This window comes from Rhinopithecus roxellana, chromosome 5, assembly GCF_007565055.1.
Source record: "Rhinopithecus roxellana isolate Shanxi Qingling chromosome 5, ASM756505v1, whole genome shotgun sequence".
Taxonomy (NCBI): domain Eukaryota; kingdom Metazoa; phylum Chordata; class Mammalia; order Primates; family Cercopithecidae; genus Rhinopithecus; species Rhinopithecus roxellana.
In genome coordinates, this window is record NC_044553.1 from 78087452 (window position 1) to 78209347 (window position 121896).

General features: G+C 46.1%; 1 protein-coding gene and 1 non-coding gene across 3 annotated transcripts; one reads left to right on the top strand and one right to left on the bottom strand.

Annotated features, from left to right (window-relative positions):
• Positions 1–11357: 11357 nt before the first annotated feature.
• On the bottom strand, positions 11358–11427 carry LOC115898026. Its single transcript, XR_004057789.1, has one exon. It is a non-coding gene; the product is annotated as a small nucleolar RNA SNORD77 (small nucleolar RNA).
• Positions 11428–58916: 47489 nt separating this feature from the next.
• Positions 58917–121415, top strand: ARID3B (AT-rich interaction domain 3B). 2 transcript variants are annotated; one of them, XM_030931237.1, is made up of 9 exons: positions 58917–59073; positions 61585–62237; positions 95570–95641; positions 96151–96223; positions 115131–115314; positions 116463–116740; positions 116864–117118; positions 118435–118536; positions 120779–121415. In XM_030931237.1, exons 2-9 carry the CDS (start codon positions 61662–61664, stop codon positions 120940–120942), a joined length of 1704 nt encoding a protein of 567 aa, XP_030787097.1. In that variant the 5' UTR covers positions 58917–59073; positions 61585–61661; the 3' UTR covers positions 120943–121415. The 2 variants fall into 2 exon arrangements, with proteins under 2 accessions (XP_030787097.1, XP_010374163.1); XM_010375861.2 differs by having other exon boundaries at positions 118438–118536.
• The last annotated feature ends 481 nt before the right edge of the window (positions 121416–121896 follow it).

The window sequence follows — 121896 nt, forward strand, 5'->3', positions numbered from 1 at the left end:
ACAGAGTGAGACCCTTTCTCAAAAACAAACAAACAAACAAAAACTTTATTTAGGCCTAATTTCCATACAATAAAATTTACCCATTTTAACTGTACAATATGATGACTTTCGACATACATACACTATAGTATAAGTGCTACCACAATCAATATTCAATTATAACTCATGCCTCTTTTTCAGCACTCTTCATCCCCAATTTCAGCAGCTGGTAACTTTAAGGTTTTACCTTTTCCAGAATGTCACATAAATGGAATCATATATTATGTAGCCCTTTGAGTCTGTTTTCTCTCACTCAGCATAATGATTATATTTGTCCATGTTGATGCGGGCATCAATTTATACAAACAATTTTAATGCAAACGTTCAATAGGGCTTATTTCCCATTTTCCCAAGATTTCATCTCTCTCTCTGCTGTGGACACAGATGGCTTCACTCCATCCTATATTCTCTGGACCATGATAGAATTCCAGACTCTCAGTAGTTTTTGCATTCCAAGAAGTAGAGCCCAGAGTGGTGGCCTATAATTACAGTTACTCGGGAGGCTGAGGCAGGAGGATCCCTTGAGTCCAGCAGTTTGAGGCCAGCCTGGACACCACAGCAAGACCACCAATAAATAAATAAATAAATGGAACATGTTTCCCTGTCATGGTCATTTTCATCCATTCCTCTGGTAGAAGCATCAGATTCCTTCAAGCAAGGGTTTATGTTGGGGTCCCTCAATCTCTGCATTAGCACAGGCATCCAGTCTTCTTATGGAGGAGGATGGGGAGGTGGAATGGAGAAACAAGAGAGGTGAATCAGAGACCTAACTGCCTTCTGCCCATTGGTACTGCCCGTGGACAGCTGGCACAGGGGAACACCCCATTCTTTTGCCTTCAATGGTGCGGAGAGGGGCAGAGGACGAGGAAACGCAGGAAAGTAGGAGTGAGGCAGGCAGACAAGCTTCAAAGGCTGGAGCCAAGGAGGGTGCAGGGAGAGCTGGGAGTTCCTGGACCAGGCAGGGGTCACCTCCTCACCACAGCCAGAATAGTTCTACCAGTGCCCATGCCATCTCCAGCTCCAAACACCATTTTTCCTGTTTCCTAACTCATTAATTCCTTTCTTTTTTGAGATGGAGTCTCACTCTGTTGCCCAGGCTATAATACAGTGGTGCAATCTCAGCTCACTGCAACCTCTGCCTCCCAGGTTCAAGTGGTTCTCCTGCCTCAGCCTCCTGAGTAGCTGGGATTACAAGCACGTGCCACCGTGTGCCTAGCTAATTTTTGTATTTTTAGTAGAGACACGGTTTCACCATGTTGCCCAGGCTGGTTTCGAACTCCTGAGCTCAAAGTGATCACCTGCCTGAGCCTCTCAAAGTGCTGGGATTACAGGCATGAGCCACTGCCCCTGGCCCTAACTCATTAATTTCTATTTATGTCTATATTCATTCCTACCTACTACTTTCTCTTGGTTTACTTTGCTTTTTTCCTAACTTTTTAGTTGATGTTTACTTTTACTGATATATGTATTTGATGTAATACATTTCCTGACAACTGTAAGCAGTACCTCATGGATTCAGATAAGCTGTGTTTTCATTATTGTTATTTTATGAAATTCTGCAATTTTGGTTTGTATTACCCTGTTGATTCCAGAGTTGCTTGATCTAGTTCTTTAAAATTTCTAGGCCGGGCAGAGTGGCTCACACCTGTAATCCCAGCACTTTGGGAGGCCAAGGGGGGCAGATCACTTGAGGTCAGGAGTTCGAGACCAGCCTGGCCAACATGGCAAAACTTCGTCTCTACTAAAAATACAAAAATTAGCTGGACGTAGTGGCAGGCACCTGTAATCCCAGCTACTTGGGAGCCTGAAGCTTGAGAATTGCTTGAACCGGGAGGCGGAGGTTGCAGTGAGCTGAAATCGCACCACTGCACTCCATCCAACCTGGGTGACAGAACGAGACTCCATCTCAAAAAAAAAAAAAAAAAAAAAAAATCGAAAAGTCTTTTTGCTTCTGATTTTGTTAATTTGTCATTGTATTGCATTCTGTGATCAGAGAATGTTGTTTCTGCTATTGCTAATTCACGAATGTTTCTTTCAATTACTCAGTAGATAGTTCTCTGATCCACCAAGTCTCAGGATAGGGTCCTCTGGGGCTAATTCTAGCCAATGTTATCAGTGTGCCGCCACCTCCAGGACCTGGCTGCACTCTGCTGCCTTCCACACAACCCTCCTGACTTTCCCGTTCAGAAGTGAGCTCTAGACCTAGCTCTGCTGGTTTCAGATATTTATCTCCCCATTTACATGTAAATTGAAGTTTGAGGTATGCCTTGTCTCCTAGTGATGCCGTGAGGGATGGGGTGATTTAATTTGCTTTCATTGTCAATCTGTATGGTTTGTGAAGGACTGTGAAGGGATTTTAGGCATCTGCCATTTTTCCACAACAATCAGGAAGCTTTGTGCTTTCTTTTTATTGTATCTTTGCTGCTTTTTCTTCATTCCTGCCTCCCATTGGCTTAATCAAATTTTCTTTTTTGCCCTTCCCTTCCCATCCACATTGAAGTCACAGTTCCATTTCGGTTCTCTCAGTGGTATCCCTTAAAAGCACAGAATGCACATTTAGCTTAACAAACTCTACAGTTAATCAGTATCACCACCTCCCTCCCAAACAGTATAAAGATCTTAGACTGTTCCAACTCCCAGCCAGGCATGGTGGCCCATGCCTGTAATCCCAGCCCATTGGGAAGCTGAGATAGGAGGACCTCTTGAGGCCAGGAGGACTCCTTGAGACCAGCCTGGGCAACATAGCAAGACCTTGTCTCTACAAAAAATAAAAATATTAGCTGGGTGTGGTGGTACGCATCTGTAATGTCAGCTACTCGGGAGGCTGAGGCAAGAGGATGGCTTGAGCCCAGGAATTCAAGGCTGCAGTGAGCTATGATAGTGTCACTACACCTCAGCCTGGAATCCTGCCTCTTACTGAAAAAAAAAAATTTTTTTTTGAGATGGAGTCTTGCTCTGTCACCCAGGTTGGAGTGCAGTGGCATGATCTTGGCTCACTGCAACCTCTGCCTCCCGGGTTCAAGCGATTCTCCTTCTTCAGCCTCCCAAGTAGCTGGGAGTACAGGCATGCACCACCACGCCCGGCTAATTTTTTTTTTTTTTTGGTAGAGACAGGGTTTCATCATGTTGGCCAGGCTGGTCTCCAACTCCTGACCTCAGGTGATCCACCCGCCTCAGCCTCTAAAAGTGCTGGGATTACAGGTGTGAGCCACTGCACCTGGCCAAAAAGAATGCTTTGACTCTCATCATCTCCCTCTCACCGTATTATTAATTCAACAAACATTTGTGAGTGCCTACCACATGCCAAGCTGATACAGTAATGAACAAAAGAAGAGGAGAGGGAGGGAATGGGAGAGAATCTCTGTGCTAATGGATTACATTTTGGTGGGAGAGATAAACAAGATGCGAAATTAAAATCTGTAGTGTGGGCCAGCAGTGGTGGCTCACACTTGTAATCCTAGCACTTTGGGAGGGTGAGGCGGATGGATCATTTGAGGTGAGGAGTTCAAGACCAGCCTGGTCAACATGGTAAAACCCTGTCTCTACTAAAAATACAAAAATTAGCTGGGCATGTTGGTACGTGCTTGTAATCCCAGCTACCCAGGAGGCTGTGGCAGGAGAATCACTTGAACCTGGGAGGCGGAGGTTGCAGTGAGCTGAGATCATGCCATTGCCCTCCAGCCTGGGTGACAGAGCAGAGCTCTGTCTCAAAAAAAAAAAAAAAAAAAAATCTTTAGTTTGTTGCACAGTGAAAAGTACTAAGGTGCAAAACACTAAAGCAGGGTAGGAGAATATGAAGTGGTTATGAAATGGTGTAGCCACGAGAAGCCTCACTAGAAAGGTAAACTTTTGTTGTGTTTCAGAGACGGGGTCTCACTCTGTCACCCAGGCTGGAATGTAGTGGTGCTATCACAGCTCACGCAGCCTCAACTTCCCCACCTCAGCCTCCCAAGTAGCTGGAATTACAGGCACATGCCCCACACTGGGCTAATTTTTGTATTTTTTAGAGATGAGGATTTCCCCATGTTGCCCAGCTGCCCAAGCTGGTCTCAAACTCCTTGGGCTCAAATGATTTGCCCACCTCAGCCTCACTGGGATTACTGGCATTAAGGAAGGAGACCACTACTACTTCCTGCTGCCCTCCTGCCCCCATCTTGGAGGAAAGAGACAAAGCAAAAAGTTGGAAAAAAACAAAAACAAAAGTAAGATAAATAGCCAGACAACCTTGGCACCACCACCTGGCCCTAGGAGTTAAAACAAGTAATAATAATAACGTTCAACTCCTGACCTAAACTACTTGTGTAATCTGTAAATTCCAGACACTGTATGAAAAAAAGCATTGTAAAACATTTTGTTCTGTTAGCTGATGCATGTAGCCCCCAGTCACGTTTCCCATGCTTGCTTGATTTATCACAACCCTTTCACACGGACCCCTTAAAGTTGTAAACCTTTAAAAAGGCCAAGAATTTCTTTTTCAGGGAGCTCGGCTCTTAAGACACAAGTCAGCCGATGCTCCTGGCCAAATAAACCACTTCCTTCTTTAATCCGGTGTCTGAGGAGTTTTGCCTGCAGCTCGTCCTGCTACGCATGGACCACTGTGCCTGGCCTGAATTTTTTATTTTCTTCGAGACCGAGTCTTGCTGTCGCCCAGGTTAGAGTGCAGTGGCACAGTCTCAGCTCACTGCAACCGCCACCTCCCGGGTTCAGTTGACTCTCCTGCCTCAGCCCCCGGGAGAAGCTGGGATTACAGGTGCCCCCCACCACACCCAGCTAATTTTGTATTTTTAGTAGAGACGAGTTTCACCATGTTGGTCAGGCTGGCCTCAAACTCCTGACCTCAGGTGATCCACCCGCCTCAGCCTCTCAAAGTGCTGGGATTACTAGCATGAGCCACTGCGCCCAGCTGAATTTTGTTTGTTTGTTTATTTTGAGATGGAGTCTCGCTCTGTTGCCCAGGATGGAGTATAGTGGCATGATCTCGGCTCACTCCAACCTCTGCTTCCCAAGTTCAAGGGATTTTTGTGCCTCAGCCTCCTGAGTAGCTGGGTCTACAGGCACACGCCACCACACCCAGCTATTTTTTTTGGTAGAGACGGGGTTTCACCCTGTTGGCCAGGCTGGTCTCGAACTCCTGCCCTCAAGTGATCCACCTACCTTGGCCTCCCAAAGTACTGGGATTACAGGTGTGAGCTGCCGCTCCTGGCTTATTTTTTATTTTTATTTTATTTTTTATTTATTTTTATTTTTATTTTTTTTTTTTTTGAGACGGAGTCTCGCTCTGTCTCCCAGGCTGGAGTGCAGTGGCTGGATCTCAGCTCACTGCAAGCTCCGCCTCCCAGGGTTCCCGCCATTCTCCTGTCTCAGCCTCTGGAGTAGCTGGGACTATAGGCGCCCGCCACCTCACCCGGCTAGATTTTTGTATTTTTTAGTAGAGACAGGGTTTCACCGTGTTAGCCAGGATGGTCTTGATCTCCTGACCTCGTGATCCGCCCGTCTCGGCCTCCCAAAGTGCTGGGATTACAGGCTTGAGCCACCGCGCCCGGCCTATTTTTATTTTTTTTAGAGACAGGGTCTTACTCTGTCACCTAGGCTGGAGCACAGTGGCATGATCATAGCTCACTGCAACCTCAAACTCCTGAGCTCAAGGTAACCTCTGTCTCAGCCTCCCAAGTAGCTGAGACTACAGAAATGTGCCACCAAGCCGGTTATTTTATTTTCTGTAGAGCCAAAAAAGGTCTCACTGTGTTCCTTAGGCTGGTCTTGAACTCTTGGCCTCAAGCAATCCTCCCACCTCAGCCTCCCAAAGTACTGGGATTACAGGCATGCTCCACCTTGCCTGGCTGAAAGGCAACTTTTGAATTAAGACATGAAGGAAATGAGAGCTAGCCATGTAGATATCTTGGGGAAGAATATTCTAGGCAAAGAGAATAGCAAGTACCAAAGACCTAAAGCACTTTGGCCGGGCGCGGTGGCTCAAGCCTGTAATCCCAGCACTTTGGGAGGCCGAGACGGGCGGATCACGAGGTCAGGAGATCGAGACCATCCTGACTAACACAGTGAAACCCCGTCTCTACTAAAAATACAAAAAAAAAAAACTAGCCGGGCGAGGTGGCGGGCGCCTGTAGTCCCAGCTACTCGGGAGGCTGAGGCGGGAGAATGGCGCAAACCCGGGAGGCGGAGCTTGCAGTGAGCTGAGATCCGGCCACTGCACTCCAGTCCGGGCGACAGAGCGAGACTTCGCCTCAAAAAAAAAAAAAAAAAAAAAAAAAAAAAAAAAAAAAAGACCTAAAGCACTTTTTGACATGTTTAAAGAACAGCAAGGAGTCTTATGAGGCTACAGTGAAGGGAAGGAGGAGAAGAGTGATAGGATTTTTTTTTTTTTTTTTTTTTTTTGAGACAGAGTCTTGCTCTGTCGCCAGGCTGGAGTGCAGTGGCGAGATCTCGGCTCACTGCAACCTCCACCTCCCGGGTTCAAGTGGTTCTCGTGCCTTAGCCTCTTGAGTAGCTAGCTAGGACTACAGGCACATACCACCATGCCCAGCCAGTTTTTGTATTTTTGGTAGAAACAGAGTTTCACCATGTTGGCGAGGCTCGTCTCGAATTCCTGACCTCAAGTGATCTGCCCACCTCAGCCTCCCAAATTCATGGAATTACAGGTGTGTGCCACTGTGCCAGCTAATTTTTGTATTTTTAGTAGAGGCAGGGTTTTGCCATATTGGACAGGCTGGTCTGGAACTCCCGACCTCAAGTGATCCGCCCACCTTGCCTCCCAAAGTGTTGGGATTACAGGTGTGAACCGCCACACCCAGCCAGAAGAGTGATAGGATTTTGAGGTCACAAACCTAATATGGAGACCAAAGTAGAATCATGTGGTCCATATTAAGGATGTTGGTCTTTATTATGAGATAGAGACCCACTGAAGAGTGCTAAGGGACATGGCTTGGCATATGCCAAACCACGATCACTCTGGTTGCTGTATTAAGAACAGAATGGCTGGGCATGGTGGCTCATGCCTGTAATCCCAGCACTTTGGGAGGCCGAGGTGGGTGGATTACCTGAGGACAGGAGTTCGAGACCAGCCTGACCAATATGGAGAAACCCCTGTCTCTAGTAAAAATACAAAAATTAGCTGGGCATGGGTGGTGCATGCCTGTAATCCCAGCTGCTCGAGAAGCTGAGGCAGGAGAATCGCTTGAACCCGGGAGGCAGAGGTTGCGGTGAGCCAAGATTATGCCATTGCACTCTGGCCTGGGCAACCAGAGTGAGACTCCATCTCAAAAAAAAAAAAAAAAAAAAAGAGAAAAGAACAGAATGCTGGGGAGAAAGCCAGCTAGGAAGTTACACTAATCCATGTGAGAGATGATGGAAACCTGCCCAGCACTGGGAAATAGGAGGGCATGGGAAGTGCTTGAATGCTGAATGTGTTTTGCAGGCAGAGCTGACAGAATTTGCTGACTGACCAGTGAGGTGCAAGAAGTGAGAGGTCAAGGAGGACACCCAGTATTTTGACTTGTGCAACTGTAAGAACAGAGTTGCCATTAACTTCTTGTTGACTAGAATTTAATCACATGGCATAGGAGGCAGAATTCTAAGAATTCTCCTGTGATCCTTGCCCTGGTATAATCTCTTTCTTCCTCTTTGAGGGTAGGTAGAAATCTACATGAGCTCATGTTCTGTTATAAAGCAAAAGGATTATCCAGGTGGGTGTAATCTAATCACAAGCCCTTGAAAATCACAGTTTTTCTGGCTGCTGGGCAGAAGGGGAAGACAGACAGTGTATTAATCAGGGTTCTCCAGAGAGGCAGAACCAACAGGAAGGATAGATATGTAGGTAGACAGACAGACAGACAGACAGACAGACAGACAGACAGATAGATAGATAGATAAAGAGGGTATTTTTTTTTAAAAGAGATGGAGTCTCACTAGGTTGCCCAGGCTGTTCTTGAACTCCTGGACTCAAATGATTCTCCTGTGTCCGCCTCCCAAAGTGCTGAGATTACAGGCATGAGCCACCACACCCAGCCAGAAAGTATTTTTTAATTAAGGTGTGTACTGTTTTTTTTTTTTTTTCAGACATAATGAATGCTATTGCACACGTAATAGACTACAGCATAGTGTCAATATAACTTTCACATGCACTGGGAAACAAAAAAATGTGAGCCAGTGCACCTGGCTGAGAGGGGATTTATTAGAGGAATTGGCTCGTGTGATTATGGTAGGTGAAAAGTCCCACAGTGAGCCATATGCAGGCTGGAGACACTGGGATGCTGGTAGCATGGCTCAATCCAAGTCTGAAGGCCCCAGAACCAGGGAGGCCAAGGATGTAATTCTCAGGCCGAGCCTAAAGGCCTGATAACTCAGGGCTACTGATGTAAGTCCTGGAATCCAAAGGCCGAGAAGTCTGGAGTTATTGTCCAAGGACAGCAGAGGAAGAGTGTATCCCAGCTCCAGCAGGTAGATCGGCACATTCATTTTTCCCTAGTTTTTGCCTCTGGAAACACCTTCACAGAGACACTCAAAAAAATGCTTTAGTAGGTTTCTAGGTTTTCCTTAATCCAGTCAAGTTGACACCTAAAATTAACCATCAGAGAGAGATTCCAAGCATGAGAAAGACACTGCACCAAGGCTGCCTTGAAGATGTAGGGGACCGGCCAGGTGCAGTGGCTCACGCCTGTAATCTCAACACTTTGGAAGGTCAAGGAGGGCAGACCACTTGAGGTCAGGAGTTCGAGACCATCCTGGCCAACATGGTGAAACCCCGTCTCTACTAAAAATACAAAAATTAATCAGGTGTGGTGGTGTGCACCTGTAATCCCAGCTACTTGGGAGGCTGAGACAGGATAATCACTTGAACCCAGGAGGCAGAGGTTGCAGTGAGCCAAGATAGCATCACTGCACTCCAGCCTTGGTGGCAGAGTGAGACTCTGTCTCAAAAAAAAAAAAAAGAAAATGAAAGATGTAGGGACCACATGAAGTGTCCCAGCAGCCTCTGGGAACAGAGAGCAGCCCCTGCTGCTCACAGCCCGTTAGGAATCAAGATCTCAGATCTACAGCCACAAGGAACTGGTTTCTGCCAAACTGAATGAGTCTAGAAGCAGATTCTTCCCCAGAGCTTCCGGACAAGAGTCCAGTCCATGGACACCTTGGTATCAGCCTTTTGGGACCCTGAGCAGAGAACCCAGGCAAGCCCAGACTTCTGACCTATAGAACTCTGAGATAATAAGTGGGTGTTGTTTTAAGCTGCTAAGTCTGTGGTCATTTGTCACACTGCAGTAGAAAACAAACACATATGGCCACACCTAACTGAGAGAGGTTGGTAAATGGTGTCTCAAGCTGGATATTCATGTGCATTGTTAAACTTGGAGGAGGAGTTCTATAATGAAAGAAAGAGAAGCATGAATACTGGGGAGATGATAAGACATTCTTCCACACACTGTGAGCCTGCCCTGTCCAATACAGCACACAGTAACCACATGTGCGTATCTTTTTTTTTTTTTTTTTGAGATGGAGTCTCGTTCTGTCACCCAGGCTGGAGTGCAATGGTGTGATCTTGGCTCACTGCAACCCCCACCTCCCAGGTTCAAGCAATTCTCCCACCACAGCCTCTGGAGTAGCTGGGATTACAGGCACCCGCCATCATGCCTGGATAATTTTTGTATTTTTGTAGAGACCAGGTCTCGCTCTGTTACTTAGGCTGGAGTGCAGTGGTGCAATCTTGACTCACTGCAACCCCAACCTCCTGGGCTCAAGTGATCCTCCCACTTCAGCTTCCTGAGTAGCTGGGACTACAGGTACACACCACCACGCCCGGCTAATTTTTGTAGAGACAGCCTCTTGCTATGTTTCTTAGACTTGCCTCGAACTCCTGGGCTCAAGCAATCCACCCGCCTCTGCCTCCCAAAGTGCTGGGATTGCAGGCATGAGCCACCGCGCCTGGTCTAAAAACACTCTTTTCATTCAGCACTACAGGTTTTAAAAGGCAGTGTTCCCATAAGACATAATGGCAAAGAAAGGAACTCCCAGTCACATTCAACAAACCTGTTTTTCCAGCTACATTAATGCACTCAGTTGATGCAGGTAAGTGTACGGGAGAGGTTCATGGAGAGATAGGAGGGTCCTGGGAACAAAGGAAGACTGTGGCATTAGATGACTGCAATCACGGAGACTCAGATGGTGCTTGTACTACCACGGTTCGTCTTTTGAGTATAGGCATGTCATATTCTGGACCAGATTATAAATTCTAGTAGCAAAGTGGGTAGGGTGGTTACTGCATAAGGAGGTATCACAATCTGTCATTTGGGGAGGGTGAGGGAAGGACTGGCTGTCACAGCTCATCCTCACCAAGGACATATGTGTAGTGCCCTCTGGTGGCCTGCAGTGGCACGCAAGCCAGGCAGATCAGAATCCCCCATCTCTCACCCCCTACGTCCCCACCCTCCTCCCAGCCACCCCCATCTCAGGCAAGACAAAGCCAGAGCCCTGACTGGTCTCCCTACTTCCCCTCCTGTCCACCAGAATGATTTGTTAAGATCATCAGATCATGTCACTCCTCTGCTCAAAATTCAGGGTAATTTCCCTTCTCCCTGAGTTATTTAGCCACAGTACTCAGTGGTCTCCATGGCTATACTCAGTATGGCACATCCCAGCTACCTTTCTGTCTCCACCTCCTGCCCCTCTCCCGGCTACTCACCCTGCTGTAGCCATGCCGGGCTGCCTGCTCTTCCTCTGTCAGCATAACACACCAAGCACACTCCCACCTCTGTGTTTGCTGTCTCTCCCATCTGGGAATGCACAGGTGACTCCTTCATGTCCTTCATATCTGTGTCAAATATCACCACATCATCTTTTGCACTAAATAAAAAAAAACCCTCCTCCCAGCACACTATATCCCCTTTAGCTGGATTCATTTTTTGCCACAGTATTTAATACCATCTGACATATTACATATTTATTTACATATATATGTGTGTGTATTTATATTTATTACCTGTCTCCCCTTACTTTCTGCTTTTTCAAAAAAGTAGAAACTTTGTTTTGTTCCTAGTTGAATCCCCAGGATCTAGAATAGTGCCTAGCCTGTAGTAGTGCTCAAATATATATGTTGGGGAAATAAATGAATCAAGATCTGAATAATGAGCAGGCATTGTATGACCTTCATTGTTTCTTTCTTGAATATCAAGACACTATCACAAAAAGGACAACTCTACAAATTTCTATAAAATTCATAAAATTCCTATTATATCCCAGCAGCTGGGGCAAAGAAAAAAAAGAAAAAAATTCCAATATAATCCCAACAGTTTTTTTTCCCCAACCACCCCAGATACATCAGACAGATGGTATACATCTCTTCATGATTCAATCTGCTGAACAACGCAACTGTCGTAGTATCCAACAGGTTTCTTTTTAATTGGATTAAATTATCTGACAATTTATTTGGAAAGAATAAAGTACTTAGAAATAGCCAATAAATGTAGGAAGAAGTACACTAAGGGCGCACTTGGCTTAGTAGTAGATCTCAGAAGACACTATAAAGATACCACAATAGCATTAATATAATATTGGCCTGGGCATAGACAAATAAACCAGTGGAATAGAAAAGAGAATCCAGGAATAGATATCTGTTTTTAAGAACATAAAATGTGAATAGTGCAATTTTAATTCAGTGGGAAATGGATGGATTATATAATAAATGATTATGATATTATCTATCAGGAAAATAATTGGACCTCCATTTTATATCATACAAAAATAAGTTCCAAGTATATTAAATACTAAAACATAGCAGGTACTTTTACTTATTCATTTATTTACATTTATACTTATATTTATATTTTTGAAACAGGGTCTTACTCCGTCACCTGGCCTGGAGTACAGTGGCGCAATCATGCTTCATCACAGCCTCAACCTCCCTGGCTCAAGCGATCTTCCTACCTCAGCCTCCCAAGTAGCTGGGACAGGTCTGTGCCACCGCGCCCGGCTAATTTTTTGTATTTTCTATAGAGACGGAGTTTTGCCATGTTGTCCCAGGCTATTCTCGAACTCCTTGGCTCAAGTGATCCGCCCACCTCAGTCTTCCAAAGTGCTGGGACTACAGGTGTGACCCACCATGCGTGTCCAGCAGGTCCTTTTAGAACCCCAACGAAGTTCAGAATATAGTTAATTTGGTCCTCGTGCCTATACGAAGACATGTGACTGATTTCATCAGAGTCACATTTTATAGTGCACATTCCTAATCTTTTGGTTGTAAAAAGTCCCATTTCACAACTGGGCTCAGAGTATGAAAGCCCAACGGAATGCAGAGGGAGTCCGTGGTGTGGAGAGGGGGATTGGTGATGGTAAGAAGGGGGTGCTGGACCCCAAGCATGAGGAGAGTTTCCATAGGAAAGTAGGGGTAGTGACTATAGCTGCCCAGCTGAGAATGTCAGAGTCCAAGCTAGGTAAGGAAATGGTTCACGGAGGGGCAGGACAAGAGATTGATCAAATAAGTAAATCTTTTCAGAATAATGGGAGCAAAGTTTCTATTTAAAATGAAAGAATATAGTAATGAGGAAACTAGAATAAACCCTGTGGCATTAGACTGGAATTGAAGGTATTGGGGGTGGATTCGTGGTTTTCTTTTTTTCTTTTCTTTTCTTTCGTTTTTTTTTTTTTTTTTTTTTTTTTTTTTTTTTTTTGAGATAGAGTCTGGCTCTGTCATCCAGACTGGAGTACAGCAGCACAATCTCAGCTCACTGCAATCTCCGCCTCCTGAGATCAAGCAATTCTACCTCAGCCTTCTGAGTAGCTGGGAATACAGGCACATGCCACCACACCCGGCTAATTTTTGTATTTTTAGTAGAGATGGGGTTTCACCATGTTGGCCAGGCTGGTCTTGAACTCCTGACCTCAAGTGATGTGCCCACCTTGGCCTCCCAAAGTGCTGGGATTACAGGCATGAGCCACCGCACCCAGCCCATGGTTTTCATTTGATCTAAATCTCTTCACCATGTTGAATGTAGACAAGAGGATACATCAGACAAACCCAGATCAAGGGACATTCTATACAATAACTGGCCTATTATCTTCAAAAGTGGTCATGAAAGTAAAGGAAAGACTGAGGAACTGTTCCGGACTAAAGAAGACTAAAAGCAATGTTTTGATCCTGGGTTGGATTCTTTTGCAAGGACATTATTGGGACAATTGGTGAAATTTGAGTGGAGTACATGGATGCGACTGTAGTAAAACATCCTTGTCAATGTCCTAGTTTGGATGGTTGTATTATACTTATGTAAGGAAATGTTGCTGTTTGTAGGAAATATGTACAGTAAAGTATTCTCGTGGGCAACAGGGCTTGTTTTTGGCAACATAAATGGCTCAAGGTAAAAAAAAAAAAAAAAAAAAAAAAAAAAAACACTCCATAAACCCTTGGTTAGTGGTGGTGGCTGAGACCCAGTGGGCAGGAAAGGCAAAACCTATACCTGGAATATGTACCTATTCCCATGAAAACGAACCTCTAGCCTTTCCAGGAGGGAAGGGGTTCATGTGGTCAAATTTCCACCAACTGGCCAGTTGGTTTCCTCAAGGAATGGTACCATATCCAGAGCTCTGAGTTGGTCTTTATTAGTGGAAAGCTAGATATTTGGCTGAGGCAGTAACTAGATCAGCCTTGGTGAGTGGGAATCCACTTTTTTGTTTTGTTTTGTTTTGTTTTGTTTAAAGATGGAGTCTCGCTCTGTCACCCAGGCTGGAGTGCAATGGCACAATCTCAGCTCACTGCAACCTCCGCCTTCTGGGTTCAAGAGATTCTCCTGCCTCAGCCTCTGGAGTAGCTGGGATTACAGGCACCCGCCACCATGCCTGGCTAATTTTTATATTTTTAGTGGAGACAAGGTTTCACCATGTTGGTCAAGTTGGTCTCGAACTCCTGACCTCAGGTGATCCGCCCACCTTGGCCTCCCAAAGTGCTGGGATTACAGGCGTGAGCCACCATGGCCTTGGGAGTCCACATTGTTGATCCATGGGTAGCCTCATCTCTGCCACTGTGGCTGCTTCATTCATGTGCCATTAGTGCTGGAGTGGCAGGGAACAGAGGCTGGCTAAGGTCAATTGGCTGGGTCATTTTTGTTTTTTTGGTATGTAAAGCCTTCTTAGCAGATGTCCTCTGGTGGGCATTAACATGTGACACAAAGATCTTTAAACTTCAGGCCCGCTCCCATATGTCCATTCATGTGGCTCTACCCCAGATCTCTTTGTCTCTAATCTGCCAATATTTTTCCTTCCAGGCTCCTGACCAGTCAGTCAGGATATTTGCTACTGCCCATTAATCTACATATGTAGGCCGGGCGCGGTGGCTCAAGCCTGTAATCCCAGCACTTTGGGAGGCCGAGACGGGCGGATCACGAGGTCAGGAGATCGAGACCATCCTGGCTAATATGGTGAAACCCTGTCTCTACTAAAAAATACAAAAAACTAGCCGGGCGAGGTGGCGGGTGCCTGTAGTCCCAGCTACTCGGGAGGCTGAGGCAGGAGAATGGCGTGAACCCGGGAGGCGGAGCTTGCAGTGAGCTGAGATCCGGCCACTGCACTCCAGCCTGGGTGACAGAGCGAGACTCCGTCTCAATTAAAAAAAAAAAAAAAAAAAAAAAAAAAAAATCTACATATGTATATTCTAGTTTAAGGTCACTTTTCTTTCAATACAAAGTGGATCACCAGGTGCACCTCTCAAAGTTCTGCTCCGGGGAGAATTCCCCTTCATCATTGTCTTTCAAGACTATCTCAGAGTAATGCTGTCCATTGCCCACTTGTTTCCTGAACCTGTATACTAAGCTGACCTACTGTAGAAAAGCACAGGCTTTTTTCTCCTGCTTCAGCTCCTTCATATAAGATTCCTCATAAAGTCAAAGGCATGAATTGAGGGAGAGTAATTGGTTCTACAGTGGTAGGGACCATAGGAGTCTGGGCTACCTGCTCCTGCAGCTTTCCCAGGTCTTCTGGTCCTACTTGTGACTGATACTAGACATATCGCATCAATTTTTTTTTTTTTTTTTTTTTTTTTTTTTTTTTTTTTTTTTTGAGACAGAATCTCGCTCTGTCTTCCCAGGCTGGAGTGCAGTGGCACCCTCTTGGCTCACTGCAACCTTCACCTGATCCTCCCCGCTCAGTCTCCCAAGTAGCTGGGATTACAAGTGTGCACCATGACACCCAGCTAATTTTTATATTTTTAGTAGAGAAAGGGTTTCACCATGTTGGCCAGTCTGGTCTCAAACTCCTGAACTCAAGTGATCCACCCACCTCAGCCTCCCAAAGTGGTGGGATTACAGGCGTGAGCCACCACACCTGGCCCATACCACATCACTATTATGATAGAGTGTTGCTGCGCACTGCTGACCTTACGAATTGGCTGTTCTGAGAGAACTCAAACCATAATGGGAAATTCCAGCTGTGTAGTCATTTGGTCATGGTCCGCCATTTTGTTTCTACTAAGGCCCAGTAGCATACCAGAGTTGTTTTTTTGTGGTGTTTTGTGTGTGAGACAGAGTCTCGCTCTGTCACGCAGCCTACAGTGCACTGATGCGATCTTGGCTCACTGCAACCTCCTCCACCCGGGTTCAAGCGATTCTCCTGCCTCAGCCTCCTGAGTAGCTTGGAGCACAGGTGCACACCACCACGCCCTGCTAATTTTTGTATTTTTAATAGAGATTGGGTTTTGCCATGTTGGCCAGGCTGGTCTCGAACTGCTGACCTCAAGTGATCCACCCACCTCGGCCTCCCAAAGTGCTGGGATTACAGGCGTGAGCCACCGCACCCGGCCCAGAGTTATTTTTCAACAGGGTGTTTAAATCTTCACTGCAGATGGCAAGGTCTTGCTCCAGAGCCCCAAGGCCACTTCCAAAGCTTGACACAAATTATACACAGCATCTTCTCCCACTTCTGATAATCTGCAGCACCATAGGGTATGCTGAATTGTATTGTCCCAGGAGTAGGACTGTTTATACTGTAGCCTGTATCTACTGCAAAGCTCTGTCATGCTCTGGGCCTGCTTTAGGCCTTGCTCAAAGCTGCCGGCCTTTCATGACACCTGGTATATAAACTAGAGCAGTGTCCTTAGGTGTAAAATATGCTGACTCTAGAATCTGAAGAGATCCACCAGGTATTGTGCTTCCTTTTTTGTGGGAGAGGGCTTAAGATGCAATAATTTGTCTCTTACTTTGAAGAGGATATCCCAACATATCCCTGACAACTGGACTCCTAAAAATTTTAGGGATGTTGGGGCTTGGCACGGTGGCTCATGCCTATAATCTCAGCACTTTGGGAGGCCGAGGTGAGCAGATCGGCTGAGGTCAGGAGTTTGAGACCAGCCTGGCCAAAGAGCAAAACCCTACTAAAAATATTAAAATTAGCGGGGCATGGTGACAGGTGCCTGTAATGCCAGCTACTCGGGAGGCTGAGGTGGAGCTTGCAGTGAGTGAGATCGTGCCACTGCACTCCAGCCTGGGCGACAGAGCAAGGCTCCATCTCAAAAAAATAAAAAATAAAAATTTTATGGATGTAGAAGGTCCCTGAATCTTTACAGAGTGCCCTCTGAAGTGCCTGTGTCTTACCAAGGACTTCAGTGTATTATCCATCTCTTGTTCATCTGGTTCATTAACATATTGTCATCAATGCAATGAATCAGTATGAAACTCTAAAAGTATGTCCTGATAGTTCAGGGGTGTACAATCTTTTGGCTTCCCTGGGCCACATTGGAAGAAGAATTGTCTTGGGCCCCACATAAAATACACTAACATGAACAATAGCTGATGAGCCAAAAATATATATCACAAAAAAGGCTAGGCGCGCGCAGTGGCTCACGCCTGCAATCCCAGCACTTTGGGAGGCCGAAGTGAGCAGATCACTTGAGGTCAGGAGTTTGAAACTGGCCTGGCCAACATTGCAAAACCCCCTCTCTACTAAAAATACAGAAATTAGTGGGGTGTGGTGACCGGCACCTGTAATCCCAGCTACTCGGGAGGCTGAAGCAGGAGAATCGCTTGAAGCCGGGAGGTGGAAGTTACAGTGAGCTGAGATTGCACTACTGCACTCCAGCCTGGGTGACAGAGCAAGACTCTGTTTCAAAAAAATAATAATAACGTTTTAAGAAAGTTTCAAAGCTCTCCTGGGCCACATGCAGCCTGTAAGTGGTGGGTTGGACAAGGTTGAGATGGTCCAAATCTCTTCAGACTGTATTTTACATAGAGTGGGAGACATAGCCCTGGGAGGAAAACCTCACATGTATAGTGTTGCCCATTCCACGTAAATGCAAACTTTTTTCTGACTCTTTTTCTTTTTCTGATTAGGATAGAAAAGAACACATTTGCTAAATCAGTGGTTGTGTAATATGTTCCTGAGGCCAAAGTAATCTGCAGTAATCTGCTCTAGCAAAGACACTACATCTTACATAATGCCTATAATTGGGGCTATAGTACTTGGTTGAACTCATGGTAGTCTACAGTCACCTTCCAGGATTCATTCGGTTTCTATAGGGTCAAGAATGATTAATTAAACAGATATATGATAGAAACCAACATCCCTGTATCCTTTATAGCCTAAGGATGGAACTAATTTCTGCTGTACCTACTCTCAACACTTTCCTTTCTTGACCCCCAGGAGTAAACCTATCCTGGTTATAAACTCAGAGACTGGGAAATGACCACTGAGTGGCTCCAAGGACCCAATGGATGCACTGTAAGCCAGGCCCAAGACAGGATTTCACTTACAACCTGGCCCCATGTGCTTCCCGCACTCTAACAAGGAGAGGTTATGATGGTGCTTCAGGCCTGCAGCATCATTGTCAACACAGAACGTACATCCAACAGACCTTGATATGTCTAGGTATTTTTCTTTCCCAGGTGCACAGTTACCCAAATAAATGGCCATTGGTCTCTTTGAGAAAGAACTGATGGGATCATTATCACATGTTCTTTTTATAGTATTGAGGGTCCTTCCTCCTAGGGACCTAGCCACCTCTTTAATCATGGGATTCCAAGTCTGAAGCTGGCTCTAGTCTAGACACTGGGAAAGGGATTATGAATTTTTCTTGGGCTATGGCCTTCAGTCTTCTAGTCATCTTTCCGTAGTTTCTTCTGCTAGTACAAGCTGAGTAGTGCCCTTAAAAACTGCCCATCTAATTTGCCCCTGGGGACATTTTGCTCTATTAGTCATCTCCATAACTCTTCGTTGGCCAGGTCCTCCTGGCTGCCACTCAAACCTCACCAGCCATGATGATAATTGCCACTGACTGACTTTCGGAAATGAAGCACTGCCATCTGGCCTTTTGTTTGTTTGTTCCAGTGTCCAATTATCCTTATTGCTATCAGTAAGTCAGGTTTTGTACTAGTCTTTTCTATTATCAGTCCTAGCCTACAGAAGAGAGTGAGTACTTATCTTTTTAGAGATTCTGGTGAACCTCTCACCAGCAAATTATTTCTTTTCTTTTCTTTTTCTTTTTTTTTGTTCTGGTCAGAGTCTTGCTCTGTCACCCAGGCTGGAGGGCAGTGGCACGATCTTGGTTCAAGCAATTCTCGAACCTCAGCCTCCCGAGTAGCTGGGATTACAGGCACCTGCCACTACACCCAGCTAATGTGTGTATATATATATATTTTGTTTGTTTGTTTGTTTGTTTGTTTTGAGACAGAGTCTGGCTCTGTCACCCAGGCTGTAGTGCAATGGCAAAATTTTGACTCACTGCAACCTCCACCTCCCGGGTTCAAGTGATTCTCCTGCCTCAACCTCAAGTGATCCACCCACCTCGGCCTTCCAAAGTGCTAGGATTACAGGTATGAGCCACCATGCTGGGCAGCAAATTCTTTATGGGCTTGAAAAATAATGTGTTGTTATGGTTTGCATGTGGCCCCTAAAAATCTGTGTGTTAGAAACTTAATTATTCTGCCCTCATAAATGGATTAATGTCAGCTCTGCCTTCATGAATGAATATATGGAGTAATGAGAGTTCTGTCCTCTAGAATGGAGTAATGTCATTATCATGGGAGTAGGTTCGTTATCAAGGAAATGGCTTTGTAATAAAAACAAGCTTTGTTTTTTTGCTTTTTTGTTATAAAAGCAAGCTCTATCATGGGAATGGCTTTGTTATAAAAGCAAACAAGGGTAACCAGAATCTTTCTGGTTGCCCTTTCACCATGTGATGTTCTCTGCCATGTTATGACACAGCAAGAAGGATCTCACCAGATCCTGACATCATCAGGCTCTTGGGCTTCCCAGACTCCAGAACCATGAGCTAAGTAAACTTCTTTATTTATTTATTTATTTATTTATTTATTTATTTTTTTTTTTTTTTTTTTTGAGACAGAGTCTTGCTCTGTCGCCCAGGCTGGAGTGCAGTAGCCGGATCTCAGCTCACTGCAAGCTCCGCCTCCCGGGTTTACGCCATTCTCCTGCCTCAGCCTCCCGAGTAGCTGGGACTACAGGCGCCCGCCACCTCGCCCGGCTAGTTTTTTGTATTTTTTTTAGTAGATACGGGGTTTCACCGTGTTAGCCAGGATGGTCTCGATCTCCTGACCTCGTGATCCGCCCCTCTCGGCCTCCCAAAGTGCTGGGATTACAGGCTTGAGCCACCGCGCCTGGCCGAGCTAAGTAAACTTCTTATAAACTACCCAGTCTGTGGTATGCAGTGATAGCAACAGAAAACGGATGGAAACGTGTTCTCTGGGCCTTCTCATGGGGCATAATTAGCTAGCAGATCCTCTGGTTACCTACAGTCTATTCATTCTGGCACACCCATTTCCCTGAGTGTTTTAAATCTACCATCATTATCTGCCATAGCAGTTCCAGCATTTAAGCTTTCTTTGGCATGGGTCATCACTTTTTCCATGCTTCTAGGATCCATCCTGGTGGTAAGATTGTACCATCTCCTATTGTCCTTGCCAGGATTTTAAATCTTGTATTTTGAAAGAGAGATTCCCACTCGGCACAGTGGCTCACACCTGAAATCCCAGCACTTTGGGAGGCCGAGATGGGTGGATCACAAGGTCAGGAGTTCGAGATCAGCCTGGCCAACATGTTGCACCATTGCACTCCAGCCTGATAGGGTGAGACTCCATCTTAAAAGAAAAGAAAAGAAAAGAAAAGAAAAGAAAAGAAAAGAAAAGAAAGGGAAGGGAAAAAGAGGGATTCCCAAGTCAATAAACTCTTCCCTATCCAATTCTATATTCCTTCTCCTTCATCAAGCACTCTCAAAATCCAGTTCCACATGTAGCTCCCTGGCTCCTCACAATACATGCTGGCTAGGTCTTGCTATTTCTGTGGCATATAGTTCCTTTCCACCCCATCATACCCAGCTGGGTTATGCTGCAGCTGGGTTATGCTGGGTTATGCTGCAGCTAACCTAGTATAGGCTAGGAGGGGATGTGGGGGCAGATTCTGCGGGGGAGCTGTTGCTTTGTGGAGAAAGGCACTGCATTGTTTCTCAGCAGGGAGAGAGTGGTAACTCTTCATAGGGAGGAGTGGGCCAATTCTGTAGGCTCAGAAGATTCAGAGGAATTTGTGGAGTCAAAATCTTCAGGAGAGGCCGAGGCGAGTGGATCACTTATGGTCAGGAGTTCGAGACCAACCTGGCCAACATGGCGAAACCCCATCTCTACTAAAAATACAAAAAAAAAACACTTGCCGGGCATGGTGGCGCATGCCTGTAGTCCCAGCTACTTGGGAGGCTGAGGCAGGAGAGTCGCTTGAATCCTGGAGGCAGAGACTGCAGTGAGTCAACATCGCGCCACTGTACTCCAGCCTGAAAGACAGAGCGAGACTCTGTCTCAAAAAAAAAAAAAAATCTTTAGGAGCATCCACTCTGATACCGCCATTCCATGTGTCAGGGTCCCAAGCTTTTCCAACCAGGACTTTGACTTTAGCATAAGAGATGTGCCTTATTTGGACATTTAACTGTCTCTGAAGTCAGTTGCTCAGATTATTATTATTATTTATTTATTTTTTAGACGGAGTCTCGCACTGTCCCCCAGGCTGTAGTGCAGTGGCACGATCTCTGCTCACTGTAACCTCTGCCTCCCTCCTGGGTTCAAGTGATTCTCCTGCCTCAGCCTCCCGAGTAGTTGGGATTACAGGCGCCCGTCACCATGCCCGGCTAATTTTTTGTATTTTTAGTAGAGATGGGGTTTCACTATGTTAACCAGGCTGGCCTTGAACTCCTGACCTGGTGATCTGCCCGCCTCAGCCTCCCAAAGTGCTGGGATTACAGGTGTGGGCCACCACGCCTGGTCAGTTGCTTAGATTATTAAGTCTTAGGCTTAGTCCTTGCTTTTCTCCACCCTTTCACTGCAAGAGATGTTGACTTATTTATATAAACCAAAGAGGCCTTTTCCTTTTCATAACCTGGATTTATTTATTTATTTATTTATTTATTTATTTATTTATTTATTTATTTGAGATGGTCTTGCTTTGTTGCCCAGGCTGAAGTGCAGTGGTGCAATCTTGGCTCACTGTAACCTTTGCCTCCCAGGTTCAAGCAATTCTCCTGCCTCAGCCTCCCAAGTAGCTGGGACTACAGGCATGTGCCAGCACGCCTGACTAATTTTTGTATGTTTAGTAGAGATGGGGTTTCACCATGTTAGCCAGGCTGGTCTCAAACTCCTGACCTCAGGTGATCTGCCCCCTTTGGCCTCCCAAAGTGCTGGGATTACAGGCATGAGCCATTGCACCTGGCCCCATAACCTGGATTTTAATAGCCTGTTACTGGCCCTAAGTTGTTTATTATCCTGTAGCACATCCATGGAGCTTGGCAATAGCCACCAATTCCATCATCCTCATAGCTACTACTCCCTCCATAATCTCAAGTACCTGGCACATTGTGTCCTTAGAGTATCCAGTTCTACTGGTACATTCTCCCAATTTGCTGCCATTTTTCTGTGCTCTGCCCACCTCCACTAATGGGATCCTCATCGCCAGATGGGTGGTGATCCAGTTCCAAACCCCATCTTACCATCTCCTTTCTCATCTACTTTGGCAGCAGCTGTGGAAGACCAGATTCTCAAGAAGGAGATGCTGAGATAGTTTGGGATGCAAAATGTTTATTAAGGATCCATACCTGTGAAAGGAAGGAAGAGAAAGCAGGACTGGGCAGAGGGAAAGTCAACCTGTGCTGCAGGCTCGACCAAGCTCAGCCGATCAGCAGGTCACTCTAGAAAAGCCCTGATGTCTGGACCTTTATACCTCCACCTTGCTCAGTCACCAGATGTGGGCTACCCCAGGAAGGGCATGACCTCAGGTGAGGCAGCCCTGCAGCTGAGGCAGGCTCTGAAGGAACTGAAAGCTGGTATTGTCTGCTGCCCTCTCTCTGCAGCTAGGCAGCAGGTCCTTCCTTGAAGGTGATCTGGGCAACACATCACCATGTGTCTCTTAATGACATACAGACATGAAGGAACATAAATCCTAGTATACAACTTGGTGAACTCACCCAGCTCAAAAAGTAGAAATTATCTGTATCACAGAACCCCCATTTATTCCTCTTCTCAATCTCTCTCCCCAAGGTAACCACTATCTGTCTTCTATCACCATAGACTCATTTACCTGCTTTTTAAATTTTTAACTGTGGTCAAATACACATAACATAAAACTTACCATGTGAGCCAGTTTTAAGTGTGCAGTGCAGCAGTGTTAAGCACATTCACATTGTTGTGCAACTAATCTCCAAAACTCTTCATCTTGCAAAACTTAGACTCTGTACCCATTAAACAAATCCCCATTATCTTTCTCCCGAGCCTTTAGTAACTACCATCCTACTTTCTTTTTTCTTTTCTTTTCTTTTTCTTTTTTTTTTCTTTTTTTTTTTTTTTTTTTTTTTGAGACAGAGTCTCATTCTGTCACCCAGGCTGGAGTGCAGTGGCAGGATCTCGGCTCACTGGGACCTCCACCTCCTGGGTTCAAGTGATTCTCCTGCCTTAGCCTCCTGAGTAGCTGGGACTACAGGTGCGCACCACCATGCCCAGCTAATTTTTGTATTTTTAGTACAGATCGGGTTTCACTTTGTTGGCCAGGCTGGTCTTGAACTCCTGACCTCGTGATCGGCCCGCCTCAGCTTCCCAAAGTGCTGGGATTACAGGCGTGAGCCACTGTGCCTGACCTACCATTCTACTTTCTGTGTAGGTAAATCTGACTTCTCAAAGTACTTCATATAAGTGGAATCATACAGTATGCATCTTTCTGTGACTGGCTTATTTTACATAGCCTAATATCCTTAAGTTTCAGCCATGGTATAGCATGTGACAGGATTTCCTTCCTTTTCAAGGCCGAATAATATTCCACTGCATCTTGCCGGGCACAGTGGCTCACACCCAAAATCCTAGCACTTTGGGAGCTTGATGTGGGCGAATCACTTGAGGTCAGGAGTATTGAGACCAGCCTGGCCAACATGGTGAAACCACATCTCTACTAAAAATACAAAATTATCCAGGTGTGGTGGCGCATGCCTGTAATCCCAGCTATCTAGGAAGGTGAGGCAGGAGAATGGTTTAAACCCAGGAGATGGAGGTTGCAGTGAGCCGAGATGGCGCCATTGCACTCCAGCCTGGGAAACGAGCAAAACTATGTCTCTAAAATAATAATAATAATAAAAAAATTCCACTGCATCTATATGCCATATTTTGTTTATCCATACATTCATCAATGGACACTTGGGTCGCTTCCACTTTTGCTTAGTGTAAATAATACTGCTGTGAACATGAGTAGATTCTTTACCTGTTTTTGAGCTTTTCATATAAACAAAATGAATTCTACCATGTGTATTATTTTATGTTTGGTTTCTTTCCCTCAACATTATGTTTGTGAAATTCATCCATCTTATTACATGTAGCAATAGTTTACTTTTCTCATTGATATATAGTAGTCCATTGTATAATCACATCCCAATCTGTTTATTCCATCCACCAGCGATGGACATTTAGGTTGTTTCCATGTTGTATCTGTTATGAATAGTGCTACTATAAACATTCTTGTTGGTGTCTTTTATTATACTCATTTACTCATTTCTGGATGTAAACACCTAAGAGTTAAATTGCTGGGTCATAGATTATGTTTGTTTAATTTTACTAGACACTGCCAAATAGTTTTCCAAGATGACTATACCAATTTACCCACTCCAGAACACTGAATCTGCATTCCGGTTGTTTGGTATCCTCAATAACACTTGATATCATCAGTTATTTTAATTTTAGTCATTCTCATTAGTGTAAAGTGGTATTTCATTGTGGTTTTAATTTGTATTTCCCTAATGACTAATGAGGTTGAAAGACTTTTTATGTTTATCAGTCAATTGGATGTGAAGTGCTTGTTCATGTTTTCTGTGAAGTGCTTGTTCATGTTTCTTACCCTTAATTTAGTTGTCTTTTTTCCTTATTGATTTGTAGTATTGTGGTGTATGCATGTATTTTTCCAAGGGTGATTCTCCAGATGGCATGGGCTTGTTCCAGAACCCCAGTGACCCTGCTGGGGCTTGCCACAAATTACACACCGTGTCTTCTCCAATCTCCCACATAAATGTGTGGGTGTGTAGGTGTATGTACGTTTTTTGTTTTTTGTTTTTTGCTTTTGTTTTTGTTTTTAAGATAGAATCTCACTCAGTTGCTTAGGCTAGAGTGTGGTGGTGCAATCATAGCTCACAGCAATCTTGACCTCCCGGGCTCAAGTGATCCTCCCACATCAGCCTATGAGTAGCTGGAACTACAGGTGCCTGCCACCACACCCAGGTCCTTTTTTTTTTTTTTTTTTTTTTTTTTTTTGAGACGGAGTCTCGCTCTGTCGCCCAGGCTGGAGTGCAGTGGCGGGTTCTCAGCTCACTGCAAGCTCCGCCTCCCGGGTTTGCCATTCTCCTGCCTCAGCCTCCCGAGTAGCTGGGACTACATTAGCTGGGACTACAGGCGCCCGCCACCGCACTTTTTTGGGGCCGGGCGCGGTGGCTCAGGCCTGTAGTCCCAGCACTTTGGGAGGCCGAGGCGGGCGGATCACGAGGTTAGGAGATCGAGACCATCCTGGCTAACACGGTGAAACCCCGTCTCTACTAAAAAATACAAAAAAAAAAAAAAAAAAAAACTAGCCGGGCGAGGTGGCGGTCGCCTGTAGTCCCAGCTACTCGGGAGGCTGAGGCAGGAGAATGGCGTAAACCCAGGAGGCGGAGCTTGCAGTGAGCCCAGATCACGCCACTGCACTCCAGCCTGGGTGACAGAGCAAGACTCCGTCTCAAAAAATAAAAAATAAAAAAAATTTTGGGCTGGGCGCAGTGGCTCATGCCTGTAATACCAGGTCTTTGGGAGGCCAAGGTGGACACATCATCTGAGGTCAGGAGTTCAAGAGCAGCCTGGCCAACTTGGTGAAACCCCATCTCTACTAAAAATACAAAATTTAGCCAGGCATGGTGGCGGGCACTTGTAGTCCCAGCTACTTGGGAGGCTGAGGCAGGAGAATTGCTTGAACCTAGGAGGCGAAGGTTGCAGTGAGCTGAGATTGCGCCATTGCACTCCAGCCTGGGTGACAGAGCAAGACTCTGTCTCAAAACAAAACAAAACAAAACAAAACAAAACAAAAAGTTGTTTTTGGAGAAATGAGAGTCTCCCTATGTTGCCTAGGCTGGTCTTCAACTCCTGTGCTCAAGTGATCCTTCTGCCTCAGCCTCCCAAAGTGCTGGGATTATAGGCATGAGCCACCAGCCTGCATGTATTTTTGACAAGGGCTCGTTGTTGAACATGTGGATTGCAAATATAGTCTCCCTTCCTATGGTTTGCCTTTTTTCTCTCTTAATGGTATCTTTTGATTAGTTCTTCATTTTAATAAATTGAAATTACCAATCTTTCTCTTTATGACTAGTGTTTTTTGTGTTCTGCTCACTAATTATTTTTAAAATACACATAAGAATAAACATATACCGGCCGGGCATGGTGGCTCATGCCTGCAATCCCAGCACTTTGGGAGGCCGGGGCGGGTGGATCATGAGGACAGGAGATCGAGACCATCCTGGCTAATGCAGTGAAAACCCATCTCTATTAACAACACAAAAAAATTAGCCAGGCGTGGTAGTGGGCACCTGTAGTCCCAGCTACTCGGGAGTCTGAGGCAGGAGAATGGCATGAACCCGGGAGGCAGAGCTTGCAGTGAGCCGAGATTGCACCATAGCACTCCAGCCTGGGCAACAGAGCGAGACTCTGTCTCAAAAAAAAAAAAAAAAAAAAAGAATAAACATATACCTATCGACACAAAAATATTCTTCAGTGAACCACCACTCTTGGATTAGGCCCACCTGCCTACTGTGAAACACCCTGATTATGCCCCTGCCAAGCCCTCCAGCCCCATTCCACTGCTCCCTGCTCTTCATCCTTCCACTAACAAAGCAGCTCTCACACAGCACGGCATTGCTAACCACCCTGCCTTTGCACCAGCAGTGTGGAAATAACAGTGTGTCGGACACTGTGGCCCACACTCCTTCTCCCCTTTCCCACCAGAGCCCTGACTTAGGTGTCCACTCTCCCCCACATAGCCCTGTGCTTCAGGGCAAGATGCCCCCACCTTAGCCACAGGAGGGGCGTCCTGATGGCCTAATCCAATCGTGGTTCCACAATCCTCCTGCCATGGACATGGGACCCAGTTCTAGCTAATGAGATGCGAGAGGCTCCTGGGAAAGTCATCGTTGTTCCTGCCAAAGAGAACAGGAAGAGGTAGATCATTATTCATGTTGGATGTTGTCAGGCTGGATGACAAATCCCACACACTGGGGACAGCACTGAGACTTGCCTGATAGAAACTGGGCCTTTGGTGACATGGAGTGCCAGTGATCATACTCTGCCTAAAGAACAACCTTCTGGCTGGGCATGGGGACTCACATTATAATCCTAGCACTTTGGGAGGCAGGGCAGGAGGATCACTTGAGCCCAGGAGGTGGAGGCTGCAGTGAGCCATGTTCATGCCACTGCACTACAGCGTAGGCAACAGAGCAAGACCCTGTCTTGAAATAATAAAATAATAATTTTTTAAAATACAAAAATTAGTCGGGTATGGTGGTTCCCAACTACTTGGGAGGCTGAGGCAGTAGAATCACTTGAACCCAGGAGATGGAGGTTGCAGTGAGCCGAGACTGGGCCACTGCACTCCAGCCTGGGTGACAAAGCAAGACTCCATTTCAAAAATAATAATAATTTAAAGGCCAGGAGCAGTGGCTCATGCCTATAATCCCAGCACTTTGGGAGGCTGAGGTGGGCAGATCACTTAAGGTCAGGAGTTTGAGGCCAGCCTGGCCAACATGGTGAAACCTTGTCTCCACTAAAAATACAAAAATTAGCTGGGCATAGTGGTGTGCACCTGTAGTCCCAGATACTCAGGAGGCTGAGGCATGTGAATCGCTTGAACCCAGAAGGCAGATGTTGCAGTGAGCCGAGATCGCACCACTGTACTCCAGCCTGGACGACAAAAGCGAGACTCCATCTCAAAAAAAGATAAATAAAAATAAATAAAAGTGTCATCTGAGGCTTGGCATGGCATGGTGGTTCACACCTGTGTGATCTCAGCACTTTGGGAGGCCAAGGTAGGTGGCCGTCTGAAATAATATAATAATAATTTTTAAAAATCAACCTTCTGCTGGTCTACATTTCCTATGACTGAAGTCAGTTTGAATCATGGTTTCTGTCCCTTTGAATTGAAAGCACCTCACTAGTAGGACCTTAGCTGACCTTGGATGAATTACTGAATGTGAATGTATTTGGTGGGTTATGACGTTTAGGACCAGCTTCATGGGTGTGCAACCTGTGCTGTCACACTAGGCCCACACTTAGTAGGGCCCCACACTTGGTTTAATGTTCTGCTTTCATGGTTTTGAAATTCTTCATAACTTATGAACAAGGGGCCCTGCATTTTCTTTTTTCTTTTTCTTTTTTTTTTTTTTTTGAGATGGAGTTTTGCTCTGTCACCCAGGCTGGAGTGCAATGGCGCGATCTCGGCTCACTGCAACCTCTGCCTCCTGGGTTCAAGTGATTCTCCCGCCTCAGCCTCCTGAGTAGCTGGGATTATAGGCATGCGCCACCACACCCAGCTAATTTGGTATTTTTTAGTAGAGATGGAGTTTCTCCATATTGGTCAGGCTGGTCTCGAACTCCCGACCTCAGGTGATCCACCCACCTCAGCCTCCCAAAATGCTGGGATTACAAGCGTGAGCCACTGCGCCTGGCCTGGGCCTTGCATTTTCATTTTGCACTGGGCGCTCCTAATTATGTAATTGGTCCTGGTGATGTGAGATTTCTTATCTCCTTGTTTTTCTTCTTCTGCCCTCTCAATCTGAATCTGCACAGCTTCATCCACAAGACTCTAATTCACATGCTTCATCTGCCAAACTCACCAGCTTAACTGCAAAATGAGGAGGTTGAACCATCATCTGATCTCTATGGATATCTTTTAGAACTGTTAAGAATTTACCACTGGGCATGGTGGCTCACACCTGTAATCCCAGCATTTTGGGAGACTGAGATGGGCGGATTGCTTGAGCTCAGGAGTTCGAGACCAGCCTGAACAACATGGCGAGACCCCATCTCTACAAAAAATACAAAACTTAGCCAGGTGTGGTGGTGTGTGCCTATAGTTCCGTGTGGTGGTGTGTGCCTATACTTGGGAGGCTGAGATGGGAGGATGGCTTGAGACTGGGAGGCAGAGGTTTAGGGAGCCGAGATCGAGCCACTGTACTCCAGCCTTGGTGAAAGAGCAAGAGCCTGTCTAAAAAAAAAAAAAAAGAGAAACTTAAACTTTCTTGCAGATGAGCAGTCTGTTAAAAAAGACAAAAAAAAAGGAAAAAAGAGGAAAAAGAATTCCACTTTCTCCCCAGCCGTTTTGGTAAGCAATGACTTTTCAGTATTCCAGAAGGCAAAATTCAAGTGCCCTGGGCTGGCATTCAGTATCTTCTTACATATATTGTTCTTGTCACTTTCTGACACCAGCCCCCATTACTCTCCAATGGGAATTACCCACTGTAACCAAAATGATGATGATGATAATAACAATAATAGTGAAAACAATGCATTCAAATAATGGTTTACAGACTGTATTCATACATATTTACATTTGTTCCTCACAATAATTCTGTGAGATATTATGTGAAAAATAATTACTCTGGACCTTAATTCTATTACAAATAGAATTTAGTAACAAGCACTATATTTCATGCAAAAGTTCACAAATTTAGCAAGTGTAGTTAATTACTAGTCATTTATGACAACTTTTTTTTTTTTTTTTCTGGAGACAGGATCTTGCTCTGTTGCCCAGGCTGGAATATGGTGGCAAGAGTGATCCTCTTGGGCTCAAGTGGTCCTCCCGCCTCAGCCTCTCAAGTAGCTGGGACTACAGATGTGTGCCACCATGGGTGGCTATTTTTTAAATTTTTGTAGAGACAGGGTCTTCCTATGTTGTCCAGGCTGGTCTCAAACTCCTGGGCTCAAGCATTACTCCCACCTTGGCCTCCCAAAGTACCGGGATTACAGGTGTTAGCCACTGAACCTAGGCTTATTACAACTTTTTATTTGAAATAATTTCAGACTTACAAAATGATTTCAGGAAAGATCAAAGACATCCCATGTACTTTTTTTTTTTTTTTTTTGAGACAGACTCTCACTCTGTAACCCAGGCTGAAGTGCAGTGGTGCCATCTCGCCTCATTGCAACCTCCGTCTCCCCGGTTCAAGCAATTCTCGTGCCTCAGCCTCCTGAGTAGCTGGGATTACAGGCACCTGGCACCATGGCCGGCTAATTTTTGTGTGTTTTTGTTGTTGTAGCTTTGTTTTGTTTTGTTTGAGACAGAGTCTCACTGTGTTGCCCAGGCTGGAGTGCAGTGGCGCAATCTCAGCTCACTGCAACCTCCGCCTCCCGGGTTCAAGCAATTCTTCTCCCTCAGCCTCCTGAGTAGTTGGGACTACAGGCATCTGCCACCACACCCTGCTAATTTTTGTATTTTTAGCAGAGATGGGGTTTCACCATATTGGCCAAACTCCTTGACCTCGTGATCTGCCCGCCTCGGCCTCCCAAAGTGCTGGGATTACAGGCATGAGCCACAGCGCCCATGCTTTTTTTTTTTTTTTTTTTTTTAAGAGATGGGCTTTCACCATGTTGGCCAGGTTGGTCTCGAACTCCTGGCCTAAAGTGATCCACCTGCCTTGGCCACCCAAACTGCTGGGATTACAGGCGTGAACCACGGCGCCTGGCCCCATATAACCTTTATTCAGATTCTCAAAATGTTAACATTTTACCACATTTGCTTTATCGTTTTCTTTTCTTTTTTTCTTTTCTTTTCTTTTCTTTTTTTTTGAGACGGAGTCTCGCTCTGTTGCCCAGGCTGGAGTGCAGTGGCGCAATCTCGGCTCACTGCAAGCTCCACCTCCCGGGTTGACGCCATTCTCCTGCCTCAGCCTCCTGAGTAGCCTGGACTATAGGTACCCACCACCATGCCTGGCTAATTTTTTTTGTATTTTTAGTAGAGACGGGGTTTCACCATGTTAGCCAGGATGGTCTTGATCTCTTGAGCTCGTGATCCACCCACCTCGGCCTCCCAAAGTGCTGGGATTACAGGTGTGAGCCACTGCGCCCGGCCTCTTTTTTTTTTTTTTTTCCCCAAGACAGAGTCTTGCTTTGTCGCCCAGGCTAGAGTACAGTGGTACAGTCTTGGCTCACTGCAACCTCAGTCTCCTGGGTTCAGCAATTCTCCTGCCTCAGCTTCCCGAGTAGCTGGGATTACAGGCGCGTGCCACCACACCCGACTAATTTTTGTATTTTTAGTAGAGACAGGGTTTCACCATGTTGGCCAGGCTGGTCTTGAACTTCTGACCTTGTGATCTGCCCGCCTCGGCCTCCCAAAGTGCTGGGATTACAGGCATGAGCCACCGCGCCCGGTCCCATATAACATTTATTCAGATTCTCAAAATCCTAACATTTTACCATATTTGCTTTATCATTTTTTTCTCTCCCTCTCTCTGTCTCTCTCTCTATACATACACGCACGGGTAATATATATGCATGCACACATATATACACACACAAATATATGTATATGAAATTATTTTTCCAGAAACATTTGAGAATAAATTGCAAACAGGATGAAACTGTATCTCTAAATACTTATGTGTTTCCTAAAACAAGAATATTGTATTCTCTTGTATAACAATAGCACAATTATAAAATAAAAATAAAAACATTTATTTTTTAGGTAATAGTATTACCTAACCCAGAGACCTTATTCAGATATCCTCCACTGTCATGATAATGTTCTCCAGAGCAAAAAGAAAAATTACTTTTCTAAAGTCAGGCACGGTGACTCACGCCTGAAATCCCAGCACTTTGGGAGGCCGAGGTGAACAGATCATCTGAGGTCAAGAGTTCAAGACCAGCCTGGCTAACATGGTGAAACCCCATCTCTACTAAAAATACAAAACTTAGCCAGTCGTGGTGGTGTGCACCTGTATTCCCAGCTACTCGGGAGGCTGAGGCAGGAGAATCACTTGAACCCGGGAGGCGGAGGTTGCAGTGAGCCAAGATAGCATCACTGCACTCCAGCCTGGGCGATGGAGCGAGACTGTCTCAAAAGCAAGAAAGAAAAACTATTTTTCTGGCTCATGATCCAATCCAGGATCACACACTGCACTTAGCTGAGAAGTCTCTTTAGTTTCTTTTAATCTGGAATAATTCCTCAATCTGACTTTGCCTCCCACGATCCTTTGTTGCTTGAAGAATACAGGCCAGATATTTTGTAAGAGGTTCTTGTTTTAGGTTTATCTGTTTTTTCCCCTCATGATTAGATTCAGGCTATACATTTTTGGCAGGAATATTCTAAAACTGATGCTGTGTTCTTGGTTTATTAAATCAAGAGGCACATGATATCTGTTTGCCACATTACTGACTATTGGTGATGTTAATTTTTATTTTTAGGTCAAGGTGGTGTCTGCCAGCCTTTCCACTGTAAAGTTATTCTTTGTCCATTTTTAGTTAATAAGTATATATATTTTTTCTTTTTTTAGAGACAGGGTCTCACTCTGCTGCCCAGGCTGAAGTGCAGTAGTGCAATCATAACTCACTGCAGCCTCAAATTTCTGGGCTTCAGTGATCCTCCCACCTCATCCTCCTGAGTAACAAGGACGACAGGCACGTCACCAGGCCTGGCTAATATTTTATTTTTTGTAGAGACAAGTCTTGCTATGTTACCCTGGCTGATCTCCAACTCCTGGCCTCAAGTAATCCTCCCAACTTGGACTCAGCCTCCCAAAACTCTGGAATTATAGGCATGAACCACCATGCCCGACCAATAAGTATCTTGCGGGGAGATATTTTGAGACTATATCCTGTTCCTCATAAAACTTTTACCCACTAGTCTTAGCATCCATTGCAAAACTTACAAAGTCTTTAATTGAAAAAGCCAATGGTTAAAAAAAAATTCAAAACAATACAGCGAACGAGCATGTATACATATTCACTTTTTGTTGTACAAAAAAAGAGAAAGAAATAGAGTGAAAAGTAAATCTCCTGATATTAAATCCTCAGGATCCTTCCTCCTGTTACTTGTTTATGTCTTTGTGGCAGACACGATGCCATATGATATTGAACCTCATTTCATTTCCTTTTTTCTGGGCATAAAGTATGACAACATTTCCTGTCCTGCTTTGCGGTGAGGCTGAGACCATGAGCCTTGTTCTGGCTCAAGGGCTATGAACAGAAACGATATTGGGCACTCTTGGACCAAAGCATTTAGTGCCATTTTATGACTCTCCAGCTCTCTCTTCCCCTGCTGCAGCAATTGTGAACGCCATGCATTTAGATGGTGAAGCCACAAAATGGAAAGAACCTGGATCCCTGAGTCACCAGATGCACAAACACCTGCCCTGAAAAGTTGTCCATCTTGCACTATACACGTACAAGAAATACAAGACTTTTCTGGCCGGGTGTGGTGGCTCACGCCTGTAATCCCAGCAGTTTGGGAGGCCCAGGTGGGCAGATCATTTGAGGTCAGGGGTTTGAGATCAGCCTGGCCAACATGGTGAAACCCTGTCTCTACTAAAAATATAAAAATGAGCCAGGTGTGGTGGCAGGCGCTTGTAATCCCAGCTACTCAGGTGGCTGAGGTAGGAGAATCGCTTGAACCCAGGAAGTTGTGGTTGCAGTGAGCCTAGATTGCACCATTGCACTTCAGCCTAGGTGATAAGAGTGAAACTCTGTTTCAAAAAAAAAAAAAAAAAAAAAAAAACAAGCCTTTTCTGTGGTTAAGAAATGAGATTCAAGTTTAAGATATTTGATATCTTTCTTTTTATTATTTATTTTCCTTGGAGATAGTTGTGGGGTGGCGGGGGTCAGGGAGGGGGGGGTCCTGCTATCTTGCACAGGCTGAACTCAAACTCCTAGGTTCAAGCAATCCTCCAGTCTCAGCCTCCCAAGTAGCTGGGACTATAGGTACACACCACCACACCAGCTTCTTTGAGATTTTTGTACATCGGGATATATAGCTCATTCTTTTTAAGATTTGCCAAGTGTTCCATTGTATGACTATAATATATTTAGGAGGTACATTTCTTTAAATTTTTGAATTGATATTACATACCATATGGTTTTAAATTAAAATGGTTCAAAAAAGTATACATGTGAAAAATTCTCCCTCTCATTGCTGCCCTGAGACAACAAATTCCCCACCAAAGGTAACCAATATTTCCTGTTCCATATCCAGAGATACGTCACACCTAGGATATTTAAAGGAACCTCACTCGTCTCAAGTTTGGCTGAGACACCAAAACAATAAGGTCATACTTCAAAGTTATGGGCAAGTCCACCAACACAGGATTTGCAAAAGGAGAATTTAGAAAACTAGTTTTCATGCTGGGCGCACTGGCTCATGCCTGTAATCCCAGCACTTTGGGAGGCCGAGGCAGGCGGATCACGAGGTCAGGAGATCGAGACCATTCTGGCTAACATGGTAAAACCCCGTCTCTACTAAAAAGACAAAAATGAACTGGATGTAGTGGTGTGCGCCTATAATTACAGCTACTTGGGAGGCTGAGGCAGGAGAATCGCTTCAACCCAGGGGCAGAGATTGCAGTGAGCTGAGATAGCGTCACTGCACTCCAGCCTGTGACAGAGCAAGACTCCATCTCAAAAAAAAAAGAAAGAAAACCAGTTTTCAATCTTCATTCACTACCGATCTCCAGCCTACAAAAGATGTTGAAGAGATTGAAAAAAAAAGAAGGTTCAAGGTTTTAGAAAAAGCTATTGCTGAACTGAGTCACTGAGTCATTGCCTCCACCCCAACTTCACCCTAAGGGGTACAAGCCCCTCACCTCACACTAATAAGAGGCATTTTACTGGGATCACATAATAGAACATAATATGTGTTTCTTCATCTTTGAGAGGCACAGTGGGCTGAAGTCTGAGTTATGCCTGGGATGTGTAAAGCATTAAGGGTTAATGCAGGCATACTGTGGGGTAGAGAAGAGGCTGTGATTTGGGATATAGCAGCACTTGCAACAATGGGTCAAATGAACATATTTTCTCTAATCGAAGTATGATACAAACATGCAAGAACTCCGGAGAAGCATTGCCTTGGATCCTGTTCAAGAAAGCTGCCTGGAAAGTAAGTGGACTTCAGCAGAAGGAAGGTGGAGGCGTAGCACCAGATGCCTAGAGTCTCGAGAAAGAATTGTAAATAAACAACTATAAAAGCCATGTATTCATCTATACAGGAGAAATTTCAGGCCAAGTGTGGTGGCTCACGCCTGTAATCTCAGCACTTTGGGAGGCCAAGGCGGGCAGATCACCTGAGGTCAGGAGTTCAAGACCAGCCTGGCCAACATGGTGAAACCCCATCTCTACTAAAAATACAAAAATTAGCTGGCCGTGGTGGCGGTCGTCTGTAATTCCAGGTACTTGGGAGGCTAAGGCAGGATAATCACTTGAACCCAGGAGGCGGAGGTTGCAGTGAGCCCAGGTGGTGCCACTGCACTCCAGCCTGGGTGAAGAGGGAAACCTCGTCTCAAAAAAAAAAAAAAAAAGCTGCCTGGAAAGTAAGTGGACTTCAGCAGAAGGCAGGTGAAGGCGTAGCACCAGATGCCTAGAGTCTCGAGAAAGAATTGTAAAAAAACGACTGTAAAAGCCATGTATTCATTTATGCAGAAGAAACTGCAGGCCGGGTGCAGTGGCTCATCCCTGTAATCCCCACACTTTGGGAGGCAAAGGTGGATGGATTACTTGAGGTCAGGAGTTCGAGATCAGCCTGGCCAACATGGTGAAACCCTGTCTTAAAATAAGGAAGAAGAAACAAGAAATTGCAGAGATGAGATCCCCAATGATGGGAGGAGGAAGCTTTAAGGAACTCAGACATACAGCCCACATACAAAAAGAGTAAGCCTTAAACACCTGCCAGAGTACAGATGCCATTCATGACAGTACTAGTCAAGTGTGAACTTTACCGTCTCCTCTATTACTTTCTCCATATGTTCCAACCTTAACAGGCCTTATGGCTGTGTGATTCATTCACTGCTAAAGGGTGCTTGAATGAAGGTGCATATGGTGGCTGCAACCCAGCCTGAGTTCCATTCTCCAAACTGTATGCCCTGGCATGGGGTTGTATCTACTTGGAAGAAGAGCCGTGTTTTCCTAATTCACACAGAGGTACAGTTCTCTCACCATGGGGCTGCATACACCCAGAAAGGGAACATATTCCTAATCTACAGAGGCACCAGATGGGCTAGCAGCCACCCAGTTTGGAGGGTCTCAGAGACAGTGACTAGCAAGAGGAGCAGAGGAGTGGAAGCACTGAATAAGGAAGGAGCTAAGTTGGCCACACGCTCCTTTTCCATAGTAGGTGATCCACCTCCTAGAGGCCCAATCTGGGAAATAGGGTGGAGCCTCTGTATAAATGAATTTTACAGAAATGGATGTTGAGGGGGCTGGAAGTTTTTTTTATCACTTAACTGATAATATTTGGGAAACTAGCATGACAGGAGAACTTTTTTTTCTTTTTCTTTTTTTCTTTTTTTTTTTGAGACAGTCTCGCTCTGTTGCCAGGATGGAGTGCAGTGGTATGATCTGGGCTCACTGCAACCTCCACCTTTTGGGTTCAAGCAATTCTCCTGCCCCAGCCTCCCAAGTAGCTGGGACTATAGGTGTGTGCCACCACACCCGGCTAATTTTTGTGTTTTTAGTAGAGATGGAGTTTCACCATGTTGGCCAGGATGGTCTCGATCTCTTGACCTCATGATCCACCTGCCTTGGCCTCCCAAAGTGGTGGGATTACAGGTGTAAGCCACCTCACCCAGCCAGGACTTTTTTTTTGAGATGGAGTCTCCCTCTGTCACCCAGACTGGAGTGCAGTGGCATGATCTTGGCTCACTGCAACCTCCACCTCCTGGGCTCAAGCGATTCTCCTGCCTCAGCCTTATAAGTAACTGGCATTACAGCATGTGCCACCATGCCCAGCTAATTTTTGTATTTTTAGTAGAGATGGGGTTTTGCCTTGTTGGCCTGGCTGGTCTCGAACTCCTGACCTCAGGTGATCCACCTGCCTTAGCCTCCCAAAGTGCTAAGATTACAGACATGAGCCACTGCGCCCAGCCTAGGAAGACTTTTAATACTTATGAGTGACCAGAAAAGTTGAGGGATTTGACCAAGGTTTCATCTAAGGGGGCAGGGGAAAACTAGCCCCAGAGAATACATTAAAAGTCCAGTGAAAGATAAAAGTTAAGATTTTTCTGATTCATACTCTGTAGTGGAGACTCCCTACTATGTATTTTCAGTAGAGACGGGGTTTCACCGTGTTGGCCCGACTGGTCCCGAACTCCTGACCTTAAGTAATTGCCCGCCTTGGCCTTCCAAAGTGCTGGGATTACAGGCGTGAGCCACCGCATCCAGATGGATATAATCTTTTTACTAAATTTTCTCCAGTGAAATGCAAAACAGTTTTGGGTTAATATGATGGGTATGACTTGCAGAACTGGCCTATAACCGCACCCCCACCCATAAAACTCTTTTATTTTTTCTTGCCTTTTGCCAATTTAATGTAGATGATGACAAGGACTCAAGTGATGACAGATAGAAACCTGGGTCTGTGGATGATGGCAAAGAGGAGAGCTGCCCCACCAAGCTAAACACCTGTCCAATACTACTATGTGAACAGGAAATAAACCTCTATTTTGTTAAGCCATTATATTTTAGTTTTGCTCATGTTAAAGGAATCACAGGCCGGGCGCGGTGGCTCACGCCTGTAATCCCAGCACTTTGGGAGGCCGAGACGGGCGGATCACAAGGTCAGGAGATCGAGACCATGGTGAAACCCCGTCTCTACTAAAAATACAAAAAATTAGCCGGGCGCGGTGGCGGGCGCCTGTAGTCCCAGCTACTCTGGAGGCTGAGGCAGGAGAATGGCGTGAACCCGAGAGGCGGAGCTTGCAGTGAGCCGAGATCGCGCCACTGCACTCCAGCCTGGGCGACAGAGCGAGACTCCGTCTCAAAAAAAAAAAAAAAAAAAAAAAAAAAAAAAAAAAAAAAAAGGAATCACAAATCTTTCAAATCTGGAAAACAAAAGTAGAATTCATTTCTTGCCTGGCAAGGGAGAACTGCAAAGACACATGTAATCCCTGTGAACAAAGTAAAAAAATAGGTTTATACAGGATTTTGGGAAAACATAAGTGATTGGTTTTGACTCAAAGTGAGTAGGGTTAGTCACTGATTAGACAGGGTTCAAGAACAGGTGACCTATTGATGTAGGGTTTGATGACTAGGTGATTCAGTCCAAGACTGATATTGATTCGTCTTATAGTTTCCTGTGTAAATGCCTGCAGACACGAGCTGGGTTCTTCAGGCAAGAATGGAATTTTCTACTCTCATCTTCCATTTTGCACCCGCTTGACAGGTCATGGAAGAGGCCATTTACATATTGTCTAGAACAGTGGTGGGCAACTTTTTTTCTGTAAAGGGACAAAACATAAATATTTTAGGCTTTGTGAGCCCTACTGACTCTATCGTAACAACTTAACTCTGCTATTGTAGCATAAAAACAGCACAAATGATTCACAAATGAATAGGTGTGACTGTGTTTCAATAAAACTTTACTTACAAAAACAAGTGGTGGGCCAGACTTGACCCACTGGTCACAGTTTGCTAGCCCCTGGTCTAGAACTCTAGATGTAGTCCATTGACATGGTTTTCGTTAGGGGGTGAAATGGTGGCTGTGGTGATCATCATGATTTCATTTTGTTTTTGATTCAGGATCATCTGTTGCACCATCTGATGAGACAGCCAACACATAGTAGAGTTTAAAATTCTGGACACCAGCTAGACAGTATATAAATACAACATAAAAATATATGCCAGGCACAGTGGCTCACGCCTGTAATTCCAGCACTTTGGGAGAATGAGGTGGGCGGATCACTTGAGGTCAGGAGTTCGAGACCAGCCTGGCCAACATGGTGAAACCCTGTCTCTACTGAAAACACAAAAATTAGCCAGGTGTGGTGGTGGGCATCTGTAATCCCAGCTACTAGGGAGGCTGAGGCAGGAGACTCTCTTGAACCCAGGAGGGAGAGGTTTCAGTAAGCAAAGATCGCGTCACTGCACTCTAGCCTGAGCAACAGAGCAAGATTCTTTTTTTTTTTTTTTTTTTTTTTTTGCGACAGAGTTTCGCTTTTGTTGCCCAGGCTGGAGTGCAGTGTTGCGATCTCGGCTCACTGCAACCTCTGCCTCCCAGGTTCAAGTGATTCTCCTGCCTCACTCAGGCTCCCCAGTAGCTGGGATTATAGGCTTCCGCCACCATGCCTGGCTAATTTTTTGTATTTTCAGTAGAGATTGGGTTTCACCATTTTGGCCAGGTTGGTCTCAAACTCCTGATCTCAGGTGATCCACCCACCTTGGCCTCCCAAAGTGCTCGGATTACAGGCGTGAGCCACTGTGCCCAGTCAGAGACTCTGACTTTAACATAATAATAATATATCTATACATACACACACACACACACAACTAGATTTTGTTTTTTAGAGTCAAGAGTCCATCACTCAGGCTGGAGTGCAGTGGTGCGATCTCGGTTCACTGAACCCTCTGCTTCCGGGGTTCAAGCCATTCACGTGCCTTAGCGTCCCTAGTAGCTGGAATTACAGGTGCGCCACCACACCCCACTAATTTTTGCATTTTTAGTAGAGACAAAATTTCATCATGTTGGCCATGGTGGTCTCAAACTCCTGACCTCAGGTGATCCACCTGCTTTAGCCTCCCAAAGTGCTGGGATTACAGGTGTGGGCCACCATACCCGGCCTACAACTAGTAGAATAAGGAAGGACTTGAAAGCGCACCAAAGTCAAGATCCAAGTTTTCACAGATTAAATCCTCTTTTTGATCTGAAGTATGGAGATAAGACAAAGAAGTGTTTTTTGTTTGAGATAGAGTCTCATTCTCTCACTCAGGCTGAAGTGCAGTGGCATGATCTTGGCTCACTGCAGCCTCGAACTCCCAGGCTTAGGTGGTTCTCCCACCTCAGCCTCCTGAGTGAGTAGCTGTAACTACAGGTGTGCACCACCAAGCCCAGCTAATTTTTGTACTTTCGGTGGAGATGGGGTTTCGCCACGTTGGCCAGGCTTGTCTCCAACTCCTGGGTTCAAGGGATCCACCTGTGTTAGCCTCCCAAAGTGCTGGGATTACAAGCATGAGCCACCATGCCTGGCCCAGACAGAGGAATATTGACCAGGTTGTTATAGTTTGAAATTTTTTGAAGTTTCTTTAATCTCTTTGATAATGTTGAAAATCTCTGAGACATCTTGGGAAATACAAGTGCAATAATTTCCCTTAGTACAGCACAAGTTCCTTTTTGTGAGATAAGGAAAACATGGGTGCTCTATTTTGGCTGACTGCCTTCTTGCAATAAGTCTAAAGCTTAGAAGGCCTTTGTTAAGCTTTCAGTCATTTGTACTGTCATAAACTTGAAGAACTCTCTCAAATATAGGTGCCCCCTGTAAAGCATGGTGTGAAGCTGTCTGGGGACAGAAAAGTATTTTAAAAATTATCTTATGCCAAGGTTTAATTGCTTATAACAGAAATGAAGGGGCCGGGCGCGGTGTCTCACACCTGTAATTCTAACACTTTGGGAGGCCGAGGCAGGCGAATCACCTGAGGTCAGGAGTTTGAGACCAGCTGGCCAACATGGTGAAACCCCACTCTACAAAAAATACAGAAATTAGCAGGTGTGGTGGCACATGCCTGTAATCCAAGCTACTTGGGAGGCTGAGGCAGGAGAATCGCTTGAACCTGGAAAGTGGAGGTTGCAGATCATGCCGTTACACTCCAGCCTTGGCAACAAGAGTGAAACTCCATCTCAAAAAAAAAAAAAGAGAGAGAGAAAGAAATGAAAGGGTTTCCCTTTAGGCCAGGTACACTGGTTCACACTTGTAATCCCAGCACTTTGGGAGACTGAGGTGGGAGGATTGCTTGAGCCCAGGAGTTTGGGACCAGCCTGGGCAACATAGCAAGACCTCATCTCTACAAAAAACATTTAAAAGTTAGCCTGGCACGGTGGCCTACACCTGTAGTTCCAGCTACTCAGGAGGCTGAAGCAGGAGTATCACTTGAGCCCAGAAGGTCAAGGCTGCAGTGAGCCATGTTTGTGCCACTGTACTCCAGCCCAGGCAACAGAGAGACACATTTTTTTTTTTTTTTTTTTTTGAGACAGAGTCTTGCTCTGCTGCCCAGGCTGGAGTCCAGTCGCACAATCTCGGCTCACTGCAATCTCCGCCTCCTCGGTTCAAGTGATTTTCTTCTGCCTCAGCCTCCCGAGTAGCTGGGACTACAGGCGCAAGCCACCACACCTGGATAATTTTTGTATTTTTAGTAGAGACTGTGTTTCACCATATTGGCCAGTCTGGTCTCAAACTCCTGACCTCGTGATACGCCCGCCTTGGCCTCCCAAATGCTAGGATCACAGGTGTGAGCCACCGTGCCCGGCTGAGACCCTGTTTTTTTAAAAAAGAATTTCTCTTTAGATAATTTTGACCAAAAGGGTCTATGAGTGAGGTCCTGAATTATTATTATTATTATTATTACTATTATTATTATTTTGAGACAGGGTCTTGCTGGACCCAGGCTGGAGTGCAGTGGTGTGATCTCAGCTCACTGCAAGCCCCACCTCCTGGGTTCAAGCAATTCTCCAGCATCAGCTTCTCGAGTAGCTGGGACCACAGGCACCATCACTCCCAGCTAATTTTTATATTTTTAGTAGAGATGGGGTCTCGCCATGTTGCCAGGCTGGTCTCAAACTCCTGGCCTCAAGCAATCTGTCCGCCTTGGTCTCCCAAAGTGCTGGAATTACAGGTGTGTGCCACCGTGCTCGGCCGTAAATAATTCTTAATACAGGAATCAGTTGCCATAAATAGAAACATATCGCCAATTTTCAGTGAGTAACCAGCAGTTCTTTATTCCACAAAGCAAGTACCACTCATTAGGAGTCACCTAGGACTGGGTTCAGGCCAGGATAATCCCGAACTCTCATTACAGATCCTGGCAAAGATAGTGAATCTGAGTCTACTTCAGTTTGAAACTAACTTAAAATGTCTGAAAATAATGCTTTGGTATGCCTTCATGGTACGAATTGTACAGGTTATGCATTTTTTAAGATAAACCATACCAGTCATTCTTCTCCTGGGCTATCAATGCTGCAAAAATTTGAACACACGAACTGGTCCCCACCTTAGGCCCTTTAGTTTGATTTCTGTGTAAGCAAAAATGTCCTACTTTAGGCATGACAATATTGGTATTGGTGGCTTAGAAATATAAGGTTTGTGATGGTGATTATCAGTTATTATGTTAAGAGTTCATAATAACTTCATTCATTATGAAGTCATTGATATCATTTGAGGGAATTACTACCCAAAGGAATTATACAACCAAAAGGGAAGTGAGTGCAACCCAGCAACTGAATCTGGCTAGACTGTGGGCTGTCGATAAGTAATTTTTGTACACAAGGAGTTTACTAAAGGCAAGAGTATCAACAACAGAAACAGGAATAATAAAAAAGCCCATACACAGTAGACATAGTGGCTCACACCTGTAATTCCAGTACTTTGGGACGCTGAGGTGGGAGGATCTATTGAGCCCAGTAGTTCAAGACCAGTCTAGACAAGATGGTGAGACCACTTGTCCCACCCACCATCTCTACAAAAAGTTTTTAAAAAATTAGCCAGGTGTGGTGGTGTGTGCCTGTGGTCCCAACTACTTGAGAGGCTGATGCAGGAGAATCCCTGGAGCCAGGAGTTCAAGGCGACAGTGAGCTATGATTGCACCACTGCACTCGGGGATGGGAGACAGAGCTAGACTCTGTCTCTTGGAAAACAAAACAAAACAAAACAAAACTGTATGTGATCTTATAGTATGCTACCTTCTCTTCTGGGTAAGAAATAAAAGGGGGTAAATAAGAAAATACACACGTATATACTCATTTGTGCAAAAAGAAACACATGACAAACTGGGTTCAGTGGCTCACAGCTGCAATCCAAGCACTTTGGGAGGCCAAGGCAGGAGGATCACTTGAACCTAGGAGTTGCAGACCAGTCGGGCAACAAAGTAAGACCCCATCTCTACAAAAAACTCAAAAATTAGCCAGGTGTGGTGGCACACACCTATAGTCTCAGCTACTCGGGAGACTGAGGTAGGAGGTTGAGCCTGCAGTGAGCCATGATCACACCACTGCACTGCAGCCTGAAGGACAGAGGAAGACCCTGTCTCTAAGAAAAAAAAGAATGGGACGGGCATGGTGGTTCACACCTGTAATCCCAGCACTTTGGGAGGCTGACGCGGGCAGATCACCTGAGGTCAGGAGTTTGAGTCCAGCCTGGCCAACATGTGAAACTCCATCTGTACTAAAAATACAAAAATTAGCCAGGCTTTGTGGTGCACAACTGTAGTCCCAGCTACTCAGGAGGCTGAGGCAGGAGAATCACTGGAACCCGGGAGGCAGAGGCGGTAGTGAGCCGAGATCGCACCACTGCACTCCAGCCTGGGCGACAAGAGTGAAACTCTGTCTTTAAAAAAAAGAAAAAAAAAGAATGAGGCTGGGCGCAGTGGCTCACGCCTGTAATCCCAGCACTTTGGGAGGCTGAGGTGGGTGGATCACTTGAGATCAGGAGTTTAAGACCAGCCTGACCAACATGGAAAAACCCCGTCTCCACTAAAAATATAAAATTAGCCAGGCATTGTGGCGCATGCCTGTAAACCCAGCTACTTGGGAGCCTGAGGCAGGAGAACTGCTTGAACCCAGGAGGCAGAGGTTGTGGTGAGCTGAGGTGGCGCCATTGCACTCCAGCCTGGGTGACAAGAGTGAAACTCCGTCTCAAAAAAAAAAAAAAGAATGATAATGACATGTCAAAATAACACAGAAGGAAGCTTAAAAAGGTAGCCATGTCTGCCTGTACGAGATTAGAATCAAGTATGGGTGGAGAGACTCCTACTTACATGGGCCTGCCTGCCAGTGACCAAATCAGAGGGAGACAGTCTATGGGTTCCTGAATGGGCAGAACAGAGAGTCATAGAGCCAAGGATAGTACTTAAGGCCATGGGAACTCAAGTGTGTCTGATAATTTAGTTAATTTAAGCTTTAGTATTCCTTTTGTGGTTTTGACTTTTCTAGATGATTGAGGCTTTGACATGACAGGCAATGCTTTACATAGCTCAAGAATAATTGCCCCAGTAAAATAAGTTTCTCTATCATTAGACAATTAAATTAGAATAGCCCCTGTAGGGAATACAAAGTCCATTAGTTTCTTAGCCACTGTGTCTCAAAAAAAAAAAAAAAAGGTTTAATTGGCTCATCGTTCTGCAGGCTGTACAGGAAGCATGGCAGCATCTGCTCCACTTCTGGGGAGGCCTCAGGAAACTTACAATCATGACAGAAGGCAAAGTGAGATCAGGAGTCTTACATGACAGAATCTGTACCGAGTGTGGTGGGAAAGTGCCACATACTTTGAAACAACCAGATCTCATGAGAACTCATTATCATGGTGACAGCACCAAGGGAGATGATGTTAAACCATGAGAAACCACCCCCATGAGCCAAGGGTGGGGCCCTTCTATAAGGCCCCACCTCCAACATTAAGGATTACAGCTAAACATGAGATTTGGGTGGGAACACAGACCCAAACCATATCACCCCCACTGTAGTAACTTGTTCTATGGAGGGTTTTTGTAAGTGTTTGTTTGAAGTTTTCTGGTGCTACATGGAAGCTGTCCTCGTGGATCTTATAACCTAATCCTGTGCATAGATGATGGAATTCTTGAACCTCTACGTGGGCTCATTATCATTCTGTTGTTAAAAGAACTCACTTTTAAAGACCTCAGACAGAGCAACTTGTAAGTATAAATATCTGCTAAAGCATTTCTTCTCATTTTTTTAGTGTGGGCCTCTGCTTAATGACAGCAATTTCCAAGACATCATGAAACTCATTTATTTGGTTTCTGTTTTTAACAGGGATACCAATTGGGAAGGAAAATGTTCTCTTTCCATGGTATTCTGAAGCCATGGCCCATGAGTCAGAATGTTAGTGTGTACTAGGCATTCCTTGCTGTGTTTAACAAGATATAGTAAGAGATAAGTTCAGGTAAGAACATACTGATTTGCAGGTGAAATGAAAATGAATAGAAGGAGTCCAGCAATGGGGTCTTATAGGGTTAGAGAAGCTGTTGAACTCCAACAACAGGAAAAAAGACTGAAAAGGCTTTGAGAAACACAGGTCCGCTAAGGTATTTCAATTCAACAGAGGAATTCCGCACTACAGCAAAGAACAGTTTAAAGGTGTTTTCTCGCCAGGTGCGGTGGCTCACGCCTGTAATCCCAGCACTTTGGGAGGCTGAGGCGTGTGGATCACGAGGTAAGGAGATCGAGACCATCCTGGCTAACATGGTGAAACCCTGTCTCTACTAAAAGCACAAAAAAAAAAAAAAAAAAAAAAAAATTAGCCGGGCGTGGTGGCGGGTGCCTGTAGTACCAGCTACTTGGAAGGCTGAGGCAGGAGAATGGCGTGAACCCTGGAGGCGGAGCTTGCAACGAGCCGAGATCACGCCACTGCACTCCAGCCTGGGCGACAGAGTGAGACTCCGTCTCAAAAAAAAAAAAAAAATATATATATATACACACACACACACACACACACACACACACACACACTCTATATTCTCTGGTACAAGACACTGTTTGCTTTGAGACAAATAGATCCAAAAAGTTTCTGAGTGAACTGTATTGCCAAAAAAATTCCCCAACCTGGTCTGAATAAATAAGTAAAACCATAAAGTAACACTTGGAAATCCAAAGGTGCACCATCAGGAACTTTCGAGGAGGCTTTCAAGGCTGTGTAGTTCCCAAGGAGGACAGGCACCCCACTTCACACAAAGCCAGGGAGAACAATGGCTGAGGAAGAACTTGCCAGAGGGCAGAACAAGGGTGGAAGGAGAACAATGCCAGGATAATTTTTCCTAAAGAGCAAAATCTGGTCTAATGTAGGAAATTCATCCACTGCCAGGAAAGGACGTCTTCATAATACATATCTAGCAGAACTCCATAATTGCTCTGGACAGGAAGGTTGGGTGTTTCCTATTCTCCCTTTTCCAAATAGGATTTGCCATTGCCGTCGTCCTTTCCCTGCTTCATCACTGTAGATGGGTAGGTGGGTTTATTGGGGTGATGAGAAACTTGGCATTCAGTTCATAGATTGCTGGACCATAAGGAAATTCACTCAGGCCAATTAGAGAATACCACAATCCAGATTCTGATATGAATGCTGTAAATGAAAGGAAGTTTTTGTCATAGCCCTTGAGAGAAGGGTGAGTATGAGATTTGCTGGTCGGAGGGGCTGACTGTAGCAGTGAACCCTTGCTGTCTACCAAAAGTCATTATTCTCTTTAGGCACACAACTAGACTGTTTCCCATACTCCCATTCAATCTGAGTGTGGCCATGTGATGGTCTTCTCCAATGTAATGTGAGTGGAACCAATGTGTGTCACTTCCTGATCCAGGGGATAATAGATGGACAGCCTCTGGGCCCCTTAATGAAAAGGGTGGAGGAGAACGGCCTCATTGACCTGAATATTGGCCTGGGGCTGTTAGCTGAGAAAGACATTAAGTATTTTACTGAGCTATATTTTGGATCTATTTGTCGCAGTAGTTTAACCTATTATTAACTGATACACACCCCATGAGTCATGCTTGTTCAACATGATTATATATGTATATCCTTTCAAACAATAATTATTAATGGTAACATACTAAACACCCTGTAGTGAACCTTATTTTGTTGTTTTGTTTTGTTTTTGTTTTTTCGTTACATGTCCTGGTAAGTGTTCTGTATCAGTACATTAATAACTTCTTTGTTTTTATTTTATTTTTGCTTTTTCTGGGGGGTGTTGGCAGGGGAGACAGGGTCTTACACTGTTGCCCAAGCTGGAATGCAATGGTGCCATCATAGCTCACTGCAGCCTAAACTCTTGGGCTCAAGTGATCCTCCCACCTCAGCTTGCCCAGTAGCTATGACTACAGGTGTGGGCCACCATGCCCAGCTAATTTTTTATTTTTTGTAGAGACGGGGTCTTGCTTTGTTGCCCAGGCTGGTCTTGCATTCTTGACTTCAAGCGATCCTTCCACCTGGGCCTACCAAAGCGCTGGGATTATAGGAGTGAGCTACTACGTTTGCTCTTTGAATAGCTTAATAACCACATGTTATTTAGCCTGTTCCCTACTGATGGACATTTAGTTTAACAGTCTTTTGCTATTGTCCTTGGTTCAAGTTCATCCTTCGTTCCTTCCTCCCTCCATTCCTCCCTTCCTTCCTTTCTTCCTTCCTTCTTTTTTTTTTTTTTTTTTTGACGGAGTCTCGCTCTGTCACCCAGGCGGCAGTACAATGGCACCATCTCGGCTCACTGCAACCTCTGTCTCCCAGATTCAAGCGATTCTCCTGCCTCAGCCTCTCAAGTAACTGGGACTATCAGGCTCCCACCACCATGCCCGTCTAATTTTTGTATTTTTAGTAGAGATGGGGTTTCACCTTATTGGCCAGGCAGGTCTCAAACTCCTGACTTTGTGATCTGCCCACCTTAACCTCCCAAAGTGCTGGGATTACAAGTGTGAGCCACTGTGCCTGACTGATTCAAGTTCTTTCAATTGGCACTCTGCAAATGCAAAGGACAGGTCAGCTACATGTCCAGCATTAACTAGTTCTATTCTTTAATTTAGGACTTCCCTTAGATTCTTTTAGCCAAGTTACAAAGCTAATATACTCTATTGATTCTCTGTGGTCTACTATTGTAAAATATATATTGAAAAATAAACTCAAGTGAGTATAAGTCCAATACTTACACAGATAGGAGGACTATAACATGGTGACCTAACAGCATGATTACAATGAGACAGCTCTAGGTTCAAATCCCAGCTCTACTACCTATAACATGTAACTTAACCTCACAAAAGTTGCTGAACTATAAGCATTCGTTCTCACCTGTTGAGTGGTGACTACCGTGAAGGTTAAATGATAAAGCAGTGCTCAGTACATGATATTCAGTTAACAAGTACTGTAGAATTTTCCTTACTACATAGCTTTTAAGAAGTACCAAAGAGGCCGGGCGCGGTGGCTCACGCCTGTAATCCCAGCACTTTGGGAGGCCGAGGCGGGCAGATCACGAGGTCAGGAGATCGAGACCATCCTTGCTAACACGGTGAAACCCCATCTCTACTAAAAATACAAAAAATTAGCCGGGCATGGTGGCGGCGCCTGTAGTCCCAGCTACTCGGGAGGCTGAGGCAGGAGAATGGAGTGAACCCCGGGGGCGGAGCTTGCAGTGAGCCCAGATCAATCGCGCCACTGCACTCCAGCCTGGGCGACAGAGCGAGACTCTTTCTCAAAAAAAAAAAAAAAAAAAAAGTATAATTAGCTTCCTTTATTTTATTTTATTTATTTATTTGAGACACCTGTGTAGGTGTCTGTGGACACATTTATGAGAATTGGTTGGTCCTGCAACTCTCCCAGACAGTCAGGATCACTGCCAGGCTAACTTTGGCTTGTGTACCCTCTCCTCTTAGTTTCACCAGTACTTGACAGGGTCTGGCTTAGCACAGCTCTGTGGGATGGAGGGCCAGATGGCTCCCAAAGAGCCCCAACCAGAGGCACAGGCCTGTGACCAGATGTCCTATTCCAGGACAGATGGCTTGAATTGCCTCCTGCTCCCTTTTGCTCTGGCAGTCTCTGGGACTATTGAGTGCTGGGGCCACAACAGAAATTGGATGGCACTTTGCAAAGATGGCTTTGAATTAAGTATCAGGGAGAGTGAGACAATCTAATATTTTCAAAGATGAGTCACTCTGGCATTGGCCTTAGAGGTCTAACCTCTTCTATTCACAGGTAAGAGAAAGAACAATGTAGTCAAGTCAGTTCATCAGCATGTTGGCAAATCGGAGTCCCAGGCTTGGAGAAGACTTTTGCGGTGAAGGCATGTGGAAAGAGAATGTGGCAAGAGAGCAACTATCTTCAGGGGAATGTTGGTCTTCCCACTGCCAGGAGGGCTCGTTACTCTGAAAAAGTTTTCAAAGTTTACCTTTGAGCTTCAGTAACTAGGTACTGGCATTTCCCCAGGGCTTAGTGGTTAGTGGAGGCTGACACATCACATAACCCAGGTCACCAGACACCAAATACCAATTGTCTGACTTAAAATACAAACAGTTCTGTGAAAGAGGACACCCAGTAGTCAGCCTGATGGTCGTATCCCCTCCCCACAGGAAAACACACTGAAAAGCCCACTCAGGCTGCAGATACTTACTGGCGCATCCACCGCCACAGCTATACCCTCAGGAATGTGTTGACTTGATATACCTCTTTTCTGGGCCCCCTAGTCACATTCTTTCTTTACACAAGTTAATACCATTTACTCAGCAGAGGCTTTACACATGCTAATAGAGGCTCCTCAGGCTACACCTTCATCTCAAGACAAGTGGAAACCTTAATCATCTGGTTTCATTTTAATTTTCCATGACAGTAAAAGGTAACCGTGACTGCAGGACAGCCCTTTCCTGCCTTCCTGGGGTAGTTAATCCTAAAAAAATCTCTTGGGCTCTTCAGGTTGAAAATGTAATCACTACTTAATTTCAATGAAAAAACATTTTATACATGCACAGAGTCCCAAAATTAACACCCACTCATGCTAAAACATCAATTCTCATTAAGACAGACACAAGTACATCAACAATTACACTGGCTATCATAAACACAAGCTGAAGGCATTTTTCCCTTCATTAGTTATGATCTCATTAGTTACATTATTATCCCATAATATGGCCATTTACCTGTTGTTTCTTAGCTTTTATGCACTGTACATTTATTAAATTTAGGCCAGGCTCAGGGGCTCACACTTGTAATCCCGGCACTTTGAGATGCCAAGGCAGGCGGATCACCTGAGGTCAGGAGTTCAAGACCACCCTGGCCAATATGGCGAAACTCCGTCTCTACTAAAAATATAAAAAAAATTTGGCCAGGCACGGTGGTTCACACCTGTAATCCCAGCACTTTGGGAGGCTGAGGTGGGCAGATCACGAGTTCGAGACCAGCCTGGCCAACATGCTGAAACCCCATATCTACTAAAAAAAAAATTAGCCAGGTGTGGTCGTGCACACCTGTAATCCCAGCTACTTGGAAGACTGAGGCAGAAGAATCACTTGAACCTGGGAGGTGGAGGTTGCAGTGAGCCGAGATCGCACCACTGCATTCCAGCCTGGGCGACAGAGCAAGACTCCATCTCAAAAAAAAAAAAAAAAAAAAAAAAAAAGGTCAGGCCCAGTGGCTCAGTCTGTAATCCCAGTACTTTGGGAGGCCAACGCGGGCAGATCACTGAGGTCAGGAATTTGAAACCAGCCTGGCCAACGTCGTGAAACCCTGTCTCTACTAAAAATGCAAAAATTAGCTGGCTGTGGTGGTGGGCGCCTATAATCCCAGCTACTCGGGAGGCTGAGGTAGGATAATTGCTTGAACCCAGGAGACGGAGGTTGTAGTAGGCCAAGATTGCACCATTGCACTCCAACCTGGGCGACAGAGCAAAATTCTGTCTCAAAAAAAAAAAATTAGCCAGGCGTGGTGGCGCACGCCTGTAATCCCAGCTACTCAGGAGGCTGAGGCAGGAGAATTGCTTGAACCCGGGAGGCAGAGGTTGTGGTGAGCCGAGATCCGGCCGGCCTGGGCAACAAGAGTGAAACTCTGTCTCAAAAAAAAACAAAAAAGGACTAAATTTATAACAAAACATACATAAAAAATGATATCCAATGTTTATACAACTTAACCTTTTTTTTTGAGACAAGGTCTCATTCTATTGCCCAGGCTGGAATGCAGTGGCATGATCATAGCTCACTGCTCAAGTGATCCTGCCTCAGCTTCCCATCAGAGTAGCTAGGACTACAGGCATGCACCACCGTGCCTGGCAAATTTTTTAAAGGCTTTTTTGAGGTCAGGCATGGTGGCTCACGTCTGTAATCCCAGCACTTTGGGAGGCCGAGGTGGGTGGATCACTGGAGGTCAGGAGTTCAAGACCAGCCTGGCCAACATCGTGAAACCCCATCTCTACTAAAAATACAAAAATTAGCTGGGCGTGGTGGCGAGTGCCTGTAATTCCAGCTACTCAGGAGGTGGAGTCAGGAGAATTGCTTGAACCCGGGAAGCGGAGGTTGCAGTGAGCCGAGATTGGGCCATTGTACTCCAGCCTGGGCGACAGCGAGACTCCATCTCAAAAAAAAAAAAAAAAAAAATTTGTGGGAGGCCACATGTGGTGGCTCACGCCTGTAATCCCAGCACTTTGGGAAGCCGAGGCCGGCAGATCACCTGAGGCCAGGAGTTCGAGACCAGCCTGGTCAACATGGTGAAACCCCGTCTCTAATAAAAATATAAAAATTAGCCAGGCATGGTGGTAGGCACCTGTAATCCCCACTACTCAGGAGGCTGAGGCAGGAGAATCACTTGAACACGGGAGGTGGAGGTTGCAGTGAGCTGAGATCGCACTATTGCACACCAGCCTGGGGAACAAGAACGATACTTCATCTCAAAAAAAAAAAAAAAAAAAGGCCGGGCGCGGTGGCTCAAGCCTGTAATCCCAGCACTTTGGGAGGCCGAGACGGGCGGATCACGAGGTCAGGAGACCGAGACCATCCTGGCCAACACAATGAAACCCCGTCTCTACTAAAAATACAAAAAACTAGCCGAGCGAGGTGGCGGGCGCCTGTAGTCCCAGCTACTTGGGAGGCTGAGGCAGGAGAATGGTGTGAACCCGGGAGGCGGAGCTTGCAGTGAGCTGAGATCTGGCCACTGCACTCCAGCCCGGGCGACAGAGCAAGACTCCGTCTCAAAAAAAAAAAAAAAACACTTTTTTTGTAGACACAGGGTCTTGCTATGTTGCCCAGGCTGAACTTCAATGCCTGGCCTCAAGTGATCTTCCCATCTAAGCTTCTCAAAGTGACAAAATTATAGGCGAGAGGTACTGAGCCTGGCCTTAACCTTTGTTTTTTTAAAAAAAAGAGTAACAAGGGCCAGGCAAGATGGCTCATGCTTGTAATCCCAACACTTTGGGAGGACAAAGCAGGAGGATCACTTGAGTCCAGGAATTCAAGACCAGTCTGGGCAATATGATGAAACCACATCTCTACAAAAAATACACAAATTAGCTGGGCGTGATGTTGCACACCTGTGGTTCCAGCTGCTCAGGAGGCTGAGGTGGGAGGATCACTTGAGCCTCTTGAGCCTGGGAGGCAGAGGCTGCAGTGGGCCAAGATCATGTCACTGCACTCCAGCCTGGGTGAAAGAGAGAGACCCTGTCTCAAAAAAAAAAAAAAAAAAAAAAAAAGAGTAATAAGTCGTGGCACGGTTGTTCATGCCTGTAATCCCAGCACTTTGGGAGGCTGACGTAGGAGGATCGCTTGAGTTCAAGAGTTCCAGACCAGCCTGGGTAACACAGTGAGACCCCGAGGCTGACACAGAAGGATCGCCTGAGCCCAGGAGTTCAAGACCAGTCTGGGTAGTACAGTGAGACCGCCATCTCAATTTAAAAAAAAAAAAAAAAAAGAGTAATAAAATGAATGAAAACCTTGCAAATGAAATTACCATCACTGACCAAGTGAAATAACAAGAGATTTGATGTGTGTTATTATGCTTTAAACATGTTTTACTATAAATCAGCAAAACTATGAGAAATCTGATGAGATAACTTAAGGTAACATAGACCAGTTCTGTCAAGCTGATGTATGGTAGCTTCAGGCACTCCAAGAATTACACCAAACAAATCCATCCTGAAAGATGCAAAGACATGCTTTGTGTATCAGTTTTTACTGCAGAACAAACCACCTCAAAACTTACTGGTTTCATTCTTAAACAATAAACATTTATTCTTTTTCCTCAGTCTGTGGGTTTGCTGGGGAAGTCTTCTGGTCTGGGCCAGCTCAGCTGGGCCTGGATGGTCTAGAATGTTCTTGTTCATATGTCTGGTGGTTGCTGGCATGCTAGCTGGTCTAAGGGACCACACTCATACATGTTTGGCAGTTGGTCAGATGTCAGGTGGGGTGCTATGTGTCTATCATCATCCATTAGGTTAGCAGGAGTTATCCACGTGGTAGTGGAAGAGATCCCAGCAGCAAGAGAAAGCAAGCCCCTATTGTAATAACTTCTCAAGACACTTCTTGCTTTACATTTGCCAGTGTTCTACAGGACAAAGCAAGTCACATGGCCAAGCCTAGATTCAGTAAATGAAGAAACAGACTCCACCTCTGCAATGGAGAAGCTGAAAAACACTGTAGCTATTCTGTTCAACCCACTACCCCTTAGAAGCCAAAGTAGAGATTAAATGATATTCCTTGTAACATGAATGGACATATATCTCAGGGTTTAATCATCTAGGTTTCAGGGCATTCTACATTTTCTGTTACTTATATCAAATTTCTGTGATGGGAGGAGTATGCTTTTCTGTTTCAGCTACTGAGGTCAACTAGTAGGGGCACTTTCCTAGGCCCTTTTCTATACCTTGAGACAGAGATAAAACCAAAGAGGTAGGCAAGAAGCTAGATCTTCTTAGGGCCCTGTAGGCCAGATAAAGGAATTTAGGACTTGATCCCAAGAGCAATGCGAAGCCATAGAGCATTTTGAGGAGAAAGGTCTGATCACTTGGGCTGTAGTGAAGACAGTAACTCTAGAAGTTTTGCCAGGAAGGGGAATTAGTGAGATAAGGCTTTAGTCAACAGAATGTGGGATTGAGGGAAAGGCTTTTTTTCTTCTTTTGAAAGCAAAAGATGAGTGAAACTAGAGTTAGCTTGAATACCAATGAAAGGATCCAATATTGCAAGAGGTTAAAGGGAGATCCCTAAGAATTGGGAAGGGAAACTTGAACAGCTACGGAGTTTGGCTTTTTTTTTTTTTTTTTTTTTTTTGAGACGGAGTTTTTGCTCTTGTTTCTCAGGCTGGAGTGCAGTGGCACCATCTCGGCTCACTAAAACCTCTGCCTCCCCGGTTCAAGCGATACTCCTGCCTCAGCCTTCCGAATAGCTGGGATTACAGGCAACTGCCACCACGCCTGGCTAATTTTTTGTATTTTTAGTAGAGGCGATGTTTTACCATGTTAGCCAGGCTGGTCTCGAACTCCTGACCTCAAGTGATCCGTCCGCCTTGACCTCCCAAAGTGGTGAGATTATAGGCATGAGCCACCGCGCCCAACCTGGAGGTGAGCTTTTAAGAAAAAAACTTCGGCCGGGCGCGGTGGCTCAAGCCTGTAATCCCAGCACTTTGGGAGGCCGAGACGGGTGGACCACAAGGTCAGGAGATCGAGACCATCCTGGCTAACATGGTGAAACCCCGTCTCTACTAAAAAATACAAAAAACTAGCCGGGCGAGGTGGCAGGGCGCCTGTAGTCCCAGCTACTCGGGAGGCTGAGGCAGGAGAATGGCGTGAACCCGGGAGGCAGAGCTTGAAGTGAGCCAGGATCCGGCCACTACACTCCAGCCTGGGTGACAGAGCGAGACTCCGTCTCAAAAAAAAAAAAAGAAAAAAAAAAAAAAACTTCATACAATAAAATTGACTTTATTTTTGTTATATATAGTCCTATGGATTTTAACACATGTACAGATTCAGGTAACTACTACCACAATCAGATTCAAAAGAGTTCCATCACCCTAAAATCCTCCTTTTTACTGTCTCTTCAGTCATTCCCTCCACCCCCTTAGCTCCTGGCAGACTGACTTACTCTCCAAACTATAATTTCAATATTTGCATGAGTGTCATTTGAGACTGACTTAGTTAACTTGGCATAATCCTTTCATTATTATGCAGTTATAATGCCTACTTGTTGTATATATCAATACTTTATTCCTTTTTATTGCTGACATTCCATTGGTGTTGGCTTCTGCTGGTATTCCTTAGGTCAGTAAATTATACCACTATTCTAACAATTACTTGGGCCAAAAACCTTGGCATCATCCTTCACCCTCTTCTCTAGTCTATATAACCAATCCATCAGCAAATCTTGATGGTTCCACGTCCTTATCTTTTTATTTAGTTATTATTTTTGAGACAAGGTCTCTCTCTGTTGCCTAGGCTGGAGTGCAGTGGCACGATCATGGCTCACTACAGCCTCCATCTCCTGGGCTCAAGCCATCCTCCCATCTCAGCCCCCTGACTAGCTGGGACTATAGGCACACACCATCACACCTGGCTAATTTTTGTATTTACTGATAGAGATGGAGTTTCACCATGTAACCCAGACTGTTCTCGAACTCTTAGGCTCAAGCGATCCACCCATCTCAGCCTCCCATAGTGTTGGGATTACAGGCGTGACCCACTGCACTCGCTGGCTCGCTCGGCCAGCTCCACTTTCAAAATACACCTGGAATCTAACCACTTATCACTACCTCCACTGCTGTTACCTAGTTCAGGCCACCATCATCTTCTGCCAAGATTAGTGCTTCTACTCTTACCCCTCTACCCTTGTAGTCTATTCTCAACACAACAGCTAGAATGATCCCTTTAGAGATATAAATCTGATTAAGTCACTCTTCTGTTCAAAACTCTCCAGGGCTTTCAGTGGTGATGGGCAAAATTGTTGCCATAATTGATAAGGCCCCAGCTACCTCTTTTATCTGGTCTCTTAGCACTCTCCCTGTCACTCACTCTGAATCAACACAGTGATCTCCTTGCTATTCCTATAGCACCTCAAGCAGGCTCTTGCCCCAGGGCATTTGAATTTGCTATCTCCTCTGCCTGGAACACTCTTCCCCTAGATATCTACATGGCTCCTGCCCATTAAGTCAATTCCAGTTTCTGCTTAAGGGATCCTTATAAATTCTTCCCTAACATCTAAAACAGCAGCTACCTGACACCACTGTCTAATCCCTACTCTGCTGTTTTTCATAGCATATATTCCTGACGTTATATACTTGTTTTCTCTCCCCGAACTAGTAAAGATACTTGCAAGCAGGGAATTTTTTTGTTTTGTCCATTGCTCAGTAAGCACCTACATGAGTGCCTGGTCTGGCACATAATGGGACTTCAGTGAATATTTTTGATTGAATAAATAGGAGGGAAGGACAAGATGGGAACGCAAGTAAGTAGGTTTCTCGATTTCAGGACATTCTACATTTTCTGTTACTTATATAAGGAAATCAGGGGAAGTGGTATGGGTATAGATCAGAGATTTGTAGAGATCGTGGAGAGCAAGTTGACTAGAAAAAGATAATGAAATTTCTAGTCACAGTTCACAGTCTTTTTTTTTTTTTTGAGATGGAGTCTTGCTCTGTCACCCAGGCTGGAGTGCAGTGACGCGATCTCAGCTCACTGCAACCTCCACCTCCCGGGTTCAAGCAATCCTCCTGCCTCAGCCTCCCAAGTAGCTGGGACTACAAGAGCCTGCCACTGCGCTCAGCTAACTTTTGTATTTTTAATAGAGACCACGTTGGCCAGCATGGTCTCACCATGTTCCACCATGTTGGCCAGGCTGGTCTCCAACTCCTGACCTCACGATCCACCCACCTCAGCCTCCCAAAGTGCTGAGATTACAGGTGTGAGCCACCGCACCAGGCCCACAGTCCATTTAAAGTTGATAATTATTAATGTAGTGATGCCAATCTGTTCAGCAGGACAACTTTCTTTTTCTTTTTTTTTTTTTTGAGGTGGAGTTTTGTTCTTGTTGCCCAGGCTGGAGTGCAATGGCGCAATCTCAGCTCACTGCAACCTCCGCCTCCCAGGTTCAAGCTCTCCTGCCTCAGCCTCTGGAGTAGCAGGGATTACAGGTCTTCGCCACCATGCCCGGCTAATTTTTGTATTTTTAGTAGACAGGGTTTCACCATGTTGGTCAGGCTGGTCTCAAACTCCTGACCTCAGGTGATTCACCGGCCTTGGACTCCCAAAGTGCTGGGATTACAGGCGTGAGCCATCGTACCCGGCCTCAAAAGGACAAATTTTTTTTTTTTGAGATGGAATCTAGCTCTGTTGCCCAGACTGGAGTGCAGTGGCGCGATATCGGCTCACTGCAACCTCCGCCTTCCAGGGTCAAGAAATTCTTCTGCCTCAGCTTCTCAAGTAGCTGGGATTACAGGCATGCGCCACTACACCCAGCTAATTTTAGTATTTTTAGTATAGATGGGGTTTCACCATACTGGCCAGGCTGGTCTCTAACTTCTGACCTCGTGATCCGCCCACCTTGGCCTCCCAAAGTGTTGGGATTACAGGTGTGAGCCACCGCGCCCAGCAACAGGACAAATTTCTATGACAAGGTACAAGCAAGGAGAAACACATAGGTCCATCCAGGGTGAGGGATTTCGTTAGGGAAAAGGGAGTGTTGTGGTGGGATTAAGTAGGGGCAGGACTGCAATAATGTACCACTGAATCTAAAATGGATAAGGAAGGAAGCGAAGAGGGGATTAATGGATAAGACATAACGTAGAGGATTTCTTTTTTTTTTTTTTTTTTTTTTTTTTTTTTTTTTTGAGACGGAGTCTTGCTCTGTCGCCAGGGCTGGAGTGCAGTGGCCGGACCTCAGCTCACTGCAAGCTCCGCCTCCTGGGTTTACGCCATTCTCCTGCCTCAGCCTCCGAAGTAGCTGGGACTACAGGCGCCCGCCACCTCGCCCGGCTAGTTTTTTGTATTTTTAGTAGAGACGGGGTTTCACCATGTTAGCCAGGATGGTCTCGATCTCCTGACCTCGTGATCCACCCGTCTCGGCCTCCCAAAGTGCTGGGATTACAGGCTTGAGCCACCGCGCCCGGCCACGTAGAGGATTTCAACCGATTAGATGCTCTGCTCTGATAAAGTGAAAGAAGAGGCTGGGTGCAGTGGCTTACACCTGTAATCCCAGCACTATGGGAGGCCGAGGCAGGCCGATCACCTGAGTTCAGGAGTTCGAGACCAGCCTGGCCAACACGGCACAACCTGTCTCTACTAAAAATGCAAAAATTAGCTGGCTTGGTGGCGCACACCTGTAATCCTAGCTACTCGAGAGGCTGAGGCAGGAGAACTGCTTGAACCTGGGAGGTGGAGGTTGCAGTGAGGTGAGGTTGCGCCACTGCACTCCAGCCTGGGCGACAGAGCAAGACTCCTTCTAAAAAAAAAAAAAAAAAGTGAAATAACATTTATACAGTTATGCTGTCATTCTATTTTGGGGGCGGGGGGGCGGGGGGGAACAGTGTCTCTGTCACCCAGGCTGGAGTGCAGTAGCACAATCATGGCTCACAGCAACCTCCGCCTCTCCTGGGCTCAGGTTATCTCCCATCTCGGCCTCCCGAGTAGATGAGACCACAGGCATGCGCCAAAACGCCTCATTAATTTTTATATTTTTTGTAGAGATGGGGTTTCGCCTTGTTTCCCAGGCTGCTCTCCAACTACTGAGCCCAAGAGATCCGCCTGCCTCAGCCTTCCAAAGTGCTGAAATTACAGGCATGAGCTATTGCATCAGGCCTATAGTTCAGAAGTAGTCAAGCTGAGAGAATAGCAGGCTGTGGTTGAAAAAAGCATTGTTCAAATTACTGAGTATAGCGTTTCGAGGGACAAGGTCCAGGTTTTGATTGGTATTGGGAGGCAGATATAAGGGTCGCTAAAGACGAGGCCCGATATTGAACGGGTTGGCCACAAAGGCTCTGAAATTATCAAAGAAGATGGTCAGACGGGAGATAGACAAGGAGCTGGATACACAGATTGGCAGATTATCTCCAAACGGCGTGAAATAGGTGACAGAGTCTAAGAGGAGGGGTTGGAGAAGCAAGTGTTTTTACAAGAGGTGACAGCATCTGGCACATAATCCCGACCTCTGGAAACTGAGACCTGAGAATACTAATTCACGTGAGAAGCTTTCAAGGGACGCAACATTCTCAGGACAGCCAGGTCTCTATCCCAGGAAGGAGCGGAGAAGTTTAGAGACAAGCTGATCTAAACACGGGAACCCCTGAAAAAGACGGGCTTGAAGGCAGGAGACTGAGTAGTGGACCGAATCCTACACTCCTCTGCTCTTTAGTGACTTTCCTCCAGCCAACCGCCCGAGCCACACCAACCTCCGCAACAGAAAACGCTCGGAGAACACTATCTCCACCCCGGCTCTTTTCAACTCCCCGCGTAAGTGCTCACACCGGAACCCCTCTGTGTCCGCACTTTGCCATTGGCCGAAGCTTCCGCCCGCTTCCATTCGCTTCCTCCCACGACTCAGTCGGGCGGCGCCGTCCTTAGGACTCACTTCCGCCTCGTCCCACCCCCCCCCCCCCCCCCCCCGCCCCCCAACCCGGTCCCTTTTTAGTGGCTTCCGGCTTCGGGCCCGCCCCGCCCCCGTGGCCCCGCCCTTCCCCCCGCCCCCGCGCCCGGCCCGCGGTCCGCCCCTGGCCGGCGGTCCGCCCCCTGCCCCTGGCCGGCGGTTCGGCCCCGCGGCGCCGCTTCCGGTGCGGGCCCCGCCCCGGCTGTGGCCCCCGGCTGCGGAGGAGTCCGAGACGCAGCTGCCGCGCCGGGGCCTGAGCGGCCGCCTCCTCCTCCGCCGACCGAAAACCCGGAGCGCCCCGCACAGGTAAGTGGTGCGGTCCCGGCTCCCTCAGGCACGGCGGGAGGGGAGGCTGCGGCAGGTGGAGGGGCCGAGGCCAGGAGCCGAGGCAGGTGTGGAGAGAGGGGGAAGGCGCGGGCCGGGGGCGCGGGGACCGCGAAGGAAAGTGAGAGCGCCGCGAGAGCCCCGAGCGCCCTGTGCCCATTAGGGCATTTGAGATAAAGCGATAAGAAGGGTGAGGGGCCCTGGAGCTAAGTGGGCGCAGATAGGTGGGGCGGGGGCCATCGGAGAAGAGCCAGCGGATTGACTGGGAGGGTTGGTAGAGGTAAAAGTGATAGGGCTAAATGGGGGGAGGTGAATAAAGAATGGGGGGAGGCGTGCAGGGGTGACCGGGGAGGTGTGCTGTGGGGCTTACAGGGGCCTGGGGCCAAACGAATCCGGCAGCAAAGGTAGGGGAATGGTCGGCAGGCCGGGTTCAAAGCTGCAGGCAGTCCGTTGCACCCGGCTTGGTGGTCCGGGAACTTTAGGGGAAATGGGGGAGGGGCCCGTGTGAAGGGATGAAGAGGTTTAGATTTGAGACATAAGTTCTCCAAATGTAGGCAGGTGGCATTGTTTGGATCGCTGGCTGCTTAAGGACTGCGGGAAGATGGGCACTTTGGGGGACGGTGTGTCTATTGAGTTGTAGAACTGAGTCATCTCAGTCTTACTATAAGAGGCTGTGGGAGGGACACCTCCCCCTCTGCTGGGGACAGCATTCAGAGAAGATGGTGCCACAAGACAAGAAGCAGTTGTTCAGTGACTGGCAGGACTTGGTTGAGAAATTATTCCAATCGTGATTGATTGGCTGTAATGACTGTGAGGACATTTAAAATGAACACCGAATTATTTGCTTTATTCTGTAATTTTCTTTGACCCAAATTGTTTTCATTTTAAATGAACACTTTTGCCAACTGAATTTAATGTGGATGTAAATCTTGTCATGCTTTTTTACACTGTAAGAAGAGCTAAAGCAGAATGAAAGTATGGCTGCAAGCGTAACTCACACTTTCTAAAGTGCCAAGAGAGGAAGTAAAGGCAGTAAGAGGCAAATTGGAATGCGAATCTTTCACAGAACACAAAAGGCACAAACAGGGCTATAAGATAAACAGAAAATGAGAATGTTTAATCACTACTAATTGGCCTAGCTTTAAAAATTGTACCCTTTTTTACTCTAACCTGGAAAAAAATCTTAAATCCAAGCAGTTTTTATTGCTAAAGATGTGATTACTTCTCCGTGAATTTTTGAAGATGCTAAAGACACTTTGTTTTTTGTCTTTCGACCCAATCCTAAAACACTGGAACAATGCAGATATCAAGTCCCAACATGTGCACTGCAGCTTCTTTCATGTGATGACAAAATTGTACGCCATGTTGCAAGTCCTGTTCACCTAAAATTTGCCCTTGCATAGTAATCCGTTCAGTTATGGAGACTTGCTGAAGAAACATCACTCAAGTGAAGTTTGTTGGGGGTGAGGGCCTGCAGGGGAGAGGTGGGGGAATTAAGGGAGAAGAGGGTGTGAAAGTGATGTGTGTTTGGAGACTGATTGGTAAGAATGCAGATAAACCTGCCCCCAGAATGCTTTTGGCCCGAAAGCCTTTTCTTTTTGTATTTGTCAGAGAATATCATAGTAGAAATGAATCAGAAAGAAAGGGGATGTGAAGAATTTTACTTGGCTGTTTATAATAAAGAAGCAGCATTAACTTGTTCAGACAATGTTGATATCTGTTTCAAATTAATTAACTTTAAAATCTCCAGAGGAATTCCCCTGTTTGCTTTTGAGTGACGATTGCAATTTGAGACTCTTGCCTTCTTGCGTGTTTCTTTCATGTTGTTGAAATTGGATTCTTTTTGAGGCTATGATATCCAGTTAGTATGGCTCAGTCCACTCAACAAGCAGGCTGGCAATTTGATCAGGGAAATTTGAAAAGTTTAAACCCAAGAGCAGCTTGCTTGGTCTTGCTTTTTCTGTGAGAGTAAACCTGTCTGCCTGATAGTTCTGTGTGTAGCTCAGAGGTGATATCTTTCTCCTGTGGGCTTGGGAACATATTCTCTCTTTTGCGGGTAGGCCCTTCTTTTCCTTTATTATTATTGTTTGCATAATTACAGCTTTTGCTACAGAGCAAACCCAGTTACCTTTTCAGTAATTAATGTTCAGTGACATTAATTCAGTAACAGATTAATGTTTGATAATGTAGAGGAAGAGAGATCAGAACACATGTTAGCAGACTAGATATTGGCTGGATGTTCTTCTTTTAAAGCCCTCAACAGTCTGCTACTACTACTGAGATTCATTCCCTATTTCCCCTCTTAGATCCTGTTTCTCTTCTTCACACCTTTTCCTACCCCACCACTCACTCATCTTAAAACTCAGGTTTAGGAGCATATGTTTAGCGTTCAGAACTCATGGCCCTCTACTGGAGAAAAGGAAACCTTTTTATACCTGTTTTACATAGTTGTTTTTTCCCTCTCCTTCTCTGTGGTTTCTGTTAATCACTAAGGTTTAGACCCAGTGTGCCTGGTGGGCTGTGCCCAGGTTCAGAGTCATGCCACTCTGTGGGTGAAGCTTGAGGCAATAATGGAACCACTTCAGCAGCAGCAGCAGCAGCAACAGCAGCAGCAGCAGCAGCAGCAGCAACAGCAACAGAAGCAGCCACACCTGGCTCCTCTGCAGATGGATGCCAGAGAGAAGCAGGGCCAGCAGATGAGAGAAGCCCAGTTCTTGTATGCCCAAAAGCTGGTCACACAGCCGACTCTTCTTTCTGCCACACCTGGGAGGCCTTCTGGCAGCACTCCCTTAGGTCCCTTAGCCAGAGTTCCACCCACCACAGCAGTGGCCCAAGTCTTTGAACGGGGCAACGTGAACTCAGAGCCTGAGGAAGAGGATGGAGGTTTGGAAGATGAGGATGGGGATGATGAAGTTGCGGAGGTGGCTGAGAAAGAAACCCAGGCTGCTTCAAAATATTTTCATGTGCAGAAAGTAGCTCGCCAAGATCCCAGAGTGGCACCCATGTCCAATCTACTTCCAGCACCAGGGCTGCCACCACATGGACAACAAGCTAAAGAAGACCATACCAAAGATGCTTCCAAGGCCCTACCTTCTGTCTCCACAGCAGGGCAGCCAAACTGGAATCTGGATGAGCAGCTCAAGCAGGTCAGTCTTTCTGGTATTGGAGGTCATTTGTTCTTCTTAAAGGCCGGAAAGGGGTAATGGACTGATAGGGTCAGGGGCTGTGCCAGTCTGTGCCTTCTCATCCCACTTCAGTGACTGACAGCCTAGACATGAATAGACTTTGGATTTTTTTCTTATTTAATATTTTCTTCGTTAAAGCAATGAAATGCATGTTACTCTTTTTTTTTTTTTTTTTTGATGGAGTCTCACTGTGTCGCCCAGGCTGGAGTGCAGTGGCATGATCTCGGCTCACTGCAACCTCCACCTTCCGGGTTCAAGTGATTCTCCTGCCTCAGTTTCCTGAGTAGCTGGGACTGTAGACGCATGCCACTATGCCTGGCTAATTTTTTGCATTTTCAGCAGAGATGGTGTTTCACCATGTTAGCCAAGATGGTCTCGATCTCCTGACCTCATGATCTGCCTGCCTCAGCCTCCCAAAGTGTTGGGATTACAGGCATAAGCCACTGCCCCCGGCCTGTATGTTACTCTTAATATAGGTTTTTCCAAGTTTGATGTGAAAGAATGTCAATACAATCTCGTTTTTTTTTTTTTTTTTTTTTTTTTTTTTTTTTTTTTGAGACGGAGTCTCGCTCTGCCGCCCAGGCTGGAGTGCTGTGGCCGGATCTCAGCTCACTGCAAGCTCCGCCTCCCGGGTTTACACCATTCTCCTGCCTCAGCCTCCCAGGTAGCTGGGACTACAGGCGCCGCCACCTCGCCCGGCTAGTTTTTTGTAGTTTTTAGTAGAGACGGGGTTTCACCGTGTTAGCCAGGATGGTCTCGATCTCCTGACCTCGTGATCCGCCCGTCTCGGCCTCCCAAAGTGCTGGGATTACAGGCTTGAGCCACCGCGCCCGGCTACAATCTCGTTTTTTAAAGGAAAGATGAAGTTGCAACAGTGTTGTGAGGAATATCTAAAATGAGATGTGTGACTAATTGCAGCTTTTCTAATAATAATGTTTTGTAATAGTAATGTAAAAGAACATTCTTGCCTAAAACAGTTTTTTAGCTTCAGGCTAACCCTCTTGAAGGACAGTTGGTTGTTTTGGAGCTAAACACAGCTGACAAGAAGCACTTGCGTTGCGTATATTTTCCAACAGAGAGCCTTGTAGACATGATTTCATTTCACTCTTACATCCCCTTGACAACAGGGAAGGGTAGACCTCAAAATTTCCTTTTTAGTCAAGGAAAGCTGAAGTGACTTCCAAATGGCTGAGGGAGCTTTTTAAAAAATGCAGATTGCAGAATCCTAATGAATTATCTTGGAGGGTGGAGCCTAGGGAATCTGTTCTCAACCAAGCCTTTGACTTGTGATTCCTCTTCTCTTTGTGACTCACAGTATAGTTTTTCCTCGCCCAAAGGATGGGAGTGATGATAAGTTGTCCCAGGTTAAGTGACTTGTTGGTGCTTAGGAAGGGAGTTCATGGGTACCCTGCAGAAGCACACACACTTCTTGTGATCCAGTGGTACTGTTTAGATATCATTTGTGAAAAGCTGTGGGTTTTCACAGGGCAACTGAGAAGTCATGTAAGAAAGGTCCTTTGGAACCTGAAAAATCAAACATCTTGGATCAGGAGGTCTGTACAGTAGATCTGAGTTTTACAACAATAGTTTTTGCAGCCAGAAGTGGGGTTCAAATTCCATCACTTCCAAATGTTGCCCTTGTGATCTTTGAGTAGGGTTCTGAATTGCTTTGAACCTGTGTCTTCACATCTGTGAAATAAAAAGAATGCCAGTGCCTCCCATGGATGTTGTAAGGATTAACTGAACTAGCACACGTGAAAGCCTGTCCAGTGCCAGGCACATGGTAGGTAATAGTGCCTGGGGAGCTCTTTTATGTAAACAGTGCCACCCTTTCCTGCATCACACAGACATGCCTCTGAAGAGGGAGAGGTACTGAGATACACAGGTTTTCGCTCACATCACCCAGGGAGATAGTGGCAGAGCTAGGACTAGAATCAGAGAATCCCAACTTCCACGACAGCAGCACCCTGGCCGCCAGCCCAGACCCGCCTCCCACTGATTGCTTTGGTTTAGCAAAACATCTGTGAGTTGCCGGCTGCCCCCGCACTGCTGTGTGGTTGGCAGAGTTCCATACCGGCCGCTGAGTCAGCTCATAGCGGGATCCTGCCCTGACAGTGCTGGGAAAGTTCAGGCCCGAGGCGGCTGGGCTGCCCCCGCCTTGGCAGCTGGCCAGCGTCTGTGTGTGTGCGGTCGTTCCTAGAAAGTGCAGCCGCATGCGAGGAACAAGTGGAGCTCCAGAGCCTGTCTTCAGGAAGTGTAACAGGTGTTGAGGTCAAGCCATTAGAGGTTTAAAAAAAGACTCTTCAGAACTGGTATGTGCATGTGCACATGTGTGCACCGTGGCAGGGCACCCAGCACCAAGTTATCTAGATGGTGGCAGCCCTGTGACACTTAGCTCGGTATTCAGGGGGCTGGCTGTTGGCATTTGAAACTCTTTGAGTTCACTTTATGTTTCTGAGGCATATTCACTAATTATAGACTGCTTGGCAGAGCACCTACCAAAATGTTTTATAAATACCAGAGTAGCTGAGGCATAATCCCTCACCCAAAATTTACCTTCCCTCAGGATTTGGAGATCAAGAACTGAACTAGGGGGGCTTTGGATAGCAATGACTTAAACCCTCAGATGTGCACCTCTTTTTCCCCTTTAATTTTTAACATTGATTTGGTCTGTGCTCTCCTTGTCTATAAATACTGCTTTTAAAGGAGTAAATCATGTGCTGGGGGATTTTTAAACTTTTCTTTTTAGTTATATTTTAGAAGGACCAAAAATAATATTCTTGGGGAGAGCCTGTAGAAACTATTACAAATGATTAGACTGGCTTGTTTTGTTGTTCACAATCTTTTCTTTATGTAACTTAATGGAGTGCGAAAATAGAATATCCCTTGCTCCAGCGACAATTACAGAGACCTTTACAGTTGACACAGATCTTTTTTTTTTTCCCGAGACAGAGCGTGCTCTGTCGCCCAGGCTAGAGTGCAGTGGCACGATCTCTGCTCACTGCAACCTCCGCCTCCCGAGTTCAAGCGATTTTCGTGCCTCAGCCTCCCTGGCAGCTGGGATTACAGGCACATGCTACCATTGCCTGGCTAACTTTTTTTTTTGTATTTTTAGTAGAGACAGGGTTTCATCACGTTGGCCAGGCTGGTCTTGAACTGCTGACCTCAAGTGATCTGCCCGTCCTGGCCTCCCAAAGTGCTGGGATTACAGGCGTGAGCCACCGCACCCACCCTGACACAGATCTTACTGTTAATGTGATACAGTGTCCATCTTGTTCTTTTAAACAACAAACTTTTACAGAGGCTTCTTTGTGCTAGACCTGTACTGTATGAAACAAGGCATGTTTCTCTCTCAGGGCGTTCAGGTCTAGCAGTGGCAGTGTGGGAACCTCAAGGGGGATTGGAACTTGGGTTACAATAATTTGATTCTGTCCTGAGTCTACTGGAGCCCAGCCACCCAGTCTGTGCTATGGCAGAGATATTTTAAAACTGTTTTGTTTCAAGCATTCACATGCCAAAGTTTAAGAAGTTAATTTTGTCTACAGCATAGCATAGCTTGGCAAACCAACAGAGATACCCAAAAGTATTTTGCAAGATTTTGGGGTAAAGGAGGACAGGCATCTGCCAACTGAAAAGTGGAACTGGGAAAGCTTAAGGGTTCCAGAGATTATTCTTTGCATCTGAAATCCCTTACTTAGAACATGTAAAGTCAAAATTATTTCATGGATTCTCTTTGAAGAAACTCTCAGAAAATATTTTCTTCTCAAGGTCTGGATTGTTAGGTTGTGGTATTATTCTCTGATACCACAGTGATGGAAAGATGGATAACGCCATTGAGTCGAGTGTTCTAAAACCCATCAGATTCCTGTGGGCAGAGTAAATAATTGTAAAACAAGAAAACAGACAAAGAACTGAGTGTTTGTTTTCTCAAAGGAGATCATATAGCTAACTGGCAGATGTTGCTGGCCTTTTGGGGGTGGTGTTCTCTCCCTCTGGTAGAGGGTGGTTCAGGCAGTACGGGCTGGGTCTGTCTGGAGTCCGTTGGTAGAGCTGGGTTACTGATGTAAACCCCCTTCGATAGAATAGAAAGAAGAAAGATGGCTTGACAGGCATGTGGGGCCAGGGTGCGTGTGTACGATTTTCTGCATACTTTGGCAGTCACTTTGGTTACTGCATGTGGCTGTGATCCAACCACAGGCTTAACATAAGTTCACAGCCAATTCAGTGCAAAGCACTGGGAGCCATTGCACAATAAATGTTGGCCACCTCCTCTACCCTTCCCCTTCTAGCATGTTTTACAAGATTTTGTTTTGTGATTGCCTTCTAGAATGGAGGGTTTAATTTCAGAATATTTGCAATTAAAGAATTCTAACGTCCTAAAGCTTGCTAATCACATGTATTAACAAGGACAAGGTATTACCAGTTTCAAACACCTCCTGGCTGCTTGGGGCATCCTCAGCTCATGACAGCTGCATGGGTTCTCTCTGAATTTGTTGGAGAAGCACCTCTGCAGTACAGGAGCAAAGGAAGCTCCATGGCAAATGGGAAGAATTGCCACGTTAGATGGGCACTGGCAGACAAAGGGAATGTGATTTGAGAAGAGGGAGTTTCAGTTTTTTGTTTTTTTGGTTTTTTTGCCTATTCTTAACCATGAGCAAAATCAGTCTCATCTTACTGTGAGAGGCGACTTCCTGCTGGGCATTTGGTGGAGACTGCTGTGCATTTCTTCTAATGTCATGACTGACTGACTGACTGGTGTCCAGAAGCCATCCCTCTAAGTAAGGTGTGGTCTCTTGGGATAGGCCTACTTTTCTTGGTAGATACTGCATGACTATCATTAGCTGGGTGTGGTGGCGCACGCCTGTAGTCCCAACTACAGGAAGGTTGCAGTGAGCCGACATGGCGCCACTTGGACTCCAGCCTGAGTGACAGAGTGAGATGGTGTAAAAAAAAAAAAATAGAAAAAGAAAAAAGAAAAGATACAGCATGACTATGGAACATTTGAGGCTTTTTTTAAAAACTGTGCAAACTATTGCCCAAAAAAGAAAATGTTCGTAGGCTTTCCTCGTGTTCTTTGTAGAGCTACCTTGCATGCCCTTGCCTTCTGCAGTCACAATGGAATCCATCTAGTTGAGTGGTTCTCAATTAGAGGTGACCCCTGCCCCTTCCCAGGGGACATTTGGCAATGTCAGGAGACATTTTTGATTGCCATGACTGGAGCAGGGGGTAGTGTGCTATGGGCATCTAGTGGGTAGACCAGGGATGCTGCTAAACATCCTATAATGCACTGGACAGCCCCCCAACAACAAAGAGTTATCTAGTCCAAAATGACAGTAGCGCCAAGGTTGAGAAACCGTGCTCTAGATTGTGTTACCAGAAAGAGAACGTAAGCTTCGCTATCATCAGACAGCGCCAGAGACTCTGTTCCTTTGTGTTTCAGTCTCAGTAACTGAGAGTTTGGCAACCTTGAATTTTCTTGACTTCTACTTTCAATATCTGTGCCGAGCTCATGTCTTTCCTGTAGTCATCTAGGTGAACAGACTGTCACTTGGGAAAGGTTTGGGACCTAGAACTTGAGATCTCTTATTTGACTCTATCAGTGATTCTTTCAGCCCAGCACTCCCTGATATCATTGGTGATGTATAAGAGAGCTTGGTTGCCCTTCTAGACATTAACCCCAAAAAGTTAAGGTGTAAATACTTGGCAGACTTGTTACCTAGTAACAGATTTAATTATTAAATCAGCATTGGTTTTGGAGCCAGAGGATGTGGATTAAGACCCTACTTCTACCACCTGCTTGCTTTAGTACTTTGGACAAGTGTTCTAATCTGCCTCTCTGAACCCATGCATACATCTATTCCAGAGGATGATAATCCTCTCCCACTATCCTCAGGAAGTGATTTTAAGGATGTTACAAAGGTAGAAGAAAAATATGAGTGTGAAAGAGCTTTGCAAGATGTGTACAACCATACAAAGGTTAGGGCGAATTTTCTTTTTTTTTTTTTTTTTTTTTTTGAGACGGAGTCTCGCTCTGTCACCCAGGCTGGAGTGCTGTGGCCAGATCTCAGCTCACTGCAAGCTCCGCCTCCGAGGTTCACGCCATTCTCCTGCCTCAGCCTCCTGGGTAGCTGGGACTACAGGCGCCGCCACGTCGCCCGGCTAGTTTTTTGTAGTTTTTAGTAGAGACGGGGTTTCACCGTGTTAGCCAGGATGGTCTCGATCTCCTGACCTCGTGATCCGCCCGTCTTGGCCTCCCAAAGTGCTGGGATTACAGGCTTGAGCCACCGCGCCCGGCCGGCGAATTTTCTTCAACACCTAAGTCCTTTTTGAAGTTACTATCGTCCCTCATATGCAGGGGATTGGTTCCAAGACCCCCACATATACCAAAATTCAAGCATACTCAAGTCCTGCAGTCAGCTCTGTGGAACCCAGATATACTAAAAGTCAATCTTCCATATACATGGGTTTCACATCCCGTAAATTTTGTCTTTGATCCAAGTTTGGTTGAAAATAGTTTACATATAAGTGGACCCAGGCAGTTCAAATCCATGTTGAAGGGTCAATCATAATTTTTCAGTCTTTATGACCTTTGTAGGTAAGAAGCTCCATAAATCCTACCCACTACTCTAAAACAACTGCTTTTCAGGTTTTCTAGAGCCATGACCACATTCTGGTGTTCTGAAGTTCTCTGAAACCTTTCAGGATTATGTGAGCTTAAACCATGGCACTTCTGAAGATGGTTTCTTCAGAACCATCTTCAGATACATGGCACTGTATCTTTCCATATTAGCATAGGGATATGTGTGTATTGTTCTTTAAGTAGAAGTAAGCTTTATGGATACTAAGTCCTTATAAATGCACAATCACTGACTTGACTTGGGTCCTTATCCCTCTCACCAGAGGCTAATTTCTCTACGTGTCCCAGATCCCATCCCCTCCCAGGTTTCCAGGGACTTGCTCCATCAGTGAACCCTCCATTTCCTGACTCTTTGGGCTCATTCTCTTCCAGGCCTTTTCCACGTTTACACATCTTCTCTCTCCCAGACTTAAAAACAAGCAAACAAACAACAAAAACCTTCTTTAATCTTAAATTTTACCTGAGTTACTTGTTAACAAGGAAATGAGAGACTTTTAAAAATCCTCTTGATTGCACATTATTGCCAGCTTTTTTTCTGTTCCTAACTATCCCCCACTTCCTTGCAACAAAGCTTCTCAAAGGAATTGGTTTTACTCTTTATTTCCATTTGTCACCACCTACTTACTCTTCAGCACACTCCAGTCTGATATCTGTTTCTTCCATGTTCCTGAAGTTCCATGTTGCTAAGCCCAGCCTTCCCTAACCTCATTGATTTCTCAGCATTATTGAATACAGAGCTCTCCCTCCTTAAACATTCTCTTCTTTTGCTTTCTATAATCCTTCCTTCTGCTTATCCTTATTTTCTTTCTTTTCCTTTTCTTTTTTCTTTCTTTTTTTTTTTTTTTTGAGGCGGAGTCTTGCTCTGTCGCCCAGGTTGGAGTGCAGTGGCCGGATCTCAGCTCACTGCAAGCTCCGCCTCCCGGGTTCCGCCATTCTCCTGCCTCAGCCTCCCAAGTAGCTGGGACTACAGGCGCCCGCCACCTCGTCCGGCTAGTTTTTCTTTCTTTTTTTTTGGAGACGGAATCTTGCTCTGTCACCCTAGCTAGAGTACAGCGGTGTGATTTTGGCTCACTGCAATCTCTGCCTCCAGGGTTCAAGCAATTTTCCTGCCTCAGCCTCTCCAGTAGCTGGGACTACAGGCGCGTGCCACCAGCCCGGCTAATTTTTTGTATTTTTAGCGGAGACGGGGTTTCAGTGTGTTAGCTAGGATGGTCTCCATCTCCTGACCTCGTGATCCGCCCACCTCGGCCTCCCAAAGTGCTGGGATTGCAGGCGTGAGCCACCGCGCTCGGCCGGCCTTTCTTCCTTTCTTCCTTTTTTAGACAGGGTCTCACTCTGTTATACAAGTTAGAGTGCAGTGGCACAAACACAGCTCACTGCAGCCTTAACCTCTTGAGCTCAAGTGATCCTCCTGCCTCAGCCTGCTGAGTAACTGGGACTACAGGCATGCGTCACTATTCCTGACTAATTTTATTTTTGTGAGATGGGATCTCACCATGTTGCCCAGGCTAGTCTTGATCTTGGACTCAAGCAGTCCTCCCACTTTGGCCTCCCAGAGTGTGGGAATTACATGTGTGAGCCACTGCACTGACCTGTTTATTTTCCTTTATCTCTTCAACTATTTCTCTTCTGTTCAGCCTCTGAAATGCCAAGTTCCCCCAGGGTTTACTCCTAAGCTTACTTCTCTGTATGTTCTGCCTGAGCAGTTTCACTCTCATGGCTTTAAATACTATCTATAAGCCAGTGGGGCCAGGCGCGGTGGCTCAAGCCTGTAATCCCAGCACTTTGGGAGGCCGAGACGGGCGGATCACGAGGTCAGGAGATCGAGACCATCCTGGCTAACATGGCGAAACCCCGTCTCTACTAAAAAATACAAAAAACTAGCTGGGCGAGGTGGCGGGCGCCTGTAGTCCCAGCTACTCGGGAGGCTGAGGCAGGAGAATGGCGTGAACCTGGGAGGCGGAGCTTGCAGTGAGCTGAGATCCGGCCACTGCACTCCAGCCCGGGCGACAGAGCGAGACTCCGTCTCAAAAAAAAAAAAAAAAAAAGCCGGTGGGACTCCAGTATATATTGTTTGAGCCCACATTTCAAGTCTAAGGTATCCCCAACTCCCTGCTTGGCTTTTCTGTTGAGACGTTTTACTGGCATCTCAAGTTTAATACCTGTGAGACTGAACTCTTGATTTCCAACCTACTCCCCTACAATTATTTCCTCCTTTACTTTCCTTCTCAGTAAATGGCATTTCTGTCCACTTATTCATATCAAAACCTTAGAGTTGACTGTCTTTCATACCTGCTGTTCTGTTACTCCTCATGTCCATCACCAAGCCTTTTTTTTTTTTTTTTTTTTTTTTTTTTTTTGAGACGGAGTCTGGCTCTGTCGCCCAGGCTGGAGCGCAGTGGCCGGATCTCAGCTCACTGCAAACTCCGCCTCCCAGGTTCACACCATTCTCCTGCCTCAGCCTCCTGAGTAGCTGGGATTATAGGCGCCCGCCACCTCGCCCGGATAGTTTTTTGTATTTTTTAGTAGAGACGGGGTTTCACCGTGTTAGCCAGCATGGTCTCGATCTCCTGACCTCGTGATCCACGCGTCTCGGCCTCCCAAAGTGCTGGGATTACAGGCTTGAGCCACTGCGCCCGGCCATCACCAAGTCTTAGCAGCAGTCTCATCTAAGTATCTAGAGTATTGCCACTCCTGCTTTCTACATCATCACCTACCTGGCCCAGACTACCTACCTACCACTATAGCTCTCAACAGGTTTCTGTACCCACCCCCTCCCCCATTCTAATCCATGCTCTACACAGCAGCTAGAGCCATCTTCTAAAAATCAAATCAGATTATGTCACTGTGTTAATGCCCTCCAAGTATGATGTCAGTTGCTCTAATTATAAAATCCAAAATCTGCATGATCTGACCCTTCCTACTGATCCAGCCTTATCTTTGACAATCTCCTGATCTGTCCTTGTGCTCCAGCTACCCTGGCCTTTGCATATGCTGGTACTTCTGTCTAGAACACTCTTGTCTAGGCAAACTTACTCAGCCTTTGGGTCGCTCCTTTAACCATCACTTCCTCAAAGGCACTGTCTTCACTCTTAGTGTAGATCAGGTTCTCCTGTTATGTCCCTGTCATTGAACATTATGCTTTTATATTTGTGCAGTTCGGTTCTTTTGTTTATTTCTTTGGTATCTGATTTCTACTCTAGATGGTAAGCTCCAAGAGGACAGGGATCATGTTTGTTTTGCTTATCATTGTACCCTAGCACCCAACAGTGATGGCACATAGTAGACACTCAGATATTTGTTTCTTCCACTTTCCATGGTTTATTCTGTTCCTTTTTAAATGCAAAAGGCTCCATTTGTTTTGTTTTGTTTTGTTTTGTTTTGTTTTGTTTTGTTTTGAGACAGGATCTCACTCTGTTGCCCAGGCTGGAGTGCAGTGGCAAGATCACGGCTCACCTCAGCCTCAACCTCCTGGGCTCAGGTTGATTCTCCCACCTTGGCCTCCTAGGGATTACAGTCCCTCCTTAGGACTACAGGCACGCACCACCACACCCAGCTAACTTTTGTTATTTTTTGTAGAGGTGGGGTTTCACCATGTTGCCCAGGCTAGTCTTGAACTCCTAGGCTCCAGCAATTCACCCTTCTTGGTCTCCCAAAGTGCTGGGTTTACAGGCATGAGTCACTGTGCCCGGCCTTCCATTGTGTTTATTTAAAATAGATTTTATTTTTTGAGATCAGTTTTAGGTTCACAGCAAAATGGAGCAGAATGTGCAGAGATTTCCCATATCCCTCCTCCTGCCACAACTGCACAACCTCCTGTCAAAATCTTGCACCAGAGTAGTATGTTTGTTATAACTGATGAACCTACATTGACACATCATTATCACCCAGAGTCCATAGTTTAGTGTTCACTCTTGATACTGTATACTCTATGGAATTTTTATTTTTTGTTTTTATTTTTATTTTTTTGAGATGGAGTTTCGCTCTTGTTGCCCAGGCTAGAGTGCAATGGTGCAATCTCGGCTCACTGCAACCTATGCCTCCCAGGTTCAAGTGATTCTCCTGCCTCAGCCTTCCAAGTAGCTGGGATTATAGGCATGTGCCACCATACCCGGCTAATTTTGTATTTTTAGTAGAGACGGGGTTTCTCCATGTTGGTCAGGCTGGTCATTAACTCCTGACCTCAGGTGATCCACCCATCTCGGCCTCTCAAAGTGCTGGGATTAACAGGCGTGAGCCACTGTGCCTGGCCTATTCTATGGATTTTGACAAATGTGTAATGACATATATCCGCCATTATAATATCACACAGAGTAGTTTCACTGTCCTAGAAATTCTCTGCACTTCACCTATTCATCTTTCTCTCTTCCTTAACCCCTGGCAGCCCCTGATTCTTTTCCTGTCTATGGTTTTGCCTCTTTCAGAATTTTATATGGTGGGCTCATTAGTGTAGCCTTTTTAGATTGGCTTTCTTCACTTAGTAATGTGCATTTAAGCTTCCTCCATATTTTTTTTATGACTTGATAGCTTATTTCTTTTTGTGCTGAATAATATTTCATTTTCTGGACATACCACAGTTTACTCATTTACCTACTGAAGAGCATCTTGGTTGCTTCAAAGTTTTGGCAGTTATGAATAAAGCTATCATACATATCTGTATACAGGTTTTTGTGTAGATAAAAGTTTCAGTTCATCTGGGTAAATACCAAGGAGCGTGATTGCCGGATTGTGTGGTAAGAGTATTTTTAGCTTTCTAAGAAACTGCCCAACTGTGTCTCAAAGTGGCTGTACCATTTTGCATTCCCATCAGCAGTGAATGAGCTTCTGTTGCTCCACATCCTCACCAGCATTTGGTATTATTAGTGTTTTGGATTTTGGCCAGGTTCGTTTAACTGAAATTTTTATTTAGCTAATTATACATTCATACGGAGTTGAAAGAAAGCAATGTCATGTACACTTTGTCCAGTTTCCCTATGGTAACAGCATATACAGGTGTAGTATGCTGTCACGCCTGGATATTGATGTTGATATCATCCACTGATCCTACTCAGATTTCTTCCTCAGTTTTATGTGTACTCATTTGTGTGTGATCTGTTTTTAAGCCATTTTAGTTGTAGATTGAACACGTTTTTCAAAATTCTTGTTACTTAATAAATGCATTCGAGGCTATAGAGTTTTCCTTGGATCTCACTTTTGCTGTACCCCACAAGTTCTGATGTGTAATGCTTTCATTGTTGGTTAGTACTAAACATTTTATAATTTCAGTTTTAATTGCTTCTTCAACTCATGGGTTGTTAAAAGTATTTTTTGGTTTCCAAATATGTGGGTTTTATCTCTTTTCCAGTATTATTTTATAGTTAATTACATTGTAGTTAGAAAACGAGCATGGTATCAATTCTCTGAAATTTAAGATCTCCTTTTTGTTGGCCTTATGTGTGATTAGTTTCTATAAATGTTCCATGTGTACTTGGAGAGAATGTATATTAATCCATTTCATTATTAGGATTAGTGATACATTTGGATCTATTTCTGCCCTCCTTTTGTTTTGTTTTTTAATATTTATTTATTTATTTGTTTATTTATTTATTATTTTTTGAGATGGAGTTTCGCTCTTGTTGCCCAGGCTGGAGTGCAATGGCACGATCTCGGCCCACTGCAACCTCTGCCTCCCGGGTTCAAGAGATTCTCCTGCCTCAGTAGCTGGGATTACAGGCATGCACCACCACGCCCGGCTAATTTTGTGTTTTTTTTTGTTTATTTTTTTGAGACAGTCTCACTCTGTTGCTTAGGCTAGAGTGCAGTGGCACACGATCTTGGCTCACTGCAAGCTCCGCCTCCCAGGTTCATGCCATTCTCCTGCCTCAGCCTCCCAAGTAGCTGGCACTGTCACAGGCGCCTACCACAACACCAGGCTAATTTTTTGTATTTTTAGTAGAGAACGGGGTTTCTCCATGTTGGTCAGGCTGGTCTCTCCATGTTGGTCAGGCTGGTGTCGACCTCCTGACCTCAGGTGATCCACCCATCTTGGCCTTCCAAAGTGCTGGGATTACAGGCATAAGCCGCCATGCCCAGCCCTGTTTTGTTTTTTTGAGATGGAGCCTCTCTCTCTCACCCATGCTGGAGTGCAGTGGCATGATTTCTGCTCACTGCAACCTCTGCCTCCTGGGATCAAGCAATCCTCCCTCCTCGGCCTCCCAAGTGCCTGGGGATTACAAGCATGCACCCCCACACCTGGCTAATTTTTGTATTTTTAGTAGAGACAGGATTTTACCATGTTGGCCAGGCTGGTCTTGAACTCCTGACTTCAAGTGATCTACCTGCCTCAGCCTCCCAAAGTGCTAGGATTACAGGCATGAGCCACCGCGCCTGGCCATGCCCTCTTATTTTGGATTTTCAATTTAATTACACTTTTTCTTTTCTTGTTTTCTCTTTTCCTGTCTTGTATTGATTTGATCGAGTTTTCTTTATTTAGCCTTTGTCTCGTTTACTGGTGTAGAAGTTATACTTTTCTGTTTTTATTCTTCTGTTGGTTACTTTTAGATTGTAATTTATATTCTTTTTACACTACAGGCATATCTCAGAGATGTTGCAGGTTCAGTTCCAGACCACCACAATAAAGCAAATATTGCAATAAAATAAGTCACACATTTTTTTGTTTCCCATATAAAAATTATGTTTATACTGTAGTCTATTAAGTATACAGTGGCATTCATTATACCTTAAAAAAAAAAGTACATGCCTTAAATAAAATGTTTTATTGCTCTTGAATGTTCCCATCACAAAGAAATGATAGATGTTTGTGGTGATGGAGATGCTAATTACCCTGATCTGATCACTATACATTGTATGTATGAAAACAACACTGTGTACCTCCTTAATATATATAATTATTATTTGTCAATTAAAATTAAAGTAATACTTTATTACGAGATAAACAATAACAATTATCTGAGCCTTCAGGGAGTTGTAATCATTTTGTTGGTAGAAGGTCCTGCGTTGATGTTGATGGCTTCTGACTGATCTGCGTGCTGGTTACTGAAGGTTGGAGTGGCTGTGGCAGTTTCACAACAGTGAAGTTTGCTACATCGATTGACTCTTTTTTTTTTTTTTTTTTTTGAAGCAGGGTCTCTGTCACCCAAACTGGAGTGCAGTGCAGTGACACAATCACAGCTCACTGCAGCCTCGACCTGTTGGGCTCAAGTGATTCTCCCACCTCAGCCTTTCGAGTAGCTGGGGCCACAGGCATGTGTCACCATGCCCAGCTAATTTTAAAAAATTTTTTGTAGAAACGGTCTCACTGTGTTGCCTAAGCTGGTCTCAAACTCCCGGTTCAAGCAGTCCTCCTGCCTTAGCTTCCCAAAGTGCTGAGATTACAGGCGTGAGCCACCATGCCTGGCCCCAGTTGCTATTCTGACCTCCTCCCGTGAATCATGAAATATTCTTGATGACATCTAGAACAGTGAATCCTTTCCAGAAGGTTTCCAATTTGCTTTGCCTGGATCCATCAGAGGAATCACTGTGTATGGCAGCTGTAGCCTTACAAAATATATTTCTTTTTTTTTTTTTGAGACGGAGTCTCACCTTGTCACCCCGGCTGGAGAGCAGTGGCGCGATCTCGGCTCCCTGCAAACTCTGCCTCCCAGGTTCACGCTATTCTCCTGCCTCAGCCTCCCGAGTAGCTGGGACTATAGGCGCCTGCCACCTCGCCCGGCTGGTTTTTTTCGTTCATCATTCCGAAAATCCTAGGGCCCTTAGGAATTATCCTAAATCTACCTTGGCTGTGCTCTGTAAATAGAACAAAGCCTGTATGACACCACATCTGTTTACAGAATGGTTCACTGAATATTTTAAACTCACTATTGAGAACTACTGCTTAGAAAAAAGATTCTTTTCAAAATATTACTACCCATTGACAAGGCACCTGATCGTTTTCATGCCTGCTAACACAATATCCATTCTGGAGCCCATGGATCAAGGAGTAATTTCAACTTTTAAGGTTGAACTTACAAATTATTTAAGAAATACATTTCGTGGCCGGGTACGGTGGCTCACGCCTGTAATCCCAGCACCTTGGGAGGCCGAGGCGGGTGGATCACGAGGTCAGGAGATTGAGACCAACCTGGCTAACACAGTGAAACTACGTCTCTACTAAAAATACAAAAAAAAAAATTAGCCAGGTGTGATGGCACATGCCTGTAGTCCCAGCTACTAGGGTGGTTGGTGGAGCAGTCCGAACACATACAACATTTATCAGTGAAGTTTGATATCTTATATGGGTGTGATTCTAGGCTCTCCAAAGCAGTAACAGTGGTAACATCAAAGATGACTGATCCCAGATCACCATGAACAGATGTAATAATTTTTTTCAGTGTGAAATACTACGAGAATTACCAGTCTGGACGAAGTGAGCACGTGCTGTTAGAAATGAGGTGGCAGGCCGGGCACAGTGGCTCACACCTGTAATCCCAGCACTTTGGGAGGCCGAGGCGGGTGGATCATGAGGTCAGGAGATCGAGACCATCCTGGCGAACGCAGTGAAACCCCATCTCTACTAAAAATACAAAAAAAATTAGCCGGGCATGGTGGCGGGTGCCTGTAGTCCCAGCTGCTCGGGAGGCTGAGGCAGGAGAATGGCGTGAGCCCGGGAGGTGGAGCTTGCAGTGAGCCGAGATCGCGCCACTGCACTCCAGCCTGGGTGACAGAGCAAGACTCCGTCTCAAAAAAAAAAAAAAAAAAAAAAAAAAAGAGGTGGCTGTGCTTTTCAAACATTGGTACCTTAGAAATTCTAGTTTTAACATCCACCTCTCCAATCCTGTTTTCCAGTTTACAGTGGCCAGTATTTTAGTTCTAATTTGTTTTAACCCCTCCCCAAATTAGTTTTTTCCCCCAGCAGTTATTATTTATTTAAACTTACCAAGTTTATCCATTTCTTTTCTCACCATTACTTGTATCCCACTCATTCCCTCTGGGCTCACTTTCCTTTTCCTTTTTTCTTTTTTTGGTTTTTTTTTTTTTTGAGACGGAGTCTCCCTCTGTTGCCCAGGCTGGAGTGCAGTGGCGCAATCTCAGCTCACTGCAGCCTCTGCCTGCCAGGTTCAAGCAATTCTCCTGCCTCAGCCTCCTGAGTAGCTGGGACTACAGGCGTGTACCACCACGTCCGGCTAATTTTTGTATTTTTCAGTAGAGACAGGGTTTCACCATATTGGCTAGGCTGGTCTCGGACTCCTGACCTCATGATCCGCCCGCCTCGGCCTCCCAAAGTGCTAGGATTACAGACTTGAGCCACCATGCCCAGCCTCCTTTTTCTTTGTTTGCTAACTTTTTTTTAGCAGAGACTTATTTGTAATAAAGTCTTGGGCCAGGCATGGTGGCTCATACCTGTAATTCCAGCACTTTGGGAGGCCAATGCAGGCGGATTACTTGAGCCTAGGAGCTCAAGACCAGCCTGATCAACATCATGAAACCCTGTCTCTAACAACAACAACAAAAAAATTAGCCAGGTAGGGTGGTACATGCCTGTAGTTCCAGCTACTTGGGAGGCTGAGGTGGGAGGATCACTTGAGCCCAAGAGATGGAGGCTGCAGTGAGCTGTGATGGTGCCATGCACTCCAGCCTAGATGAGAGTGAGAGCCCTGTCTCAAAAAAAAAAAATTGTGGTATGTTTGAAACTTTAAAAAAACGTTTTCTTTATTTTGCCCTCACTTTTATACAGTTGTTCATAGCTTTAGATTTTATGTTGACCTTTATTTTTCTCTGCACCTTTAATGATGAGATTTCATTGTCTCCTAGCAACTGTTTTTGCTGTTGAGAAATCTAATGTCAGTCTGTTAATCTTTTTCTGGCTTTTGATTTAAAGTGAGAGACATGCAACTCTTCCTTTCACTTGAATACTTACGGGCCATTGCAAGGTTATTATTGGCCTAATTTCGATATGGTTGTGTCCAAGGGAGTACGGAGAGTAGGGAGGATCTTTTTCTCTCTTGTAGCTTTTAAGATTTTTTCTTTTTGACTCTGCTATTCTGCACTTTAACTACACTGTTCTAGGTTTCGACATACTTTTTTTTTTTTGAGACGGAGTCTCTGTCACCCAAGCTGGAGTGCAGTGGCATGATCTTGGCTCACTGCAAGCTCTGCCTCCCAGGTTCATGCCATTCTCCTGCCTCAGCCTCCCAAGTAGCTGGGACTACAGGCGCCCGCCACCTTGCCTGGCTAATTTTTTGTATTTTTAGTAGAGACAGGGTTTCACCGTGTTTGCCAGGATGGTCTCGATCTCCTGACCTGGTGATCTGCCCACCTCGGCATCCCGAGGTGGGATTACAGGTGTGAGTCATCATGCCCGGCCTTTCAACTTACTTTTATTCCACTTGGGTCTCTGTTCGCTCCTTCAATCTGGTTTGTGTCTTTTTTTTTTTTCTTAGTTACTATTTTTTCTTAACTAGTATTCTAATAGAAGTATTTGAACCTTCTCATTCAGTATTCTGTGCATCTTTTCTTTTAAAATCTTATCTATTTATGTCATTCTCTTGCATTCTGGATTATTTTCACATTTAATTTTCTAATTTCTAATTCTCTCTTCAGCTCTCTCTCTTCTATTTTGTAGCTCTTTAAAAAATGGTTTGTCTCAATTATTGTGTTGATTTGTAAATTTTTGGCATTTAAAAATCTGCCTGTTTTTACTCTATGGTTTCTATTCCTTCAGCTCTTTGAACATCTTTGACTTTTTAAAACTTTATATTTTGGAATTACTAAAACTCGTTTATGGAAATTTCATACATACAAAAAAAAAAAGAATGGTAATGAACCATCTGTGTTATTTAATCAGCTTTCAACAAGTATCAACAGTCTGCCATTAATTTTAAACATGCTTATTTTAAAGATGCTTTTAGATTCTATTATTATCTCTAATTCCTGGGGTGCAGGTTCTTCCTGTGTCATGTTAGTCTCCCTTATGATGATTTATTTCCTCTTGAAGTGATTTGTTTTTGTTTTTTTCCAGTGTAAATTCATTTTGAGTGGGGATTTGTTTCTCTAGGAGTCCCATGTTCCTTGGATGGTGGAAGCATTCCTAAGGGGAATTTTGTTTTTCCCTCTGCTGAGGCTGCACAAGTTTAGCTAGTTGCATTGGTTTGGGTAGTGTGAATTTGAAGCCTGCATCTGTGCCTAGTGAGAGCCCCTCAGTAAGAGTCTCCTGCCAGATGGCAAGGTTTTTTGCAGCTTCGCCAGGCTGGTGGGCAGTGTTTTTAGGCCCAGTTTATGGTGGGTAGTGAATGTAGTCTCTCATGGCCTCTGGCTTTATGCAGTTATTTCAGTTCTGGTTCCTGGCATGCAGGGGCCTACAGCCTGGACTCCCCTCTCTTGGGGTTGATTCAGTCTCCAGCTCTCAGTTCAGTACTCAGCTCTTAAGAACCCTATTCGGGGCCGGGCGCGGTGGCTCACGCCTGTAATCCCAGCACTTTGGGAGGCCGAGGCGGGCGGATCACAAGGTCAGGAGATCGAGACCACGGTGAAACCCCGTCTCTACTAAAAATACAGAAGATTAGCCGGGCGCGGTGGCAGGCGCCTGTAGTCCCAGCTACCCGGGAGGCTGAGGCAGGAGAATGGCTTGAACCCAGGAGGCGGAGCTTGCAGTGAGCCAAGATCGCGCCACTGCACTCCAGCCTGGTGGACAGAACGGGACTTCGTCTCAAAAAAAAAAAAAAAAAAAGAACCCTATTCGGGTCACGTTCTCCCGTGAGCCCTTAAGCTTTGCCACTTGCTCACTGATTGCTGCCATTTTGTTTCTGCTGCTGTGGACTCTGCTTTCTTTCTGGGTTTCAAGCTCAGCTATGTGTGCAAGGGGTAGAGTGTTAAATGTTATCCAGCTTTTCTATGTGAGGTTTTCTTTGGGGAAGGAGGGAGGGAGATGGTGGAGTTCCTTCACATCAGACTATCCTCACTCACAGTTTTGTTTACTTGTTTTCTTGTTTTTGTTTTTTAATAGCTAAGACTTTTTGACCTCTTATGTGACAAGTACTTTATTTCATTTCATTGTGTGAGGCAAGTCCTAATATTATCCCCTTTATGTGTTTGTTTTATTTACAGATGAGGAAAAAGGTCAAGTGGGAAGCTTGTGGTCTCACAGTTGGGAAGCTGGCTAGTGATACTCCCTTTTGCTCCCTTCCAGATAGAACAGGAGAAAAATAATCTTTTCTCAGTGGTTTTATTACTCTACAAATGACTTTTACTTATTTTTTCTGATTGTCAAGGTAATGCAGGCTCATTTTAGAAAACATGGAAAATATAAAAATTTGTAAAGAAGAAAATATAATCACTACAGCCACGTAACTTAGATTTAATATAACTATAAACATTTGTTGTATTTTCTTTGTGTTTTAGAGAAAAATGCCTACTAAGGATATAGTTTTAAATTTTATATGCAGGCTGGGTGCAGTGGCTCACTCCTGTAACCCCAGCACTTTGGAAGGCCAAGGCAGGTGGATGGCTTGAGCCCAGGAGTTCAAAACCAGCCTGGGCAACGTGGCGAAACCCTGTCTCTACAAAAGAAAAAAAAAAAAACACAAACACACACATACACACACACATACACAAAACCACAAAAGAATTAGCCAGAGTGGTGGCACACACCTGTAATCCCAGCTACTCAGGAAGCTGAGGCAGGAGAATCGCTTGAATCTGGGAGATCGGGGTTGCAGTGAGCCACGATTGCACCACTGCACTCCAGCCTGGGCAACAGAGCAAGACTCTGTCTCAAAAAAAAAAAAAAAATTATATACAATTTCGTGCTTAACTTTTATCACCTAACAGGCCATGAGCAATTTAAAGTATTATTTTAAAATATTTTAGTTTTCAAATTATTTTACAGAAGTAATAATAACTCAAATAATTTTAGAAATATGGAAATATATGAAATAAAAGTCCAACTCTTCAGGTGTAATTGTTAACAGTTTGGTCTACACCTTTTTAGAGCGTTTTCTTTTCACAAGTGTATTTTGTCTGTTCTACCACTTGCTTTTTTGTACTCAGTGTTCTGGCAGTCCTCCATGAGTGTTCATGAATATCTATTTTTCGTGTTTTTATAATTATTTAAAATCACATAAGGGGTATGAATAGGTGTTCATGAAAATTAAAACAATATAGAAAAATACAGAGTAAAAATTTGTAGTTAAAAAAATACCATGGTGTCCTGTTGCCTGTCCTGTGTCCTTACACCCCACAAGTAGGAGTGAATCAGCTTCTAGGACTGTTTATATGTGTTTACTGACTGAAGCGTGCAGTCACAGAATGTGAGTGTGAATGTACTTGTGTATGTGTGTGTAGTGTGTGTAACCTTATGCCCTGGTGTATGTATTTCTGTGGTGGGATAGATTATTATAGATGTTGATTAGGTGTCTATGTATATATTAGCTTTTCAGTATATACTGTTAAATCACGCTCAAAGATACTACTCCACTTTGCTACCGGTAATATATTTTCCCAAACCCTTGTCAACATTAGTTATTATTAGTCCTTTTATTTTTGCTGTCTTTTCATATGTTTATGAAACTCCTGGGCTCAAGCAGTCCTTGTGCTTCAGCCTCCCAAAGTGCTGGGATTATAGGTGTGACCCGCCCTGCCCAGCCCATAGTTTGTCTTTCAACTTGATGTGTGGTTCTTTAATCAAGTAGGGGTTTAAAATTTTGATGTAGCTAAATTTATTGATTTTTCTCTTTATGTTTTCTGTCATACTTGAGAAGGCTGTTCCCTAAGGTTACAAAAAATATTCTTCTCTATTCTTAATACTTTATGGTTGTATTTTTAATAATAGCTCTTTACTATATCTAGAATGAATGAGAAGGATGAATAGAATGAACAGGAATCAAGTGTGTTTAAAGAGTGTTGCTATTTTTGATGATTTTTAATGGCTGCGTAATGTTTTATCATATGGATAGCACCTTCATGTGCTGTCCATTCCCTTAATGTCAGACATTTAGACTGCTTTTAATTTTTTACTCTTATAAATAAAATTATACTGTATTTCTAGTTATTTCCTTAGGATAGAGTCATAGACCAGAATTATAAGATCAGGAGGAGGCTAAGAAAGTGACAAGCAGGGACTTAAAGCTGCCCTGCCTGCAATTGATTCTCAACTCCACCATTTGGTCACTTTGTAACCAAGTCACTGGACTTCCTTGTGCCTTGGTTTTCTCAACTGAAGAGTAGGGATAGTAATAGTACCCACTTCAGAGCACTGTGCTGAGGATTAAATGTCAATACACATAAAATGCTGGAATAGTGCCTGGCAGGTAGTTAGCACAGAGAGTCCCTGACTTAAGATAGTTCAACTTACTATTTTTCAACCTTATGGTGGTACAAAAGCAATACACACTCAGTAGAAACTACTTCAAGTACCCACACAACTATTCTGTTTTTACTCTTTCATTGTAGTATTCAGTAAATTACAAGATACTCAACACATTATTGTAAAATAGGCTTTGTATTAAATGATTTTGCCTAATTGTAGGCTAATATATGTGTTCTGAGCACGTTTAAGGTAGGCTAGGTTGCACTCCAGCCCTGGCGACAGAGCAAGACTCTGTCTCAAAAAAAAAATAAATAAAATAAAAGCAGCCTAGGTTAAGCTATGATGTTCAGTAGGCTAGGTGTATTAAATACTTTTCCGACAACGGTATTTTTTTTTTTTTCCGAGATGAAGTCACGCTCTGTCGCCCAGGCTGGAGTGCAACAGCACAATCTTGACTCGCTGCAACCTCTGCCTCCCAGGTTCAAGCAGTTCTCCTGCCTCTACCTCCCGAGTAGCTGGGATTACAGGCATCCGCCACCACACCCAGCTAATTTTGTATTTTTAGTAGCGATGGGGTTTCACCATGTTGGCCAGACTAGTCTCGAACTCCTGTCCTCAGGTGATCCACTCACCTTGGCCTCCCAAAGTGCTGGGATTACAGGCATGAGCCACTGTGCCCAGCCCAATATTTTCAACTTCTGGTGAGTATATTGGGTTGTTAATGTTATCATAAGTGTTTGTGTTTTTGAGACAGGATCTCACTGTCGCCCAGGTGGGAGTGCAGTGGTGTGGTTGCTGCTCACTGCAACCTGGAACTCCCAGTCTCAACCAATCCTCTCACCATGGCTTCCCAAAGTGCTGGGATTACAGGCATGAGCCACCTCACCTGGTCCCCATCATAAGTTGAGGAGCATCTGTACTCAATTACTAGTTGTTGCTGCTGCTGTTTTTATTTTGATAGGCATTTTAAGGCAAGTGACATTCCAGAAAGGTCATACTATTTTATATTTCCAGTATGGGAATATGGGAGATCCCATTGTACCAACGCTTGTTATTGAAAATTACCATTTTTTGAAACTTTGCTAATTTTACATATGAATCATGGGCCCCTTTTTTAAAAACACAAATTCTTATGTTTACCTCTTGGGCCTTAAAATTTACCTCCTATCTTTAGGAAATGACTTACATTGCCTTCTAGAACCTTTTCTAGGTTGTCATTTAGTTGTCATTTAGAACTAGCAGCCTACCTTCTTTTAAGTGTGTTCTGATTTCCCCCACCCAGATTCCTCACTTAGCTTGTGCTGCGTCTCCTAAGTTTATTCCCGTTGGCTTGTTCTTCAGGTACCGACATTCATTTGAGCCTCGACCATCTGTCAGGCCCTGTGCTTGATGCACCAGCCTCACAGAGGAGTCAGTCACTATCCCCGTGTGAGAGAGCCTCAGCCTGGTAGAGGTGGCAGGTGGCATAGGGATAGTTGTCATCAGAGAAGGAATGTGTATACCATAGTAGCATCCCGGGATGGGGGTGTGGACCTGGAGGAAGCCTTAGGAGAAGCTCTGAAAAATCTGTGAATGGGGCTGCCTTTTAAACACAAACTGTGACTGTGTTCTGCCTGAGGACACCTAAACTTGTGGGATCCCAAATTTGAAAATAAAAGAGGGATTTTTTGACTTTATAAAGCTTATGCTAGCAATTTTTTTTTTTTTTTTTTTTTTTTTGAGACGGAGTCTCGCTCTGTCACCCAGGCTGGAGTGCAGTGACCGGATCTCAGCTCACTGCAAGCTCCGCCTCCCGGGTTTACCTCCGGCCTCAGCCTCCCGAGTTTACCTCCGGCCTCAGCCTCCCGAGTAGCTGGGACTACAGGCGCCTGCCACCTCGCCCGGCTAGTTTTTTGTATTTTTTAGTAGAGATGGGGTTTCACCATGTTAGCCAGGATGGTCTGGATCTCCTGACCTCGTGATCCGCCCGTCTCGGCCTCCCAAAGTGCTGGGATTACAGGCTTGAGCCACCGCGCCCGGCCTGATAGCAGTTTTTTAAAATGTTCTTCCTATACATTTAAAATGTGTTGTTTGGGGGGGAAAGTTTTATGAAACTTTTGGGCAAGTTTCCCAACCTCTTAGGTCTGTTTCCTTTCTGTCACCTGTGGGTCCAATGAAGTGTTCTTGTGCTGGGCTCTCCAGCTCTGACTTTGTGCAACTCTGAGTGGAGCCTCTGTGGTGTGAATGGTTGTCAACCATTGTGGAAGTTCAGGTGGTAGCTCAAGGGTTGGAGTAAGCCATAGTGCTGCCAAGTCAGATTCTGCAGAGAAAAGGAGCGACTTACCTCTGTGGCTCTCAGACTTGGACTTGGCTGGGCCAGTTCATGCCTTGGTGTCAGGGTGTCCTCATCACCAACAATGCATTTTAGTTTTTGTGCCTCCTTTTGTAGGAACACCTATTTCTGGGAAGTCTTCTTGATCATTGCATGGAGTGATTCTGTGCCTAGTGGAAAGGTGGGACCGCTGCCCTCTCTTCCTCCCCTACTCTGCCCCCTTTCTACAGCTTAATCGAAGAAGTGTCCTTTAGCTCTTTTCCAAGCCACTGAGTTTGAATTGATCTCTACTGCTAGTTAAGAGGTGGGAAGGCTCTTTCTGGTTCCTGCTAAAGTTACCTGACAGCGGAAGGTGTGCATCTGATAATTATAACTCTAGTGCTTCCAGGGCCTGAGCGGTTTAGTTAAGAGCACTAATCCTGATCTTATCAAGAGGATTTTGTAGTCCAACAGTGTTGCTTATGACAGTATCTGTTTTACTTCCTGGGGCTCCCCTCCCCTCTTAGGATTCTCCTTTAATCCTGCCCATTATGCCTTGTGCATGTCTCATTACCTCCTGAAATCAGTTAAAACTGATATGAGGGCAAAGAGTGTTTTTTCTTTTCTTCATACCAAGATCTGAGAATTGGATTTTTAACGTTACATTATTAATCAGGCCAGCAGTAGAGTAGTCACAAATGTGGTACACGTAATGCCTGCAGAGCCATGGATCTGGCCAGCGATAAGCTAGTTTATTTGTTGCTTATTGAAAACAACAGCCACAGTCAGCCCAAATGCTTTAGTTACATTTTGTATTTTGGAGCAATTAGTTGGCATCCAAGAGCTTGGGATCAGCCCCTTTGAAGTCTAATGATTTTCTTTTTCTCTTTTTTTGTGAGACAGGGTCTCACTCTGTCACCTGGGCTAGAGTGCAGTGGTTTGATCATGGCTCATTGCAGCCTCCATCTTTCAGGCTCAAGCAGTCCTCCTATCTCAGCCTCCCAAGTAGCTTGGACTACAGGCGCACGCCACCACGCCCAGCTAATTTTTGAATTTTTTTGTAGAGACGGGGTTTCACCATGTTGCCAGGCTGGTCTCAAACTCCTGGTCTCAAGTGATCCGCCTGCCTCAGCCTCCCAAAGTTCTGGGATTGCAGGCATGAGCCACCATGCCTGGCCTGAAATCTAGTGATTTTCTAATGATTACTTTGAGGTTCAGGTCCTAGGAATTTGCTTAAATCTTTGACCTTGGGATTCATAATCTATTTGATTTATAGCAAATAGACACATTATCGTTCTGTGTCTTTTTTTAAAAATTAATTAATATTTTTTATTTTTTTGAAATAGGGTCTTGCCCTGTTGCCCAGGCTGGAGTGTAGTGGTACAACTGTATCTCACTGCAACCTCAGCCTCCCAGGCTCAAGCGATCCTCCCACTGCATCCTCCCAAGTAGCTGGGACTATAGGCATGTACCACCATGCCCAGCTGTTTTTATTTTTTTTTATTTTTTATTTTTTTTGAGACGGAGTCTTGCTCTGTCGCCCAGGTTGGCGTGCAGTGGCCGGATCTCAGCTCACTGCAAGCTCCGCCTCCCGGGTTCACGCCATTCTCCTGCCTCAGCCTCCCGAGTAGCTGGGACTACAGGCGCCGCCACCTCGCCCGGCTAGTTTTTGTATTTTTTAGTAGAGACGGGGTTTCACCGTGTTCACCAGGATGGTCTCGAACTCCTGACCTCGTGATCCGCCCGTCTCGGCCTCCCAAAGTGCTGGGATTACAGGCTTGAGCCACCGCGCCCGGCCCTGTTTTTAATTTTTAAAAAATTTTGTAGAGATAGAGTCTCCATATGTTTCCTGGGTTTAAGCAATCCTTCCGCCTCACCCTCCTAAAGTGCTGGGATTACAGGTGTGAGCCACCGCACCCTGTTCTGTGTCTTCAGAGAACTCTCAAGAATCTCTATAAAAGTTGTCAGTATGTGCAATGGTGATTTAAGGACAGGGCAGTTTCTGAGAGGTTCCAAAATACCAGGAACCCAAGTGAAGACTTGTTAGCTTAGCCCCTGGGCTTTAAACCCTAAGGAAGGGTTAACCCTTGCCTTGGGGAGGAATGAGGTATGGGAACTAAAATTGCTTTGGACATCTGAGCTGTGCTTTAATAAGATATTCCAGGTGGTCAAGGAGTAATCCTAAAATAGCCTAGATACTTAATTGCTTTTAAAGTCAGGCGCTTCTGTCTCTGGGGAGATACAGCTCTAAGGAATGCACGGCTGGCTCCTGAGATCTTAGAGGCATGGTCTGTTGTTGTTGTTGTTGTTTTTATCTTAGTAAAAAGAAAAGGTCCAAGGTAGCCTTCTTGGATCAGGAGACCTTTGTTAAATCTACCCCTTTCTTCTCATTGGCAGTAAGCCTTTGGCTTCTCCTGCTGCCAGGTTTCTTCTGGCAGGGCTCTGAGATTGGTTTTGTCACCCCACCTCCCTAGGCAGTGGTCTGTTTTCATTAGTGTTTAAAGGCTTCCTGCTTGATCCCCTGTCCAGCCTCTGTTTGCATCAGAACATACCTTTCTCACTATAAGAATTCAGATTAATCCTTCTCTTTCTCTTTCATCCCCTCAATCCAGATCCAGCTGATTCTCCATTTATGCCACTCATTTCTCCCTGGTTCTGCTACTCTCCGTCTCCCCCAGTCTCACATTCTCAACTTGGGCTACTGCACAGTCACCTACCCCCAGTGCAGCCTTTCCCTCTAAATTTTTCAATACCATTTACAAAATCTGTCAGCATTACAAGTCATTACTGAGGGGCATTCAACATGTTTTTGATTAAATGAAAAATCATGCTACTTTCTTACTTGTAATTCAAAGACTAAATAGGCCAGGCGCAGTGGCTCACACCTGTAATCCCAGCACTTGGGGAGGCTGAGATGGGCAAATCACCTGAGGTCAGGAGTTTGAGACCAGCCTGGCCAACATGGTGAAACCCTGTCTCTACTAAAAAAAAATACAGAAATTAGCTGGGCATGGTGGCATGTGCCTGTAATCCCAGCTACTTGGGAGGCTGAGGCACCAGAATCAATTGAACCAGGGAGGCGGGGGTTGTAGTGAGCCCAGATTGCACCACTGCACTCCAGCCTGGGTGAGAGAGTGAGACTCTGTCTCAAAAAAGAAAAAAAGAAAGACTAAATAAATAATGTGAAGGTATCAGTTCTATGAGAAATTTTCTGATTTCAGTGCAGCCTGATTCCAAATCATTGTAGGATGGAAAACAAATGATAAGTCGTGACAAATGGTTCAGATTAATCTAGAAAATATAGTTTTTTAAAATAAAACAAAATGAGCATAATTGTGTTTTGTAATTGTCTCTCGCTCTCTCTCCATTAGACAGTAAGCTCCATGAGGTGATCATCTGTCTTCTTGTTTTTCCTTCAGAACCTTTTACCGTAACTGGTAAATTCTAGGTGATCAAATGTTTGTACATGAATGACTGTAATGAAAAAAAAAAAAGGAAAAGTGAAAATCCCCCATGATTCCAATCCAATTAGGTATCTGTATACATTTGTATATTTCTGTTATTTTTTTTCCAACAAAAATGTGCCACTAAACAGTCTAAAACATTGATTTAATCATGTGCTTTTCTGTCCAGGAAAACATCCACTGCCTCCCCACTGTTCACAGTTCAGAGTTTAAATTTCCTTCTGGTATTCAAGGCATCTCACAGCCCCTTTCAACCTTAACTCTTCAGACTTTCTGTCCTTATATCCTCCCTGTCAAAACATGCCTTGTTTATCCCCGACTCCATGCTCATTTAAACTGTAAATCTCCCTTCAACCTATTCTTCAAGACCAGCTTAACCTCCACCTCTAAGCCACCCAGCCTTTTCTTCTACCTCCTGAGCACCTTGGGTTTTCCTATTTGTTGTCTTGCTATTACATGCTATATGTGTTCGGTTTGTTTTTCCAACTTCATGGTAAGACTCCCAGTGGTGGGAACTCCCTTTTTTTTAGTGGTATTCTCAGCACCTTGTACAATGCCCTACCTGGGGTAGGGTCTCAGGAAATCTGTGTTGAATAAACTTGTCATCAGGTCTTTGCTTCTCAGGACAGAAAGGGCCCCTAGAGACCATCTCCTCCTACCTTGTCTCATGTTGGATTCCGCATCATGACATGTCATACAGATGGTCATCCAGAGACAGCAAACTGCCCACCTCCTGGGAAGCTCACTCCATTACCAGGCAGTCCTAATTGTTTTAAAAAGTCCTTCTGTAGACCTGAAATCTTCCTCTGGGTAACTTCTGCCTATCACCCTAGTTGTGCCTTCTGGGGCTTTAGAGAGAAAGGAGGAAAAAGCCTAGTTTCTCTTCACTCACTAGCTTTAGATTTTCAAAGATAGTGAGTCTGTTTATTTCCCCCGTGTGCTGTTGAAATGGGTTCCAGGGTTGAGATGCTGGGGAAGCACTATTCTAATTTTGAGTAGCAGTCAGGTCAGACCTTGATTCATTATTTTTGAAAGCCTGTGTGTACATGTCACAGTGTAAGCTGCCATCTTCCTCTGGTCCATTCAGAGGTGTAGCCCTCTTCTCTCTTTCTCTCTCCCTCTCCCCTGATCCTCTTGTCTTCTGGGGGAAGATGGGGCTCATTCTACTTGAATGGTCTATTTTGGAGGGAGGTAAAAAGTTAGCAATTCTTATTTCAGAACTGCCAGATAACTCTCCTGGGCAAGCATTGTATGAGAGCTGCTTTTCATTTGGCTCAAGTGCCCAGGTGAAGCCATGAGATAAAGCAAGGAATAAAAGAATCTCCCATTGATAGGAGCTGCCCAGTGCTGTGACCTGGGCATTTCAGGCATCTATGGACAGAGGATTTTATTCTCACTTCTTTTTCTTCCTTTCTCCCTTCCTGATCTCCCTACCCAGAACACTTAGTGTTATTCTTTCCAACTACAAGTTAGCATGGTATAACAGAGAGAGCCAAACAGACCTAGGTTTACATCCTGGCACTGTCACTAAGAAGCTCTGAGACCCTGAACGGGTTATTTGAGCTCTTTGAGCCGTTGTTTTCCCATTTCTAAAATAACCACTTCTACATTATAGAATTAAGTGAGAAAATGCTTGTAAGGCTCCTGGTACAATCCTTGGTATGCAGAAGGCACACAAACACTAGCTTTCTGCTACCTTTTCCCTTTCCCCCAACCTTCTTTTCCTGGGGAAAATTAGCTGAATGTAGGTATAGTAGCCAAAGCTAGTCTTGGGTGTGTATTTGGGAGCAAACTATCAGTTTCCTGTGAGCTCCTGGAGAGATCAAAGATGTTAAAAGACAGTTCTCAAGTAGGAGAGGCTGAGAAGGCTGTAAATGGCAATAGGTGGCCACTCTGGCCACTGTTGACTTCCCACACACATTTCTGGGCTATATAATACTGTTGCCTGCTGCTGATGGTGTAACAAAGTCTGTTCCCTGGGCAGGTTAAACTTGCGTGCAGCAAGCCTTCAACCGAAATGCTTTCCTCATCAACCTCTTTTGATTCCTAAAATGTTGAGCTGTCTCTTTTTGGGTTTGTTTTCCCCACACTCCATCTGCCTCTGTTCCCTGCTTTCTTCCACCATTATAGTCTCAGTCAGCCACAGTCAGCATCCGAGAAAAAATTATTTCTGGGCTGATAATTTTCTAGTAGTCACACCCATACCCTATTGATAAGCCAAGAAACCTACAGCACACAAACTTGAATTGCATAAGTGAGCCATGTTTCACAACAGTTGATCAGAGTTAAGAAGCAAGAAAATAACTGGTTAAGCCTATAACCCACCCAATGAAAAGGGAAGGGGAAGACAGAGGAGCTGTGGGGTTGGAGGTCCCACAGGGGAGCCCATCTCTGTCTTTTAGCAGATGTGTCAGTGCTCCCTCTTTATTTTATTATTATTATTATTTTGGTAGAGATGGGGTCTCCCTTACCAGCCTGGCCAACATGGCAAAACCCCACCTCTACCAAAAATACAAAAATTAGCCAGGCATACTGGCATGTACTTGTAGTCCCAGCTACTCAGGAGGATGATGCAGGAGAATTGCCTGAACCTGGGAGGTGGAGGTCGCAGTGACCCAAGATCATGCCACTGCACTCCAGCCTACACAATAGAGAAAGACTGTCTCAAAAAAAAAAAAAAAAAAAAAAAGAGAGAGAGAGTCTTCCTATATTGCCCAGGTTGGTCTTAAAGTGCTGGAATTATAGGCAAGAGCCACCATGCCCAGCCGGTCAGTGCTTTCTATGTGCTCAGGGCTGGAGACAGACAAGTAACTGAACACAGGTGATAGAGCCCAGAGGAGAAAGGCATTGAATCTGCCTGGTGGGCAGAGGCAGGAGGCTCTGCTAGACTGCGAAAGGCAGGCAGGGCTCAGGAATTACTCTCACCTCAGCCAGAAAATCCTGTGAAGCAGGATCAAAGTTTAGCTGCCTTAAGACAAAGAATGAATGCACGTTGGACATTTTTCCATCAGCCCCAGCTGAATGGAGTATCCTTGCCTTGGAGCTGGACAAAAGAAAATACCTCCTCTCTGGGCAACTATTTTCCCCACATTTTCTTTAAATAGAGTAACTGACAGTTCCTATCTGTGGAATGGATCCAACAGTGGGATTACTCAGAGAGTTCGGTGTCTCATTTCTTTCCTGCTCTGGCAAGTCTTCCTGATCTCTGTGGTCACCAAGCTGGAGGCACTTCAAGCTAAGTGGGTCACACTTAGTGGGCTCTGTGCAAGGCCTCAGCATCCTACTGCTCGGATTCTCTTGCAGGTTGGACAAAGCTGGAGAAGTCAAGAGGACCCCACCAGCCCCAGCCCCCATCCTGCCAAGGCATTCTCCGTGCCTGGAGCCGAGCGCTCACACTTGGGTGTTTATTTTCACACATAGTCACATAGTGGTCACAGCAGCGTGCTTGTTTTCACACTGCTCTCCTGCTGTGGAAAGCCCTGTCTGACTTTTTAGGTTGTGGATTCTACCCTTTCCACCCAACTGAGTGTTAAATAGTTTTTGAGTGAGCATTCAGAGTGCTTGGAAGTTACTATAATTAGCAAAAAAAAAAAAAAAAAAAAAAATGGTGCTTTCATCTCTCTTGATGACTGATAGAGAAAGAATCCTTCTGTGAACGAGATCAGCTTCAGAGCTCTGGCCAGAGAGTTGGGAATTGAGCTGCCGCAGTAAACAGCTGACATAACAGAAGCGGCAATGATCCCCCATTAAATGTCTTTCAGCCGATAGGGGCTCCTGGGATAATTGACTTACCAGCAGGAATTACTGGCTCAAACAAAATCACTGGGCATTAGGGCAACCTACTGCATCCTTTGAAAGGGGGAATGTAACTCTCTCTGGTTTTGCTGACCTGACAGGCATAATTCATCTTGATTATTCATTGTGCTAGTTGCCACCAGATGACACCAGATTTCTGGTGACTGTAATTACAATGTGGGATGAGCTTTAGCTTTTTTTTCTTTTTAAACAATGTTCCTTCCACTTGGTTATTGGCTCCCCTCAGCTGAAGGTACTGTAGGAAGGGATCCAACAATGTCTGCCTTGGGAGATGATGAGTGCACGGTCAGATAGCATTTACCGAGCACTGCCGTACACGCGTCTTTTACTAGATAAGCAGAGAAACAGTTTGGTGTAGTCTGTTTCATTTTAACTGGCAGAGTGTCACTTCTTTTTTTTTTTTTTTTTTTTTTTTTTTTTTTTTGAGGCGGAGTCTCGCTCTGTCGCCCGGACTGGAGTGCAGTGGCCGGATCTCAGCTCACTGCAAGCTCCGCCTCCCTGGTTTACGCCATTCTCCTGCCTCAGCCTCCCGAGTAGCTGGGACTACAGGCGCCCACCACCTCGCCCGGCTAGTTTTTGTATTTTTAGTAGAGACGGGGTTTCACCGTGTTAGCCAGGAGGGTCTCGATCTCCTGACCTCGTGATCCGCCTGTCTCGGCCTTCCAAAGTGCTGGGATTACAGGCTTGAGCCACCGTGCCCGGCCGAGTGTCACTTCTTGAGTATACTTACACCACTGTGTGCCAGACTGCTGCTATCAGAAAGTGGGTCTGCATCTCAGAGCCCACTTTGAATAGGTGAAGCAAAATATGGCCCCAAAATATAACTGCGTAATGCCTTCTCCTTTCAGATAAGCTTTATTAAAGGGGAAGGTGGAAGAGAATGGAATTCAACCAAGCTTTTATTTCACTGACATGGTTTTAGAAGAAGATTCCTGAGTAGTCCAAAGAATGTTCTCCCAAGAAACTACTGCTCCCCAGCTCCACATGTCCTTTCCTCACCACATGCATACCCCAGCCAGCTGGGTGGCATGGTGCGCATGTGCCTGTGGTCCTGCGGGAGAAATGAGTATGACAGATTCGGTGTGGGACCTCCACTGACTGGTGGGTCGGGGTGAACAACAGAGTTCTCCTGTGAGAGTTCATACCCTCACTAGCAAAAAGACTTTTTGAACCCCCTGTAAAGTATCTGTATATTTTTTGAAGAGGTGCTTAATTGGTGTACCAGGCAATGTGCTATGTGCCTGAGGACAAAGATAAATAAGACACCTTTGCTCTCAAGGAGCTTACCATATGGTGGGGATGACAGATACATTCCAAGTAATATGTTAAAAATCTAAGCTAGAAGTGAACAGAGATTGCTTCTAGAGTACTTAGTATAGCCATGGTTGAAGGGAAGGCTTCCCGCTGAAGAGATACCTCGTTGGAGGAATAAGAGTTACTGGACTTGGCTGGGCACAGTGGCTCATGCCTGTAATCCCAGCACTTTGGGAGGCCAAGGTGGGCAGATGACCTGAGGTCACGAGTTGGAGATCAGCCTGGCCAGCATGGTGAAACCCCATCTCTACTAAAAATACAAAAAAAAAAAAAAAAGTGAGCCAGGCGTGGTGGCATGCACCTGTAATCCCAGCTACCCAGGAGGTTGAGGCAGGAGAATCGCTTGAACCCGCGAGGTGGAGGTTACAGTGAACTGAGATCGCACTATTGCATTCCAGTTTGGGCAACAATAGCGAAACTCCGTCTCAGGAAAAAAAAAAAAAGAGTTACTGGACTGAATAAAGATGAGAAGCAAGTTTAAAGAATATTTGCCATCCCTTCGGGCCGGGCGCGGTGGCTCAAGCCTGTAATCCCAGCACTTTGGGAGGCCGAGGCGGGTGGATCACGAGGTCAGGAGACGAGACCCTCCTGGCTAACACGGTGAAACCCTGTCTCTACTAAAAATACAAAAAACTAGCCAGGCGTGGTGGCGGGCGCCTGTGGTCCCAGCTACTCGGAGGCTGAGGCGGGAGAATGGCGTAAACCCGGGAGGCGGAGCTTGCAGTGAGCCGAGATCGCGCCACTGCACTCCAGCCTGGGCGACACAGCGAGACTCCGTCTCAAAAAAAAAAAAAAAAAAAAGTTTATTTGCCATCCCTTCCTATTTAGTTGAATGGTGTTGCTTCAACCCAATCACTTAAGATGGGCTTAGGTTTTCATTGTTTCTCTAATAAAAATGAACTCTCACCCTAGTGGCACAGTCTGTATCTTGGGAACAATCTCAGGCCATGGTGGCCCTCGTATCACCATGAATTCTTGCCATGCGGCTTAGGGTTTTGAATAGTGAGGCTTGGCTGAGAGACCAACTTCAGGATGTATGTGCTGCTTGCTTTGACCCTTATCACTTAGAGTGTTGTGTAGGAAACCAGGCGAGGTATCTTCCCAGTCTGCAGGAAAGTGGTGCATTCAGAGTGATGGCTTCTGAGGATCAGCTGGGAATGAGCCCCTTCTAAGCAATGTGGGCTTTTGTGTCTTCCTCTTCCAGGATTATCAAGTATAAATGACACCCACCCTTCTCCAACAAATGAAGAAGATTCTTCCACCTGATTCCCTCTTTATTTTGGAACCAAATCAAAAGCAAAAAAAAAAAAAAAAAAAAGATGTCCCTATAAGGGTGGCAGAATTAGTCTTCTGAGTTGTCTTTTACAGTATGAATGAGGATAGCACAATTGCCAAGCGTCTTCATCTTTGCCCTAAATGATTGCCTTGCCCTCTGTCCTAACTCTTTCTCTTCCTTTGCCCCTCTCAACTTTGTGTTTTGTTCCCTTTTAGAATGGTGGTTTGGCCTGGAGTGATGATGCAGATGGAGGCCGAGGAAGAGAGATCTCTCGAGATTTTGCCAAGGTCTGTAATATTTCCTTTGTGATATAGATAGGGGCAGTTCTGCAGTGGCTTGCTATAGCTGATTCCCAAGAAATAAGGACCAAAGTAGCCAGTGAGTTGCATTTGTAGTGATTCAGATGGCCATAGTGTAACGTACAAGACTTCAACAAGGGCCGGGCGCGGTGGCTCAAGCCTGTAATCCCAGCACTTTGGGAGGCCGAGACGGGCGGATCACGAGGTCAGGAGATTGAGACCATCCTGGCTAATACGGTGAAACCCCGTCTCTACTAAAAAATACAAAAAACTAGCCGGGCGAGGTGGCGGGCACCTGTAGTCCCAGCTACTTGGGAGGCCGAGGAGGAGAATGGCGTAAACGCGGGAGGTGGAGCTTGCAGCGAGCTGAGATCCGGCCACTGCACTCACTCCAGCCTGGGCGACAGAGCGAGACTCCGTCTCAAAAAAAAAAAAAAAAGACTTCAACATGATGGAATTTTTCATTGTGTGTTTTTCTTGGGGGATTGGGATTGCAGCTGTATGAACTGGACGGTGATCCTGAAAGGAAAGAGTTCCTGGATGACCTCTTCGTCTTTATGCAGAAGAGGGGTGAGTGTGCATCTACTCATCATTCCAATTCAGGGAATACTGATAGAGTGCCTACTGTGTGTTAATCAGTGTTAGACATCCTGGACCACTAATCCTCATCCAGGAGGACAAGAGGCATTTACTGCCAATTGGTTCTGGATTTAGCCAAATAACTGATAGCCAGATTGAAGAGGACAGAGAAGGCGTTGGCACAAAGTAGATGGAATGATCGTCCACGTTTGGCCCTGCCTGATTTTGTGTCTCTTCTTCCAATTAACTGGTCTCTGGAATCACTTCAAATTCAAATATGCCTTTTTTAAGCCTTAAAGCTACCCTGGACTTCACTTAATCTAGCATGTAGGGCTTCTTGTTGGCATATCTAGTCTCATGGAGACTGAGAAAGGTAAGTGAAAGAATAGAGGCCCCTCAGGATATTTTGGAAGGGTCTGAAATGATCCTTGGAAAGGAAAGGCCAACACTTTCTTCTTACCCATTGACTTTTGATGTTTTGTATTTGCTGGCTTGGTTAGAACATTCCTGCAGTTTTATGGTCAGGTACATAGGCATCTGCCTTTTTTTTTTTTTGAGATAGAGTCTCACTCTGTTGCCCAGGCTGGAGTGCCGTGGCATGATCTCAACTCACTACAACCTCTGCCTCCCGTGTTCAGGCAATTCTCGTGCCTCAGCCTCACAAGTGGCTGGGACTATAGGTGCCCACCACCATGCCTGGCTAATTTTTGTATTTTATTTTCACTAGAGATGGGGTTTCACCATGTTGGCCAGGCTGGTCTCAAAATCCTGACCTTAAGTGATCCACCTGTCTTGGCCTCCCAAAGTACTGGGATTATAGGCATGAGCCACTGCGCCCAGCCGCCATCTGCCTTATAATGCACCCTCCCAATTCTCTTTCCTTCTCTCCTCACTCCCCGCACATCCCCAAGAGCCATCTCCACTATAGACTATGGTGTGACTGAGTTTAGAGCCGAGTGACTCAACTTCCTGGCTTTGTATTCAGTTATAGCAATGGGTTCACCAGCCAGGTCAGCCCTCAGAATGCGTGGCCAGCACCCCAGCCTCTCTAGGAGAAGGCCTTCAGCAACCTGTGTGGGTCCACCTTAATCACCCTCAGGACAAAACCATAGGAGAGCTACTCCCAGTAGCCTGTTCCCAGCATCCTGTTACAGCTGATCATGCATCCCTTGGTGCCTGTGTCAACAACTTTATTGAGACTTAAGAATGAAATCTTCCTCTTTATTCTGGGCCAAGCTGTAATGGCAGCCCCCAGCAGCTAAATATTCTAAGCTCATTTCTCTCTCTTTCCCTCCTTCCTCCCACTCCTGTACCTTTGGCAGTCTTATTGCCTTCTTGGTAGCATGTTTGTTACTGCTAGTTTGCTTAAAAAGGCAATCGAAAGTTTTGAATCTTGGTTTTCCCGAATCTCTAAGCCCATCAAAGCAATGTGAGCAGCCCTCATTAGTTTGCTCCTCCAGCTGTTACCTGGAACTACACGTGTCAGTAAAAAACAAGAATATAATCCTGAGGCTAGGCACAGTGGCTCCTGCCTGTAATCCCAACACTTTGGGAGGCCAAGGTGGGTGGATCAGGAGGTCAAGAGATCAAGACCATCCTGGCCAACATGGTGAAACTCCGTCTCTACTAAAAATACAAAAATTAGCTGGGCGTGGTGGTGCCTGCCTGTAGTTTCAGCTACTTGGGAGGCTGAGGCAGGAGAATTGCTTGAACTCGGGAGATGGAGGTTGCAGTGAGCCAGGATTGTGCCTCTGCACTCCATCCTGGCAACAGAGTGAGACTCCATTCAAAAATAAAGAAAAGAAAAAAAAAAAAAAAAAAAAAAAAAAAAATATATATATATATATATATATATATATATATATATATATATATATATATTCCTGAAAGATAATGTGACTGGCAGCAATGAACCTCCCCATTTGCCCTGAGAGAGAGAAATCCACTTAATACTTTGGTCTCCCCTTCCAATTACCTTTTAATTATTTACAAGCTCCACAAGCCCAGCTGGTGCAAACCCAGGAGCTGATCCTGTCTCAGAGGGGCTGCCATAGCAATATAGATTTTAATCAGCAGTGGAGCTCCACCGCTATATTTTCCACTTCATTGTTTTTCTCCCTTCCTTGAAGGATTTTTAAAGGAAAATGGAAGTGAGATCAGCCAAGCCAATTGTGAAGATCAGTAACTGTTTACTACTATATGTCCCCACTAGACTAGGAGCTCCTCAAGGAGGACCACTTTGTCATTCTTTCATGTCCCCAGTGCTAGCACAGGGCCAGGCAGGAAGGTGCTTAGGACATGTTTGCTGTGCGAGCAGTCTTGTTGGTTTTCCTGGCTCAGCTTGCCACATGCAGGGTATTCGAGCTGCATTGAGGTTTGGGTGCATCTGTGTCCTTCAGCCAGCTGCCCCGTAATTGAGAGTCAGCAGTAGAGAGCAGTCTTTGCTGCATATCCTGCTGTTCTGCGGCAACTGGGACTGCCAGATTGCCATCTAGTATATTTCTGAGTGAACCCAAAGCAGGAGCGAGTGACTTCCTTTGATAATGTCAGTTTATGGTTCTTCAGGTCCTGAGTAAATCTTTGTCCTGTCTTCAGCACTTATGTCAGGTATTTCACTATTTGCTGGCATTACCAACAGAAGGGAAACGGTTCTGTCTGCTACTTGTTACTTTAATAAAAGGTTTCTCAGCCTCAGCACTGTTGACTTTGGGATGGATAGTCCTTTGTTGTGGAGACTGTCCTGTGCACTGTAGGATTTTGTTTTTATTTTTGAGACAGAGTCTCACTCTGTTGCCTCAGCTGGCATGCAGTGGTGCGATCATAGCTCACTGCAGCCTCAAAGTGCTGAGCTGAAGCCTTTCTCCTACTTCAGCCTTCTGAGTAGCTGGGACTATAGGTAGGCACCATCATGCCTGGCTAACTTTTTTGTTTTGTAGAAATGGGGTCTCACTATGTTGCCCAGGCTGGTATTGAACTCCTGACCTCAAGTGATCCTCCCACCTCGGCTTTTCAGAGTGCTGGGATTACAGGTGTGAGCCACTGCACTTGGTTACTACAGGATGTTTAGCAGTATCCATGGTCTCTATCCACTAGATACCAATAGCAGCCCCTCAGTCACAACAACCAAAAATGTCTCTAGATGTCATAAATGTCTCCTGGAGGGCAAAATTGTCCCCTGTTGAGACCCTCTGGCATGGAAAGATGGGAAAGAGAATAAAGATGTAAAATTTTCTCTGCAAGAAAAACTCTTAGCTGAGTGTGGTGGCTCACACCTGTAATCCCACCACTGTGGAAGGCTGAGGCAGGAGGATCAGGTGAGTCCAGGATTTGAAGACCAGCCTGGGCAACATAGTGAAACCTTGTCTCTACAAAAAATAAAACAAAATTAGCCAGGCGAAGTGATGCATGCCTGTAGTCCCAAGCTACTTGGGAGGCTGAGGTGGGCGAATTGCTCAAGCCGGGGAGTTGGAGGCCACCATGAGCCAACATTGCACCACTGCCCTCCAGCCTGGGCAACAAAGTGAGACCTTGTCTCAAAAAAAAAAACCAAAAAAGGAAAAAAAAAACTTTTTGTGAAAATCATCTTACCTTCAGTCAGGTACATGAGAGCAAGCTGTGTCAGGTAGCGCTGTTTCCTGTGACTGAGTACCACAGGAGTGAGTGCTGGGACCTCACCCTGGGTTGGAGTACACAGAAAGCCTCTGAGACGAGCTGTGGCTCTAGTGTATCAGACCCAACCATGTAGGTGGAGGAAAAAATGCTGTGACACATGTGGTCCTGGTGTAACTGGAAGAACCCTTGTTGGTGGCCCACAGCCAGGGGCCATCCTGGATGGGTCAGCTGGCACCAGTCTCTGAAGGGCTATGTTTGCCCAAAAAGTTAGTACTTCAGTCTTTAGATACAGCTAAGTTATTGAAGGCAAAACGTAGGCTTTTAGGAAACTTGTTGTGGTAGTGTGTAGTTGGGCTAGAAAGGAGAGACTGAGGCAGGAAGATAGTGTAGAGGTTGTTATTTCCCAGCGATCTCCTTCCTAGAAAACTCTTATCTGGTAGTCTGAACTAGAGTGAGTGGTTCAAGAGGATTGGGAGTGGGGCATGGGGGCTCACGCCTATAATTCCAGTACTTGGGGAGGCCTAGGTGGGAGGATCACTCGAGACCAGGAGTTTGAGATCAGCCTGAGCAACATAGCAAGACCCCATCCGTATAATTTTTTTCTTTTTTGAGATGGAGTCTTGCTGTGTCGCCCAGGCTGGAGTGCAGTGGCACAATCTCGGCTCACTACAACCTCCGCCTCCTACGTTCAAGCGATTCTCCTGCTTCAGCCTCTTGAGTAGCTGGGATTACAGGCATGCACCACCATGCCCAGCTAATTTCGGTATTTTTTTTAGTAGAAACGGGGTCACACCATGTTGGTCAGGCTGGTCTCAAACTCCTGACCTTGTGATCCGCCCGCCTTGGCCTCCCAAAGTGCTCGTGGGATTACAGGTGTGAGCCACCGTGCCCTGCCTGACCTCATCCCTATAATTTAAAAAAGAAGAAGAAGAAGAAGAAGATGTAATTCCAGCTACTTGGGAGGCTGAGTCAGGAGAATCACTTGAACCCGGGAGGCAGAGGTTGCAGTGAACCAAGATCGCACCACTGCACTCCAGCCTGGGCAACAAGAGCAAAACTCCATCTCAGAAAAAAAAAAAAAGAAGAAAATTTTAAAAGAGGGGTGGGAACAGATTGCACTTTTATTTTAATTAATTAACTTACTTATTTTTGAGATAGGGTCTCACTCTATTGCCCAAGCTGGAGTATAGTGGCACAATCGTGGCTCACCGCACCCTTGACCTCCCCAGGCTCAGGTGATCCTCCCACCTCAGCCTCCTGAGAATCTGGGCCGAGAGGTGTGTGCCACCACACTCAGCTAATTTTTCTGTTTTTTTTTTTTTTTTTTATGTGGAGACGAAGCCCTTGTGTTGCCCAGGCTAGGTATCGAACTCCTGGGCTCAAGTGATGCAACTGCCTTGGCCTCCCAAAGTGCTGGGATTACAAGCATGAACCACCACACCGTGCTGGGCTTCAGATTACACTTTTAATCATGTGAAGCCTTCTTGCTGTCTTTGTTCCCTTTTTTGAGACAGTCCTAGTCTGGAGTTCAGTGGTCAATCTTGGCTTACCACAACCTCCCCATCCTGGGTTCAAGTGATTCTCGTGCCTCAGCCTCCCAAGTGCTGGAATTACAGACATGAGCCACCACACCTGGCCTGTCTTCTTCTTCTTCTTTTTTTTTTTTTCTTTTTTTAACGAAGTCTTCCTCTGCAGCCCAGGTTGGAATGCAGTGGCACCATCTCAGCTCACTGCAACCTCCGCCTCCCAGGTTCAAGTGATTCTCCTGCCTCAGCCTCCCAAGTTGCTGGGATTACAGGTGCATACCATTGCACCTGGCTAATTTTTTTGTATTTTTAGTAGAGACAGGATTTCACCATGTTGGCCAGGCTGGTCTTGAGCTCCTGACCTCAGGTAATCCACCCGCCTCAGCCTCCCAAAGTGTTAGGATTATAGGCGTGAGCCACCGAGCCCGGCTGTCTTTGTTCTTAACAGAATGGTGAGACCAAGGGCCCTTAGACATTTGTGACTTGTCACTTGTGGAGTGTCTGGGGGACACTGGAGGCAGATCTTGTTAGCTGGGACCAAGGAAAAGCCTCATAGACCTCGGCAGCAGTTCAGGGACTTGGCCTCCATAGCTAATATGAAAGATAAGCAATAGATATCACAGGAGTCATTGGAAATAGCCTGAGTTAGCCTGGACAGCATAGTGAGACCCTGTCTCTACACAAAAACATTTTTGTTTTTATTAGCTGAGTGTGGTGGCATGCGCCTGTAATCTCAGCTACTTTGGAGGCTGAGGTGGGAGGATCACTTGAGCTTGGAAGGTCAAGGCTACAGTGAGCTGAGCTCATACCATTGCACTCCAGCCTGGGCAACAGAGTGAGACCTTGTCTCAAAAAAAAAAAAAAAAAAAAAAAAAGAGGGATAGGGAAATGAAGAAAGAAAGAAAAGAAAGAAAATAGCCTGAGTTTCAAAGGCTTGGAGACACCCAACTGGGCTGTGAGAAGGACCGGCAGCTTTGACACAGCAGACTGTGCCCACAGAGGAAGCAGACAGCTCTGAGGGAGGCAGCACACAGCAGGCCACCCCAAATGACTGCAGCTGCAGGTGATAAAACGGCTGTCCAGTGGGAGACAGGGACAGGCCATAACTGCTGGTTTGTGCTGTGTCTCTCGCTTGTTAACATGTTTGGGTGAATTGACTGCAACAGATGGGCCTTTCAGCCCTCAGCACCTTGGTTTCTAGGCAAGACCAGGGTGACTTGCACCCTGGCGAGCCCCTCCCCTCCCTGAGCAGCAGAGCAACCTGCCCATAAAGGAGCCTGAGAAGAATGGAGTCAGATGAGGCAGTGCCCTGTGGAGGTGGAAAGAGCTCTGGACTGATAGTGCAAAGCCAGGGCTAACATCCCTTCGTTCTCCTGATCTTGAGCACATCCTCCCCACTCTGGTGGCCACAGTTTCCTTATCTATAGAATAAGAGGGTTCAATTAGAGTTGTCTTGGAAGTTTCTATTGTCTGTATTGTATATCCATGATTGTGTGTATTGAGCTACCCTTGATGAACAAAAATTAAAGGAAGAAAAGCCCCTTTAGCAGTTTTCTATCAAAGTAATTATGTGAAACACCACCAGGAATCTCCGAGACCAAATGCGTCTCTCCTGTCCTTGCTGTGTAATGTATTTCCTCTTTTGCTGACTGAAGCCAAATTCAATTAAGCACGTTGCCCTTGACTGTCCCCCACCACCCCACTCCCGCCAGAATATTTCTCTAGAAAAGATTGGTTAGGTTTTAGAACTGTGATGCCCCTTTTGGCTCACCTTTTGCCTTGTGTGTGCAAAAGATACACACATTTCAGCTGGATGCATTGGCTCACGCCTGTAATCCGAGCACTTGGGGAGGCCAAAGCAGGCGTATCACTTGAGGCCAGGGGTTTGAGACTAACCTGGCCACCATGGTGAAACACCATCTCTACTAAAAATACAAAAATTAGCCAGGCATGGTGGCACATGCCTGCAATTCCAGCTACTCGGGAGACTGAGGCAGGAGAATCGCTTGAACCTGGGGGACAGAGGTTGCAGTGAGCCAAGATCGCACCACAGCCTGGGCAACAGAATGAGACTGTCAAAAAAACAAACAAAAAACGTGTTTCTTTGGCAAACATAAAGCCAAAACAGTTCTAAATAAAATTGTCTGGCTAATTTAACTCCCTGTGGGTAGTTTCTGAAATACCATTCCCTCATAGATTTTCCATTTAGTCTTTCAGTGCCCAAGGGGAGGGACTAATTTCTAAGTCTAATAAGCAAAGGCTATTATAAACGATTTCATTTTTCCTTCATCAGTGAGGAAGAAAAGCTTGTTCTCTTATTCCCTAGGAGGTGAAACAGAAGTGTGGTTTCATTAGAGAGTCAGGATGATGATGATGACGATAATGGTGATTTTACTGTTACTTGCATTTTTATTATACCATACACATTACAGAACCCTTTCAACCCATTATCTGATCTGCTGCTGCCCTCAGCTCCAGCTCTGTGGAGTAGAGAGAGCAAAGGTTATCACCTGTAACCCTGAAGAAGCAGACCAAGGTTAAGTGACTCACCTAAGGCCACAAAGCAGACTTAGCGTGCAGTCTCCTAACTCCCAGGCCAGTGTGCTCTGCTTCTCCTGCCTTATCTTTGAGAAACTTCTTCCCTAGAGCCAGGAACCCCATCACTCCCCTTTGGGGCAGCAGGCAAGGATTGTGTCTTCTGCAGCATTCACTGCCCCCAAGAGGGTGCTGGCCTGTCTTCACAGGCCACCGTCCAGTAGTGCTTCTGAGCATCTAGCCGATGAACACAGGGTAGAACCTAACGTGCAGGATGGGTCTTCATCTCAGGATCAGGGCTGTTTCTCAGAGAAATAGGGAAGGGCAGATGTGACAACTCGGAGTGGCACAGAGGCTGCCATCTGTCAAGGCAGGATGGGGTAGGGGTTGGGGGACACAGGAGGCGCCCAGAATGCCCTCAAGCAAGGCTCTTTTTTCCTGCCCCTGCCCCATCTGGGCACACCAGGCTAAGGAACTGCCTGGTTACATGGAAGACAAGTTTTGTCAAGCTCTCACTTGTAGACCTGCCCTCCTGCCCTCATCAGTTCTGTTCAAGGCTGCAAACTGACCTTGGTTTTCCCAAATGGATTGTTGGATCTTCAGAATATACAAAGAATTTACTGTGGGAAAAGGGCTTAGTCTGCTTCAAAGTGCAACTTGAGTGTTTTTCCTTCTGTTGTGTGCTTATCTATCCATCTCAGGCAAGGAAATGTTCATGACATATATTGCTTTGCCTTTTGGTGGCGGCAATTTCTTGTATATTCTTTGTATCTTGCCGTAAATGGTCTGTGTCCTAGACACCCTTCCTGGTAGACGAAAATATGTTGTCTTTTTCAGATGAAATAGGCTTTGGGGGCCGGGCGTGGTGGCTCAAGCCTGTAATCCCAGCACTTTGGGAGGCCGAGACGGGCGGATCACGAGGTCAGGAGATCGAGACCATCCTGGCTAACACGGTGAAACCCCGTCTCTACTAAAAACTACAAAAAACTAGCCGGGCGACGTGGCGGCGCCTGTAGTCCCAGCTACCTGGGAGGCTGAGACAGGAGAATGGCGTGAACCCGGGAGGCGGAGCTTGCAGTGAGCTGAGATCCGGCCACAGCATAGCACTCCAGCCTGGGTGACAGAGCGAGACTCCGTCTCAAAAAAAAAAAAAAAAAAGAAATAGGCTTTGGGGCTTCATTTTCTAACTTTATCCCCAAATGAAAGTCTAAAATGCAAATCTTTAAGTGTCTGGATTAGCCCTTTGTCTGAGGCCAGATCTTTTTCTCTATCTAGGTGACCCAGCTGCTGTTAAAAATATATAGTTTTTTTTCCATTTTTAATAGTCCTTATAATACTCTATAAATACCCCATTATCCACAATCATAGAAAGGGAATCTGGTTTTTGAAAGTCACAATTAATTTGAATAGCCTGCTTTTGTCATTAAATTCAGCCTCTTCCCCTTCAAAATCTTTTATTGGTATTTCTAACACATGGGAAAATTGAGTTATTTGATAGTTTTGCCTCTTTTGTCCCAAAGTGAACCAATATTCAGTAAATCATCTAAGAGTTGGTACAGGGAAAGATTGCAGTGAGTGTTTGGCCTACTTCCACCATGGGGAAGTTCCGCGGGGTCTTGAGAGGCTAGTGGCACGGACAGCACTGGAAGCTCAGACAGCCATGCACTGCTCAGGCCAGAAGGCCCATGAGGTGTGCCCCAGGCCAGCCAGTCTTCCACTCCCCTCCTGGAGATGCCAACCAGATCTGCCCAGGGGCAGGCAAAGCAGGGAAGACCCTGCAGTCCACCTCCTTCTGACTCATTGGCCAGTTTCTCTGAATGCAGTTGTCATAGCCATAATATTTTGGGGTTTTTTTTTGGTTTTGTTTGTTTGTTTGTTTTTTGAGACAGAGTCTCGCTCTGTTGCCCAGGCTGGAGCACAATGGTGCGATCTCGGCTCACTGTAACCTCCTCCTCCTGGGTTCAAGCGATTCTCCTGCCTCAGCCTCCCGAGTAGCTGGGATTACAGGCGCCTGCCATCACACCCAGCTAGTTTTTGTATTTTTAGTAGAGATGGGGTTTCACCATGCTGGCCAGGCTGGTCTCAAACTCCCGACCTCAGGTGATCTGCCCACCTCAGCCTCCCAAAGTGCTGTGATTACAGGCGTGAGCCACTGCGCGCAGCCACCATAATCTTATTATTAGGCATAGCAGAATACAATATTACATTTACTGTTGAACTTCGCCTAAAGAGATTAGTCGAAGCTGGAGTAGCAAAAAAGGTAATGAGTTTAAAATTAGCCTCTGAGGTTGTAAAACAACCAGCTCTCCCATGCATTACAGCTGGCAGTGTAAAGGGATACATCTACTTTGGAAGTCTGTTTGGTAGTGTTTGCTAAAGCTAAACATACCTGGACCTTGTTACCCAGCTGTTGCACTCCTGGGTATATTCCCAACAGAAATGAGTGCTTGTGTTCACTGAAAGATACAGGCAAGCATATTCATAGCAGCTCCATTCATTATAGCCAAAAACTGGAAAGAATTCCAATGTCCATCAGTAGTAGAATGGATAAATAAATGTAGCATAGTCACATACTAGAACACTACACAGCAGTAGAAAGTTATGAACCAGACGGGTGCAGTGGCTCACACCTGTAATCACAGCACTTTGGGAGGGTGAGGCGGGTGGATCACTTGAGCTCAGAAGTTCAAGAGCAGCCTAGGCAACATGGTGAAACCCCATCTCTACCAGAAAAAAAAAAAAGCCAGATGTGGTGGCACCTGCTGTAGTCCCAGCTACTTAGGAGGCTGAGGTGAGAAGATTGCTTGAGCCTGGGAGGAAGAGGCTGCGATGAGGCGAGATCATGTCATTGCACTCTAGTCTGGGCTACAGAGTGAGACTCCGTCTCAAAAAAAAAAAAAAAAGTTGTGAACTACTGCTATACACCACTGGGATGACTCTCAGACCTGATATTGAACAAAAGAAGCCAGACACAGAATATATACTATATGAGTCCATTTATATAAAGTTAAAAAAATATATGTCAGAATAGCAGTTTATTTCCAGAATGGGTAGGGTGGAGGGATGGATATTGATTGGAAAGAGGCATGAGAGAGTTTTCTAGGGGTGCTGGACATGTCCTGTATTTTGGCCGGGCGTGGTAGCTCACGTGTGTAATCCCAGCACTTTGGGAGGCTGAGGCAGGCGGATCACCTGTGGTGAGGAGTTCAAGACCAGCCTGGCCAAGATGGTGAAATCCCGTTTCTACTAAAAATGCAGAAATTAGCCAGGCATGGTGGCAAGCACCTGTAATCCCAGCCACTTGGGAGGCTGAAGCAGGAGAATCACTTGGACCCAGGAGATGGAGGTTGCAGTGAACCCAGATCACACCACTGCACTCCAACCTGGGCAACAGAGTTGAGACTCTGTCTCAAAAAAAAAAAAAAAAAAAAAAGTTCTATGTTTTGATGTGAGGGATGTTTGCAGAGGTGTATTTGGAAGTACACATCTAGCGAGCTGTATGGTTAAGGTTAATGCACTATACTGTATGTAAGTTAGACCCACTCAGTGGGCAATTGGAGGTGGAAGGCTTAAGGATTCTTGTCAGTCCATGCTAGCATATTGGCACATCCTTGCCTCTGCCCTGTCCTGTGGAACAGTGCAACTACAAGCTGCACGGCTGACTGCCAGACACTGCTGCCTGGTTTCCCAGCGGGAGACCTTTCCTTTTCCTTTCCCTTTCCCTTTTCCTTTCCTATTACAACTTTTGTTAGAGGTTCAAGGGGTACATGTGCAGGTTTGTTACATGGATATATTGCATGGCACCAAGGTTTGGGGTGCGATTGATCCCGTCACCCAGGTAGTGTGCATAGTACCCAGTAGGTAGTTTTTCAGTCCTTGTCCCCTCTAGTAGTCGCCAGTATCTGCTGTGATATTCTCTATATGAACAAGTTATGGGAGAAAATCAGCAGTCATTTCTCTACTGGCTTCTGGGGAGCAGACTTGGAGCAGGCCTGGAGCAGGGCAAGAATGAAGATGCAGAGGAATGTTCAGGAAGCCTGCCTGCCTGCACACATTCCCTGCTTAACACAGGTCTTAACTTCTCTAGGCTCTCTGGTCAGCTCTCTTTGACAGTTAGGCTATGGAAATGATTAATGATCTTTCTCAAAGCCAGGAAACAGCAGTGAGGGTCCCTGGCAGGGCCATACCCTGGGTCCTGGGCCCTCACCCCTGCACACTGGGCAAGAAGGCAGCCATATGAGTCTGTCTGGGGTCCCTGCCCCTGTTTGCTTCTGGACTTCCCTGGAACCGGCCCATTCTCTGCAATGGGGAGGAAGTGACTTTCCCTTCAACACTCTTACCATCTCTCATCTTTGTCTCCAAAGCGAGAAGAGGCCATCTCTTCTTCTGCCCTCACCCCTATCCCCAGCTCAGGTTGTCTTGGTTGTCTGAGCGGCAGGAAGGAACACAAAGTACCAGGGGAGCAGCTTTTGTTCGGCCACATCTGCAGTGGAAGCTGCTAATCACAGCTGTGGTCTGCTAGTGCCAGCGCCCAGCGGCATTCCCACCAACAAGGGTTAAAGCCCCAGGAGTCCCGCCAACTTCACTGGGTCCATAGCCCTCATAAAAGCCTTTTACATCCGTCCCTCCCTCGGGCTGCAGGCTCCCTGGCTGAAATCTGATAAGGGGCCTCTTTGTTGCAACTGTCAGTCTCCTTTATTGAGGAGGGAACTGGAGACCAGCAGCACTTCTTGGGGTGCAGATAAGGCCCTGGATTCCTGTCAGAGAGAGCATGATTAATTACCCTCAATCCTAGCTCCTGCTTTGATAGCAGTGACTGACAGTCCACAGGCTTCCCCATCAGGTGCTCACCCTCTTCTGGGAGGCGTGATGGGGGTGAAGATTTGGTCTTCTGTAGGGCCAACACCAGTGACCCACAAAGAACTCTCTTCAGTGGGTATTTGCCTCCTTCCCAGGGCTCTGCGGGTTGCTCTTGCATTTATTGTGGACAGAGGCCCGTCTCTCTCAGGTGAAGAGCTTCCTTAGAGGAAGATAGAAAACAGTCCAGAGAGCAGGCCAGAGACCCCTTGCTCCCTCCCACAAAGGCTGGGAAAGGAGCCATTGCTTGTGGATGTGAATTTCACAAATCTGGTCTTAAGCCAGGGGCCCTTCACAGAGAAAATCTCAAACCATCTGTATCAAGGCCATTTGACAACATTACTCTGTCATTCAGGCAGGTTCCTAAAACCAAGTCATTCTCCCTTTGGTAATAATCACAACTGCCAATTTTTGTTTGTTTATCAATTTGTATGTTGCTGGCTTGAAGGTACATCAGCAGAATTTTGTTTTAATTTTTTATTCATAGACTTTAGAACTGAAAATCATCTAGTCCAAGTTCCTCACTTCACATTTGCGGAAACTGAGGCCTGAGTCTGTCAATTGCCTATTGGTTCTTGTTCAGCAGGTAAACTTAGCTTAAAGGCCTTCTTTCTTCATAGTAGAATTTACTTTGGACAAGAGAAATGGCTACCAGGTCCATTAAGCACAAAGCAAACTGCTGAGACCACCCTGCAGATTCTGGCTCTCTCAGTTGTTAGAGGAATCAAAGACACGGCAGGCTTTTGTGTCTGGATTATCCGATGGGAGAAAGCCCCACCATCATCTAGAGAGAGCCCTCGGCATAGTCTCCGCTTTGTTTCTGATGGAACCAAGGGGCCAGCCTGCACTGGAAGCCACTTTAACAGTTTAACAGAGGGCCAACCACAGGGAAGAATGTGCCCAATCTCCTTATCAGCTTGATCTCCAGAACCAGGGTGCCTGAGCAGGGCATGGGGGCTTGTGTGAGGAGAGTCCACTGTGGAGTGAGGAAAACAGCAGCTTCCGAAGTATGCCACGGTGGGGCTGGGCCACACAGTAGGGTGCAGGGGCCACAACCACAGCTTCCAGTGTGCCTCTTACCTGCAGTTTCTCTGTGGTGTGATGACAGTTCCCACAAGAGTCCGTTTTCCCTTCTGGGAAGAGGTCACTGATTAGTTAGGTTACAACCTTGACTTCAGACACCACTGTGACCCTTCCTTGTCTCCTCAGGTTCTGTATCTGCCAATGTCCCCCTTGCCCTAAGCAGCTCTCAGTCTAATATAATACAGTCACTTTGTGTGTGACTATAAAGAGGCTAATTTTTGATGAAATTTCTACATCTGTAACAATATTGTCCTTCAAAGATGCCATCTGAAATAGCCAGGCAGTTAATCCATTGACTACTCAAAATGAATTTGTAATTCCTCTCTGGGGAGTTGCCTTCAGAGGCGGTTCGAACCACACTAGAAAACCTCAGCTGGGTGCAGTGGCTTACGCCTGTCATCCCAACACTTTGGGAGGCTGAAGTGGGAGGATTGCTTGAGTCCAAGAGTTTGAGACCAGCCTGGGCAACATAGTGAGACCCCACCTCTACAAAAATAAAAATACACCTGTAATCCCAGCACTTTGGGAGGCTGAGGCTGGCGGATGACTTGAGGTCAGGAGTTCGAGACCAGCCTGGCCAACATGGTAAAACCCCATCTCTACTAAAACTATAAAAAATTAGCCAGGTGTGGTGGCACTCACCTGTAATCCCAGCTACTCGGGAGGTTGAGACAGGAGAATCACTTGAACCCAGGAGGCGGAGGTTGCAGTGAGCTGGGATTACCCCACTGCACACCAGCCTGGGGAAAAGAGCAAGACTCAGTCTCAAAAGATAAAAACAAATAAAAAACAAAATAAATTAACTGGGCTGAGCTAGGTGGTGTGCACCTATGGTCCTAGCTACTTAGGAGGCTGAGGTGGGAGGATCACCTGAGTCCGGGATTTTGAGGCTACACTGAGCTGTGATCACACCACTGCACTCAAGCCTGGGCAACAGAGTGAGACTCCGTCTCCAAAAAAAAAAAAAAAAAAGAGAGAGATTCAAAAGAAAATAGTGCAAACTCTGAAAGCTGTTTGCAGATGGAGTTTCAAAGCTAGCTGTCGGCCGGGCGCGGTGGCTCACGCCTGTAATCCCAGCACTTTGGGAGGCCGAGACGGGCAGATCACGAGGTCAGGAGATCGAGACCATCCTGGCTAACACAGTGAAACCCCATCTCTACTAAAAAATACAAAAAACTAGCTGGGCGAGGTGGCAGGCGCCTGTAGTCCCAGCTACTCGGGAGGCTGAGGCAGGAGAATGGCCTAAGCCCAGGAGGCAGAGCTTGCAGTGAGCTGAGATCCGGCCACTGCACTCCAGCCTGGGCAACAGAGCCAGACTCCGTCTCAAAAAAAAAAAAAAAAAAAAAAAGCTAGCTGTCCAAAGTGACCTGTAGGACAGCACTTCCTCAGCTGGGCAAGCCCTGCCATGCTGGTTCAACACTCGCCACATCTGTCTTATGCTTGTCACACACCTGGCCACTGCCTGCTCTTTGACACCTGTTTTCCCCTTTGGCCTCAATTGTGAGGGTCCCAGCAGGCACGTCACAGGCGTGTGGGAAGTGTGTTTAAGACTCCTAGTTGAGGCTGGGCACAGTGGCTCACGCCTATAATCCCAGCACTTTGGGAGGACTGAGGTGGGTGGATCACCCAAGATCTGGAGTTCGAGACCAGCCTGGCCAACATGGTGAAACCCCATCTCTACTAAAAATACAAAAATTAGCCAAAAATCACTTGAACCTGGGAGGCGGAGGTTGCAGTGGGACAAGATCATGCCACTGCACTCTAGCCTGGGCAACAGAGTGAGACTCCAACTCAAAAAAAAAAAAAAAAGATTCCCAGTTGAGAGCTGGGTGCAGTGACTGGAGCTTGTAAATCCCAGCTACTCAGGAGGCTAAGGTGGGAGGATTCCTTGAGACCAGATGTTTGAGACTAGCCTGGGCAACATAGTGAGACCCTGTCTCTACAAAAAAATTTAAAGATTAGCCAGGCATGGTGGTGTGCCCCTGTAATCGCAATTCCTCAGGAGGTTGAGATGGGAGGATCACTTGAGCCTGGGAGTTCAAGCCACAGTGAGCTATGATCACACGACTGCACCCCAGCCTAGATAACATAGTGAGACCCTGTCTCTAAAAAGAAAATTTAGAAAAAGATTCTCAGTTGAATTACCATGGAGCTGGTTGCTTCGACTCTGAAAAACATGTCTGGGTAGGTTAATTTATTAAACGCTGTAAGGCATGGTAGGCATGGTAAAGGAAAGACAACCCCTGCCTTCATAGAGTTGATAGTCCTCCAGGGATGTCGGATGAACAGACGTGAAACAATTAGAGAAAGACAATTTGCTGAACTTACAGGGGCATGATAGAAATTCTGAGAGGGAAGAAACCCACATGAACTGGGGTAGTGAGAACATGCTTCCTGGAAGGAGTGGATGTGGAAGGACACTGTGGAGGATTTGACTGGAGGCCGAAAAGAGTGTGTTTTGGGGGCAATAGGGAGAAGGCCCAGCGAGTTGGAGTGCAAGTGAGTTGCTCAGATATGCCAGGAATACTTCATATGTGATCTTTTAAGGGAGTGTTGAGGAACGTGGGTCATGCGATTGGACATGTGAGATGGGCTAGGTAAGCAGTAAGAGTTTTCACAGGTTTTTAAACAAGGAAGTGAGTAATATAGTAAAAGTAGTATTTTAATAAGATTGGCTGCAGTGTGCAAGTTGATCGTATGGATAAGAGGCTACTGCAGGCATCTAACTGTGGGCCAGAGAAGGCCTGGACCAGGATGGTGGCTGCGGGCCAAAAAGGAAGATGCCTTTGAGAGGTACCTCCAAGGATGAATCATGAAGCCTTCTAGCACCCTCAAAGTGGATGATAGGGAGAGGAGAGGAGCCAGTGCTGATACAAGGTTCCTGCCTTCCTGGCTAACTTCCAAGGGTGGTAGTGTTGCTGGGAAAAAATGAGGTGTGGGGAAAGGGAGCTAGTTTAGGGGAATGAAGATGAGCCCAGTACAGACATTCTGACTTGGAAGTAAACAGGTCACATGTGTGAAGATGCCCTAGGAGCTTCTGGAAATGTGAGCTTAGGAGCCCTGTGTGAGGGGACCTTGGGAGTGGTCCTCTCAGACACTCCAGGTAATGCCTTGGAAGGTGTGGACTCAAGGCCATGGGTGTGTTTGGGCAGACAGGCCTCTCAAAGGAGGTCGACGTTAGCCCTGTCCTGCTGGGGGCCCACATCAGGCTTTTGTCTTGCTGGTAGGGGAAGGTTTACTGTCCAGAACAGCACTGGGAGAAGTCAACCAGCACATGAGCTATGTGTCTTAGGAGTATGCCGGTAATCCTCTATTATTTTACCTGTGAATCTGTGGGTCTAATTCCATGACCCCTTTGTCCTTTACCCTCCAAGGACCAGCAGGTCAAGGTAAAGGTCTTCAAGGTCACTAACTCCCTCCCCACACTTAGGAAAGAGGCCTAAGCCAGGTGCTGTGGGTCACACTGCAGTCCTTGTGCTTTGGGAGACTGAGGCAGGAGGGTTGCTTGAGCTTAGGAGTTTGAGACCAGCCTGGGCAATATAGGAAGATCCTGTCTCTACAGAAAATGTTTTTAAATTCCCTGAGTGTGGTGGTGTGCGCCTGTATTCTCAACTACTCAGGAGGCTGAGTGGGAGGATGGCTGGAGCTTAAGGCTGCAATAAGTCATGATTGCACCACTGCACTCCAGTCTGAGCAACAGAGTGAGACCCTATCTGTGAAAAAAAGAAAAAGAAGAGGCCTGATCCTGCCGCAGCAGCCCCACTTATCCATGCCCACAGTGCTTCCTTTTCATTCTCTGGCTTGAACCATCCTGTAAAAGAGTTGCTGAGGCTGCCATTCAGAGCTGAGAAAACTGCTGTGCCTTTAGGGAAAGACGCTCATGGAGCAGAAACAAACAGCTCTTCTCTGCTCAGGTTGGCTTAAGGTCCACCAGGCAGCCCAGTGAGACCTCAGCGAGACTGGGGCAATGGGAGGGGGCAAGGCAGAGGAGCAGCAGTCTGTGTACAGTAAAAGGAGTTTGCCATCAAAAGGCAACAAGTCTCATACCCTGCCCCGGACGGTGACCCTTCCCTGTGGAATTCTCCCCTCTGACCTCCAGATCATTAATCCTGAGGCTGCCAAATGACAGTCATCCATCACGCCTCCTGACGAGCATCCCAGCCGGCTGTGAAAGGACTGGCCCCGCCCTCACCACGTCCCCTGGTGCTCATTAGTAGGCCTTCCTGCTCGGTGCCAGGTTTCCTAATCAAGTCCCTGGCTCCTCTCACTTCCCCTTGGGGCCGCTGGGCGGAAGCTGCTCTGACCCTCCCCCTTTCAGAGGCCAGAGAGTGGGAGAATGATTGGTGTGCGGAGAGAATTGAGTGGCTTTTCATTCCCCTGGAGACCAGTGTGTCCAGCAGCTCCTTTGACATAGCGGGGCACACGAGAGAGAAAGAAACCATTTCTCCATCAAGCAGGAGAGGAGAAAGCAGGCATGTGCAAACAAGCACACTCTTTTTTTTTTTTTTTTTTTTTCAAGATGGAGTCTCACTCTGTCACCCAGGCTGGAGTGCAGTGGCACTATCTCGGCTCACTGCAAGCTCCGCCTCCCAGGTTCACGCCATTCTCTTGTCTCAGCCTCCCGAGTAGCTGGGACTACAGGCGCCCACCACCAAGCCAGGCTAATTTTTTTTTGTATTTTTAGTAGAGATGGGGTTTCACCATCTTAGCCACGATGGTCTCAATCTCCTGACCTCGTGATCCGCTCGCCTCGGCCTCCCAAAGTGCTGGGATTACAGGTGTGAGCCACCGCGCCCAGCCAGGTGGCACACTCTTACAAGCAGCACTGAGCGCTGCCAGGAGGGTGACTAGGCAGGGCTCCCCTTCTAGGAAGTCAGAGAAGGGTTTCCCGGAGGAAGCTGCCACTGAATGGAGTCTGAAAGCTGCAGAGATAAGTTGCCCGATCACTAGGAATAGTCTGGAATCGTACTGCTACCAAAACAAAAAAACACACACACACAAACTAAAAAACAAGCACCTTTGAAATCATCTAGTCTGGCCCTCTTATTTACAGACAGCAAAACAGAACCAGAGAGTCTAAGTGCTTTGCCAAAGGCCCACATAGCCTGTGCATTGGACCTGTCCTGACAGCTAGTCTGAGTCTTCAGGCTTGGGGAGTTTGAGTTAAATTACACTTCCAAACAGATTAATGAGCATTGTTTCCAGCTCAGTTAAAGGTGGGCATACGCGGAATCCTTCTCAGCCTGATGATGATCCCGCTGTCTCTTTCTCTCGGACAACCACAGGGACCCCCATCAACCGAATCCCCATCATGGCCAAGCAGATCCTGGACCTGTACATGCTGTATAAGCTGGTGACCGAGAAGGGGGGCCTGGTGGAGATCATCAACAAGAAGATCTGGAGGGAGATCACCAAAGGCCTGAACCTGCCCACATCCATCACCAGCGCCGCCTTCACCCTCAGGACCCAGTGAGTGGCCAGGGCCTGGGGGAAGGAAGCCGAGGCTGAAGAAAGGGGATGTTGTAACCTAGAGGAGAGGAAGGAAGGAAATTCCTTTGTATAGTTAGCAAGATGAGTGGATTCCCGAAACAGTGGGGAGCTTTCTGAGATTAATCCCTCACTAAACCAAGTAGTGATGAGAGCCGCCATTTACCAGGTGTCTACTCTGTGCTGGTACTTTACGATTTCATTTAAACCTCACAGTCAACCCTGTAAAGTAGGTATGCCCCCATTTTCCACATGACAAAAATGAAGTCTCCAGGGTTAAATAATTTGGCTAAGGCCATACCAGCCAGTAAGTGGTAGAGCTGAGATTCAGACCTGAGCTTCTGTCTCTAAGACCTGTGCCCCTTCCAGGACATTGTCTTCCAAACAGCATCTCCACCCCAAGTGGCTCCTCTTACCTGACATTCAGCTTACCCAGTGGCAGAGGACCCAGAGAAAGGCAGGCAGGAAGGCCCCCTTGGATTGGTGATCTGGTTTTGTCAGCATTTGAGTTAATCACACGGGTGATGGAAGCGATGAAACCAATAGTAGCACTGAAGAATGAGGGCCAGAGAGGAGTCTGTTCTTCTGGAACACTCTGGAGTTGTGCTGTGAAGAGTATGCAATGTACAGCTGACATCAGTTAGGTAGCCTGTTGTAGCTACAACCAGAATGGTGAGGTTCCTGGGTAGAGAACTGCTTCTTGGGACCTAAGACACAAAGAATGACAGTGTCTAGGTCCCATGCACAATGGGAAGAATTGCTCCTGTCTGACTAGCCCAGCTCTGAATAAGATCAAGAAGCCAGAAAGCCCTTGTAAAACATGGGCCTAATTTTTCCCAGGGCACTAAAAAAGCACCAAAACAAATGTGAAACACCAACTAAGATGTTATTTATTTCCCCTAATGAATGGTCCTTCAAAGTAGAGCCTATTTAGGATTGAGTGGCAGTTAGAGGAGGCTGGGGCAGAGCATCCAGCCATCCCAGGCTTTTCTGCCAAGTACACCAAGGTTGCAATCCTTTGCCCTAGAGTCCTGGCCAGCAGAGACTGCTTCCAGAGACCCACCAACCTCAACTGGGTGATCTCTGGTGCTGTTTTGGATTATTATTCCTGCTTGCTTCCTTTCCTCCAGGTACATGAAGTATCTGTATGCCTATGAGTGTGAGAAGAAAGCCTTGAGTTCCCCAGCCGAGCTCCAGGCAGCCATTGATGGCAACCGCAGGGAGGGCCGGCGGCCCAGCTACAGCTCCTCCCTCTTTGGCTACTCACCTGCTGTGGCTACTGCTGCTGCCACTGCCCCTGCCCTCCTCTCCCCACCCAAGATCCGCTTTCCCATCCTTGGGCTTGGCTCCAGCAGTGGCAGCAATACCAGTAGCCCTCGGATATCCCCAGCAGCCACTCTCAGGAAAGGTCAGTAGGGCTCCTGGGGGAGAAGGAAGGGAGGAAGGGATGCCAGTTTCCCTGTGTTCAAGACTGGGGTTTTTTGGGCAAGAGGGTCAATTGTGGATTTTTCCAGCTCCAGTTCTTTTGCAGGTGATGGAGCCCCAGTGACAACAGTGCCTGTGCCAAATCGCCTGGCTGTGCCCGTGACCTTGGCAAACCAGCAGGCTGGTACTCGGACTGCCGCACTGGAGCAGCTGAGGGAGCGGCTGGAGTCAGGGGAGCCTGCTGAGAAGAAGGCGTCGAGGCTGTCCGAGGAGGAGCAGCGCCTGGTGCAGCAGGCCTTCCAGCGCAACTTTTTCACCATGGCACGACAGCTCCCCATGAAGATCAGGATCAACGGCAGGGGTGAGCCAGGCTCAGGGCAGAGCCTTCCGTTACTGGGAAACCCTACGCCCATTCACGCCTCCTGGGACTGCAGGGCAGGGGTGGTGAGGCACAAACTCCTGACCTGGAAGAGGCCCCTCCAGGTTCTGCCTTCTAGGCCCCCAGAAGAGAGGCACTGAGATCTCAGTTCACCAAGCTGAAGTTGTTTAGTAGAGGGGACCACATGTTGCCTCAGGCGGTGCTCTGTTCTCTAATAAGAGGGAAAAGCAGTTATTCACAGAGGAGGAGCCAGAGGCCCTCAGAGAGCTGCAGCGTTTCCCACCAGCCTTTACTCCAGCACCTCACTGGATGTAGGCAAGAGCAGGGCACCGTCTGTAGGTCGGGGAGGAAGACACCCCATGTTCCTGAGGCTCAGCGAGGGGCCAGGTTGCCCCGGGCTAGACAGTGGGACTCAGGAATATAAAGAGAAGGAGGAAACACAAGTTTGGCAGCATAATTGACATCCTTTCCCTTGCTCTTCACATGTTCTAGTGCCCCACATTCTCTTCCCCAAGCCACACGCCCCTTTTCCCATTCACACACATTCTTTCCCATTCTCGTCCTGATGCTATCTCAAAGCAAACATGAATGAGATGTGTGGGAAGGAGCCAGGTGTGAAGGGAGCTGTACATATTCCCAGGCCGCCCCTCCCTACCCCATTGCCCCTGGGGAGCAGAAAGAAACTGGGAGGTAACAGCTCATCCAGGGCCAGGTGCCCTGCTCCTACACAAAGCAAAGGGCTGTTAGAAAAGACAGCTCACTGGGAAGAATTCTGAGTCTGGGGTGAGCCAGGCAGAGGCCGTGTGTGCCAGCACTTGCAGCCTTCCACAAACGCCAGCTGCCCAGGTGGTCATGGAAGGGAGGGGCTGAGGACATAGACTCCTCTCTTTGAGGGACTCAGTCAAAGGAAAGAAGGGCAAGGTGGGTCCTCAAAGTTGGGGCTGGGTCTCGTTGATCTCTGATTTCTTGGGCCTGGTGTGTAGTGTAGCTCGGGGTTTGCCCATCACGTGGAAAGTACCAGTGCAGAGCGGTGGGGCCGGGGTCAGCCTCCTTGCCTGCTGTGATTCCTTTGCTCTGGGAGCAGAGGAAATTGAGGAGATGAACTGTGTCAGTGGAAAAAGCCAGCAACAGGAGGTTGGCGAGACTGGGATCTCCTGCCATACCCTACACTCAGGAGAAGGTTACATAGGTGCCTTCTGACAGCGTGAGGCTTTGACCAGGGTGGCCAGGCAGCATCAGAGAGGACAGCAGGAGTGCTGTGGAAGGCTTGACCAGGCCCATTGTCTCCCTGTCCCCAGCAGAAGACAGAGCAGAGGCCTCGGCTGCAGCACTGAACCTGACCACGAGTAGCATTGGGAGCATTAACATGTCCGTGGACATCGATGGCACCACTTACGCAGGTGAGGCCCTGGAGCTCTGGGGGAGGCCCACGTGGCTGCAGCCAGCCCCAGCGCAGCTCTGTGGCTGACCCTGCCTCTTGCCCTCTGTCTGAACACCTCCCACGGTGGCTTCCTTTTTCCTGGTCTCAGAGTTGCAAAGGTCAGGTGGTCCTCTGGATGCGTAGAGACCGTGGATTGTTAACAGGATGGTAGGTCCCTCCCACTTTGGCAGAAACCCTTCACCTAACCCTTTTAGACCAGTGGTTGGCTCGTTAATGGAAGAAGTCAGTCAGTGTCCCACAATCCCCCGGTCTTCTCATGCACAGCCTTTCTCTGACTGTGGTTCAGCTCTTCTCTTCCTTTTGCAGACTGAGACACAGGCAAAGGAACCCCGGTATAGCAGAATCAGCTTACATTGTTAAGCTCCCCGCCCCCCAGTCTTTTATAGTTATCTCTTCCTAAACCTAATTTAGCAACAGTGTTTTGTTGGTTGGTAGATTTCGCACCTTTACAGAGTCTTTCCAAGGATTTAACTTAGTATTCATGACTGGGCATGGTGGCTCATGCCTGTAATCCTTGCACTTTGGGAGGCTAATGCAAGAGGATCACTTGAGCCTAGGAGTTTGAGACCAACCTGAGCAACATAGCAAAATCCCAAATCTACAAAATACAAAAAAAAAATTAGCCAGGGATGGTGGTGCACATCTGTGGTCCCAGCTACTTGGGAGGATCACTTGAGCCCAGGAGGTCGAGGCTGCAGTGAGCCATGATTGTACCACTGCATTCCAGCCTGAGTGACAAAGCAAGACCTTATCTCAAAAAAAAAAAAAAAAAAAAAGAAAGAAACAACTTAGTATTCATAAAAACAGCAGTCCCTTTCCCATTCCCATTTCATTGGTTTACAGATGAGCTTGGCAACAAGCCCACCTGATACTTGTTAAGCATAGCATTGTCGGGCGCGGTGGCTCACGCCTATAATCCCAGCACTTTGGGAGTCTGAGGCGGGCAGATCATGAAGTCAGGAGATCGAGACCATCCTGGCTAACACACAGTGAAACCCCGTCTCTACTAAAAATACAAAAAATTAGCCAGGCGTGGTGGCGGGCGCCTGTAGTCTCAGCTACCCAGGACCCTGAGGCAGGAGAATGGCATGAACCTGGGAGGTGGAGGTTGCAGTGAGCCGAGACCACGCGACTACACTCCAGCCTGGGTGACAGAGTGAGACTCCATCTCAGGAAAAAAAAAAAAAAACGGGCGTGGTGGCCCACGCCTGTAATCCCAGCACTTTGGGAGGCCGAGTCGGGCGGATCACCGGGTCAGGAGATTGAGACCATCCTGGCTAACGTGGTGAAACCCCGTCTCTACTAAAAATACATAATAATTAGCCGGGCATGGTGGCTCAAGCCTGTAATCCCAGCACTTTGGGAGGCCAAGACGGGTGGATCACAAGGGCAGGAGATCGAGACCATCCTGGCTAACCCGGTGAAACCCCGTCTCTACTAAAAAATACAAAAAACTAGCCGGGCGAGGTGGTGGGCGCCTGTAGTCCCAGCTACTCAGGAGGCTGAGGCAGGAGAATGGCGGGAACCCGAAAGGCGGAGCTTGCAGTGAGCTGAGATCCAGCCACTGCACTCCAGCCTGGGCGGACAGAGCGAGACTCCGTCTCAAAAAAAAAAAAAAAAAAAAAAAAAAAGCCAGGCGTGGTGGCGGGTGCCTGTAGTCCCAGCTACTCCAGAGGCTGAGGCAGGAGAATGGTGTGAACCCGGGAGGTGGAGCTTGCAGTGAGCTGAGATCACGCCACTGCACTCCGGCCTGGGCGACAGAGCGAAACTCCATCTCACACACACACAAAAAAATTTTTCTTTTTTCTGTAGAGACAAGGGTCTTCCTTTATTGCCCAGTGTGGTCTCAAACTCCTGGCCTTGAGCTATTCTCCCACCTCAGCCTTCCAAAGTGCTGGGATTATAGTTGTGAGCCACCGCAACTGGACTTGCTGTTCCTCTTTGTGTACTCTGGGTACACCTGTCTCAGAGCATTTATGACATTTTAGCAAAATTACTCTGACAACCTATATGTCCCCCTCCCCAGCCCATCAGTGCTTCAAGTCAGGACAGCGTTTGGATCTTCTCCCATCACCCCCTAACGCAGTGTCTACAGCGGAGTCAGGCACAGGGCTAGGCCAGCAGTGAATACTTACTGAAAGGAGCTGGCCCGCCCCTTCGCTCTTCCTCTGCCCACACTTGCTTCTCTTCCCCCCACCAAGGTGTGCTGTTTGCCCAGAAGCCTGTGGTCCACCTCATCGCGGGGTCTGCTCCCCAGAGCCTCGGCAGCAGCGCCAGCAGCAGCAGCAGCTCTCACTGCTCACCAAGTCCTACCTCATCCCGGGGCACCCCCAGCGCAGAGCCCTCCACCAGCTGGTCCCTCTGATGGGCAGGACCCAGCTTCCCACTTGCCACTCTCCTGTCAAGAGTGAAGGAAGTTGATGCACAGAATTTACCTCATCTCACGGAGCCCACGTCGACGAGCACCATTTGGCCAGACATTGAGAGTTTGGATGTGCCCGTCTGTCCAGGTTCCATTCAGGTCCTGCTGTACTCTGGGGTCAGGGAGAGGCTAGAGGGGCAGGACAGACAGCGTTGTCCAATCAGGGATTGTCCTGGAGAACTGGGTGGGGGTCTGTGGGTGTCCAGCTTCCTCCAGGGTTCCCCAGCCACCTCCCAGCTCGGGGTACAGTGTATTGACAATCTGTCAGCTGACACAGGGCTGGAGGCCCTCCATTTCCCTTCCCCTTTAATTTATTTCCCTGCCCCTGCCTTCTGCCATGACCCCAGGGCCACTAGTCTCTTCCCCTGTTTTAAGTCCCATATGGGGCTGCTAGGAGCCGAGAGCATGCCTTCATGCTTCTCTGCTGAGCATGGGGTGGGGCCCTTCCAGACCACCTTGCCTACTGTTAGGTTCCTGGGGTATGGGTCCCTCAAACGCAAGTCTTGAATCAGTCCTCAGGGTCCCAGATCCCCCTTCTAATGATCTGAAGGAAGAGGCTGTGAGGGCAGTTGAGGGCCAGGGCCCACAGGGCATCTGCTGACGAGAAGGCAGAACCTTGGGGCTGCCCAGCCCTGGCACCTGCTTCACACGGACCCTTCTCTGACCCCCCAAACCTCATGCTCCCCACTTGCCCTTATCGGCCTGCCCTCCCAAGAACAGCCCACTTGTCCTTTCCCCAGCCCTCTTCTGTTTCTTATGGGGCCGTCTTGGCCTCACCATCCCCACATGTGCCGCTGTCAGGTTCATTGAAATACCTCAGATTTGTAATTGTTGATGTTTGAGTCTTCAGGAAGTATTTGCATCTCTGAAATCTTTTTTATATGTGTTTTGCTGACT

Bases quoted from the DNA above. Each gene is read 5' to 3' on its own strand.
- ARID3B (XM_030931237.1), top strand. From the start codon at position 61,662: ATGGAACCACTTCAGCAGCAGCAGCAGCAGCAACAGCAGCAGCAGCAG. The intron at 62,238-95,569 runs GTCAGTCTTTCT...GTTCCCTTTTAG, and splicing joins TGGATGAGCAGCTCAAGCAG to AATGGTGGTTTGGCCTGGAG. The intron at 96,224-115,130 runs GTGAGTGTGCAT...GGACAACCACAG, and splicing joins CGTCTTTATGCAGAAGAGGG to GGACCCCCATCAACCGAATC.